Consider the following 144,179-nt stretch of genomic DNA (forward strand, 5'->3'; position numbering starts at 1 on the left):
AAAAAAAAAAAAAAAAGTATTTGCATTGTTTGGTTTTCATATTCTTATATTACAGGCCAAGATAAAACAAGAAGAATGGGTAAAATTGCTATTATTCCTTTCAGGAAATAGAGGACAGTCTCCTCCATACATTTAAATTGGCTTCTTCATATTTTTACATTTTTCTAAGGCTTCTGGCAACCAAGGAGCAGAAATAGTACTTCCCTCTTGTAAAGCATCACATGGTTCCCAGCAAGGAAAGCATCCTATTGATTATAGGGAAAATTAAACGATTGTATTTTCAATTGATTCTTACAATGCCCGAGTGCGGCAGCTCAAAATTACTTCCCACCAAAGCATTCAGTGGCTCAGGAAAGGACAGACCTCTGCCTCTCAGGGATCTGTATTAGAGCACCAGGATCTCGTGTGAATTTACTCATTCACATGGCTCCCCTGTTGAATCAGATCTTCGCAGGGGCGCTACTTGTCCTTCAACCGAAGCCAGGAGGCTGTTCCCAGAACAGCTGTAGGAGGAGACCCATTTGTACTTACCGCTGTTCCCCTCCCACCCTGCAGCGGGCAGCCTCTCTCAGCCGCTCCGGTGCCTGGAATTGCCCTTAGACACGCGTTCCTTCCCTTCTCAGCCTGGAGTGGTAACTTCTCAGCGTGGCTTTGTCTGAAGTTGCCTTAGAGAGAGGAGACCTGGGATCACTCGAGAGCCCTGGAACCTGTCCTCAAAGAAGATGGGAACAGGGAAAGTTCTCACAAGGGCAGTGGAGATGCTGAAACAAGACCCAGGGAAGATAAGCATCTTCCCGAACCGTGTTCCTGCAACAAATACAGAAGAAAAACAACATGGAGGGAGGGCCCCAGCTAAGAGAGGCATTTTTTTCACTGGGTGTTTCAGATTGTGCCCAAGTGCGCCAGTGCAGCATTAGGTCCCTTCTAGGTGCCTGCTAGGCTGGTGTGAGGATGCTGTCAGCACTCTGCTTGTACCCATCAGCCCTGGCCACGTCAGCGCAGCAGGCTGACTTCCGACTGTCACCGTTTCATCCCTGTGCCCGGGGACTTCTTCTGGCAGCTGGAGTCTTGTTAGGCAGCATCAAGGAATTAACACCCCCTCCCCCACCCCTCCCCCACGCAGCCCTTGAACAGAGACTGGCAGAAACTAAAGCCTAAAACCCCTGGCTCCATCATGCTCTGAGCTGAGTGCGCTACGCTGGTGCCCACGGGAGCCCCGCAGGATTGAGCTCCGCGTGCCCACACTGGTTATCTTCTTGACAACGCACTCTTCACTGGCTGCCTCTGCGTACAGGCCTTCCTTCCCCAAGCCCCCTCCTACGGATGTCTCCTGGGCTCTCCTCCAGAAAAACTTGCACTTGTCTCAAGGTCTGCTTCTGGGGAAACCAAACTAAAACAACTGGCAAAGTTATCTGTAAGAAGAACCTGCCCTCTGCCTAGCGGCTGCTAGCTCTGCATTCACAAAAGCGCTCTCTGTCCATAGCACCATCTCATTCTCTCAAGAAAGAATCAGCCAGGATGGTTATCTGGTCTAAGTACATGGTTTCCCCCCTGGCTTGTGAGTTGATTGTTGACAGAGAAATAGTTTAGGTCACTTGTAGTACACCAAGAAAGAACAGTATACCAGGCACCAAGGTGGCATCGGCAAGAGTCCTGGGGGACTAAACCCTCACCCCCAACCCAGAAATCCAAGGAGTCAAACCCTGCCCCCAAGGAGGCCAGGTGGAGAATCTAGACTTTCACCACCACCTGGAAGTCACAGGGTAACACCCCCTGACCCCCACTGGAGTGGTATCAGAGGAGCCCTACCAAAACACTAGACTTAAAGTTAGATCCTGAACCATACACTGCCCCAAATATCCAGGTTTTAATTTTTTAAAAATCACTTTTCATACAAAACATCAGGAATATCTCAAACTACATGAGAAAAGACGATCAGTAGACATTAACACCAAGACGGCACAGACGTTAAAATTATCTGACAAGGATTTGAAGCAGCCGTCATAAAAATGCTTTGCTGACCAAATATGAAAAAGTCGAAACAAATTTTTAAAATTGAAAATCTCAGAAAAGATGTAGAAGATATAAAGAAGAACCAAGTAAAAAGTTTAGAACTAAGAAATGAAATAGCCAGAATAAAAAGCTCAGTGATGGGATCAACAACAGAATGGAGAGGAAATAAGAAAGGATCAGTGAACTTGAAGACGGAAGAATAAGAATTACCAAATCTAAACAACACAGAGAGAAAATAAAAAGCTCAGTGATGGGATCAACAACAGAATGGAGAGGAAATAAGAAAGGATCAGTGAACTTGAAGACGGAAGAATAAGAATTATCAAATCTAAACAACACAGAGAGAAAATAGATGGGAAAAAATTGAATAGAGTCTCAGGGACATGTGGGATTATAACAAAAGGCCTAACGTGTATGTCACTGGAATCCCAGGAGATCAAAGAGAGGATAGAAATAAAAAATACTTAAAGAAATAAAGACTGAACACTTCCTAAACTTGCCCAAAAGTGTAAGCCTACAGATCAAGAAATGAGCAATCTTCAAACAGAATAAAACCAAAGAAACACATGCTAAGACACATTATAGGCAAACTTTTGAAAACTAAAAACATGTGCGAGACACCGCTTCCTTCAGGCGTGTGCCTGACACGCTCAGCTGTGCTTCAATGTTAATGGGTCGACAATATATATTAAACAAGATGTCTTTAAACAGAAACACAAATTTAAAAGGTTATCAATTGATCGGCTCATGAAAATGTTGTGGTCAGGAACTTGCAAGACCCAATCCTGTGTTTCACATGGCGCTGTGATTCAGTATTGCTAATCCACGGTTCGTGGGGACATTCTAAAACATTACTACTACAAATAACTGAGAACCGAGTGTAGCTATGTGAAAAACAATACCTATGGATGGAAGAGAAAAATACTTTTGCTTCGTTCCTCAATATCCACGTTACTTAATACTCTGTGTGCCTGGCAGCTGCGTGGCTTCCCAAGCTTGGGATCAGATGGAGGAAGGCTGTCTCCATTTCTGTTTCCACTTTGGTTCTCACATGATACTTGCTTTTAATCACAACAACTTCTGGAACCGCAATTTCTAAGAGATATGATATCGTCAGTGACAGTGTAGCACGCTGTAATGTTGAGGCTGTCAAACCGTGTTATCCCACAGGCATCAAGTATCACTGTGTTTCCCTTGAAATTTTAAACTATCCTGCAGCCTCTCAGTGAATTTCTGTGCTGTCCGGGTCACCTCCACACAGTTGGAGAATCACGGGTCTAATCAGGGAAAGAATAAAGACACAGTGAAATTGAATATTTTATTTAATAAAGAACAAACTTTGTTTTTTTCCCAATATGGAAAAAATTGCATTTCCTTTTTTTTTGCAGAAAATAGGCTGGGAAATGAGGTTTGAATTAGCAGATGAAGGGCTTTGAACAACACTTTAAATGTGTTTACCTTTTATTCTGAAGGCATTAAAGAACCAAAGATGGCCTTAAAGAGGGAAAGGCAGGTTGGCAAATCTGTACATAATGTTTATATAATATTGATATGTAGATTTATCTATGCATGGAGATAGATAAGTTTATATATATTTGTGTATAATATAAACATAATAGGCATGAATAGTATATATTTAATGTAAACAAATGTATAAATATATAAATAATGCCTGCATAAGTATATAAATAAATGCATATATAATTATATAAATAAATATATGTATTTTTATATCTATTTATATAAATAAAATAAATAAATAAAAATAAATAAATAAATATATATATATGTATTTTTTAGGAACACAACGTGGTGGCCATGAAGGACAGATTGAATTGGGGATAAATTAGAGGTAGGAATGAGGTAGGAGATAGATGGGCCCCTGGGCCGGACAGCTGGTGTTTCTCAAGTGGCGTTAACATTGAAGATTTGTTCTCACCCAGACACTCCAAGGACAAAGCTAGTGGCAAACACGCATTTTTAAGGATGCTTTTTACTTTTGAGGCATTTCAGGAATGTGGTGCTTTACTGTGTATTTGCACATGCGCAGGAAGGCTCCTTGGGGGTCAGAAAGGGAGGGGGCGCCACCCCATAGTAAGTGTGGACATGCATCCACAGGCCACTGTGGTGGGATCCATCCTAGCAAAAAGTTGCACACACATGTTGGGGAGGGTCTTAGGACCCATCAGGTGTGAAAAAAGAAACAAGATAATTAGCCAAAGGTAAACAAAGACCTGGAAGGACTGTCCTATGTAAGTGATTTTAATCACCTATTTACTGGGCTCCTTATTGGGCGGACGCCCACACCCTTTCTCTCCGGGTGTGCATCTCTGCCTAGCTTCTGTCTTAACTAAACAAACTGCTTCTCTGTGTGTTCTCCCATAGGTTGTGCTGTCTCTCTGCAGTAAGCTTTGTACCTGTTTTTACAGTTTTTGCCTCCTTGAAACATTCTTGCTTTCAAACAGGGGGCCAGAGAAACTTTACCTCTAGCCTTTAGCCCCTCGTGGTCTAGTGGCGAGGATTCCTGGTTTTCATCCAGGCTACCCAGGTTCAGGTCCTGGGAGGGAACTAAATCTCCCTTCAGGACCACTCACTGCTGTCCCTCTGAGATCAGGAAGACCAGACTGTACAGTAGTTTCAGTGCGAGATGGGAATAATCCGACTCAAAGCAATACGCTTTTAAGAGACAGTGCAGAATTTAACTGGACCTTCGGGGGGGGTGTCTGACGTCCAGCTTCCTAGCTGGGGTAAACTGGATGGAAGAGGATGCCGTTCGCCTGGGCTGGGTTTAGCTGTCCCTGCCCTAGTGATGGGTGAGCCGGAGGAGGTTTAGCCTGTGTGCCCGTCAGCTTGTCACACCACTGCTGAGATCCACCACCCTCATGCTTCTGTCAACGTGAACCCCCATTTAGTGCTGATGGCCTGAAACACTGCTGCTTTTAGAGTTTGAGAGACCTAAGCCTGAACATTCCAGGCCATCTTCAGATATTAAGTCAAGCCTCCCTAAGTCAAATCTCTGCCCCTCAGTGAATGCACTGAGGCAACTGTTCCGAGATTAGTTCACAGGGGGAGCAGGGACAACCCATCTTCCCTCAGGAGCACAGACTCTGATCGTGGAAAACAGAGATGGGTCACCTTGGGGAAGGAGCATGTTTATGGGGGGAGGATTACTATGGACTGGGTCCAAATCCATAGGTTGAAGCCCCAGCTCCCAATGTGATGGCATTTGGAGGCAGAGTCTTTGCGAGGAAATTAGGGGTGGATGAGGTCATGAGGGTGGAGCCCCTGACGGGATGAGTGTCCTGATAAGGAGAAAGAGACCAGAGCTTCCTCTCTCCACCCTGTGAGGGCGCAGCAAGAAGGCAGCCGCTATAAGCCAGGAAGTTGCTCCCCCCAGGAACTGCGTCCGTGGCACCTTGATCTTGAACTCCCCGCTTCCAGAACGGTGCGAAAGAACTTTCTGTTGTTTAAGGCGCCCAGTCTATGGTAGTGTTGTGATGGTAACACCGGGGTGACTAAGACAAGAATGATGATTGACCCGTAGGCAGGAGGAGATCCAGACACCCTGAGGGCAGGCGCGTGCCCGGGGCGGGCCTGGGGAAGAGGTTAGTGGTGAGGGAGGAAGCATCATCTTACCGGCGCTGCTGGTGCCCTGAGGATGCGGGCTGGAGACTCCGAACCAGCCCCTGAGTGAGGAGAGCCTGCATTCAAGGATGCGTTGAGGGGCACGACCCAGAGAGATTACAGGAAGAGCAGCCAGATTCTGGAGCAAGAGGACGAGCAGTTGGTGACCGTGAAGATGCGCGGCGCGGGGCTGAATGCGGGGCGCGGAGTCCGGGCACAGTCAGCGCGTGCACGTGGCATCCCCCTACACAGAGGTTTACGCAGCGCTGAACGCGACACACGCGTCCTTGCTTCTGTTGATTCAAGATGTATAGTAAGTGGCTTCCCTGGTGGCGCAGTGCTTGAGAGTCCGCCTGCCGATGCAGGGGACGCGGGTTCGTGCCCCGGTCCGCGAAGATCCCACATGCCGCGGAGCGGCTGGGCCCGTGAGCCATGGCCGCTGAGCCTGCGCGTCCGGAGCCTGTGCTCCGCAACGGGAGAGGCCACAGCAGTGAGAGGCCCGCGTACCACACACACACAAAAAAAGATGTATAGAAAGTCCACATACAGACAAGGTTTATGTAGAGATGCCACAGAAAGTACATGGTAGAGTATCCACGTCCTTACCGTATTTATTGTCATTGCGACTCGCTGTTGCCTCGCCTCCTGGTCCGGGTCCTGCTCTCGCTGGGTTTTGCGCGATTTGCTCCTTCACAGTCTCGCGAGGCTTTGCGTCATCAGCCTGAAAGCACCGTTCCCAGCATTTTCCCTCTTCCTTCTCCGCTTTATGTGTCCCTATGGCTCTCGTTATCACCGGCCACTGTATAATGTAGGTATTTCCTTGCTTATGGTCTGTCTCCCCCGCACCCTGCACCAGGACGGTAGCTCCACGAGGCCTGGGATGCCTTCTGTGATTGCTTTCGAGCATCTAGAACAGGTCCCGGCATTAACATTTGACCAGTGTAATTACAGTTTTGTTACGTGTGACAAAAGAAAAGCACTATGTGGCATGAAGTTATACTTTTAAAGGACTTAGCTTGGTCTGGGGTGTCGGTGAGTTTTCTCTAAGCTGAGATGTGAAGGATGAGAAGAAAGGGGCTGCAGGGGGCGGAGGGCGGACACCAGGCAGAAGGCACAGCGAGCGGGGGAGGGGACGCAGCAGGACGGCCAGGCCAGCCTGGAGGGGCGAGGTCAGGGTCCGGGGCACTTCCGTGGCGGGGGGGGCGGGAAGCGGTGAAGCAGAAGACAGACGGGTGGTGCCCAGGCTACTGTCCGCCAGCCAGGGAGCCCCGCCTTCGAGAACATTTTCATGGGCCAACAGGCTCCAGCCCTCCAGCAGAGGGATTCTCCACCTTTTTCATTTCAGGACTTCTTTCTGTTCTTAAAAACTATTGAGGATCCCAGAGAGCTTTTATTTATATGGGTAGACCTATGCATTTCAACCATATTTATTTATGTGGGTTATATCTATTGCATATTTCCCATAATTAAAACTAAGAACATTTTAAAACACTGAATTCACTTAAAAATAACAATAACAATAAGCTATCACCTGTTCACGTAAGTCACACACTTTTGTGAAAATGTAACTGTTTCCCAAGACAAAGCAAAACAAAAAAACTAGGAAAAAGAGTCACATTGCTTTAAGTTTTGCAAATTGCTTTAATGTCTGGCTTAAAATACAACTGAATTTTCACAGCTGCTTCTGCAATCAATCTGCTGCAGAATCACGCCACACAGCCTCTGGAAAACTCCACCATACACTCACGAGAGAACGCGAGTTAAAAAGGAACCTAATCTCTAGCATTATTACGAAGATAGTTTTGACCTCGGGAACCCTTCTTGAGAGGGTCTTGAGGCCCCCAGACCTGAGCCACACTCAGGGTCTCCTGCTCTCATGTGGGAAGGTGTCCGTGCAAGACAACCTGCCTGCATAAGGACAACCCAGGATGCTGATGGCTCTGAACTCTTCCTCCAAGAAGGCTCATAAGTGGATGTTATCATTCTCAAAAAAAAGTAAAGTCACGAGTGTGCTTTTATCACTTTTCCTTTTATCATTTCTCAGTGATTCAATACATCGGGAACATCCTCTGCAACCCACGTAAACTATAAAGAAAAAGAAGATGAAATGTTTAAAGTGCTAACATTCTCAGAAGAACAAGTATGACATCAATGCTGCCACCGTAAGTTACAGCTGAACTAAAAGGCAAAAGAGATCAATCTGTCCCTCTACTATTTTTTCACGTCACAGGAGAATTGGTTCCCCTCAGATAAGTCACTCAAAAATTTAAAATTTATTTCTTGCATGTAATGTAATACCGTTTACCTTGGCAGTTCCTTTTGATTCTTGTTGCTGTTCGAATTAAGAAATGTATGGCTGTCCAAATGTATGTGCTATGAATATGTAACCTACCGCCCATCCCAGTTCTGTGAGAATTCTCTTGGGAAGCAAATATTGATTTTTTTTAACTTTATTTATTGAAGTGTATTTGATTTACAATGTTAATGTCTGCCGTACAGCAAAGTGATTCAGTTATCCATCTATTTACATTCTTTTTCATGTTCTTTTCCACACTCCCAAAGACATTCTGTGAAGCCACCAAGCCAGACAAAGACACTAGTGAGAAAGAAAATTACAGGCCAATATCTTTGATGCATACGGATGCAAGTGTTGATTTGGAACTGTGTTAAAGGAGACCTAGAAATATGTTGGAAAGAAGAGCTTGAGTAGAACAAGAGAAGTATCAGAAAACTTAGTACTTCTTTAAAAAAAAACTACTAGGGTTTTCAGAATGGTCCAAAGTTTCCACTTTGCATTCATGCTTCTGCTGTCTCTTAAATTCGTGCAATTATTACCCATTAGTTTCTACTAACTAAAGCTGTTTTGTACCATTTCTATCACTGGTTGAAAAAATTTTGAGTTGCTGTAGGATTTAGACTTCAGAAATGGAATACTGTTTTAAACTCGGTGGTAATTGTGTGCAGTACAGCCTGCTTCACCTTAAAATGATGAGTGTTTTGTGAAAGATAACAAACTGCAGAGCTCATCAACGGTAAAATTACTCAGCAGTGGAGGTGGGTTTTAATTAATGATACTGCTCGCTTGTTAGGAGAGGTCTTTGGAAAGGTAATCAAAGAAACATCACATATGGGCCATTTGTTCTCGTAAGACTATTTTTAAAAAGGGAATTTCTTGACTAGTTTTCGGTCCATCTCCAAATCCTCCTAAGGATTAAGGATGGAATTATGTGTCCCCTGGCAACTTTCTGATGGGTCTCCCCTCTCCCTGTGTGGAAATAAATGAAGACCACACAAATGAGAACCAGCAAAGGCTGATATGCAGAGCTGGCAATAGCGAGGGAGTCAGCCACCATCGCTAGGTTTTGACAGAGACTCAAAGGCAGGCAGAGGACTTGGAGAGCTTGACAGTGGAAAAAATGGAAGATTTCAGGGATGCCCTGATTGGAGACTGCTGGTCTGGGGAGGCTGCCTGTGGGTGCATTCGTTTGCAAGAGTTGCCGTAGCGAAGTACCACAGGGTGGGCGGTTATTTTCCCACATTTTGGTGGCTGGAAGTCCAAGATTAGGGTGTCGGCACAGCTGGTTCCTTCTCGGGCCTCTCTCCTTGCCTGGTAGACGGCCATCTCCTGGCTGTGTCCTCGTGTGGTCTTTTCTCTGTGACATGGTATCGCTGGGGTCTCTCTGTATTATAATCTCCTCTCCTTATAAAGACAGCAGTCATGCTAAATTAACACCCACCCTAACGATCTCATTGTAACTGAATCTCCTCTTGAAAAGCCCGATCTCAAAATACAGTCACTTCCTGAGGTACAGGGTGTTAGGCTTTACAGTACAAATTTTACGGGCATGTAATTTATCCCGTGGTCATGGGCTAACTAGAAACGGGGCATCCTCCGTGGTTGGTTAGGGGAGCATATGTGGCTTTCTAGGGATGCTGTAGGTCGGAAGTGAGGGCAAACATTTGAGAAGCTGGCTCTTATTAAGCCCTGACTGTACACAGGCTGGGTTTGGCTTCCTGGTCGGGGTGCTGCAGATGTTGGGGCAGAGTTTCATTGTCATATACGGTCTGCTGTCATGGGTTTGTATATTCAGTCTTCTGTGGAAAAAACAGAAGCACCTGTTCTGTTACGACGTCTGTGTCTGCCGGTCTGGAACTGAACCTGGCTGGCTGAGCGCTGGCACTCAGCAAACAGTGGCTGAAGGAGAGGACTTGGGTCAGAATGCTCTTCTGTAACAAGCGTCCCTCTCACCCTCTACCACCGGCTTTTCTTATCTACAAATGAGCACACTCCACCCTCCTAACAACAGCCGTTTACTGAACAATTACTAGATGTGCGATCGGGGTAGAGGCACTTTGAAGTCACACTGAACAGCCCTAGGGATGATTATTCTCATTTTACAGATGAGGAGATGGTTTCTGAGTTATTATCTTGCCAAGTTTCTTCCATCATTGGATGTGTGACCCAGGACAGTCCGCTCTCTTTGTCTGTGACCTTTCAGTTTCCTCTTTCAAAAGAGGGAGAAAAAAAACACTGGCATCAGAAGCTTGTTATGAAATCAAGAAGTGGGGGAAATGTAAAAAGCTCTTCCTTGTGGCAAAGTGCCAACCACTCCGTGCAAAGGGAGAATGGAACTAGGAAATCATCGTCATTGCAGGCGAGAATCACGATCAGAGGCTTAAACCAGCGAGTAAAAGTTTGAGGAGAAACGGAACATTTACATACTCTCCACGTATCTCCGTATCTCCGCACAAATTACTTTTAATTATAAAGGAAGGAACAGTAAATTCACTGTGGAGAAACCTGGCAGACGCCACCTTAACCATGTAATAAAAGTTAAGCTCATAGTATTGGAACAAATGAACCCAGTATGTAATTTTGAAAAGATGCTCTGAGAAGGATATAACACTGGGGTTATTTCTGGCCAAAAAGAAAAGAGCATAATCTGAGGTTAATCCGAATTTGATTGTGAGGAAACAACAGACAAGCCCAAATGGAGGGCACTTAACACAAGAAATAGTCTGAACTCTGCAAAAATGTTAAGGTTAAGGAAATTCTGTTCCAGATTAAAGAGATCGAAGAGAAGAAATAACTAAATAGAGCAGATGATTCTGGATCGGGTCCTGGGCTTGCTTTATTGTTTATTATTATTATTTGCTGTAAAGGACATTCACAGGACAGTTGGTAAAACGTGAATAAAGTCCGAGATTAGATCATAGTATAACAATATTATTTCCCTTATTATGTAAGAGAATGCCCCTGTTATTAGGAAAATAAAATAAAGCACAGTTGCCCCGCCCCGCCCCCCACTCTCTGAAAGTAGAGCATTCCCAAGGAAGCTTTCGTAAGCCAAAGAAGTTACCTTAGGACAGGTCTTGCTAGCTGGTGCACAAAATAAAGAGAAAAAGCACAGATGCTCACAGATGCGCTTCACAGCCCTGGGGGCTGGATGCTGAGTGTGGTTCCAGGAAGGAGATTGGCGGGGCCACTCGTGCAAAACACCTGGACGCAACTCTCACTTTTTGCCTTTTTTTTGTAAAAGTGAGAAATCCTCCTAGGATTTCTTCCTGTTAGTGAAAACAGGCACTAATGTAGGTTTTTTTCTAAAAGCGAAGTGGCTTAAAGCGAACTTATGGAAAGCGGGGGATCCCTGTATTTAGGGGGAAAAGGGCAGGACAAAGCAACTTGCCCTCCAGCAGTTCAGGACAAAACAAACAGAAATGAAGGATGATAAAGCAAACCTAGTCAAGTGCCAACCTTTGGGGAATCTGGGGGAAGGTATTGCTTATCCAATCTTCTGTGTCTGAAATTATTCCAAAATAAAGTTAAAAAAAACCACCCTTGTTATGAGTAGTAAATGAGGTAATATTTATAAAGGACTTAGAACATAGGCCTTAAAATGTCAGTGTTAGGTGTTATTACTGTCACACAATTCAGAAGTGGCAGGGCCACCTCTAGATGGCCTTTAACCCTCATACCTTCACTTGGTAATTCGGAGTTGCGGGGCAAAAGCCTTTACATAAACTGTGAAGTGCTGTACCCTTGTGCATGTCTGTGAGCTTGTGATGTGAGCTCAGGGTCTCGTAGGTGTTTGTAGAGCAGGCTTAGTCTGCGTCACTGACAAGGTCATTGAGGCAACACAAGGTTCAAACAGCTTCACGAAGGTGACAGGTTGGAGGAAAACCCAGATCTCCCAGATTTGAGTCCTGTCCCTTTCACTTTAGGTTGTGGACTACAAGGGAAAGTTTAGGAAAGGGGAATTTCTTTCACAGCCGGACTTGTTTTCCACCGGCTCAGTCCTACAAGTGTGGCTGTGACCCCTGACCCCGCCGGAGGCCAGGTCTGCCTCCCAGTGGACCCCTAGGATGGGGAGGTGTGGAATGGAAGACAGCAACCTAGGGACAGCCAGTCACACCTCAGTGTCTTCTCATCTGTATCGGATGCTGAAAAGGCATCTTACATCTGATGCTAAAAAAGATCTTTTTCTCCCCATCTGAAAATACTGTAGGTGTTATTAGCTGGTGTTAGCTCCTGCACGTCCAGGGTTCTGGCGGCTACGTGCACCCAAGATCCTGAGCCTGTTTCTTCTTAATAGTGGTCATCTCCCCATTAACATTTCTAAAGACTACATGACAATTTGAGAGAAGAAAACCTATGAGTCGGCTGGGAAAAAAATGTTTCTTCACAAACAAGTGAGTATCTAAAATTCATGTTTGCACTGCCCACTAACAGATTTGTTTCACTGATTAAGTGTGAAGAACACGTCTGTAGGTTATTTTCCTCCCTGAGGTACGAATTTCGTTTACAAAATGGCAACTCAGGTAAATCAGAACCTGAAAACATTACACTTAGGGAAAATGATCCAAAAAATATATATATATATATATAAATATACACACACACACACACATATATATATGTCAGCCTCAGTTTCCCCATCTGTAAAATAATCTGGGGGCTTATTGTGAGAGCTGAATGGCATAATAATAGGAGAGAAATATTTTCTATGAACCGTAGTTAAGTGAAAACAAATACCCCAGATTCAGTTATGGTACCGTTAGAAAATATTTCCTCATTTCCTACACAAACCCAGATACTTCAGAGCTGGGAGACTCACGGAACTTCCCGATTTGACTGCTAACCAAAGACAAGGTTCAGAAAACAGAAGGAATGTTCCCTATGAGCACAGCCCATCATCCGTCCACAGTGGATTGAGAAAAAAGGACAGTGGTGAACGCTGAGTTTAAAAACAGAAAAGGAAATTCAGGTTATTAGGAGCAAATGGATAATACCAAGTGGGTTTCTGATGCTTAGGAATAAGTTTATTCGGGTTTTTTGGGTTTTGTTGTTATTTTAAGAAAGGAATATTAAAGTGACAGAAGAGGCTGGGAATTCCTAGCAAATCCGTAGACCGATAAAAAAAGTTACATAATCTGCTCCTACTTCGGGTGCCGCTAAGCAATTAGAGGGTGTCAAAACGGTTTATTTGCACAGAAACAATCATCAGCTGATAGCTTTATATATATCAACTATCTTTGCGATTTCCTTAGGAAGACAGAAATTAAGTCCATTTAGCCCCACTTCACTGATTACCCCAACCATAAATAATCAATTCACTTAAAATTTTACAACAGTGATTTGCATATTTGCCCGCAGGTGGTAATTCTTCTACAAGCATAAAGTTATTGGGCCACCCTTATTGAACTGCTCATTAAATTTTCCTGAAGGTAATCAAGGCGTCAACTTCGGCAGCATTTAAACACTAAAAGAAGAGCATATAAATTATTTTTCTATTTCATGGTTAAGGCGTTTTAATAGTGGCACTATTATTTATTAATTACTACAATTATTAAATATCACATTCCAGGCACTAAGGAGACATGTCAACACCTGACCTCTACTCTTACCATAAACCTTGAAGGCAGGTGCTGTTACGCGCCTTACACAAAACACAAAACCAAGGCCCATAGAGTCTGCGACCTGCCCGGCGTCCCTCGGGGGATATGGGGCGGATTCTTCAGCCTTACCCCCATGCCCTCTAGCCCCAGGATTCTATCACGCCACTTTTCTGTAGCCGTATTGTCCCTATTTCACTGTTACGAAACACTCTTCCTTAAGTCCGTGTGCCAAGTTGTCCTTTGAATGCAGTTCCTCCGAATTCCGGGTGTCAGAAACTGTCACCAGAATTGGGGAAACACGGAGGAAGCGTTTTCGGCCCACACTTTTGATTGAGGGCAGCGCGTTTTGCCCAGTCGGTTTTATCAATGGTTGAACCCCTGTGACGTTTTAAATTTCTGCAAGCTTCTAGAGGATAAGGAAAGAGATTCTACTCACGTTCGCGTGGCTACTACCCGACCCAGAGTCCCCAGCACATAGCGGGCACTCAAGTACTGAATGAACTGGGTATCTAGTTCATTGCTTTTTTCCTAAGCATCCTCAGTGAGGTCAATGAACGTAAATACATACGAATTTTAAAGTAGTATTTTTAATGAAGGATTTGTGTCTCCAAAATGTTAGCCCTCGCAGCGGCCAGGGGTGGAGGGGCCAGCGGTAACTTTTGTCCCTCGGAGATGGGCACTGCCTGGTAGTGTCACTCAATTCCTCAACACAACCTTGCTCCACCCGGGGGTCCCGTCAACCCGCACCCCGATAGCTCTGTCGGTCCGCGGGAGGACCCCCGCGCAGCCGGCGGCCCACCGCCTCCCACGCACACGCTGGGAGCGCCTTTAAGTTCAAAGACGCGTGTTCACCAGCAAACAAAGGGCGGCGCGGTCTCCGTCCCGGGACCAGCTGCGGTCCCCTCGGAAGGGAAGAGGGCCGCAGGGACAAACGGGCGTTCCGCACGCGGGCAGACAGACATCCGATCTGCGGCCCCATCCGCGGCTCCCGCTCCGGGTTCTCCGCGCGCCGGGCCAGCAGCCCGGGTGCCGCGGTCCCGAGAACTTTGCCGGCCCTCCCGGGGCCGGGCGCGGGCGGCGGGGAGGCCGGGCAGACAGGGCACTAGGGAATTCCCGGGGGCAGGTGGCCCACTCCCGCTCCAACCCCGACCCCGGGCGCCTCGGAGAAGCTCCCGGGAGCGAGCGCCGGGCGGCGGCGCGGAGCCCCGGCCGAGCGGGCGGAACAAAGGGAGCCAGCGGGCCGGGAGGATGCTGCGCTCGCCCGGCTGCGCCCCACCCGGCCGGCTCCCGGGCTCTGCCTCGCGCGCAGGTAGCCCGGCCTTCGGCGCCGCGGGAGGGTGTGCCGGAGAGGGGCGCACAAAGACTCACTTCCGCGGGGCCAGGCGCCCCGACACCCTCTCTGCCACTTACAGCCCGTCCTCATCCCTGCATCCCTGCCGCCGGCGGGGCCCGAGTGCCCGCGGGTGCCACGCGCCGTGCCGGGCGGAGCCTGTGCAGGTGACCCCCGGAGGACCGGGGCTGGCAGGAGGCGGCGGCGGGGACAGGCGTGCCTTTTGAGGCCGCCGCGCCGCCCGAGTCTGCGATCGCTCTGTGTCAGAAGCGGGGCTCGGCGTGCACCCGCTGCGCCGCCGCGGCAGGCAGCGGGGCCGGGGGCGTGGGGAGCCGACGGGGAACTTCCCGGGGCCGGTGGCCGCCCGCTAGGTGAGCGGGGCCGTGAGGGGAGGCCGGAGGCGGCCGCGGAGGCGGAAGGGCCTGGGGGCGGGGCGCGGCGCAGGCTCGGCGCGGGGGCCAGGAGCCCAGAGCTGCCGCCGGGAACAATGAGGCGCGCGGCGCGGGCTGAGCGCAGCTCCGCGCCGGCCGCCGCCGCTGCCGGGCGCCGAGCGATCCGGACCCGCGAAGGCAGCTCGCCGGGGCTCCGGGGCGGCGTCGGGAGGCTGCTCGGCGGAGGCAGGCGGGAGCCGCTGAGCCGCGCGCGTCTGGCGCCCGGGCCCCGGGTCTCCGCTCCAGTTGGCGCGATTGTGGGAGCGCGTGGCGCGCGCCCGAGCGGCCGCCGGAGAGGAAAATGTGACACGCTCGTCCCCGGCTCCAGCGCCTCGGGGTCGGGCGCCAGGAGGCGCGGCGTCCGGAGAAGGTGGGCGACCGGGGGCTCGGTGTCGGGCGGTGCCAGGCGTCTGCCGCGGGGTCGCCGCAGCCCGGGGGCAGCTCAAGCACCGGGTTAGACTCGGCGACCCGCACCCAGACCTGTGGGCGGGATTTTGAGGGCGGTTTGCGGGGGAGAAGCAGGAAATTCTTAAAGAGGTGAGACCCCCGGGCAGGCCTGCGCTTCGGGGACAGGAGGACCCAGTGTGCCCCAGTGGCTCAGTAACAGTGATCTTTTCTTTGGGCTCTGGAGGGGAATCGAGGTCTGTAATTGTCTTTCTCGACCCCGCCCGCAGGCAAAACTGAGCTTCTTAAAGCTTAAAGTGCGTTCCACTGATTTCTAGTTTTCTGTAGCTGAGGCGTTTAGGGGCAGAAGGGATCTTTAGAATCCTGAATACCCGGGTATTCATTCTTGCGCCCTTGGCGCGAGGAAAACTGCTTTTGAGTTGTTTTACTTTCCACTGTGTGCCGAGGGGAGATTTAATGCACTGGGGGTACGGAATGGAACATCCATCTCGTTCGGATTTTGCGATGCAGGGGGACAGAGTGAAGTTAAACTCCTGGCTTGAGGGAAGCAAGTGATGTCTCCTCCCAAAGCGATCTGAATAGCTGTTCGAAGAAGCCGTGCTTTCCAGGAATTTAAATGAGACTTTTTGTGATCGCCTTCCAGGTCTCTCCTCCTAATACCATATTTGTTTTGTCAGGCTGAACTTTCAAAGCTGTTTTATAATCCGAGAAGCACTTTGGGAGAAAAGTAATGCTTGGGTGGATTTTTTGTGAACGTATTTTTAGTGGTCATGCTGAAAATTTGAGGAGAGACGAACCATATTTGGTCGAAATCTTTGCTTTCTGTGCGGTTGCTGTTCTAACGGTGAAGGGGCCAGCTGATCCTCAACGCGGCGGGCCGTCTGCTTGGTGAGGACATTGTTGGCGGACTCGGAAGGCATTTTAAGTACTTTCTGAACATTTTAAAAAGCCTCACGCGGGTTGCTTGCTATTTACATTTTTTGACATTTTGGTCAACATACTTTGCCATATTGAACTAAAATTCGTGACCCAGGAGTTTCAAAAAATTGAAACTCTGTTGTAGCAAACTCGGGGCTAACATTTTCTTTTCAAAGGAGAAGTGATGGCCTTGAACTTATTTTTACCCTGTTATTTTTCTGAAACTGGCAACCAAAATGTTTACAACACTTGAAGGCTGGCATTTCCCACTAATGCATCAGGGAAACTGTTGACAGCAGGGGAAGGATATTGTGATCAAAATGGGGAGTGTTCTAAAATAATGGGTGAATAATTGCCTTGAATTTTACAGCTAGGTTACAAAAAAGTCACCGAAACATGTCGGAATTCTTGATACAATTTTTGTTGTGCGTGATGGAAACGAGCATTTTACCGTTTTGCTTGGTGCAGTTGAAGCTTCTGGAGCTCTGAGCTGAATCTCCGTAGAGATTGTGGTGTGAGCCTCGGGTCTTGGTGGGGTTCTGAGCCCCGCAATTTAGACAGAAAGGGGAGATGGTGGAAGAGAGTTCAGAGTGGAGACCAGCATTTGGTGAGCGTATTACGTACGCGATCTGGGAAGTAAAGACAAAGACATGAGGACATTTAGACTGGAGGATTCAAGCTGAGATAATTTAATATTTGAAAAAATGTGAATGGATTTATTATGCAGAGAAGGGCAATCAACTGTTCTCCGTCTCTGATGAAGGTAATTAAGAGGGATAGGGTTGCCTCACGGCGTGAAGACTTAAGTTGGGTCTGGGGAAGGATTTGTGGGTAGCCAGCGAGACTGGTTAAATAGGGAAGTGGTTGCTGAGAAATTCCTGTAGATGTTTGTTTCTGGAGCTCTTTTTCTGAGATTCTCCTCTTCCTGAGATGATGTAAGTGTGTGAGTATCTGATCTAATGGTTATACTAACTGAGATTTTATACTCTGGGTCTACAGTTTATCCAAGCATTTCTCCAGTACTCCAGCCCGCCCTACAGTGACAAACTCATTTCTAGGCTTCTGTACCTATCATTTAGGTAAGCAAATGATTGGTTCCTTTCCAGAAACTTGGAGAGATTTGCTCTTTGAGAAACTTTTAATTAATTTTCGGATTTGGTGAATTTTCTATTCTAATTTTGAATAGAAATATCTTATGCATTGATAATTGGGACAGTCTTTGTTTTTTGTCTGTTTTTGCGGTACGCGAGCCTCTCACTGTTGTGGCCTCTCTGGTTTCGGAGCACAGGCTCCGGACACGCAGGCTCAGCGGCCATGGATCACGGCCGGGCCGCCCCGCGGCATGTGGGATCCTCCCAGACCAGGGCACGAACCCGTGTCCCCTGCATCAGCAGGTGGACTCTCAACCACTGCGCCACCAGGGAAGCCCCAGTCTTTGTTTTAATATTCACGTCTCTTTAAGTGTACAGTGTTCTTCCCCCTCCTGGACCTTCTGTTATGTGATCTTAAATTTTAATTGATTAATTAAGTGAACTACTTGCTTAAATGTCTTAGTGAAAGATAGTGCCTGCAAGGCAGGTGTATGTTAAGCTTTGAGATTTTAAGCATTGAAAGCGTCTCCTTAAAAAAGAACTATGGGATGAAATTGACAACTGACAGTAAGAGATATAATTACATAGAATCAGATACTAATTTTGGAATCAGTACAGTGCCGGTGTAATTTACACAACAGTTTTCAACGTTCTTAACAGACTGGTGTCAAGTCCAAACCCTGAATGTGCTGTAGAAGGTGGCCAGCTACTGTTAGTGTATAAACATCAGACTCTCGATTTAATACATCTGCCATTTTTCTCCCTTTGAGAGATTAATTTGTAAATATTATGAAATACATAGTGCACGGGCAGCAACATGGATTTATTATGACTCTCCCCGAATCCGACCGATCATGATCTGAAATTCCAAGCCCCGCCTCCGAATTGATGGGGTAGAGTTGCAATTCAGAAGGCTTGGAGCCCACCTGGCCTGCGGGTGCAGTGGTAGTCAGAGTATAAAGGGGTGAGGTGTGGCCTGGGCCGTCCTAAGCTAGTGGTTTGGTCCAGCACTCGCATCCGTCCTAGACCTACCACTTGGTAAAAGCTGGGCCCCAGCAGTGGTCTGGCTACTGTCTTCACTCGGCCGCGTGCAGGTTGTGGGCTGTCCCCCAGCACCAAGTCCCTCCTGCTTTGGGGAGGAATTGCCCTGTGGATGGGAATGACGTCAGACCACTGCCCACTCTCAGGGACTTGTCTGCACAGACCCGTCTGTGCCCCTCCTGGTTTCTGCTGCCCCCTGTGGTCTTCTTGAGGAAAGAATTCCCAGTTCCAGGCAGATGTTGTTTCTGACAAGGGTGTGAGGACTGGGGCTGCGGATTTGCACTGGACTTTCTCAGAGCGAAGCAGCAAGGAGGCCTCCTGGACGCAAGTCCTGCGGTGACCGGCGCGTGGTTTCCAGGGCTGCGAGGTAAAGACTCAGGTTAAACCTTCTGCAAGGTGTCCTCCAGCGCCAGGATGGCGTGGAATTGATAACGGTGTATTCTGGCGTACCGAAAAGCGGATTCCCCTGCACAGAAGAGAGCGAGCATTTCGTTTTCATGCTGGACATCCCTGCCAACACCACATAGCCCCAGGGAGAGCAGTGCTTCCAAGAATAATGACAGCCACTGCTTCGGGGTCTGCACAGGGCACCAAGGGGTACCTTGGCCACAACCTGGGGGGCGGGGGTTATCATCCCCATTTTACAGATGAGGAGACTGATCTCAGAAGGAGGAAGTGGCTGCCTCCAGAGTGGGAACGTGGCAAAGCTGGGATTTGAGCTTGCGTTCCTGTGTCTCCAAAGGCCGTGCAGTCAGATGAGGTCCCGCCGCGCAGAGGAAGGGGACAGACTTGTCTCGCTGTCCTGGAGCCAGACGAAGACTGACCGGGAGCTCCCAGCCTCAGCCTCAGAAGGTTTTCCAGGCTGCAGGTGGGGGAAGGGGAACCTATGTCTTCCAGAACCTGGAGGCCGAGGGAGGCTTGAGCTGCGGTTCAAAGGTGGCTCCTGCCACTTGGAATAGCCAGGCTGGCAGTGTTAGGATGAAATTCAGGCTCACAAGATGATACAGCAGTGAAATTTCCAAGGAAAAATTTAAGCTAAGATTCAAGAGAATTACCCCTGTGCTTTGAGTTATTGGGAAAGGGAAGAGCACAAGCTTAGAAAGTAGTCTCCTGGGACATTTAGAAATGGATTGGCTAAAGCATTAGAGAAAACACTGTACAGAAAAATCCTGCAATGTCTTGATCAGAAGCCTCTGTTTCCAGAAGTTTATAATTCACACATCTAGTCCTACGCTAGGCTGCTTCTAGGATTTGAGCCTGAGAGGAAAATGCTTTAATAAATTTAGAACAATTGGTTTTGCATGTTCAAATTATACAAATTTTTCAAGTAGAGGTTCTTGCATGTTGGTAATTGTGGCTTCTAAAATGACTTGGATGTAAATTAAATTTGGGAAAGAGTAAATCTCGTAGATAATCCAATAGCTTTCCTGATTCAGAAATAAATGTGGGGACTTCCCTCGTGGTGCAGTGGCTAAGAATCCGCCTGCCAATGCAGGGAACACGGGTTCGAGCCCTGTTCCGGGAAGATCCCACATGCTGCGGAGCAACTAAGCCCAAGTGCCACAACTACTGAGCCTGCGCTCTAGAGCCCTCGAACCACAACTACTGAGCCCACGTGCCAAAACTACTGAGCCCGTGCGCCTAGAGCCCATTCTCCGCAACAAGAGAAGCCACCGCAATGAGCAGCCTGTGCACCTCAACAAAGAGTAGCCCCCGCTCACTGCAACTAAAGAAACCCCGTGCGCAGCAACGAAGACCCAGTGCAGCCAAAAATAAATAAATGTGTGAAAAGAAAAAAAGAGAAATCAATGTGAAAAGCAGCTTCCTCGAAAGTGTACTGGTGACTTTTTTGAAATATAAGTATATTATGTGTTAAAAACCTATATTTGTACCTCTGGCCACAAATAGGTAGAAAAAAGTACAGTTAATACAGGATTTGTTTTCTAACTGATACAGTTAATACAGTGACAGTGTCAGACTCAAGGTGCATGATTAAACGAATGAATTTGTTTTTACTAGTAGAAGAGAGATCTTACTATGTAAATTATACTTCACAGTTGGGAAAACTATATCCCCTGAGAAATCTCAATACAAAAAAAAAGGACTGCCTTTTAAAAGAACCCCACGAGCACACACACACACATTTGCACACACTCACACTTCAGTGCAGGAATACATCCCTGCATTGATACGTTTTTACATCAGTGATGAGGGGAGAGAACTTGAATTGGGACACGTAAGTATTCATGGCTGGGATTCACAGCTGTTGAGAAACAAACGGAGGAAGCACTGAACACTGGCCTTCTCACTGAGAGAGCGTTCTTTATCCTATGTCACTAATCTCTGGAGAATTCCAAATTACCAGTGGGGTAGGAAGATCTCAAAAATGTTTAGTGTTTAAACTGTACTCTTAGTTTATTATAAGTAGAATATGTGTGGGAACACATTTATTTCTGTGTGTGTGCAGTGTGAGTGTTCTTATAACGTCAGAGTCTTCAGGTACCCAGGGTGGCCTGCAGGATGTGTTTGATCCTGGGGACTGACCACCAGAGGCATCTCTAGCAGGGCATCGGGGGCGCTGGGCCGGGCCAGGTGACTGGAATCCTGGTATCAATTAGCTCCTGGCTACCGTGAAAGAGGTTGGGCCATTTTAGGTGTTCCAGGTCAACTTGAAGTTGGCCAAAGTGGATGTAAGTCCTTCTCTCTCCTGGGGAACAGCTAACTCTTTCAAGTTACCCTGAATCGTAAAGTCCTCTAATCACTTCAGACTTTAGGTAAAAGAATTAAGACCATACGCAAAAGTGTTTTGTTCCTTTTTTTAAAAAAAATACTATACCCGCTAATTCCCAAGGTATTAATACTTTTTGAGCAAATGACAAATAATGGGAAGCTGACGGTGCAACATGGCTTACTTGATGTTAACATACACGTGTATGTACATGTATGTAATGTGTATGAAGTATATAATCTCAATATTCCACAGGGCAGTTTTCCCTCTTTGAGTCAATAGTGTGGTTACAAACTGTATTCCTCTGCCCTGTATTCAAATTTAGTAGCTGAGAGAGTTGAGCTAATTAAGTAATTTACCTGACTCGATGCTTGGTACTTTATAAAGACCGAATTCAGAGAGGGCCATTAAAGAGATGATCTCATTAACTCTCTGAGGGGGGAGAGTGAGTGTCAGAACTGTGTTGATAGTAGGAGCATGTCTGTAAGGTGTGCTGGCTTCTGCAAGTTACCCCCAGGCGTTTCTCTGCTGGCCTCACTCTATACTTTACACCGCAAAGTTCAAACATACTGTGTTAAATATAATCATATCCTAGTAATACCCCACATACTGCTATCTGATACAAACATAGGAAGAGCAGAATTAATTTTTGCTTTGAGGTCTTTCTCAGTATTTTCATGACTGGTAAGCATAAGGTTAGATGTAAAACCAGAAGTGGATTAAAAAAATAAAACTTTAAATTGTATTAATTATTGTGCCGCTTAAGGAATAGAGGAATCCGAGACCAGGGGGCCTTTGTGTTTCTAGATGGTTCGTGGAACCCAGTTATCACATGGAACTCCGTGGGTGTGATCAGATGCGTGGTGTGCATATTTTCCTGGCAAAATGAAACTTGCTTTGCCCCAAATCTCCTCCATGTGGGTCCCTGCTTCTCAGTTGCCCAAATAAGATCTGTACTGAACTTATCACACCGTATTGAAAATGAGAGGTGAGTTTATAACGTGGAAAAAATGAAGGGACCCTGCATGGTGGCCAACACATTTGGGAATAACTGTGCCCATGCAATGCAGGGCGACAGCCCTACATGCTTGGGGTGACGGCTCCAGCCGGCAGCCAGGTCCCTGCACCCCTGGACCCCAGCAGCTTGGCTGGAGGGCCATTCCTTAGAGCCACTGCTCGCCCAACTGAAAGGCACGCATGGATTGATTAATTTGCTTTCCAGGGCATATATTTCCTATAAGCCCACGGACTCTTTTCTCTCAAGTGAAAATTCAAGTTCTCTATGTGCGGAAAGGTGGACATAGGACAGGATTCTAGGAGGAAGGTCAGGTGTGTGTGTTGGTTTGCTTTATATTGTATTTTTACACCGTGGGTAAAAGCGGGATTGAAGGTTACAATTAGGTATGCAGACATGCCCCTTGTTACCCTGTGTACTTGCCAAGGACATTTTTCCTTAGAGAAACAGTCCAGTGCCTTGGAACGTCCAGTCACCCGTGTACCTCAAAATTAAATGTCCTTCCCTTGGAGCCGGCGGTGTGCAGGGTGGACAAAACACAGCGACTGTCATGGCCCCATTGCTTGTGTGGGGAGAACAGGGGAAAGGATGGTAAAGTTCACCCCAAGACGCTCAAAGCCTCATGCGTTTGTTGAACTCCAGGTGCCGAGGGGAATGACATGGAACACAATGGGTCTAGAGCATGTCTGTCTTTTCTCAACTTTTTTTTTTAATTCACAAAACTACGCTGACCTTCCTGTGACGTTGTTCCTGTCAGCTTCATGTATGCTCATGCATCAGATTTCATCAACCTCAGGTACAAAAGGTCGAGGGGAAACAATGTCCCCAGCCACCTCCTGGGATCTCAGAAGGATGGGGAGAAGCAAGCTTAGGGTCCCCTTGCCAATCGGAGAGGCCACGCAAGACTTGCCGAAGCATCCTGATTTGGGACACTGGCCTTCATGCCTCTTTCCTTACTGGTCCTCAAAGCAGGAGTGGGTGACATCCAGTGGGATTTGGGAAAAGAAAAGAGGTGCATAAAGACCTGACATCCCCATCTCACCTCACCTCCCGCTGCCACTAGTTTTTTCCTCCCAAGAGTTCAAAACTCTGACTTTCTTCTTCATTCCTGGGCTTCCCGCATCCATGTGTATAGTTGGGAGGAGGCTGTTCATTTCTCCTAGGTTCAGTTTTACGCCTGCTTCCTTCAGCTGTGTCTCTCTAACCAGAGGATTGCTACGTAGGAAAGTGAATTATTAAATCCTTTGCCAATGCCAGCTGTGCACACACAGATGAGAAGTGTAAAGTTTGTGACTTTCCGTCAACGGAATCTATGTGTGTCACTAGCTAGATCAAGAAACATTACCACCATCTCAGAAGCCTCCTTGTACCCCTGTCTGGTCACTGTCCCCCAAAGATAACCACTCCCCTGATTTCCAACAGAATAGATCAGCTGTGTGTCACCTGCTTACATTCAAGTTTAAACAAAGTAACTTTTTAACAATTTAGTGTATGTTTCTGGAGTCAAGGCAGAGTTAACCTGGGATGAAATACTTGTTATGCTGTTAAAGTAGGAAGTTTGACGTATGTTCATCCTTGAAACTTCTGTGCTGCATGGTGTGCATTTTGTTGTTAATAACATAGGAGCTTGGTTTCGCCATTTGTTGGGCGCTACAGACCTTTCTTTCAATTCATGTCAACCACAGGGTCCAGCATAAATTTTAAAATTGCTAAAAGCTTGTGAGTGCCTTGTGCTCCACCCTTGAAGACATATTTACCATATTTCAGTTTAATAAAAATAAAGGTGATTCTATCACATTTATATAGAAAAACAACTTTAAAATGAAGTTTTCCTGACTAACTGTACTTAATTTCATTTGGCGCTTGTAGCCTCTGAACTGTGAATTGGTATACTTTAATATTGCAAGTGGACACGGGTAGATGGGTAGTTCTAGGAAACATTTTAAACGATATCATTAGACTCTCTTAGGAAATGTTCTTAAGGAACCAGCTTGCAGGAAAGTTCAGCGGGATAAGCAGCAAGGTCCTCCCGTACAGCACAGGGAACTACATCCAATCTCCTGGGATAAACCATAATAGAAAAGAATGTTTAAAAAGAATGTATAAATGTGTAAAACAGAGTCACTTTGCTGTACAGCAGAGATTAACACAATGTTGTAAATCGACTATACTTCAGAAAGAAAAAAGAAAGAGGGACGGAGGAAGGAAAGAAAGAAAAAGGAGGGAGGGAAAGAAGGAAGGAAGGAAGGAAGAAAGGGAAAAGAAGAGAGAAAAAGGAAGGGAGGGAGGAAGGAAAGAAAAAGGAAGGAAGAAACGAAGGAAGGGAAAGAAATGAAGGAAGAAAGGGAAGGAGAAGGAAGGAAAATTCCACAAGACGTGGAAGATTAAAGTTCTATAGATTCTTCAGGGTTTTTTGTCCTCACAGAGATAGTCTACACTGCAATTTGGAAACAATAAATAAAAATCTAAAAACTAGAGAAATCTGAAACCTCAGTACAGGCTCTTAGTGGCCTGGGCTGCACTTGGAGTACCCGGAGCAACTTTGAGAGAGGTTTCCGCTGCACCAGATGCTCAGGTTCAAAGGGATGTAAAGAAGAGCTAGAATGATGTCTTCAAATGTGTGGCAAAGAAGAGAATAAGTGACTGAAATGTGACTTTAAAAGTAGAAAGGGTAACAGGCAGATGGCTTCATAAAGAGCTGATGTACTCAGACGGTATTGTGTAAGTTCGGGATTTCCCTAAAGCCAAAGAGATCGGCTTAAACCCAAGCCAGATGCCGATGGAGCCAGGTGGTGTGGGGCAGCCGCGCCCAGAGGGTGTGCAGGGACCTGCCCCTGACAATGCTGGCTTTTCTACGGGGCGCCCCTGGGCGTGTGCTGCGCCCCTGACAATGCTGGCTTTTCTACGGGGCGCCCCTGGGCGTGTGCTGCGCCCCTGACAATGCTGGCTTTTCTACGGGGCGCCCCTGGGCGTGTGCTGTGCCCCTGACAATGCTGGCTTTTCTACGGGGCGCCCTTGGGCGTGTGCTGCGCCCCTGACAATGCTGGCTTTTCTACGGGGCGCCCCTGGGCGTGTGCTGCGTCAGTGGCTTCAAAATGCGTGACTCTGCTTCGCGTACCCGCCGGAATCTCCCTCCTGATGGAGACGGTGGCCTTTACAGTATCTGGAGGGTAAAGGGTGTCTATCATATTCTTTACAGAAAAGTGGAGGAGCCTGCAGTGTCGGTAGTGGAAGGAGCGTTTTGTCTTAGCATGCGTTTCACAGGTGTCTCATCCCTTCTCGCTCGCCTCCTGCACCCCCGTCCATCGTCCTTACTGGACAAACCCAAAGCTCGATCGTGACCTTCCCTCTGCTTAGCTGCCCCAGGAGCCCGTACTGCTTCCAGGACACAGTCTGGGATGTTCAGAGCATCGTGTGCTTCTGGATTGGCCCCCGGCTTATGGTCTCCGCCCTCCCACTTCTAGGCTCCGACCACATTAGGCTGGATGTAAGGACAACCCTGGTTCTTCTCCCTCCATCACCAAGGCTTCCGTTACACACGTGCGCGCGCGCACACACACACACACAGTGAATGAGTGGTGCCCCTCCGTCTACAGCTCTCGCATTCCTCCTTACTGTGAGGTCCTCGCAGGCAGCCCTGAAGCCGCACCCAGAGCACCTCACAGACTGAGCTCCCATGCTCGACGCACGTCAACTGACGGCAGCTAAGATCCTATCAGAGTGAAAGGACCACCGTCCGCTCCCTAAACGTGATTTCTGGAAGCAGAGAAAGGGCAGGATCTTATGTCCTGTTTTCGAGTTGAGTCCCCACGTACATAACTCCCTCGGTTCTAGCGATCCAGTGGTAAACAGGACCTTGTCAGGACGAGGGACCGTGGGTCGGGTGGACCATTCTGTACATACATTATCTTTCGAGGTGCAGTTCATCCCTTTGGAGAAGCACATTTACAAGCTATGTTAGGAAGTCAGAGTTAAACCATTCAACCGTATTATTTTTATGCTTCTGTGAATCTCAAAGAGAAAACCTGAAATTCACCTTTCTTTTCATAATTATCGCAAATGGAGTTGAACATCTTTGTTCTTTTTTTTTTTTTAACAAAGTATTCAGAAGTGAGGGACATGTGTAATTGGTCAGTAATTAGTAAATAAATTGGGTAGGATCTGCCCACGGAGAGTTTATAAAAGCACTTGTCTCGGATTCATAAATATAAAATTCTAACAGTTAGAGCCACATATGTTATCAGCACCTGCTGTGATAATAAGGCTGCTCCCCAGTGATGGGCTCGGTGGTGTTTGTGTTTGGGCCGTGTTTTTTCCTGCCTGCCCACAAATCATCTGTGAATAGATATTAAAATTTGGAAAATGTCCCTCTAGGGGAAAGCATAAAATATCAACTGTCTGTGAAAAATTGTAAATTCAGTGCCTTGACCCTGAGTTCAGACCCACCAGGTGCATGTGGGGAAGCTGACACACACTCTCGGTGGGAAACCGAGGACGGTGCTGTGTTGTGCCTCCCCTCCCGTGTGTCGTCAGACGTGGCCGTGACCTTAACCTGCCAGCGCTTCCACCCGGGCTGAGGGCACCTTGCAGTGACAGAGCGACAGCGTGTATTTGGGTCATTAGAGTCTAGACGGCGCTTCCTGTATTTTCAAAGCATCATCCTGGACTCACATCCTGTGTGCTAAGCGCTGTGCATTTCTCTCCCAAAAGGTCAAGTGAGAGCTCGCGGCAGGCCTGGGTGAGTCAGTTAATTAAAGGGACCCTTTCCCTCACTCTGAGCCCAACTAGAATTAAAACTAAAAACGTTACCAGTGGTGGGCTTCCCTGGTGGCGCAGTGGTTGAGAATCCACCTGCCGATGCAGGGGACGCGGGTTTGATCTCCGGTCCGGGAAGATCCCACATGCCGTGGAGCAACTAAGCCCATGCACCACAACTACTGAGCCTGCGCTCTAGAGCCCGCGTGCCTAGAGCCCGTGCTCCGCAACACGGGAAGCCACCGCAATGAGAAGCCCGCGCACCGCAACGAAGAGTAGCCCCCACTCGCCGCAACTAGAGAAAACCCACGCGCAGCAACGGAGACCCAATGCAGCCAAAGTAAATAAATAAAATAAATTTATTTAAAAAAAAAAAAACAACACATTACCAGTGGTTGAATTTAGGGACTTCAAGTGATTCTCAGTGGGAAGTAGAACACTGCAGTAATTTCATGAAAACACACGGAGTGTCAAAAAAAATACATGGGACATTTGAACGTACTGTTCTCTTTTTCCACTTACGTATGCTCCAGATACAGGATATCACTTGCAAATGAAGAGAGAGGAACCTAACTGGCTTTCCTCTCACCCAAGGAAATAATTTTTCAATCGCTTTCATAATCTGGTTAAGTGGATTTTAATGATTTCCTGTGTGTTGGCTATTAGCCGCCATGCTGCTGGCTGTGACACCTGGCGCTTCCACCTGGTGACACCCTCTCCCCACTGCCCGGGGTCTCCACAAAGTCACACAGACTGAGGTGTGTCCTGGAGACACACACCCGGCAGAGGAGGCTTTTGGGGTTGGGTCCCAGAGCATCAGGTGTTACTGACATTTATGGTAATATATTACAATGTGAAAAATCTGTGAAAAGTATTGCAGTTTTAAGGACCTTAGCTCTCTGCACACCCTCGAGCCCTTTTAATTTTCCTTGTGAGTCACGCTGTACCAGCTTAGTAAGGTGTGTGTTATCGGTTGGTTTCTCTGCACTTTTTAATTATGTTGTTGTCCTGCGCAAGGTTTTTGATAACTGGATGTGGTTAGAACATTCTGTTACCGGTTTCTGGAATTCCGGTGCCAGCCAGGAAGGCCTAACCCTGTGATGAAACCAGCCCAGCTTCTGTTGTGCTCTTCCGGGGACTCAGAACCGTCGGGTAGTGAAACTGGTGTCCAGTGGATCCCAAGCTTTTAGGAGAGAGTGCGACCTCAGCCTAGACCTCGGCACCGGGCTAGCTGTTTTGCTTGTTTATTTGTTTGGTTTTCTTTTTTCCAACTGATTTTGACTCCTTGAGAACTTTACTCTCAGGCAGGGAGCCTCAAAGTCAGGACGATTTTGTGACCTCCGAGAAACTGATGATGAATAACTCGGATCTAACAAAAGCCTTTCCCTTGCTTACACTTCAGGAATATCTGAAGTAGGTGGAAGTTTCAACATTTGAGGCCCTCTTAGTGAATTACTGTGTTTGCTCACCAAAAGAATCGCGTCCGTTCTGTTTTTGGAAAGAAAGGCCTTGTTCTGGGTCCGGCGGAGGAGGTGATACGCACGCTGGCCTCAGCTCTCGGCCGGGTGAAAGGTGGGGCATCTCACTGTGGGGCGGTCGGGAGGGTTCTTCATCACGCGGTGGCCGAGTGACACCCCCAGCCCCCAGGTGGCTGTGCCGGTGGCTCTCCCTACCCCTCCCCACTGACCGTTTTGCAGACGGGCCCCCTGACAGGCACCCCAAGCCCGTTGACCACACCAGGCAAAGGGGGACCTGGCTCCACGCACGGTGGCCCCAGCGCAGTCCTGACAAACAGGTAAATAAGGGTGATCTGTCTCCCAGGCGCAGAGGCCCGGCATCCCCTGTGTCTAGACCTCCTGCGTGTCGGGGAGCGGGGTCCCCCGGAGCGGGGGGGGGCTTCAGCGTCAGCCTCAGATCCCTGCACTGCTGAGAGCAAAGCCTTGGCTGTCAGTCGAGTGAATGAGAAGCACTAAAAAGCAAAGAGATCCTTTCTTCCCTCCCCAGGGTTCTTCCGCCTTCTGGAAGGGTCTGACTGACAGCTCTGAAGTTGCCCAGGAACGGGAGACGGCGGCAGGAGCGGCGGCCCTGTGTAAACGCAGCCTTTCCCTCCCTGACCTAGAAAACAGGGGAGGGGTCCCTCTGCCCCCATCTCAGCGGGCTCCCCGCGACCAGCACAGCACAGAGTACAACGGGCAAGTGTCGTTTAGGGGCTTCTGGAGGAAAAGATGGAAAGAGGAGGCAGAATGTGTTTTCTGTTTGCCGGAGGAAATGAACAGAGTCGCCTGGGTTTGGTATTTCCCGGAGTGTCTGAGTGGAAGGGGCGAAGCTCTGTGCGCAGGGAGCTCCAGACACGTGGCCGTCTTCCCCTGCTCCCCGGCCGCCCCCGCAGGACGGTGCCCTTCCAGACCCAGATCCTGACCCAGACCCTGATCCAGATCCAGAATCCTAGGGAGCCAGTTGGGACCTCCCTCCCCAGGACTGTCTCAGCGCTGTTCACCTCTCCTGTGGACCGTCCTGTGCTTGTGGGTATCCTGGCCACCTCCCCAAATCCTCTCCAACACCCCCCCACCGACCATTCCTAGATGTGGGAGCTTATCTAATTTACTTTTGTGTCACCAGGGGCTGGAAAATTCCTCCTGTAGATATTTGCTGAATCAAAGACATTCCTTTCATGGCGGGCATGGAGCTCCACCCACCGACTCTTTTTTTTTTTAATGATTTTTTAAAATATTTATTTGTTTGTTTTCTTTATTTTTTGGGCTGCGTCGGGTCTTAGTTGCTTGCAGAACGCAGGATCTTCGTTGAGGCATGCGGAATCTTTCATTGTGGTGCGCAGGCTCCTCTCTAGTTGTGGCCCACGGGCTCTGTAGTTTGTGGCATGCGGGCTTCCTCACTGAGGCATGAGAGCTCAGTAGTTGTGGCGCGCGGGCTCAGTAGCTGTGGCACGCGGGCTTAGTTGCCCCACGGCATGTGGGATCTTAGTTGCCCAGCCAGGGATGGAACCCGCGTCCGCTGCATTGGAAGGTGGATTCTTTACCCCTGGACCACCGGGGAAGTCCCACCCACCGACTCTTTGTCCCATGGCTCAGGTGTCTTAGAAAGGGATGGATGGCTCTCCTTCAAGAATTCTGCGTTTCATAGGGTCGTTTTTTACTGCACCCACTGCCTGATTCACGCTCTTCAGCCATAACTAACACATGTGGGAACAGGTACATTCTGAGGTTAGAAATTTCCTTCTTAAGAAGAGAAGCAAGTTGGCTTCTTGTGATTGTCTCTGAAGCCCCCAGACTCTACCCTGAGGGTGGGTGGGCGAGGCTTTTCGTCCTGGATTCTGTCCTCGCCTCCCCTCAGCCTCTCTCTCTGTCTTTCTCCGACACATCACGTCATCGCATCCGCATCAACACAAGCTCTGTGGAGACGCGGCCGGGGGATTCCAGGGACTGATCTCTGCTTTGGGACTTGTACACAGATACTTGGTTTCTTATGGCAAGTGCTAACAATTTATGACCTGTGAGAAGTTTCTCTGCAGTGTAAGGGAGGTCAGAATTGGACATTTAATCTGAAATCCACATGGCCCTCAGTTGAGAGTATGGGTGTTGGGGAAAAGAAGCAGAAAGACTTGGAAGTTACATGAAACTCATCAGTTCTTTGTTTTTAGTAGGATTTTTAGAAATGCCTCAGCCATCCTTGTCTCTGAAAGTAGACGCTTTGCTAATTCTCCGTTGGGTGACATAGTTGTGTGTTCCTGGGTCAGAGTGATGATTTGCTCAGTGAATGGAGAAAATGCAGCTTCAATGATGCAGAGAAAATAAGAAAAAAAAGGAAAAAGTCAAAGGGGGTACACACATAAGGGTCAGGTGTCCAGATCGCTAACGGTGGAATCACGACAAACATTTTCTGAAACTACGCGAATCCCGCGGCCCTTCGAGGGAGGCTGAGGGAGATGCTGCCAAAGCCAGTGGGATGTGAGGTCAGCCCGGCTCCACCCTGACTCTGCCACTTAGCAGCCATGTGACAGTGGGCCGGCTGAGGGACCCAAGGGAGATGAGAAAGGACATGGTATGGGCCCTTGGTCGATTGCGTTTCTTTCCACTTTTGGAGCAAGCTCTGGTTCTAACAGGAAGCTTGGCCGCCCGGGGCTCTGGGGTCCCCCACTTAGTTCCAGAGGTGACATGTCACCGTGCACGCACTCTGAGTCTTGCTGAACTGCCGGGCACAGTGGCGCCCGGGGATCCGTGCTCCTGGGGCATCACGGCTGCTGCATGTGGACGAGGCGCAAGGGTTGGTGGTCACACGTGGGACACGTGTGCTGTGCACGTCTGTTCTGCTGGAGCACATGCTTCGTGGTCCCGTTCTCCCATCCAGCTTCACGTAGAACACACAGACTCAAAGACACAGCTGTGAAGAACTCCAAGACAGGGAGAGGGAAGCAGAAAACCAAGGCTGGCCCTTTGCATGTGGGTTCCCATGGGGCTACCGGCCACGTGCCCGTGAAGCCGGCCCTGGTGATGTCGGACGGATTCTTAGCCACTGTCTCTTCTTTGTAACATCGAGGCAGTAACAGTACCTACAACTCACAGGCTGTCCTCAGGTTTAGTGACTCCATTTACTGCTGACACAGTGGCACACTTGGCCCCGGTGGACTTTACCCTCTCAACTGCCAAGCGAGGCTTCAAACACAGACGGCCTGATGATGCAGCCTGGGGCACTCGGTGTCACGTCCAGAACCGAGCAGGCTGCACGGAGGCTTCCGTAAGTCACGGAGGATAAATCTCATTGCCCTTTGGAAATGAGTCAGTGTCTGTACAGATGAACAGCAAATAAAATAGAGCGCCTAAGGGCTTCCCTGGTGGCGCAGCGGTTGGGAGTCCGCCTGCCGATGCAGGGGACGCGGGTTCGTGCCCCGGTCCGGGAAGATCCCACATGCCGTGGAGCGGCTGGGCCCGTGAGCCATGGCCGCTGAGCCTGCGCGTCCGGAGCCTGTGCTCCGCAACGGGAGAGGCCACGGCAGTGAGAGGCCCGCGTACCGCAAAAAAAAAAAAAAAAAAAAAAATAGAGCGCCTTCAGTGCTTTGAAGAGCAAGCGGTTTCATATAAGTACAAGACCTGGCTTCCAGTCCCTGTCCCTTTCCCGGGGGAGCTGGCTTCTTCCTCTACACCTCAGCATCCTCACCTGCAAAGTGAGAGCCTCAGAGGCTTAGTGGATCCTGAAACTTGGACATCATTTATCTTAGGTCCAGTCTTACAAGGAGACTGGACCTAAGATAAAAGCAAAGACATAGCAGTGTATACAACAGGACGTGATGGGCACCAGTAAACCAGCTTTATCATCGCCGTCCTGTTGCCTGGGCCCTGGCAGCGGTAGAGCTGGAGACCCTCTCCCCACAGCCGGGGCTTTACCGGCAGAACCGATGTCCACGTGCGCCTGTCACTGCCATCCAGACACCGGCTGTCTGTAGCTGTATCGTACCCACGTAGAAGGTCTGAGCTTGTACTTCCTGCGTTTGTTTAAAGGAGCCCGCGTGTGTAAAGCCCTCCAACAGGCTGCCCTGGCGTAAACACTGCACAGTCGGCTTTTTCTGGGTGGGGTGAGGTGTTTGCTACAGCTTCCTTGTCAATGTTCCGGAACTTCGTGAGCCACTTATTAAATTATATTAAAAACAAAGGTAGTCAGTTCTCAAAACTCATCAGTTCCTAATGATTTCGTCCCATTTCCTGTCCTCTCTCTTCCAGGAGTCCTTTACATCTATTTGCATCTGTGTGATACAAATACTGACCCGAGATGAGCTTCTGTGCATCTCTTCCCAACTCTGAGTTCAGTGACGACACGTCAGTAGTTTGGAATTGGCCGTGGTGGAAATACTTACACCACAGAAAGGGGCAGATGTTAAAAGTCAGATCAGGGCTTCCCTGGTGGCGCAGTGGTTGAGAGTCTGCCTGCCGATGCAGGGGACACGGGTTCGTGCCCCGGTCCGGGAGGATCCCACATGCCGCGGAGCGGCTGGGCCCGTGAGCCATGGCCGCTGAGCCTGCACGTCCGGAGCCTGTGCTCCGCAGCGGGAGAGGCCACAGCGCCCCGAGAGCCGATTTTAAAACTCTTATCAGCACATTACTGAATGGGGATGAGATTCAGAGAAGTTCCTTTTGGAAGGTTTGTTACAAGCTGTGTCTATTGTGGACTATTCCAGACCCACTAGAAAGTGTGGGAAAGGGGAGAAGGAAGAAGGGGATGAACGTTCTTGGAGCACCTTGCTGGCAGTACGCTGATTGGTATAGAATCTAATGAAAATCCTCTGGAAGTCCGGCTGAGCTGCACGATGGTACCTCAGCCGTGCAGGGGAGGAACCTGGTCTCTGGTTGGATAACTTGCCCTTATTTATACAGCTTATCAGTGAAGTCATGCATGTCGGAAAAGTATTTGAATTTAGGTGTTTGTGACTCAGCTCCTTAACATCTTTCTTCGGTAGAATGGAAATCTGAATATGTTTTGCAAAGGTAATAGTGTTCAGCGCTCTGGGAAAATTTTTCTAAGTATAATTACACTCTCTTTTTCCTTTCATTCATTTATCTGTGCATCAGGCATGGAAAGTTCCGCCGTTGGTTCTGCCTGTAGGAGAAGCAGGCACCCGTGCGGCGCCGGGTAGCCCAGAAAGTGGCCAGGGAAGGATGCCCAGGCTGGTTCTTGAAAGGTGACAGCCCCAGTTTTCCTGCAGAGGAAACAGCCCTTGCAGAGGCACTTAGATGTGACCCGGGCATTGCGTGTGGGGTGCAGGGTTGCAGGTGTCAAGGTGGAGGCTGGTTTGGGGAAAGGGGACGGGGATTGTGAGATTGTGGCCAGACAGGCGTCTGTGGGTAGTTCTGTGGGTAGTTTGGGGCTTGCTGCGAAACCACCTCTTGACCGCTCGGTGGGGCAGGGGTGCAGGGCCTGTCCTGTCTCCCGCCCTTGGATTTCAGTCACTCACGCAACCCATCCGAGGGCCGACATCCAAAGGGAAGCTTCTGCAATGCAGGTGTGTGGTCCCTGCCCCTGGGATTTTGGTTCAGCAAGTCTGGAGCAGAGCCCAGGAGGTTTCATTTTTAACATACGTGCAGCAGCACACACAGAAGTATCGTTCTACTTCAGTGTCTTCACCACCAGGAAGAGAGGACACACACGGTAATAATAAGGCTCTTCCCAGCTTCACAGCCCTCTGACACCCAGTCTCCATCTGTCCCCACGATCACCTCCTGAGATGTTCAGGGCCGTCGTTACTCCTTATCTTACAGTTGACAGAGCAGAGACAGCAGAGGTTAATTAAGGAGCGCAGGTCCTGCCATGGCACCTGGGGGACCCACACGTCTCCCCATTTGCCAGTGTGTTTTCCTCGGGGACACAGGCCCCAGGAGTCCTGCCTGTGTGCCCTGGATGCCACCTCGTGGCAGTCTGCTCCGAGGCCAACCTCAGAACCACCGTGCCTTGAACGGGGGACCACCTGGGCTCCCCAAGATGTCTTGAGCTCCACTGGGATGATTCTACAGACTTTACAGCATAGTAACTTGATTCTCAATGTTCCTCCTATTCAACTCCCGCAGCATTCTGTTCAGCTACTGAACTTTATAAAATTGTGGAAGTAAAATCCATGATCCGATCTATTTAGTATCATTAGACAACAAGGAGTGTGATGCTAGTAGAAGAGATTTCTGTGGGTTTTAGGTATTTCCATCTATTTCCATCTCTTAATGACAGAGAACAAGACAGAATGAGGGTGTGAGCTTGAGCCCGGGGACCTGCGTTCTCATTCTGCCCACCACCAGCCAGCTCTGTAGCCGCAGATGACGCACTGCCTGTCCCCAGACCGTGGGTACCTCAATGCAAGAAAGAGGAAGTGGGAGTTTTTGTAAGGTCTCCCCCAGCTTTTGTGAAAGCTCCCAAGTCTCCCGGGTGGAGGGGAAAAAATTATCAGCATGCATTTCATGTTCTGTGGCTTTTCCAAGACAAACACCACATTTACATTGTGAACAATGAACTCATCATTCTATCATTGTGTTCCTCTATTTGGGGGGGGGTAAAGTAGAAATATATTTTATTCATCAAATTAATTAGATTTAAAGTAGTTCAATGATGTATTTTCTCAAGTGTTGAGTCACTTCTCTCTCCTGCCCTTCTCTGCATCCCTCTAGAAACTCGTTCTTCTTATGTGACCCACCTGTTTAGTCCCCGCGTAAAGGCACTAAATGTAAAAGATAATAAAATTGCATTCATCTCGGTCCACGCTTCGCAGTTGTCTTCACTTACAACTGATACTTTGTTTTACTGTAGAAGTGGGACTAAAAATGTATACTCAAATGAGGAGGGCAACCAAGTGAGAGGTGCTTTTTTAGCGAGTAATGCAGAGTAGACCCACAGGGGCCATACATGGCTGAACTTGAACTTGACATTCTGAGAAAACCAGAACATAGTGTATTCTTTTCCTTTGAATTCAAGGTAATAACTGTACACTGTTCAGAAATGAATTCCGATACAGATTTTTATCAAACTCATCTGACATTTTAAATAAATTTTAGGCCGATGAATTCAGTGTTTCTGTGATAAAGATTGTAAACATTTTCCTTTTTCAAAAAGCAATCTGGGAGTGTATATTTATACTGGAGTTAATGCTGTGTTAAGTCATTGTAACATAGCTGCTGCAAACATTTGTAGAACAAAGAAAAAAGCCTTTATTTAAATCTCGCCAAGAGCAGAAATAAAATGAACAAATGCATACTGGCAGGCGAGGCAAAGGAAAGATTGGAGCTGTTTGATCACCGTGGTGCCGTGGTGCTGGCGTCTTGGTTAAGCTGCATGTACTAATATGGTATGACTGCTAATAATCTTAGGTCAGAGTGCTTTTTATAAGAGACGTTTGATGAGTGAATAAATGTTGGAGCAGTGATTTTATTTTTCTCTGCTACAGAACTTTCACTTAGTATGGAAAGTAGATACAGAGACCCTAATTATAATAGTATTTGTGTATTTACATAGAGTAAGAAAGAAGAAGAAATGAACATCATTTCCACTTAATAGTGAAATAAATACTCTTGGCTGACACAGGCACCATGAAGACAGTGTTAGCGGTTATTCTCTCTAAATTATAGAATCACGGAGGGCAAGACTGTGTCGTATTGTCCTTTTAATCCCCACCGTCTAGCACAGTGCCTGGACATATAATAATTGCTCGTACATTGTGTGTGTGTGTGTGTGTGTGTGTGTGTGTGTGTGTGTGTGTGTGTGAATTCCCATCAGGAGTGGATGGGCAGCTTATATGCCAGACTTAAATAAGAATTAGAAGAAAGCTAGAAGAAAGCTTTTCCAGGCCAGAGAGAAATTACAGTAGCAGGAGGGAGGGGCTGGGCTGGGCTCGGGTGGGGAGATTCCCAGATACTTGTTTGGCACAGATATTGAACCAGGATTCAGATGATGTGACCCCATCCATCACCTCAGAAACTCGCAGTTTTCAGACAGCATCCTTCCTCTCCTTTGCTGGACTGTTCCCCTGTCATCCTAGCTGGCTTTCGGTTCAGATTCCGATGACTTGCCACAGCTGCGGTCTCACCCTTCTGGTCTTCCTTGAACTTCTGCGCCTGACCTTTCCTGAGCTGGGCAGGCCTCTCGCCGGGGCGGGTCTGGGTTCCGGCGTTCGGCGTGGGTGCACCCTCAGTGCCACCACCCCGTCCCGCTGAAGCCCTGCAAAACTTTTGAGCCGTCGGTCAAGGCTGGGGCGTGTAGATATATTATTACGTTCACTTTTCTCTCCTTCCTGGTTCCGTATGTCACAAAGTAAACGTCCAGAAGTCGTACGTCTGAGTTCCCAAATCTCAGTTGTGTGTCGTTCGGTTTTAGCTGAAACGATCTGCGAGGGAAGGTTTTTACTGAGCTCGGACGGGGAGGTTGAAACCCACTGCATTTTACTGCTGTCACTGGATGTGATGAAGACACTAAAATTATAGTGTTTCTCACAAGTTCTTGTTAGCATATTTCACAGAGGCCGGTGTGTGTGTAGATTAAGGAACAGGTGGTTTGAACTTTATGGGAGGTCTGTGATCTACCCAGAGGCTACCCAGATTTCAGTCCTCAGCATGCTAACTCCTCCCTGCCCTGCCTCCACAGCTCTTGTTCGGTGTGTGATGCACCTGGCGGCTGGGTACCTGACTCCCCATCATCAGTTTATCCTGGGCTAACACCTCACTGCCTGCACAGGACCTCCCCAGGCCCCCCATCTGAGCCGTGCCCTGAAGCCCTGGTCTCCCAGTCCTTCATTCTTTACATTCCCCGAGTGGTTAAGCATTTAGAAAAGACAGGTCTGCCTCCTGGTGCTCAGGGCCCCCTGAGCCAAGTGTGGGAAGTGAGGTCAGAGAGACAAGCAGGACACGCACGCCGTGTACCTCGTGGAGGTCAAGACCGCACGTGTCTTACAGGGGGAAGAAGCAAGGAGGGTTGAGAGCAAGCAACCAGCTACATGAAATCTCCATTAAAAAGTTCCACTCTGTCTCCAAAGAAGACATCCAGATGGCCAACAGGCACATGAAAAGATGCTCAACATCGCTAATTAATAGAGAATTTCAACTCAAAACTACAATGAGGTATCACCCCACATCGGTCAGAATGACCATCATCAAAACATCTGCAAACGTTAAATGCTGGAGAGGGTGTGGAGAAAAGGGAACCCTCCTAACACTGTTGGGGGGAATGTAAGTTGGTGCAGCCGCTATGAAGAACAGTAGGGAGGTTCCTGAAAACACTACCAATAAAACTACCGTGTGATCCAGCAGTCTCACTCCTGGGCATATATCCGGAAAAGATGAAACTCTAATTCGAAAAGATACATGCACCCCCCAATGTTCATAGCAGCAGTATTCACAATAGCCAAGACATGGAAGTAACCTAAATGTCCATCAACAGATGAATGGATAAAGATGTGGTACATGTATACAGTGGAATATTACTCAGCCGTAAAAAAGAAGGAAATAGTGCCATTTGCAGCCACATGGATGGACCTAGAGATTGTCATACTGAGTGAAGTAAGTCAGACAGAGAAAGACAAATATCATATGATATTGCTTATGTGTGGAATCTAAAAAACTGATACGAATGAACTTATTTACAAAACAGAAATAGACCTGCAGACGTAGAGAACAAACTTACGGTTACCAAAGCGGGAAGGTGGGGAGGGATAAATTAGGAGTTTGGGATTAACAGATACACACTACTACATATAAAATAGATAAACAACAAGGACCTACTGTATAGCACAGGGAACTCTACTCAATTCATATAGGGATAGAGATATATATACATGGATCACTGTGCAGTAACCTGAAACTAACACAATAGTGAAATCAACTAGACTTCAATAAACAGACGCACAGCACATGTGTCTCACTCTTCTGTTTCAATTCCTTTTCCATCAGCCCAGAGAGAGTTTTTATCTCCCCTTGGGCAAGAGAAACCGGCTCAGCAAGTATCCTTCCAAATTTTTGTCCTCCCCTTCCCCACCCCTTGAAATACAGCTTTTGAACTTAAACTCCAAGAATTTACGTACTGGGCTCCTGGTTCCTCTGTGACTGTCATCCTTGGGCATGGGAAGTCTTCTGTTTGTCCCTGTGAAGGGAGGAAAGTCAGGGGCAAAAGGGAAAGTGGAAACCATCAGTTAGGATGCACAGTGTCCTGCCAGACTTACTTACGTACTTGGTGTCTGTCTTTCCCAAATCACTTTAGGCTCAGTGGGGGGGGGGGGGGGGGGTTATTCTTTGATTTGCTCAGCATCGTACACCTGGAATCCAGCACGTAGCAGGTGTCCAGACATCTGTGGAATTTACGAATGAAGGAAGTAATGGAAGATCAGCGCTGTGCTCGTGGGCACACACACACCAGATACAAAAACAATTGTCTGGCTCTTGACATGGGCACAGTGACCCGGTGATTGGCCGTGACCCGGGGTGGGTGACAATTAGGGGATGTTGTAATGAGTGGCCAGTCCTCAGAGTTAGAAACTTCAGAAATGATTTCATAACCTGGAAACTTTCTACTGGTCTTGAAAATGAAAACTGGAGAAGCAAGCTAGAGAGAAAACATCTGAAGCACGTCTGGGCTGTCCTGATGTCCGCTGAGTCCACCCTAGCCCCTCACACCTTTGCACAGGGGGCTCTGCGGATGGAGAACTTGGCTTTGAAGCTCACAGGGCAGAGTTGAAAGCTCCACACTGAGAATTGTCTTTGAAGTCTCATGTTTTATATTAAATCTTCGGGTTGGTTTTCTATTTCACTCCGTGATATGTGTGTATAGGTGTTTTAAAACACAAAAATTAATGTGTTTCTCCCAGCCCACTGTGAGCTCCGAGCTCTTTTATGCCTTCGTAAATCACTTTAGCTTTTAAGTTTTTCTTTTCCAGACTGATAACATTGTCACATGAAAGTTTTAACCCAAGCTGGCATCCGGCGTACAATGTTCGATTTCTATTTTGTGCCGATGTATTAGCAGGAATCATGACCTAAAGGGATTAGGAAATAGAGACATAAGTATAAACACAATTAATGAGTTCTCTTTCTTGTTTTTACAACTTTCAGGACAAGTTTTATGTTGACAACTTTTGTTATGTTTAAAATCATAAGTACTTTAAGCCTGCGTAAAGTAGAGAAGATAGTAAGAGAGTTTCTGGTACCCAGATTGAATAGATATGAATATTTTGCCGTCTTCCTCCAGATCTTGTCTTGATGAGACAGAACGTATTTGAGTGATAACTCAGGATCTGCCCCTCCTGTCACCCAGGCTATTTCCCTCCCTCCCCAGCGGAGCTTCTAGCTGTAGCTTGTATCGGGTTGTCAGAGTTTACATAAACAGCAGGACGTGCTGTGTTTGTTTTTGCAGCTCCTGTCTTCCCGTCAACATTTCTCTGAGATTCATCCGCACTGGTCTTTGGAGATGAAGCTAGAGCAGTGAGCTTGGTTTTTTAAGAGGCGGCTTTTGCCCACATAAGACACTTTCCTTCTGACGGGACTCAAGTGCCGCGTGGGGTGTTTGAAGTCTCGCGAGAGGGGGTCTCCGAAGCAGCCTCTCGTCTCTGGGCTCTTGTGAGATGCCCCAGTTCCAGACTGCAGAGAGATTTTGGATTTTGAATCTTCAGTATACTTTTCGTTCCTTGGTCTGCTGCTCAAGAATTTAAATCTAATGCTCCCCCAAGAATGTACTTTATTTCCTCAAGGGCAAAGAATCAGGTGATATCTATTCAGTCTGACATTAGGTTTAATAAATATTTGTTGAATTACAGCTGCATAAATTAGAAAAAACTTCTGAGCAGGACGAAGCCATTAGAAGATATGCTCATCAGGTATTCAGTCCATGATGGGCCTACTTCTTACGACCGAAACGTCAGGCAGGGGGTTTACTGGGGCTCACTTAGTGCTTGTCCGCTTGATCGGGGCCAGGTGTTTATCTAAACCAGGGCACGTCCATTTGGGGTCATTGAAGGGATGCCCACCAGTGAACCCTCGAGGGTATATACATGGGACCAATAGTCACACAGTGAAATCCAGGCTTGGGTTACTTTTACAGAGATCCAAAACCTGGACTGAAAAATACTATTTCCTGAGCTCTCACTGTGAGCCAGTCACTGTGCTAAGTCTCGTAGACCAATGAGGACCAGGCTGTGTATGACACTCGCGGAATGCAGAAACTGAGGCTTAAAGGATTACCCAAGGTGACAAGGAGGATGTGAACAGCCTGTCCCATCCCGGGGCCTCGTGGTCAGCCACACGCTGTAGAGGCATCCGTCTCACTGTGCAACGCGCAGAGTGTGGCCGGGGACGGTGGCCCTGAGCTGCCTCCTGCGTGGTACCAGCACCCCTCCCCACCGCGTCGCACTCCCTGCCTGCCCACGGTGATGCTCTGGACGCCTCTCGGGCGAGAAGGGGAGGCCCGCTCTTCCTAAGGAAGGGGGCTTCTGCTGGTACAGAGGCCTCCTTGTAAGAACCGCCTGCCGGACACCGGCACCCCCACTGCGAAGCCCACTTACATTTGAGGGATGGGGGGAAATTTTACATCTCAGTGGCAGGTACGCAGTCTCCCATCCTGACGCTTCAGCATGAGTGTGAAGCTAGTTTACTGCTGCAGCCGTGAGCCTTTGTGGCACATGGTTGGTACAAAGCGTAAATATTCCACTAATAATGATTGCAAAACAAACAGACCACCGTGTCTGCAACAGACGGCTGTGATGGAGGCAGCCAGAGACCCCAGCTGGCGGGCAGCTTGCACACCTCTGCACAGCCAGTGACGGGCATCAGGAACGCCTCCCCCTGCCCTGGAGCCCCTGCCGCCTCCCTGCAGAAAGCCCCGGAAGCTAAAAGCTGCCCAGAGCCGCTCGCCTTTGCCTTCTAAACCCTTTCCCATCTGCCCTGCCACCCGAGGACAGACCTTGGACTGCTGACCAACTGACCCAGAAAGATGGCCCCAGGACCTCAACGACAGGGCACATCCTTGTCTGGCTGGAGATCCCGTCGCTGCTGCTCACCCATCTGCTCACCAGGCAGCCCTGGCTCAGGCACTGCCCTGGCTGGAGGTGGCTACCCCCTCCCACAGCGCGCTGTCCCTCAGTGCCCGCCTCTGGTCCCCTCCCCTTTGACGCAGCCCAGGATGACTTCAGTCCTGGTCGCTCCTATGTACACTCACCCACCTTGGGACAGAGGAGGCAGTCAGAGTCATCGTTTGTCTTCCTACCAAGAGAGCAAATCCCCTGCGATCACGAGCCTTCACACCTGGAGCCTCTCTGGCAATGCCAGGGAGCCGGCCTCCCCTTCTGACTGGGCAGAAGCCGCGTGGTTGATGTGCCAGGCGAAGCTCTCTGCAGTGACCGCCAGCACGGAGCTGTGTGGTTCTGAGGCCCACCTGGGAGGATCGTGTATCCACTGAACGTAAAGAGGGATGTTAGGGAAAACGCGCGGAGCTAGGCTGAAATGCAGCATATGGTACTTTGTGGCAGAAGGGAAAAAAATTGCATTAAAATTTTAAGCGTGGTGCACCTTCCCTGGCTTCAAGATATAGTGCAAAAAGACAGGGTTTTGGAACAGTGTACGGGAAAGGAACCACTCAGAGCTGAATGAGAATAATAATGTGTGTAAAGGAGTTTGTTATAAAGGTTAAACTAAAAATGAAGAATTAAAATGAGACGGTGTAGATGAGGCCCTGGGTGCAGTGTCTGGCCCGTGGGGGCACCTGGTGACGGCAGGTCCACCACCCTGACAGCTACCGTTCATGATACCAACCTAGTCCGACCTGACCTAACCCGAGTGCACGACACCAGTTACTTTTGCTGGGAGCCTCTCACACAGCTTCAAGTAGCTCACACTCGTCTGCACTGACACTGCCCCAGCATCCAAATTTTGAACTAAGGGAAAGCCTGGCACTACTTTTTATAACTTATACCTTTGCCAAGCGACCTCCCTCAAGTGGTCCAGCCCTCGCGGCATCCTTCCCCCCATCCGGGACTGCTCCGTTCTTGCTGGGGCCTGGGGTCACGAGGAGACTGGCCAGAAGCTGCCAGCATTGTGGCTGCCCTTTCCTCCCCGAGGATGAATTGCAGTCCTGCGGAGGCGGGAGGTGCAGAGAAGGGGCTACCCTCCCACCACCACTGAGCTCTGCTCGACCCTGCTGACGTTTTCTTTCTGTTCTTGTAGACGTTAGCTTAAGAATGGGCTGGGATGGAGAGGGAATGCACTAGGGAGGGGACCCTTAGTGGCCTTGAGGACTCCTTGCATTTATAGAAAATGAAAAAAGAAAAGAAACTGGGTCCTTTGTGAAAGGACCCCCCTGAGGCGGTGAAGAGGCTGGGACGGCACCCTCCCCGTGCTCTGCAGGCCGAGTGTGTTCTTGGACATGTGATGAGAGCTAATTTTAGAAAAGTGATTCTTGAAAGAAAATGACTCCTGAAGGCTATTAAGATCCATGAGTGCCTCACTATAGCTCACACACTAAATCTTCTTTATTATTATTTCAGAGCTAAAACAAATACTTAGATTTAACTGAGACAACTTCTATACACAAAAAAAGGCACGAGTGTTTCTCCAACCAAGAGAAAAGCTGGCCAGGTGGCAGTTGTAGCAGACGCACCAATCAACGTGTGTTAAAAAAAAAACTACATTCAAGAAAACCAGTGACCAAGCTTGTCAACCTCAGGGTGTAGGAAGGACATCATTCAAACGGGGCAGCCCGGAAGTAACTTCCTAACCTTTAACGAAATAAGAAGGTATTAATCCACAGCTGCATCGTACGTAATGTCTGTCTGTGGTGGTGCTTACATTTCATAATTTCATTGGACAGCTTGTCATAAATTGTGCCTTTTGGGGAATGTGATTTCTTTCTGAATGACTTGAAGAAACACTTAAATGCTCTCATGCTCCTCTAACATCTGTGCAGCAGTGGGACGCGTTTCTTTGAGAGTTAGTAGCTAAGATTTGGGCAGCGGAATTCCGGAGCAGGTAGAACCATCAAAATGATTTCTCACAGTGGGTCACTTTTTTGTTTTGTCTCTAATCATTGTCTCTGTGTTATCGTACAGGCTTCCTAGAGGCTTGGCTAGAAGGGCGACAGAAAGTGGGAGAAAGGTGCGATCAGAGAAAATTGGTTCAAGTAGGCAGAGACCATCCACTTGAAATCTGTGCCCTAGCACGGCCGGGTGGTAATGTTGGAATTGCTATGGGAGAGAAGAGAAAGCCACACGGCACAGACGAGGCATCTAACCTTGCCAGTCCTCTTCCCGGGAACCTGGCAGGACCTCGGAAGCCTCAGTCACTGTCTTCATCCCCGACGAGGCTGCATGAACCCGTGATCGGGGGCCCATTTTCATCATCGCCTGGGGGCCTCTATTTGTATCTCCCTGATGCAATTTGTCCCCCTGCTGGTGACGGAACGGAGCGGCAAGGGTAACGGATGCTGCCTGTTGAGCTGTATCATTACAGTATTCCAGATGTACTGTGCTAGTGGGGAAAGGTGTGTCTTTTCTGTTGTTTATCCAACATGTCTTCCTATTAGGCTCTTCGGTTATTTTAAGGAAAAGACTGGTCCGCGGCTCGGACTTGGACGGCATCCTCCACCTCTCTGTGTCCTGGATTTTTGCACAGATGCTGGTGACTGGGGCCATGACACATGTCCTGATTCCTACAGCATTTTGCTAGCAGAGGATTTGCGCTGCCTTGAGGTTTCCTCGTTTGGGAGGATGTTCCCGTAATTGACAGAGAGGTTTGCAGTGACAGAGGGTGCTGCTAACAGTTGAAGCCTCACCCGGAGCGGGGCTGCGAGCCCACGCCTTCTGGTATTACCGAGCACCAGGCAGGTCTCACCTGCTGAGAAGGCATCCTGTGCCTTGGTATGCTGTTCTTTTCTCAGCGTTCAAGGCCTCACAGACCCTGCCCTTTCCATCTCTCAGGGCACCAGGTGGAGGGGACCCCGTCTCCCCCAGAGTCCTGGCCCCTCACAGCCCCATCCGTCCTGCAGGGCTTTTCCTTTCCTCCCTCTGAGTCCCCGTACCTCCTCTCATTACTTCGCTCCCTTTCATGTCTCTCATCCCCCACGAAGGAGACAGCTTCTCGAGCCTTCGGCTGGGAGCCAGACGTTTCCGTGTAAAGCAGGCTCTGTGTGTGAGGCTCTGAGCCCTGCCCTGAGATGTGGCGGGTCCCCTCCCAGCCCAGTTCCCGTGGCCTCCTGACCCCACTGAATGGAGGCAGCTGGGGGTCGGCTGGCCTAGGGTGCGCTGGCCCCCAGCTCCTCCCGGCAGGTCAAGGCTTCCCCCACCGCAGCCCTGGGTACACGCCCCACTTTGAGATTTAAAAATAGTCTCTCAAGCGAATGCTGGAATAAGAAACCTCTGTTTCCTATTCTTTAGTGATCCACCAGGATGAGCCTCAGAGCTGTTCTCAGTGCAGGCAGCCAGGTAAGAAGGATTCCAGCCAGAAAAGACTGCCTTTTAAATTAGCTACTACAACCTTGCTGTGCTGTAATGATTTCGTCTTTGTCCCAGTTCTAGGAATGGAGCTTCTAAAACCCTTGAATTTCCTGACTTACAGGAGTATCTTTGTTATGCTACTGAAGTGACTCTTGGTGACCCCCAGGATGGGGGCCGATCACCAGAAAGGCAAACCCTGTGATGAGGGGCTTTGGGCCAGCCTGACCTCCGGGGGTGGGAGGGGGACTGGAGTGCGAATTCAGTCACATGGCCAACGATTAGCTCCGTGATGTGCACCTAACGAAACCCCAGCATAACTCGGGGGTCCACTGCTCAGGAGAGCTTTGTGGTTGGTGAACACATTCATGTCCCAAGAGGGTGACGTTCCTCCACACCAAGGGTAGAGGACATGGAATCTCTGCCCTTGGGATGAGCCCCACCCAGACCTTGGACTCTGTGTAGCCCTTCCCAAAAGACTGTGATCATTCGTTTAGCGCTTTCCTGAGTTCTGCGAGTCTTTTTAGCAAGTTTTCAAACCTGAGGGTGTCATGGGGAAGCCCCCAGATTGGTAGCCACACAGTCAGAATGTTACCAAGTCCGAGCTCACTGCTCACTGCACAACAGGCCCATGAATCGGAGACGAGGTGCCGAGGCAAGGAATACGACTTTATTCAGAAAACGGGCAGAGCGAGAAGATGGCAGACTAGTGTCTCAAAATAACCATCTTATCGGGGTTTGGATGCCAGTTTCTTCAATAGAACAGAGAGGGGGAGAACATGAGGAAGTAAAGTGAAAAGGCCGTAAGACTTGCAGATATGCCCTGGAAAGGCCAGCCTCGGGGAGGCTGGGTTCATTTGTGTTCATTTCTTCTTTCTTGCCGCCATCCGCAGGTGGACAGGGTCCGGATGCTTTCCTGAACAAAGGCACTTTGGTTTAACCTTCAGGCGGAGGGGCGGGGTTCCCCGAGGCAGGCCACTGTGTACAGTCTCCTTTCAGTGAACAAAGGCAGCGGAAAGCGAAGATGAAAGTAAAAGAAACAGAGCCAACATGGAGTCGGATTTGACTCTTCCCCGTTGCAGGAAGCGCAGGTGGCCTGGGGACCCTGCTTCAGGCTGGTGTCGGAAGTGGGGGGCAGTCTCTTGGGACTGAGTCCTCGCCCCGTGGGGTGCCCGCTAACTGCAGTGGTTGGTGTCAGAGCTGTATTGCACGGCACTCAGCTGCGGGGGAAGCAGGATAACTGCTATTAAGTGTAATTTTGTGCTTTCTAATACAAATGTTGAAATCCTGGAAACAGCTTTTAGATCGTCAGGCTGGAGCATCACAGTTTGAAGCACTGGCTCCTCAATGGACAGGTTTAGGAAGATCATTTAGCAGATTCTGCTCAAAGTGTGGTCCCCAGGCAGTGCCCGCCTGCATACTGCTCACTGATGAGCTACGGACAGAACTTGGTGAGCCCTGAGAAGCTTTCCCAGCATGGGGACATTGCCGAGACGGTCAGGAATGGAAATGTGAAAGTATTCAGATTGCGACAGTTTAGGGCGAGAATGATCCTTCCCCACAGACAGCTTAAGAAGGCGTATTTAGAATAGATGGCCTCGTCTGGCACAGTCAGATGGAATCAGAACTTAGTGTTAAAAGTGTGAGCAGATGGGGCTTCCCTGGTGGCGCAGTGGTTGAGAGTCCGCCTGCCGATGCAGGGGACGCAGGTCCGTGCCCCGGTCCGGGAGGATCCCACACGCCGCGGAGCGGCTGGGCCCGTGAGCCATGGCCGCTGAGCCTGCGTGTCCAGAGCCTGTGCTCCGCAACGTGAGAGGCCACAACGGTGAGAGGCCCGCGTACCGCAAAAAAAAAAAAAAAGTGAGCAGATGGGTTTTTATGTGCTATCTGCTGCTTGTTATCTCTGTGGCTTTGGGCAAGTTACTTTACCTCTCTGGGCTTCAACCTCCTCATCTATAAAATGGACATCGCAGTATTTCCTACCTTACTAGGTGCTGGGAAGACCAAATGAGATAATCCAGAAAAAGTATTAAGTGAGCACAGGGTCTGGCACGGAGCAAGTAAGCTGCTGGCATTCTTTCTTTCTTTTTGATTTATTTATTTGTCTATTTATTTATTTATTTTATTTTTGGCTGCATTGGGTCTTTGTTGCTGCACGTGGGCTTTTCTCTAGTTGCGGCGAGCAGGGGCTACTCTTCATTGCGGTGCGTGGGCTTCTCATTGCGGTGGCTTCTCTTGTTGCAGAGCACAGGCTCCAGGCGTGCTGGCTTCAGTAGTTGTGGCACACGGGCTTCAGTAGTTGTGACTCGCGGGCCCTAGAGCGCAGGCTCAGTAGTTGTGGCTCACGGGCTTAGTTGCTCCGCGGCATGTGGGATCTTGCCTGACCAGGGCTCGAACCCGTGTCCCCTGCATTGGCAGGTGGAATCTTAACCACTGCGCCACCAGGGAAGTCCCTGGCATTATTTCTTGTACGTTCTTTTTTTGGCATCGTTGTTTCTGGCTTCGTGAGACCACGTTCTGTATATGGGTTTGATGTCTGACTGCGAGGGAAATCTACAGGCTTGCTTTCACGTGACTACGGGGTAAAGCAAACACCGTTAAGTAGCCACAACTGAAACAGGTCACTGAATGTTGCTTTCACATAACCCTCGGAGGGGCTGGACTGTTGGATGCATTCTGGGTTCCCCTCATCTGGCATTGCTCCAGTCGTCGTTTCTGATGCAGCAGATCAGCTCAGACTTAGCGGCTCAGAACAGCGACCTGTCACGATCACTCCTGGTCCTGTGGGTTAACTGGGCTCCGCTGGGTTCTCACTTGGGGTCTGACGTGTGGCTGCAGCCAGAGGCTGGCCAGGGCTGAAGTCATCTGAACGCTCCACTGGGCTGGACTCCGAGGCACTGAGAGGCTGGGGCAGCTGGGCAGCCCGGGCTTGGCTGGACCTCTCTCGGTCCACGTGGCCTTTCCCACGCAGCTAGCTCGGGCTTCCTCACTGCATGGTGGACTCGGGTGAGAGAGACGTCTGTCTTTGCTGGTGGCTACCTCCCCCACCGTGAGCGTTTTAAAGGCAGGACGTGGAAGCTGCTGCACCTGGGCCTGGTACCCGGTCAGAGCCCCTCCCCTGCTCAAGGCGGGGAGACACAGACTCACCTCTCCATGGGAAGAGGGCAAAGGACCCGTGTCCGTCTGTAACAGGCATGTGGGCTTCTCACTTTCGCACATCTTCTTTTCCACCAGAGACGGTGTATAGCGTCCCCAGGTGACTACACTGCCCTAGGGATCACCCACTTTGATTTCAGTTCTTATGTGAGTAAAACCCCTGCCCTTGCATTACGGTCTTGTCGTCACCTGCCTCCTGGTTTTCCTGGAGGCCTGGAGGTGGGGGAGGGTCCCCTCTACGAGCCCCTCCCATCAGACGGGCTTCCGGGGTGTCTGCTTGTTGCTGAGGCCCCCCTTACTCCACTTCCTCCCTCCTTCCTCCCTGCCCCCCACTCCCCTGAAAGCCCCTGCCACCAGCACCTCACACAGCACGTGGCCCCGACTTGCCAGTAGGCCCCCATCCCCACCCCCAAGGCTGGAAGGGCAGCTTCCCAGCCTGGTTTCCCCCCAAATGGTCTCCCCACTTCTTCCAACACCGTCACCAACACACAGCTATGCACACCTGCAGACACAGAGCTCCCACCCTCGACGCGCGCGCACACACACACACACACACACACACACACACACACACACACATCATTCTTTCAGCCAGTACTTATTCAGGGCCGGCCTGTGCTGCGCTCTGGGCTGTCCAGCTTAAAGCTCCCGCAGCTCACTTAGTATTCCTTATGTTTGTCCTTTTCCAAGGCTTTGCTTGCATTACTATATATGTAGATCAATATATAATAGTTTGCATCTAATAACCCCAGACTCCTAATCCTTCCCTCCCCGTACCGCCTTGACAACCACAAGTCTATTCTCTATGCCTGCAAGTCTGTTTCTGTTTCATAGATAAGTTCATTTGTGTCGTATTTTAGATCCCACATATAAGTGATATCATATGGTATTTGTCTTTCTCTTTCCGACTAACTTCACTTAGTATGATGATCTCTAGTTGCATCCATGTTGCTGCAAATGGCATTATTTCGTTCTTTTTATGGCTGAGTAATATTCCACTATATATATGTACCACATCTTCTTTGTCCATTCATCTGTTGATGGACATTTAGCTTGTTTCCATGTCTTGGCTATTGGGAATAGTGCTGCTGTGAACATAAGGGTGCATGTATCTTTTCTAAGTAGAGTTTTTCCTGACAGGAGTGGAATTGCGGAATCATGTGGCAACTCTATTTTTAGTTCTTGAGGACCCTCCATACTGATAGGAGAGGCCCCCTGTGAAGACTGGCTCATATAGGGACGGGGGAAAGAGCGAGGGCCACTATGACGACTCCGTGATCTGCTCTCAGCCGCGTTAGGTGCGTTTCTTATTGATATTTTGTTGTTTCCTTTAGCGCCAAGCACTGTGCTTGCTACCTGAGTAACAAAAAGGCGATCATCGTGGGCTGAGCCACTGAGTGGAGAAGAGGGTTCTTCTCTCTGACTCTGTTGTATCTTGTCCTTTCATCTCAGCCTCCTTCCTCACCCTTTCCCAGCTGGAGGCTCGCCTAGCTCTCTCATCTCCTCCCTTGTTTAGAATTTTGACATCTGTCCCTTTTACTCCATCAGAGGCTCACGGTGAGGGCGATTATCTGGGGGCTGCTTTGAGGTTCACAGACACCTCGACATCACCTTCCCCTGCAGCCGCAGTCCCTGGGTCATCGCTTACTGGGGCCCTTCTGGAAGTTTCCCGTGAAACGCAGAGCCCGCCGTGCTGCTGTACAGTATCTGAGCTGTGAGCCTGTGGTGGTCTGATGAGAGGTGCGAGAGGGCGGACTCCGCTGAGCCCTCCGGCCTGCTTCGCCAAACTGGAATCTGTAACCCAGCTGCGGGATGGGACTTGCTGGGATGGGCCCGGGTTAAGCAGCCCTCGGTGGGGAGGTGGACACATCACTGAGACGCCTCCAGAGGTTTTCCAAGGTGCACCCACCGCGTCTCCCCTCTCCCAAGACCCTCAGCTGAGGTGGCGGTGACCTCGGCTGGCCTCGGCCGGCAGCGGCTTGAAGCAGGGTTTCGGTTCCCAGCCAGGGATCGAGGTCGGGCCGTGGCAGTGAGAGCACGGACTCCAAGCCACGAGACCTGTGGTCAGTGACAAGGCCCTGGCCCCTCGGCTTTGCAGAAAAGAATTCCCACAAAGACAGAAGGTAGTGAAACAAGTAGAGTGTTTATTAGGAGGAAGAGGGTAAAGTACGCGTGGATAGACACACGGGCGGACTCAGAGAGAGAGTCGTGCCCTCGTGGCAGTTTGAATCACTCACATGGGGCATTTCTTCCGGGTTTCCTTTGGCCGGTCATCTTGCTTTGCCTGGTTCTGAGTCCGTATCTGGTTTATCTCAGGGTCCTCCCCGTGTGTGTGTGTGCATCTCTTAGCCGAGATGGATTCTAGTGGAGAGGCCTATGGGTAGACTTGACATCACTCCCTTTTTGACCTCCAAGGAGCTTTCTAATCAGGGAGGTCTCCTGACTTCCAGAATGAGGAATCTGTGGTCTCTTCCCTTCTCTCTGGGCAGGGCCCAGCCTCCTGTCTCGATTGTCCTGCTATTCTCGTCTGGGAGTATCGGGCCCCAGGGGACAAATCACTTGCTTACCTTGGGGGGCGGCATCTACGTCCTGCCTCAGTGGGACCCTTTGTCTTGCAGATGTGAGGGTGGGGGGCGTGTGACCCCCGAATGTGGCCGAAGCTCCGGATGACCCTGGATTCTGATGCCCCTTCTAACCCTCCTGAGACCCTCTAAAGAGACTGTCCCCAGCGCTGTCCCGCGCACCTCACCGTGACACCCGGCTGTTTTTCAGGTCCATCCCGCCTCCCGCCGCCTCGGGACTCCAGGTGCTGACCCCGCAGACCTGCCATGAAACCACACTTGAAGCAATGGAGACAAGGAATGCTCTGCGGGATATTCGCTTGGGGTCTCCTCTTTCTGGCGATCTTCCTGTACTTCACCGACAGCAACCCTGCCCAGCCCGCGCCCAGCTCCTTCTCCTTCCTGGAGACCAGGAGGCTGCTGCCCGCGCAGGGAAGGCAGCGGGCCATCATGGGCGCCTCGGAGGGCCTGCCCGAGGGCGCGGACGCTCGCAGGGGGCTGCCCCGCAGACACCCGTATGGCCCCCTGCACGCGGGGCCAGGCGACGTGCGGGCGTGGGCCCCAGACGGCTTTGAAAATGAAGACGACTTCCTTTCGCCCCAGACGGGGAGAACATCGCAAAGCGCTTTGCCGCCGAAGGACACCGCTCCGGGCACGTCGGGGGGCCCGGAGGGAGCTCTGTTAGCGCGCCGCGCCCGGGGGCGGTGGGCGAAGCGAGGGGCCCGGAGGCAGAGCCGGAGCGCGGCGCCCTGGGTGGGCGAGGACGGGCAGCGACTGTACTCGTCCACGTCCCGGGCGCTCCTGCGCCAGCTCTGGAAGGGCGACGCGTCGGCGCGGATGCTGCACCCGCGCCTGCAGAAGGCCATGGGCGCCTACCTGCGCGCCAACAAGCACGGCGTGAACTTCCGGGGGCGCCGGGCGGCCGGGCGGAGCCGCGCGGAGCTGCTGTGCGCCCTGCGGGGCCGCGTGCGGGTGCGCACCCTGGATGGCAGCGAGCCGCCCTTCTCGGCGCTCGGCTGGCGCGCGCTGGTCCCCGCCGTGCCGCTCGGCCGGCTGCTCCCGCGCGGGCTCCGGACCTGCGCCGTGGTCACGTCGGCCGGCGCCATCCTCAACTCGTCCCTGGGCGAAGAGATAGGTGGGTCCCCGCGGCCCCCCGCCCCCAGGGTGGCCGCTCCTGCGCTGTGTTTCCGGAAAGTCTTAGGTCTTCTTCCTTCCCTGGGACTGAATGACCCCCGGCGGGTGGAATCCCAGCAGAGGTCTCCTTTGCAGAGACTCAGAGCAGAGATGGGCATCCTCCGAGGAGCTGGGGGCCCGGGAAAGGGAAGCCCGCGGCCCTCTCACCGGCCCGGTCTCAGGACCCACCTCCTGCAGAGCCCACGTTGTGCACTGACAGCTCCCAGCCGAGCCTGCACCCCTGATGACCCCTTAATGTGGCAGGAGCAGGAAGGAGCGCAGGGGAAACCCCACCGGGCGACGAGCCTTAGGGGGCAGCTCCAAACAGGAGTTTGCAGGATGATAATTGTCACTCGTTCAAGGACTAAATCCCTGTCCCTGGGCTCTGCGGAGAGCCCGACAGCTGGTGAGAGCATTGATCTGGTGGGCACCGTCACCTCCAAGGTTGGCACACACCCAGCCTCTGGGCCCCAGCTGCAGCCTGGGCTTCCATCTTCCCTTCTGTACTGTCTTCAAATCCATTCCTGAGCCCTGGAGAACACCCCTGTTAGTCTGGCCTCTCGAGGGAAACAGACCGGTGGGATACGTGTAGAGAGAAAGATTTATTTTAAGGCCTTGCCCCTGCCGTCCTAGCGGCTGGCAGATCTGAAGTCTGCAGGGCAGGAAGGCAGGCTGGCTGGAGATGCAGATGAGAGTTGATGTTGCTGCCTGAAGCCCCACATCTGCGGGGCTGGCAGCTCGGGAGGGCCCCTGCTTCCCCGGGAACCTGCGGTCTAGTCTAATGCCCCTGAGTCCCCTCAGTGCCCAGCCCACCCTGGTGCTGCCCTCACACATCCTCACAGGTGGCTGACCTGGCCGTGACCTTCAGGGGGCACTGCCCACTTGATAGAAAGGAATCGTTGTTCCGTGTCCTCGAGGAGTAGCCGATACTCCAGAGCCGTCTTGAGATGGGGCGACACCCTTATCATCAGGTTGCACAGCCCAGACCTCCTCCCACTGGCTCTTGGGAATGAGGCTGAATGTGAAATTTTTAAGAAGTTGGAAAAACAAGGCCCAGGTCTGGACTCGCAGCCTGGGGTGCCAGTGTCCCCGAGCTGACGTTAAGTAGACTCGTAATCACGCTGTGTGTGTGTCACACAAGCCTGCGGCCAGGCCGAGTCGCGGCTGCTACCAATTAGGAAGGAGCATTGGTTCAGAGGCCCCCAGGGCCAAGTAAAGCCACACTTCTCCCTGGTTTTCGAAGACCATGATTAATCATGGCAGAAGGAATTTAAGCAGCTTTAGAGCAGGTGGTGACTTGCTTTGGGATTTTTTTTTTTTGCTTTGCTTGAAGCCCCACTGCATCACAGCTGCACATCGCCTTGCGCTCACCTCCCTGGGAGAACTCCCTTTCTCTTTATTCTGCTGTAAATATTGCTGACCGGCGTCTTGTAAACTCTCCTCTATTCAGAATTTGGAAGAGAGTGTGAGAGAGACTGGGAGTTCCCCATTTCTGGGGAACATGACACGTCAGTTATCTTTGTTAGTTTCTAGTTTCCGCATTTAATTGATAGCGTCTGCACTTACACAGAGGTTCACGATTAGAATCGTAGAAAGGTAACTGAAGAACAAACACACTCAGAAAATTTTTTAAATTCTCTATTGTTTTGCCTCAGTTCCTTTGAGTCCAATTTTATAGCCATCGATACCTTTTGAAGAGTATGTAACGTAACACAGTTCAACCCGTAAAGACAAGAAGTCTCGCTTTTTCAGAAGCTGGCATCTCTCAGCATCAGCCCTTGTGCCTGCCATGTGCTGACATTTCTCCTTCCGACTCCCCTGAACATACAGAGGCTTATCAGCACACAGTTGTTAACACCTCTCCTAGTGAGAACAAATTCACAGAGCAGAGTCCTTCAGGAAGCTCGGAAGCGGGCATGCTGTACTATTTAGCTAACTCTGTCTTCATCCCTAAGCATCTACTTGTGAATCGGCTAAGTGAAGATTAGAAGTCTTGCACGAGGTCGTGGTTTTATGAAAAACTGAGGGCAGAGCTAGAAAAGTTCCTGCGGGTTGCCCCATCTGCCCCCCCTACCCTCCCTGCCTGAGGGCTCAGCCCCTGCCCCCCCCCCCTGCCAGGGGACCAGGGAAGCGCCAGGGTTGCAAGTGGCTCTGCTGGCTGCTGCCTGGGCAGTGCCGTCCTGTTTCCCAGTTCTGTTAGACTGAGTCATACGTTGTAATTGTTTAAACACCTCCACTTTGAATATGTTATTGGAAAGCAAACTGAACTGTTTTGGAAACATGGAACATTCTTTTCTAGAGTGGTGAGATCATCTTTTTTCAGCCATTCCTGTAAATAATAATAATTTGGTACTGAGATCAGTAGCAGCAATCCCGTGGAAACACACTGCAGATGAGAAAAGTACTCTGAACTTACAGCTGTCACCTTGAATGGGAGGTCAGGATCTGTTACCTGAAACTAGGATTCTGGGAAGTGTGTGGGAAATGGGAGGGTAGGGAGGAGGCTGCGTAGGGAGGGGGCATCTTCCCGTAGCGAGCTTGGGATTTGGCGTCCTGTTACCTTAAAAAAAGCAAGAAAGCAGGTCATATAGTCATTCAACAAGCATGGGTCCCCAACTCTCCACCAGATACTGTGCTCGCCACTAGTGATAGAAAGATGGATGAGGCCCATCCCTAACCCTCGGATCCTCTGCTTGCTAGTGGGAAAGACAGACTGTAAACAGACAATTCCAGTGTCACGGTCAGGAGGACACAGAGATGCGCAGACAGACAGGGAAGACATGAGCGCGGAATCCCACCCCACCGCGAGGGCAGACGTCTGAGGAGGGGAATCCAGGCCAAAGGCCAGCAGAGCAGTTGGATGAGAAACAGCACAGTGTGTGGGTGATCAGGGCTGGGGACCACTATGGGCTGGGGGTAGAGAGCAGACAGGTAAGTTGGACGGGTGGGCAGGAGGTCAGCCACTTCATGCTCTTGGATGTCATTCCCCAGAAATTAGACTTCTCATAATGATTGTAATAATAGCACTTAGAGGGTGTTTACTGCAGGGAAGTTCTCATCCTCAGTGCTTTTATCTGTGAACAAGCCTTGCGATGCCAAGTGACAGACACGATTATTCCTGTTCTATGGGTAAGGAAACCAAGGTACCCAGAGACACAGAGGGTAGAGCCGGATTTGAACTCCAGTCTGGGTCCCCGAAACTCCAGCTCTGGCCCCTTGGCCTCGCGGTGCAGAGGTACTGAAATCTTTGAAGCGGAGGAGTGATGGGTCAGTGTTTCATTTTGGAAAGATTGCTCCAGAGCCTAGATTGGAGGAAGCACGTTGCAGGAGCCCCAGTGAGGTGAGACAGACCTGGGCGGTGGGTTTGGGGGAGAGGAGAACCATCTCTTGGGCAGGCCATTCCCCGTTCCCCAAAGACAAGGCGCTGGCCGCCCTTGCAGATTCCTGCGCTCGGGAAGGGAAGGGGGCGGTGGGGACGCAGTGCCCAGGGCTGGGCAGGGATTTCGTGCTGCTATGCCTTCTGGCTGCTCCTTGCAGGGTTTTCATCTTTCCTCAATGATGCTCTTAGCCTGGCTCTGCTCTCAAGGTCAACGGGAAATGGCTCTAGCCTGGAGATGCCGTCTCCAAAAACGACGCTTTGCTTTCCTCCCCTGTGCTGGCTGGCTGATCATTCCTCCCTCTCTAAATGTGAGCGGACGGCTTAGTTTCGCAGGTGGTCACCTGGGAGAAGCACGCCCAGGTGCACATTTACGAATGTGTCCATGTGACGGGCTCTCTCAGCTCGTCGTCCCCACACGCCCCCTCCCATCCTGGTCCCTCCTTCTCCCGGCCAGCTGGGGGACGGTCAGTCTCGTCCACAGCAGCCCTGTCCCTACCTACCTCTCTGTGTCCTCCATGAAACGGAACTTTTAACTCTTCAGCCTCATGCGACTTCCAAAGGAGTGAACCTAGATTACCTTTCTGTGCCCTGTCCTTTGTCAAGTTGTTCTAAGGCTTAAGACACACCTCGGTGTAGAACACCAGCTTTTAAAAGCTGGGACATTGTCTGGGGTGATACGATTCGTTAGGAATTTCTACGTAATCAATGAGAAATGCACCCACTGCTTGGCAACCTGTTCGTTCACCTTACCTCTAGACGGAGGCTGCATCTAAGGGTGGCGTGGTTCGGTGGGAGCACTGGTCCAGCAGTGCCAGCATCCTGCTTCCTGCCCTGGTGCTATCCTGGTTACCTCTGAGTGCCGGGAGGCCACCCCACTGTCTGGGCCCCCCTCACTCCCTGCCTATGGGAGAGTTGCCCCAGGTGAGCAGGTCACATAGTGTCTGGCCTTTCGGGGGCTCAGAAGATGAGAACAATTTTCATCATAGTACTCGGAGGTCTTTTTAACTGTTGACATCGGAACGGATGATGCAGGAGCAACAGTGGATAAAACTGCTTCTTAGCACAGATCGAGGCAGTGGTACCCACTATACTAGTCCTCACGGGATGTTTTCCTGCCAAGCTTAGCAGTGAGAGCAAAGCATGCCAGCTCCACGTATGGATGTCCTTAATGAAGCAGTAAAAATGGTTAGTTTGATGAGAGTTCAGCCTTTGAAGTACATGTGTTTTTAAGACCAAATGGGAAATAACATGAAAGCATTTCTGCCAACCAACCCCCGACGGAAGGGCACCGATGTGATTGAGCTGTGAGTGGCACTAGGCGCTTTTGTCACCAAACACAACCATACTTGAAACAGCCTGACTGATGGACGCACTTAAATTAGACTTAGGCATTTGGCAGGCATTTTCTCAAGAAGGAAGGAAGGAAGCCTCGACTTTCAGGAAAATAACTGACAGTGTTTGTTGCCAGTGATAAAATTAAAGCTTTCAACCCTGAGCTTGGAGGCTTCCCAAACTTAAGTGATGAGATCCGTGGTGACATTAATGATATTTCATGCTTTATAATGAAATGCTTCAGTATTTGAAAGATCTGCATTACTTACTGAACTGATAGCTTCCAAATGACCGCTGGACAGTGTTACAAAATACACATGGATGAATCATCCTTTATTTTTTTAATTGAAATATATTGGGTTGGCCAAAAAGTTCATTCGGGCTTTTCCATAACATCTTATGGAAATTTTTGGCCAACGCAATAGTTGATTTACAATGTTGTGTTAGTTTCTGCTGTACGGCAAACTGATTCAGTTATACATACATATATATATATATTCTTTTTCAGATTCTTTTCCATTATAGGTTATTACAAGATATTGAATATAGTTCCCTGTGCTATGCAGTAGGTCCTGGTTGGTTACCTATTTTATATATAGTAGTGTGTGTATGTTCATCCCAAACTCCTAATTTATCCCTCCCCCACCCGTTCCCCCTTTGGTAACCATAAATTTGTTTTCTGTCTGTGGGTCTATTTCTGTTTTGTAAGTTAATTTGTATCATTTTTAAAGATTCCACATATAAGTGATATCATATATTTGTCTTTCTCTGTCTGACTTACTTTACTTAGTGTGATAATCTCTAGGTCCATCCATGTTGCTGCAAATGGCATCATTTCACTCTTTTTATGGCTGAGTAGTATTCCATTGTATATATGTGCGACATCGTCTTTATCCATTCATCTGCCGATGGACATTTAGGTTGCTTCCATGTCTTGGCTGTTGTGAATAGTGCTGCTGTGAACATTGGGGTGCGTGTGTCTTTTTGAATTAGAGTTTTGTCTTTTCCAAATAAATGCCCAGGAGTGGGATTGCTGGGTTATATGGCAACTCTATTTTTAGTTTTTTAAGGAACCTGCATACTGTTCTCCATAGTGGCTGCACCGACTTAACATTCCCACCAAACAGTGTAGGAGGGTTCCCTTTACTCCACACCCTCTCAGCATTTATTACTTGTAAACTTTTCTTTTTTTAACCTTTGGCCGTGCCGCACTGTGCAGCACGCGGGATCTTAGCTCCCTGACCAGGGATCGAACCTGCACCCCCTGCAGTGGAAGCACAGAGTCTTAACCACTGGACCACCAGGGAAGTTCTTATTTGTAGACGTTTGCATAATGGCCATTCTGGCCTGTATGAGTGGTACCTCATTGTACTTTTGATTTGCATTTCTCCATTAGCAACTGTTGAGCATCTTTTCATGTGCCTGTTGGCCATCTGTATGTCTTCTTTAGAGAAATGTCTGTTTAGATCTTCTGCCCATTTTTTGACTGGGTCGTTTTTTGTTTTTTTGTTTTTTTTGATGAATCATCCATTTTAAGAGCAAGATTAACTAATGGATTTTAATGTAACAGCACAAAAATTGATACTGTTTCACATTCCACACTGCCACTAACCTTTCAGAAACTAGCTCTTGTGGAGTTACGATGAAGTATCAGAGGAGAATATTCCTAGTCATCTGGAAAGACTCTTGAAATACTCCCACCATTTTCAACGATATATCTTGAGTCTTCATATACTTCAACTAAAGCAATATATTGCAGCAGATTGAATAGAGAAACAGGTATATGAAACCAACTATCTTCTAAAAAGCCAGGCGTTAAAGAGATTTGCAGACATTTAAAACAGTGCCCTTCTCACTGTTTTTCGAAATGTAGTTATTTCTCATAAAAATGTATTTTACAGATAAATTAATAAATAAACATTTACAAGTTTTCTATTTTACTCACTAATGCAATATATTCTGAAATCTGTAATCCAGATAAACAAAAGGCCTCTGGGTTGTCAGTAATTTTCAAGAGTGTAAAGGCGTCCGGAGACCAAAAAGTGAGAACCGCTGCTTTGGGTGTTTGACGAATCAGAGATACGTGATCTCACTTCTCACTCTCTCACAGACGGGCTTTCTTGTTTGCTCCAAGTTAAATTAGGAACGTGCATGGGGTTTTTGAAGCTGAAGAAATCGCATAGAAATTCCCTATTGCTGATTAACTCTGCTTTCAGCCCTGTTTCTGGGAAACACATTAGACTCCACAAAGCAGTCTAGATACACACATATGTCTCGAAATTTCCTGTGTAAAGCATGTCTTTAAAGACCGTGAGCACATACCAAGTACCTAAATATAACTTAGAGGATACAGGGCCACTTGTAATGGATTGATGTGTTTTTATGTTTATTTGCCCCCAGCCAGGATCTCATCCTAAGTAAATAGGATGCCAAACAGTGTGTGTGTGGGTATCTGAATCTTGTTGGGGTCTATTAGCTTCAGGTATTGAAAGGTTTGCTTTAAGATATTTTCCTAGATTATATGCTGATTTTTATGCAGAGGGAAAAAAAGAAGTAAGTTTGTCACTTATGTGCCCTCAGATTCCCACGATGCAGTTTTGAGATTTAACTCTGCTCCTACACGTGGCTACGAGAAGGATGTTGGAAATAAAACCACCGTCCGCATCATTAATTCCCAGGTAAGATGGGTGGACTGTTTTATAGGTAAATAGCTTAACTGGGTGAATGAAGAGAAATCACCCAATTATCCATGACCACGACCTTGCTTATTTCTAAAAGTCTTGTAATTATAAAGAATTAGTGAGGAAAAATGCAGAGAAATGGGAATTCGTGTGTGCTGTGCATAGGAAAAAAGAGTAAATAAGATCAAAAGGAAAAATCAGAGTAGAGGTACAAATATATATATGTAGCACATTGCATTTTGTGAACTGAGGAAAAGAAAGGTAAACGGAGTAAATCATGGGGATGGAGGGGAGAAAAGCAAAGGAACAGAATTCAAGGGTCAGAAGAACAGCTCAGAAACTTTGTTATTGAACATTCTAAAAAGGAAAATATCTCTTTTTTGTATGTTCTCAATGTTTTCCAAAATTCATAGCAAAATTAGCCTCAGAACAAACCACAGCAATTTCTAGAGTTTCAAACGGTATTAAAAAAATGGGGTGATGAGCGATTTAGGGTGAGTTTGTTGCAGAACCAAAGATCAGCTTTCTTCGTCGGGCTCTGGGCTCACAGCCTACAGAGGTGAGAAACAGGCCCCGGGTTCCTGAATTCAGAGACGCCACTGATTGAAGATTCCTCATCTGCTTGATGACAGCTTTTAAGAGAGGGGGTGATAAGCCCCAGCAAATTAAAATACAGGCCCCTTGTGAGATACTCCCTAACTTCAGAGATATTAAAATACAGGTCCCTTGTGAGATACTCCCTAACTTCAGAGATACTAAAATACAGGTCCCTTGTGAGATACTCCCTAACTTCAGAGATATTAAAATACAGGTCCCTTGTGAGATACTCCCTAACTTCAGAGATACTAAAATACAGGTCCCTTGTGAGATACTCCCTAACTTCAGAGATACTAAAATACAGGTCCCTTGTGAGATACTCCCTAACTTCAGAGATACTCAAATGCGAAGCAAAAGAGGGCATCTCAAACAGTGTGGGAAAATTCCATCTTAAAAAGGAAGCAAGTCAAATGCATCCTTTTCCCCCCAGACTATAGTTGACGAAAGCTGATTGGCAGGTGAGACTGAAGGACTCACTCAGGACCAGAGAGGGCCCCAGAGCGGGGACACGTCTCCTGGCCTCTGGGCCCCGTTTGTCCTGAGGTTGGCAGTCGGTAGGCCTTCCAGGCCTGCAGCTGTCGTTGGCGGGGGCTACTCAGCCGGGAGCTGCATCGGGAGCTGGGGCCTCTAGGTGACTCCAGGGCTGCTGCTTTGGGTGGCGCCGCACGGCTTGCGGGATCTTAGTTCCCCGGCCAGGGATTGAACCCAGGCCCTCGGCAGTGAAGGCCCAGAATCCTGACCACTGGACCGCCAGGGAGATCCCTCGTTCTTTTCTTAAAACAGAAAGCCCTCCTTTGTCTAAATATCTCCTGAGTGCCTTAGCGTGTAAAGCCCGCCTCTCTCCCTCCCCCAGAAAGTCTGAGGAACATTTGTTTTTTCTTGCTCCAAAACTCCTTTTTAACATTTTTGCCTCTTTTTAAAATGTAATTGTGAAGGCCCAAAGCCTCGTTTTGAAATGATTCTGCTACGTATTTGCAGATTCTGACCAACCCCAGGCATCACTTCATTGACAGTTCGTTGTATAAAGATGTCATCTTGGTGGCCTGGGACCCAGCTCCGTATTCTGCAAATCTTCACCTGGTGAGTACTTCCTTGGTGCCCCCACCCTTGAGGGTCAGACAGCGCCTTTGACCGATACATAATGGGAGTAAGTCAGGGATTAAACTTCGACGGGCAGAATGAAACCAATTGTGGGTGCGAATTAAATTCACATATGTTCACACGGTTTGAGTCCCGGTTGCAGTAGCACCCTTGCTGAGCGAAGTCCCTCTGATGCTAAAGTGTTTTTCTGGAGGATTTAGAAAACAAAAACAAATGTACAATGTCTAGATGTTCAGAAAGTCCTAGCGACACCAGAGCTTGGGCTGCTTAAACTCCGAATTTTTCCATTGTGAGATGGTTACATCACCTTTCAAGTAGTTACAAGACCTTTTGAAATACATGGGAAGTTCTTGGCAAGAGAGGCTAACCTTTGCGAATCCTTATTATTGAAATGGAACGTGTCACGGGCTTTCCCTGAGTGTGCCACTCTTGGCTTCTGCCTCCAAATCTTTTTAATCTTATACGATACAGTGTAAAGAAGGTTATTACTAGCCATCAGAATATAAGCAAGTTATCGATACATTCACGGCCTCTCTACTTTTGGTGGAACCTGGCGTGGAGAGCCAGCGCACTTGTTCTGAAAGGGGGCTGGGAAGATCGGTTACAGTTTAGCCCCGTGAGCGAGGCTGTCTGCTGTGCCAGTGTCTGTGGACTCGTTCTGCCGTGACCCGAGAGGAGGCCAGCTTCCTAAGATGAATGTGGGAACAGAGCTCACCCCACCAGGGGGTACCTATCCAGGAGACCTTCCCACAGCCGATGGTCCCTCTGGAAGGAGCACTCTGTCACCATGCAGCCTAAGACAGAGGCTGGACACATACCTGGCGTGATTATAACTCTTCTCAGCCAGGGGTTCACATCAGCATCATCACTGTTCAGGGTATCCGTCAGAGCCCATTTCCCAGGAATCCGGGCATATCCAGCCTCCATGTGTGGGTTTTTTGTTTATATTTATTTATTTATTCATTTGGTTGCACTGGGTCTTTGTTGCGGGCTCCTTAGCTGTCGCATGCGAACTCTTAGTTGCAGCATGCATGTGGGATCTAGTTCCCCGACCAGGGATCGAACCCGGGGCCTCTGCATTGGGAGCACGGAGTCCTCACCACTGCGCCACCAGGGAAGGCCCCCACGTGTGTTTCCGAGAGTGCTCTCTGCTTGATTCTCCTACACACCGTCTACTGAGAACCGGCATCAAGTGGGTGTTTGCACTTGTCAGCTTCCTTCCAGCCTGAGGTTCTGTGGTTTTAAGTTCTGACAGCTTTCTTGCTGTTGGTGGACCCACGAGAGGCTGTGGCTGCTGGCCCCTGCTTTCCCTCTCCCTGCCCCGGGGTTTGGGGGCACAGTGCACTAAAGATGATCTGGCCCATCCTTGTCAAAATTTTTAAAGCCACAGACCCCATTCAACCAGGGGCTGTGCCTTGGGGTCTTCATCCAAGCCCATCTTTGCCCGAGGTGTCTGTTTGAAAGGACTGTCAGAGCCCCGTGAGCTGAGCCTCTCCCCACACACCTCCAAACCCCATTTCTCGGTGGCGCCTGAGACACTCCTGAAGCCTTGTTTTTTAAATCAACCTTATTGTTTATTTTTTCCTTACGGTAATTTTTGTGTAACCGATGTAAGTGCACATTTTGATGGGCAGTAGCAAGTGTCTACGGTCCTGTATCCAGCACCACAATTAAGGAACAGAATCTTTCCGCTGCTGCAGCGTCCCCTGCGCCCACCCATCCGTCTCCCAGACCCGACCCGAGACCCAGGCAATTACTGACATCTTTCTGCGCTAGAGATTAGATTGGGAAAACATATTTCTGAAATACAGCGATTGAAACTATGGCCATGGGCCATCCGGCCATGTTTTTTTGTTTCTTTTTTTCCTTCCTTTTTTTTTTTGTTTTTTATTTTCTTCTTTTTTTGGGGGGTGTGCCCCTGTTTTTGTAAATAAAGTTTTATTGGAACACGGCCTCGCCCATTCATCTTGTACCCTCGGTGGCTGCTTTCCAAGTAAATACACAGCAGAGCCCAGTAGTAGCAGCAGAGACTCTATGGCTCTAAAACCCTGATGTGTTTACTATCTGGCCCTTTCCAGGAAAGTCCAGTGACCCCGCCCTAGCCCTTCTCCCTCATTTTACTAAAGAATAAGGCACCAGTCCCCCAGGCTAGACCTCACCTCTGTACTCACCCCCTCATCCAGTGTGGAAATGCCTGCAGAAGAGGGGGTCCGCATCCCCTCCCAGCCCGGCCCCTCAGCCTCTAAATACCCCGCAACGTGGGCGCTGCCCGGCTTTTCACGGCGTGGTCCTCTGTTATTTTTTCCTCTTAGTGGTACAAGAAGCCGGATTACAACCTGTTCACTCCGTATGTTCAGCACCGGCAGAGAAACCCAAACCAACCGTTTTACATTCTCCACCCCAAGTTTATCTGGCAGCTTTGGGACATCATCCAGGAGAACACGAAGGAGAAGATCCAGCCGAACCCGCCGTCCTCGGGCTTCCTTGGTAGGTGGATGCCGGAAGGTGGGATGGCTGGGCAGCGGGGTGAGGCTTAGGGGTTAACAAGTATACATTCATGTTAGATGATAAGAGCGCCTAGAAGGTGGCTTTACAGGGAAAATAGATGAACTGAAAACAGCGCAAAGACACTGTCCCAGTTCCCAGTGGGCATGTAACACGCCCCCCAGCCCAACATTTCCAAGGGTGAAACGAGGACTGCTTTACCTTCCCTCGTGACGGGTGGGTCAGGATGGGCCCGGCTGGGTGACCCCTTCGTTCCACAGGCCTCGTGGGGTCACTTGCAGGTATTCAGCTGTGTCATGCGGTGGCCTCACTCCCCTGCCTGGCCCCTCGGCGGGGACAGCTGGGAGGCCGGCTCAGCTGGACTGGTGACCGTGTGCCTGCAGGCGGTGGCCTCGCGGGAATTGGACCCTTGACGGAAGCTCAGGGCTCCTGGCAAGTGTTCCAATGACAGGAAATCGAAGCTGCGGTTTCTCAGGGTGGAGGCCTGGGGACTCTCTGTGGGTCACCGAGAGACTCAAGGGCCGGAGACCCCAGGGCCACCTGGGACCTACCACCCACTTGCGTGCACATCGCTGATGTGGGCCCGGATGAAGGATGGGAGTTTGTGGCCAGAGGACCACACCCCAGACGTTGCAAGTTTCCTGGTAGGTCTGGGCTTTGCGTAGCCGGATTCTAGAGCCATGTCCCACTGTCTCCAGCAGACCCGCCAGCTGCAGTCTGAGAATGGACTTCCTGTAACGAGGGCATCACACTTGGCTCTTGTGTATTTTTCTGTAGCCAGGCTCCAGTCCACAAGTTTGTGGTCTTAACCCACTTCTCTTCCTGAGTTTCAGCCTCTTGCCCAAACATTTCCTTGGTTTTACCTGAATAGGGTAATGTTAAGGGAGGTCTTAGATCCCCTTGGCCATATGAAAGCTACAGTGGAACCAGAGGGTAGTAACTTCATCCATAAACCACTGCTAATGTTCTCCACCCTAACTTCGGTGAATTTACACCCTGCCCCTTAACTCGGGTGCACAGTAGGTCCCCACGACTAAAGGAGTGTCTGTGGAGGTGACACGGGGTGGTGAGGGATGCAAGGCGCCGGAGTATCCGAAGCGAGGCTTGCGGGTTTTGAAGCGGGTTCGAGGTACTATAATAATGTGAAATATTTTACGCAGAATTCGAGACAGATTAACGACGCTGCGTGCTGCGTTCCTCAAGCGTAGCTCCTCCCACCCATTTTATGTCGTGCTGTCAAGATGCTTTGTTTCCAAGTCACTTTGCGAAACCCTAAATGCTGGAGCTTTTTTTGTTTTTGTTTTTTGCGGTACGCGAGCCTCTCCCTGTTGTGGCCTCTCCCGTTGTGGAGCACAGGCTCCAGCCGCACAGGCTCAGCGGCCATGGCTCACGGGCCCAGCCGCTCCGCGGCATGTGGGATTTTCGCGGACCGGGTCACGAACCCGTGTCCCCTGCATCGGCAGGCGGACTCTCAACCACTGCGCCACCAGGGAAGCCCAAGTGCTGTATCTTTTGTGCGGTTTCACGGACTCCTGCGGACTTAGGGAAGCGCGTACAACGGGGGTGGAATGAGGCTGAGACAGCATAACAGGACGCGGCCACCTGATCAAGCCTCTTTCCCATCCGTGCCTCCCCGTGAATTCCTGTGGCCGATATCTGATTACAGCAGGAGCTTGGGAGACCAGTGAGGGCTGTCAGGTACCCTTACTGTCGACCTGCAGTTTGCAAGTTTCCACTGACATAGTCGCAGCTGGAGAACACTATTTCCTCACGTGTTGAAAGAAATCCTGCCACCTGTGGACAGCTTCCTTTCACAGCTGTTTGCTGACCGTTTGTTTGGAGTTTTCAGGGGCTGCTGCTTGCCTGGGTGGCATCTTTTCCGGGATGAAGGGGACTGCGGTCGGATGTCACTGCAGGGGTGGCGGCTGGGCTGAGCGACAGTCCTTCTCTGTCACTGGGTTTCCAACCATGGGCGAGTCACTTACTCGTGTGAAAGTCCCTGTGCTCCTGGGAGAAAAGGGACTCATAACACCACCTTTCTATCGGGCCGTTCGCAATCGTTACTTTCTAGCACCGTCCTGTCCAGTATGGCGGCGACTAGCCACGGGGGGCTGCTTAGATTTCAGTTAATTAGGATTAAATACAAGGAAAACTTCTCTTCCTTGGTGCACGAGCCCCATTCAAACTCTCAAAGCTGTGTGCTCCCGGTGGCTCAGTCCCAGGCAGTGTAGACGGAGACCGTCTCCACCACAGGGAAGGTTGTGAAGGACAGCACCGCCACGTCCTGCTGACCACAAAAAGGTGAAAGGGAGCTCATGGAGAAGGTACCAGGGTCCCACTGGACACTGCCCTGTGGGTGGGGACACACGGGATAGAAGATGTTTGCTGTCATCAATCAGATCTCCTGAAGATAAACTCCCAGGAGTATGAGTGCTGAGCAAAGGGTATAGCGTGTCGATCATTGTTGGGAAGCGCCGACTTACCGCTTTTTCTTTGAATTCTGACCAGAGGCCATATTTGTCCTTCCGGGTCACAGAAGGACAGCCTTACAATAGTAAGTGCATCAGAGACGTATGCCGTGAACCATCCGCTTCTCCAGAGCAGCAGTGAAGGGATTCTTACCCCTCTGGCACTGCACATGGATTTTTTAAATTAGAGGGAAGTAGCGCGGACCCAGGCGATTTCGATGCTCCGTGGGACCGGTTTTGTTAGAACCCTCGCCCTCAGCCCGCTGGGAGCTGCTTGTTCACACATGAGGGACATTTCTCTTTCATCCCCAGTTGGATACTGGAGGTTTTCTCTCGTTCTTTGGTACTAGGAGGTGGGTTTTACCGCACCGTGGCCTGAGGACAGGGAATCGTTTCCTTGGAATCCCATTGTTGCGGTGTAGCTCTCATCCAGACGGATGTTGTCCTAGAAGGTCCGTGAGCTCGTCTGGGGTCCTGCAGCCTGGCCGGATGGTTTTGCCACCGGAGGTGGTGGGGCCTCCAGCCAAGCACGAGGCCCAGCTTCACCCCCCGGGGCTCGGGGCTGAGCGTCGTCAGGCAGACGGGCCTGGTGCACCGGCCCGACCAGCAGCATAGAGCAGGGACTCCTCTAGCCTACAGGTGACAAGGCCTTTATTGTACAAACCACCAACGCCTCGTCCTGCCTCAACTGATTATATCATAAGTGATGTTTCTAGAATTCACCGATGCAAACGCTATAATTTCAGCCTAGTTAATACATGCACAAGAATAATATGCTTAAAAACCAGTCATAACTTCCTTTCCTTTCCATTTTATTTTGAGTTTGGGGTTCTAATTTTCCAATATATCATCCAAACTCAGATGTTAACACAAAATAGTAACACATTAACCCAAACTAATAAGCCACTTAACATCCATACTTGTGAGTGTGTCAAATCGATCACATTATGCTGATCAGGAAGTTTATTATTTACATGTTTTACACTTTACATTTAAATTCACTATTCACATTAAACAGTGAATCCTGATCAAATACAATATAAATGAGCTAAAAACGTGGCTTTCAAGTATTATTTATGCATTATATGATTTGACTTAATATAGTAGATGCTTCTTAAATTACTTTATTTCATGAAATGCAAATTTCCAAACCATCTTTTAATTACAGATATTTTCTGGAATTATCACTTAAAATGTCATTTGTGCTCCTTCAATAATCTTAAATATAGTTCTCATAATTTTCTATCTTATGATGACCTTACGGGGAAACCACAGAATACCTGCTAGATTTCCATTAGATCAGCATATTCGATACACTTAACCTTTCACCCTCACCCCTCATTCAGAAACATATTTTGCAGTGTTTTATTGGACATTCTCAGAAATTTCTAGTTTACCTCACATGTGATTATGTTCAAGTGTTACCTGGAATGGATGAAAGCCAGTATTTTTCCCGTCACTTGCATTAGGTTCTGTTTATATCCATAGCTTATTTTGCTCCACGTTAAAAGGATTCGTTCATCAAGGAAAAAATTCTCTTACTGTGAACGATTTGGGGTGTTGTTACTTTAAATATTTTGCCAGGTGCAAAGTAAGACAATTTTCGTTTGAGCACAATTAAGGTAAAGGCTCAGTGATTAAACTCTGCTGGACTCTGACACATATCAAAGGCATCTCTATATGTGCACAGTAGAGTTTTAGAGGGAACCTCATTCATTCAGGATCTGTGATCATCTGAACATGGGTGGAAGTTTGCTTTTTATCCAGGTTTTGGACAAATAAACGAGTGTACATACTGCTTGTTATGCTGAGTCATAGCATGTGACATTTTATTAAGACCAGTGGAAATGCTTTTTAATTGGTTTGATAATTATATTGAATTATACAATATTTTAAAACCCATAATTTGGCAAATGAATGCCTCTTGAGTCATAATTGCCCAGGAAAATTTGCACTTTTTTTTCTTCAAATGAATCCCTCATTTGTAAAAACTTAACATTAATTGAATTATGAATTATGTTCAAAGATTTTTAAGCACTGGCTGCACACCCATTTTGATTGGCTTCGAAAAATACATTAGAAAGTGTCTCAGTATTGATCCGCCCATCAAAAAGTCCGGCTCCGCATTGAAAGCAGTAAAATTTTATTAGTGATGAAAGCAGTTACTTTTTGGTAGTCCATAAACAAAATTATGTAACATAAAAGTTCCTTAAGTGGTGGTTTAAAAACATTTTTACTGAATAGCACAGCCTTAGATGGTCTGTATTCATTTCGCTTTTTGGGTAATCCTGAGCAGTCCTAAGAAAGGAAATGAAAAACACACAAAAAAACATTTTTAGCATAACCAGCTGTGAATTCCCCGTGTCGGCTTGGCATGGGGAAATGATTAGGAGCTAACGTGATACTGTGAATTTCCAGGTATAAACGGTATCTGTGCAGAAAAGAGCCACCGTGGCAGGCCTGACTGCCTGCAGGGTTGCAGGGTTGGCCCTTGGCTGGCATCTGGGAGCCTGGGTTTGGGGAGGCCCCCTTAAGTGCCAGGGTGGGTCAGTGTGCCCAGATGCTTATGCGGCAGTGGGTCCACGCCCAGCACCTGCTTCCTTCCAGAGTCTGGAATGCTGGTGTGCGTCCGGCACAGCAGGCCTGTAAGAAATCATCGGCTGTGTGCTGCGTCTGGTGGTCCTCCTAGCGAATCATCAAACCCAGAGGTGAGCTGGGGCCTCCCAGCACGGCACCTTGTCAGTGTACCTCAGAGAACATCTGAGGACCACGTGTTGGTGTTGACGTCACTTGTGGATGACAGGGCCCAACATCACAGCACGTCAGACGTTGTTCTCAGTACGGTAGTTAAGACGCTTTCTTCAAGTTGTCCTAAGAACTGTAGGCTATGAGCTTGCCACCTACTGTGAAACTTAAAGTTTCATTCTTTAGTTGGATTTACTTATTTTTTTCCTTAAAGAAACTTTCTCCAAATTCCCAGTTTTCAGCACTGTGCCCAGTTGAATACATGTGTGAGTTTAACTGAAGAGGCTTCTAACCGTGCTTGACAGCTCTGGTCTCTCCCGGTCTGGTCCCAACCCTATAGGTCCCACAGTCTCTCCTCCCCACACACATGCCCCGAGCTGTGCCAGGACTGTTACACCCCTCCTGACACTGAGGTCTGCCTAGGCCCCCTTTGCAATACATGAAGAAGTTTCATCTTCAGGATTCTGTGTGTGACTAAGTACTCTTAACTCCTAGGAAAAGTGATGTGCAGACATAACCACATTTAATAATGATTTTCAGTATTTATTATATGGCAGAGTCTGAATCTAAACTCGTTTATGTGTGATGTCGGCCTTAATAAATTAATAAGCAGAGCACGCGTGTGCCAAATGCAATGACCACGCCGTCCACAGAAATGTAAATAAGAGAAAATATCCTCCACCTTTGCGTCCATTAACCTTGTCCCCCTTTCACATGTGCCAATGAGTTATAAACTGATTTCCCTTCCCTTTGAAGGTGCTGCCACGCCGATTCTGCTGTCAGTACCACAGCTGGCCGTCACTTGATTACTTAGAGCAGACTCGGCTCTAGCTTAAATTTTAGGATGCTCTGGACCAAGGCTAATGGTGATAGGAGCCCACAAGTTCATACGGAAGCACAAAATGAGATGCAAAAGCCAGGAGGATGCACACAGATGACTCAAAATAGACACTTCCTGAACCTGTCGGCCTTCAGTTTGGACAGCTGTGAACTACCTAGCAAATGTCAGTACTTCTGAAGCTCTAGTAGTCACTTTAAAATATAAAGTATATATGAAAATGCAAAAATATACCTATTTACTCACAGTGAAACCATAACTTTTTGCCCAGTCATAGGACGAAATCTATATTGTCTATTTAATAAATACGTGATTTAAAATGTATTGATAGTAGTTCACTAGCAGTAAGAGGAAACGTTGTCTCTGGAAAACTTTCCAGAAAACAGTAACCAGATTCGAGCACTTAGTAGACCTTTGAGGCCAAGTAGATGGCAAGGACACCTAGAGAACTTACTCAGACTTCTTCTTACTTGGGTGGGAGTAGCAGTTCATCTCCAGGTTAGTTGTCTAACATGCAGAATGGTCAGCTACTAAGGAGACACTTCCGGGATCCTTACAGCAGAGTTTTTCAAAGAATACGTGTGTGAGACCATCCCGGGTCCTCCAAGCATGGTAAGCAGACCAGCACTGGTCCAGGAACGTTTGTTATTAGTCTACGACTAGATCACTGTAGAAACAAAGTATTTGGAAGGTTTTATAGCAATTTGACATAGCATGGCAACCTATATGTGATCATTCTTCTCGTAGTTCATTGTTCATGTATTTTACAGAAGTATTGGTCTGTGATGGATGGGAATTTTTTTAATGGCCCTTCACCACAGGTTGCTTAGGAATGCTTGTTAAAAATTCCGTTTCCGGGGCTTCCCTGGTGGCACAGTTCATGCACCAGTCCGGGAAGATCCGACGTGCCGCGGAGCGGCTGGGCCCGTGAGCCATGGCTGCTGAGCCTGTGCGTCCAGAGCCTGTGCTCCACAACGGGAGAGGCCACAGCAGGGAGAGGCCTGCGTACCACAAAAAAAAATTCCGTTTCCTTGGGAGTTCCCTGGTGGTCCAGTGGTTAAGACTCCACCCTTGCAATGCAGGGGGCATGGGTTCGATCCCTGGTCTGGTCGGGGGAACTAAGATCCCACATGCCACGTGGCATGGCCAAAAAAAAAAAAAACCCATTTCCTGTACCCCAACATACACCAGGGAACCCAGGTCTCTAGGGACGGGGACAAGCTCGGGAATCTGCATTTTAACAAGCTGCCAGGTCGTCCTTTCACGCTGAAGGCTGAGAACTGCTTTCGAGGAAGGATAACAGCGTCTCTCAGGAATGACAGTGGCTTCTCCCACTTGGAGACCAGAGTTGCAAAGGCGACGGCTAGTGCACGCAGGTCGCAGCCCCCGTGGATGAGGCTGTGTTCTGGGCTGACAGTAACAGGAGTGTGGTTTCCAGACACAGTTCCACGCTCATTTATCAGAAGCTTTTGTGCAAAAGACACCCTTGAAGGGGACTTCCCTGGTGGCGCAGTGGTTAAGAATCCGCCTGCCAATGCAGGGGACACGGGTTCGAGCCCTTGTCCGGGAAGATCCCACATGCCACGGTGCAACTAAGCCCGCGAACCACAGCTACTGAGCCCACGTGCCACAACTACTGAAGCCGGCGCACCTAGAGCCTGTGCACTGCAACAAAGAGTAGCCCCCGCTCTTCGCAACTAGAGAAAGCCTGTGCACAGCAATGATGACCCAACGCAGCCAAAAATAAATAAATAAATAAATTTATTAAAAAAAGAAAAAAAAAGTTACCCTTGAAGCCTCTTCACTGCGCTGCAGGAAAACCGTTGTAATAAATATACGGAGGGAGGACGTTCAGGGATGAATCCTTCATGAAGGATTCTGGGATGCTTTGATGTGGTTCCTCGGGCACAGCTGGCCACACGCCACGCCCAGGGAAGGGAAGGGAGGGCGGGCGGCCAGCGCGAGCCCTGATGGGCAAACACTGAAGCGTCCTCAGCTCCACAGACACAGGCCTGTGACTCTCACCCAGAGACACACATGGCAGAGGCGGCCTTGCTCATCAAAGGTTTAAAGTCACAGGAATAAACGAATGTAATTCTCTGGGCACGTGGCTTTCTCATCCACTGTGTCAATTCCTCACGGGTGATTTTGTGATGATGAAGAGAAACGTACACAGAGCAGGGATACCAGGGGGGAAGGAGGGGGCAGGATAGTTCGGGAGTTTGGGATTGACGGGTACACACTGCTATATTTAAAAGAGATAACCAATAAGGACCGACTGTAGAGCACAGGGAACTCTACTCAGTATCCTGTAATAACCTAAGTGGGAAAAGAATTTGAAAAAGAATTTAAAAAAAAAAAAGAGGCAGAGATCTTATCGCCTGTGCGAGGCTGGGCTGGTGCCCACCCCCTCGGTGACTTGAAGCAGGCGCTGGTCCTCGGTTCTCTCTTGGCTTCTCCTGGATCACGGTCACGGTGGGCGGGGCCCACGGACGCGGGAGGGGGAAGGGAGCCCGCAGAGCTGGGAGGAAGAGGGGGACTGAGCAGGGACTTGAAGTTTCGACGCAGCTGTTGGGAACAGCGTCACTTCCTAGCCCTTGACCTGAAGAATCTGTCTCTCGTTAGGGGCGTGGTTTACTCTGAGCCACAGCAGCTCCGTGGCCCGCAAGGCGCATCCTAACGTCTTCTCAGCAGGACCCCAGGGTCCCCTCTGTCGTCCTTTCTGCTTCCCATCCTCTTCTTCCCCCCACCCCGCCCCGCCCAACATGGTCCCTGCGGCTTCAGGCCTCACCTCCCTGGGGACCTTTCTGGAGTCCCAGGCAAAACCAGGCCCTTCCCACTGCTCCCCTGGGCCCCTCGTGCCGCACTTTCTCCAGTTGTGGGGATTTTCATGCTGCATGCACAGCTGATTAATTAGAAATACAATCGTCCTCTGCAGAGAGGCCTTGTCTGTAACAGGAGCTGTGTGACTTCACGTGTTTTTCATAACAAGGGATATCCTCTCATAAAAGGGCTAAGCGTTACTTTCTTCTTTTCTTTTCCTCTTGGCGTGTTTTTTTTTTTTTTCCTTTGGCTGCACCACGCGGCATGTGGGATCTTAGTTCCCCACCCAGGGCTCGAACCCACACCCCTTTCATTGGAGGCGTGGAGTCTTAACCACTGGATCTCCGGGGAAGTCCATATGTTTTTTAAGTTTAAAGAATGTTAACAAAGATGATGGTGGAGCTAGGAAAAGAAAGCTCTTTAGTATAGATCCAGAACGAGATCTGCTCAATGGTCATATGGTTTTATAGCTATCTTGAACATTAAAAAAAAAGAAAGCAACTTTAATATTGACAGTTCCAGTGAGAAAAATAATTTTAATATTAATTTTGAACTCTGTATCTCCATCTCTTTCCGTTGAAGCAACTATTTTGCATCTGTTTTTTTATAACATGTGTTTCTTTGTTATATCACAGTCCTGCTGCACATTAGTTGGACCTGCATGTCGAAGGTGGTACATGATATTCTGACTTGGGGAAGCAGATCTGGCGCTGACTGTCCTTTCCTTAAGTTTGATCACTTTGTCTTTTCTTCTCACATTCCTGGGCCCCCAGCGGTCAAGTGGACGAGTGAATGTTTCATAGCATCACGTCTTAACACGCCCCCAGCCCCCAAACCGCATGCACGCCCCTCACTGGAAGTTAGAGCCACAAAGTGAAGCCGACAAGGAAGGGGGCACAGAGCAGGAATCTCCTGCCCCAGCCGTGCCCCTCCGCCCCCGCCCCTTCAAAGACGTCCCCCACCTCGTTACCTTTAAAAAAGCAAGAAAGCAGGTCATATAGTCATTCAACAAGCACGGGCCCCCAACTCTCCACCAGATAACTGTGCTCGCCACTAGTGACAGAAAGATGGACGAGGCCCAGCCCTAACCCTCAGATCCTCTGCTGTCTGGTGGGAAAGACAGACTGTAAACAGACAATTCCAGTGTCACGGTCAGAAGGACACAGAGATGCGTAGACAGACAGGGAAGACACGAGCGCGGAATCCGGATCCTGCGTTGCTCACGGCTCCGGTCTCTCCTGCAGGCATCCTGCTTATGATGAGCCTGTGCGGCGAGGTGCACGTGTACGAGTACATCCCGTCCGTGAGGCAGACGGACCTGTGCCACTACCACGAGCCCTACTACGACGCGGCCTGCACGCTGGGCGCCTACCACCCGCTGCTCTACGAGAAGCTGCTGGTGCAGCGGCTCAACATGGGCGCCCAGGGCGACCTGCACCGCAAGGGCAAGGTCGTGCTGCCCGGGCTGCGGGCCGTGCGCTGCCCACCGGGAGCCTGAGGGGCTGGCCGGGCTCCGAGTCCTGGAGATGCTGGAAGGTGCCCTGGAGGTGGCGCAGCGTTCGGTCGCCAGCTGTGACTTCGTGGTGGCCACGGGGGTCCTTCCCTTTCTAAGCCATTGAGTATTTACGACTGCTTTGAATATAGAAGTGGAACTCAAAGAAATAAACTCAAGAAAGTTGCAAAAAACTTTTGTAAAGAATAGCTAGGAAAAAAGCAAATGTATAACAAATGGGTAAATAGCTCGAAAATGTTAGTCTTCTCTTTACTAGGGCTGGTTTCAGCAGGTGTCAGGGATACACCTGATAGATGACACAGTTTGTACCTGGAAGCACCCATGCTGAGGGACAGCACATGTCCCATCAACTGTGCCACGTGTACGTGCACTTGTCACGAAAGAGCCTAGAGTTGCTGACGAATGTCTGGATTAGCGCCCAGGCATGCTTACACCAACAGCAGAATCCGCGGTATATCCTTTGAGGGCTTTCTAGCCCTCGGCATCCCCATCTCTGCTCCCAGCTGCCACCGAAGGCTTTGCTCTTTGTGTATCAGACACATTTCTAAAACCATAAAGCCTTCCTCCTGCGCAATCCAAGAAAAAGCCAACCCAGAAGAGCAGCACAGGGGAAGCACTTTGTTTTCCTGCAATATTTCCTTTCTTGACTAGGAACGCCCCCAGGTGGACAGGAACATCCCTGGCAGGTAAATGCAAAATCGGGGGCTGCAGGGTAGCCCAGGGCAGGACGGCCCCGGGCCGCCACTTCTCTGGCCACCTCACCTGCCAGCCCTCCCCATAGTCTTCTAACCACAGGTGCTGACGGTTAGGACACCCCCGGGGGAGGTGGGAGGTGGCTTCCAGCCTCTAGCTTCACCCTGTGCTTCTGGGGATGCACACCTGTCTCTCTCATGCTTTTTTCTTGCAGGTTAATATCAGCTATTGGGATCCTGACAGTGATACACCGGTTTTTCACTAATTCTTCCTACAGACAGATGTTTAGGAATCCCACCCTTGTTTTCACCTACCTGTTTTATGTCAGCAACATAACAAAGCCATGTAATTAAATACAGTTGTGTGAAAGCATTGCTCTTTAACAAATAGGAAAATAAGTATTAATACACGCTTCAGAGGGAGAGGCAGGGAGAGGGAGGAGTGTCATCCCAGTGTGTTGGCTGGGTCAGTTGCTTTTGTTGTGATCTCAACTTTTGTCACTGATACATCAAAAAACAATTTTTTTTTGGCTGTAAATGTAGTGAAACAGAAACGCTTTGGAATACCTTTTAGTGAAACATGCGATTTCAATCTATAACTAAAACCTATCTGAGTGGTACAGTTAAGACTTCTTGGCCATGACGAGAGCAGCTTAATTAAATCTGTCGTCTTTCACAGTTGTGTGAACGTCAGGAGAGTTTACTGCGCAGGGTTTTCTGTTCCAGGATCGGTTTTTTTCCTGAGCAACCGTGGCTGACAGAAACCAGACTCAGCAGCAATCGGGTTGGGTCCCAAGCATCTCCTACAGCTTATTGTTACAGTGAAGGAGGGTGTCACTGAAAAACTTCAATCGTGACTATATCCACCAAAGCCCACTTTGCGAGCTTTGCTTCTGGATCTGTGAGAAGGGATGGTAATTCTGTTCAGCACGTTGGCTTACGTCTGAGATGTGGCCAGGCCACTTTTCTTCCTGGTTTCCTGAAAGAGCGTGCTCCTGTCCAGTGTCCGGTGAGTAACATTTCAGTGACTCTGGGCACTGGGAAGTGGCTGATACGGGGTGAGCAGTCCAGCCACCCTTGTTCCCCCCCAGACCCTCCAGCCTCTGCCTTCAGAGGCCCATGACGCTGAAGGTTCTGTAATAATCTTCCTACTGGATTTCCCTACCGGCCTCCTTATGTCCAGGGCAGCCCCCTCTGGTGGCATGAGATCATGGGTAGAAGAAAATTTATGGGGGGTCAATGTAAATATTCAAGTTCAAAAGCCCCAGAAAACACTGCAAAGATCTTTAAGTATTGATACCCTTTGTGACACATGTACTTTTAAAACGTACTTTCAGTGTCACCAAGGTTACAAGGTTGAAGAGAGTAAAGAAAATTTTATTAAAAGTTTTGGATTTATTATGGCCCTTGGGAACCAAGGTCTACTAAACATTGAGAAAATAGGGTACACGTATTAATACAACGCGGGCTGGGCATTCTCCTATTTAAAAGTTTAAATTGTTTAACTCCTTAAAAGTGTTAGGAGGTTTTAGTTGATGTGCCGGCTGCTTCTAGAATGAATGAAATCGGCCCTAAGAGGCAGTGTTTTCCCAGACATTGAGGAAGCCCTCAAATGCCACGAACGGCAATAAACGCCCGGCTTTCCGCGGACCAGTTACAGGGAACGGCGCCCGGCTGCGTTTCTTCCAGGCTTCGCCTCTTCCAAGGCCCTTCACCCTCTGCTGAGGAGGGATGTTTGATGAGCCCAAGCCGTCAGGTGGCCTTCACTCTCAGGACTGAAGGAGGTCACGTTGCTTCACATCTCGAGGCAACTTCACTCGATCTTCTGTTGCTGCTACTGCCACAATGAAACAAACATGGACCAAGAATAACAACTCGCCTGCATCCAGGCCCTTCCCCAGCCCTTGCCCAGGTACAAGCGGAAGGTCTAACAGATGTGGCGCCCTCACTGTCCCCAGGGACACCCGTGCTGGTCCTGTGTGTCACCTTACAGGGCACAGGGCCCGCGGGTTGGCGGGTAGGAGTTGCAAGGAAGCATCCTCTCCCCTCAGAGCCCGCGCGGGGCTTAGGCTCACCTTTCGGTCCGTCCCGGGGTCTACCCTCGTCTGGGGGACGCAGGGCTCAAGGAACCTCGGTCCCCTCCTCCCCACGTGTCCCTCGCCCTCGGCCGGCAGCCCGACCTTCAATCCCCCCTGGGCTCCCCAGTAATCCTCTGTCATGGTAGCGGTAGCATCTGCACAAGGCAATGCTGAAACGAGCGTTAGCCTTTTCCAAATCGGGAAATGAAGTCAAGGGTTTAAAGCCGCCCCGGGTTACTCTGTTACATGATCATGAGCCGGTTCATTCTGGTGGAACAGATTAATACCTGCTGTTGTGGGCTGACCCTTCCGGGCAGGACCACTTACAATCACTGAATTAATTAGGTCCCATCTGGCTGCGGAAGTGGGATCAGGCTCACGTGAGTAATTGTAGGTGATGGAGGGATTTCGTGTGCGCAAATGACATAATGAAAGCGCTCTCTCCAGCCTTTCTCTTAGAGATCAAGGCACCGTGCGTGGCTGAGACCGGTAGCCAAAGTGACCTGGTCTCATTGCTGCTTAGCTGTGGGAAGAAACGGAGCTGGGAGGTGGGGTGACTATCGAGGAACACGTGACTGAATGCACAGGCCAGATGGGGTCTGGATCCATTCACTCAGGTTGTCTGTGTCGACTTCTCACTTTCTGATCCTTTAGGACTCTTGCCCAGTTGTTCCACAGCTGACGAGGGCAGCTGAGTGTAGGAATTCCGTGCTTAGGGAGAGTGTACCTGAGTCCAGGCTCGTGCTTTGTACTCCAGATACTTCCTTTGTGAAATTATTCTGCATGTTTCTATCTCTCGGGCATTATTTTACACAATTGGTAAATGAAAGGTATTATCTTTCAAGGAAATAAACTGTAAGTCCTGATTCTTGCTTTATTAAGTGAGTGAAGACTTTTTAGTAAGAGGAAATCCAACAAATTTCTCTACAGGCTTTGGGCTAATGGAATTTAAAGAATTAAAGACGTTGATAGAGTTCTTACTCTTGTTATAAAAAGTGTGCATGTAGATATAGTTATATAATTGTATATATACATATCTACACACATGGTTGATTTTATATTGTCTTTTTCATCAAACTTTATTTCTGAAACGTTTACAATAAATTTTGTTTTAATTATGCAAACACCAATTTTTTAAGAGAGGTAAGCAAATGTTACATGTCCTTCTGTCAAACAGAAATCCAGTCTTCCCACGCACTGTCTTTCACACATTCCGGCTACATTTAAAGGTCTGGCAGAAATATTTAAAAGGTGCTGAGGGTAGAGCTATGACCTGAAGGTTGTATCATTGCCAGAAGTCTAGTTGAACTCTGACCTTTGATGGGTAATTGATGTAGAGTTCATGGCTTTTGCAAGATTAGGGGAAGAAACACTTATTTGGTTCTATGGAAAATAGTCTTCTTACTTGGTAGGTTTCACACAAATTAACTGCATCGGAACTGTTAAAACCTAACATTTATGATACCACACAGCCTGTTTTACTCTAGATAAAATCCTTATGAAGCTTTTCCGGTGGAAACCAGTGAACTTTTTTAACAGCTTAGGGAATTTTTTTGTATAATTTTTAAAATTGAGATGTGTACTCTTCAAACGAATTAAGGCTTGAGGTTTTCCAGGAGTCACCTTTTAAAAGTGTTTGTACACATTTTAACACTTTGATATTTTCTAGTTTGGTTTTGTATATTTTTACGTGTACACAGTGTACAGACTTTTTTCTTGTAAATAAAACGTTTTCATTTGTCTAGAAGTTTCTGTTTTAATTTGTAGAAGTTGCACAAAATAATGAGCCACCCCTAGAAAAAAAACGGCACAAAGTTGAGACCTAATTGGAAGACTGTAAAAAAGAGTAACACCAGGGCTTCCCTGGTGGCGCAGTGGTGGAGAGTCCGCCTGCCGATGCAGGGGGGACACGGGTTCGTGCCCCGGTCGGGGAAGATCCCACATGCCGCGGAGCGGCTGGGCCCGTGAGCCATGGCTGCTGAGCCTGCGCGTCCGGAGCCTGTGCTCCGCAACGGGAGAGACCACAACAGTGAGAGGCCTGCATACCGCAAAAAAAAAAATAATAACACCAGCAGGCCTTCAAACACTGAGTGTGGACACAGCCCGGCGTGAAACAGAGGTTGGGTCAGTGTTCCTCACCCAAGGGTTCACTACCAGACCAGGAGAAAGGCCACAGTGAAATCCAGCAGAAAAGGCAAAGTCAGGCTAGCAGGTCCTGATGCTGACTTAGTCGGCCAGCTTCTGAGTAACTTATCGCCTTGAGGGGTGCTGCCAGCGAGGCAGAGCTCTTAGGCTTAGAGAATATAAGTAAGTTATTAGAGGGAAGACTCACCCACTACCACGTCACATTAGCCCTGGTATTTTCACACTTGCCACGTGAAGGGAAATCAGTTAATTAGGCTCCTGGAAGGGAATTCCCAGAGGCTTGTTGTTTCCGGTTAGATGTGAAGAATCCTTGAAGGGGAGCATCCAGGGTTCTGTGTGAGAAGGATGTGAGCAGCTGGGGAGCCGGGGGCCCCAAACCCCCTCTGCAGGACGCGCTGGCTCAGAGGGGACACCCACACTTTGGCTTGCCATCATTTTTCTTTCCCCGCAAGATGCCTGCTTCCAGGTAATTAAGATGCAGGCCGGATTCACAAGCACTGAAGATGGGGCCCCTGGAAGGATGCTGGGATGCGGCAGCCCGGGACCAAGGTGTGTGCACAGGAGATGTGGCAGCAAACAGAGGAGCAGGGGGGCTGAGTACCTCTGCCTCAGGCTGGCGACGCATCGTGGTGATGGCCCTGGGCGCTCCGTGCTGTGCTCACGAAACCCCAGGTGCACAGAATCCAGCAGAAAGGCCCTCCGGCAGCAAACCTCCGCTGACCCCTCATCTGAGCGGGGGTTGGCAAACTGTGGCCACAGCCTTCTTCTGTCAATAAAGTTTTATTGGGCCGCAGCCATGCTCGTGTGTTGACATCCTGGCCACGGATGCGCCATACAGAGTCGGGCAGTTGCAACAGAGGCCGTGTAGCCGCCAAGCCTAAAGTATTTATTACCTGGTCCTTTACAGAAAGGGTCTGCGGAGCCCCGAGTGTAAACACAGTATATGAGACCAGTTAGGCGAGCCCTGTGGCAGATGGCCGGCAGGCAGTCCTCACAAACCACCTTCTAAGGTAGGTATGTTAGCTTCAGGAAAGCCGGGGTCAGCGAGGTTATCCATCAGCCTGCAATCCCACAGCCAGGAAAAGGCAGAGCCCGGCTTGCAGTCCCCGTCTGACTCAATGCCCCTGCTTGGAACCCTTATGTCAGGTTTTTTAAAATTATTTTATTTTATGTTTATTTTATGTTAGAGTATAGTGGATTTGCAATGCTGTGTTAGTTTCCGGCGTACAGCAAGGAGACTCGGTTATAAATGTACGTCTGCCCATTCTCGTCCGGATGCTTTTCCCGTATAGGTCGCTACAGATTTCTGATTGGTACTCCCTGTGCTCTCCAGTAGGTCCTTGTGGACAGGCTCCTTAAAGCGGCCTCGCCCTGAGGCACTGCTCTGCTTCTCAGATACCCCACGGACTCCAAGGGCTCAGCTCTGGCAGGCTCATTATACTTTGAATATTTTGAGAAATTGTGCTTTGAAATTTATGGAGCAGAGTTCTCTAACTCCCCGGGACACTGACAGGTATCTGAGCAGCACGTGTCAAGGGCAGTTTCTATCATGTGGTCAGAAGCCAGTCTCTCTGCTTGTCACAGCCCAGTGGAAGGAGGAGGTCTGCTGTGCACAGAGAAAAAGCCAGCACAGGGGACTGGCTTCCATAAACTCCACTCCCAGCTCCCGTCCTAACTACACGGTGTCGTGCTGGAGAAGCAGACTTGGAAAGTGAGACACTAGGTGTGAAATGATCACAAAAGTCAAAGGGACAGAAAAGTCAATGACTTTGAAAATACATCGTCTCCTGCCCCGGCTGCCTTGCTGGTACACGGGAGGGCGGAGGAAAAAGGATTAGAAGAGCAGCGTGGCCCTTGTCTGCTGTAACGCGACGCGGGCACGAAGGGGTGCGGGATTGCTCTCATCTACGAAGCCTGTTTGAAGGAGCCCAGCAGGGCACCGGCAAACCCGGAGGAGACATTCGGAGGCCTTGGCGGCCACGCTGGGCCCCAGGAGAAGAAAAGCCAGCAGAGGTGGTACAGCCGCTGCCTCTCTGTAGGGACCAGAGAGGCTGACTCGGAGCTCATCCGGAATAACGGGCAGGCAGGGGGATCTGGACAGCTGTCATCTAACTACACCCCAGGTAGGCAGAAGAAATGCGACTCGGGAGGGGAGGGGAGAGGTCAGCTAGGAGTTTGGGATTAACAGATACACACTACTATATGTAAAATAGATAACCAACAAGGACCTACTGGAGAGCACAGGGAACTATATTCAATATCTTGTAATAACCTATAATGGAAAAGCATCTGAAAAAGAATATATACATATAACTGAATCACTCTGCTCTACACCTGGAACTAACACAACATTGCAAACTAACTATTCTTCCCATTTAAAAATGGTTACAAAAAAAAGAACTGTAACTATTTTCTCCGTAACTAAACTTAATTTCTGTCTTGAATCCCCTTCTCAACACAAGGTGAAAACTACCATTTTTCATCTAATCTAAGACATCATTCAGCATGAGATGCACCTGTCTTTTGTGAACCACTACAAACAAAAATGCTTTCATCAGGGCTTCCCTGGTGGTGCAGTGGTTGAGAGTCCGCCTGCCGATGCAGGGGACGCGGGTTCGTGCCCGGGTCCGGGAAGATCCCACATGCCGCGGAGTGGCTGGGCCCGTGAGCCATGGCCACTGAGCCTGCGCGTCCGGAGCCTGTGCTCCACAGCGGGAGAGGCCACAGCAGTGAGAGGCCCGCGTACCGCAAAAAAAAAAAATAATGCTGTCATTAAACTAGTGGACCCTTCGGCGTGTGCTATGAACACAGCAGCCACAAGCCACAGGAGGATACTGAACAGCTGAGTCTCATCAGAACTGAGACGTGGAGTGTAACATACACCCTGGATTTCTAAGACTTAGTGTGAAAAAATGAATGTAAAATATCTCAATAATTTTGTTATATTGATACATTGAAATGAAATTTGAGATAGAAGGGGTACTCATGGTTCTGAGAGACTGGAAGGCAGAATAACTTAATAAGAATTAGAAGGCTGGTCCATGACAGGACCGCGATCTAATCCAAGCAGCTGGTTCCACAGCCCTTACTCATGTTGCTGGGATGCTTCTGTGTCACTGGCTGCTTGAAGGAGGCCACTAGGGCCCCACTAAGCTGCCAGGCCCACTGGACCACCACACTTAACGGTCGTCACGAGACAAATAATCAGACTCTGAAAGCCAGCCACCCTCACCCTTCCCCAAGGAAAAAGAAATCTGGAAAAAGGAATCAGCACTGAAGCTGGCGCTGAGCGCCCATTGTGTAGCAGATGCTGGCCCAGTGTGATCCCGGGAATCCTCAACAACACCCTTGGGAGGCATCCTCACCCCCACTTGATACACAAGGAAACTGAGGCCCCAGGAGACTTTGGACGAAGCTCGTCGTGACAGAGCAGGGTTTGAGTTCAGGTCCTCTCAACCCAAAGTCTGTAATTGTTTCACCTAACCTTTCTGTCTAAGGAACAAAATGAATTCCAAGGAAAAACACTGGGGCTTGCCCTATGCAGAAGACATGGGGACATTCACCATGAATTCACAGTATTTCCAAGGAAATGTCCTTCACTCTTCTACAACCCAACTTTGCTGGCACACCATCGAGTACAAAGCCTCAGGGAATTCCACACAGCTATGAAAACCACGGCTAAAAACACAATAAGATAGGAGAAAGTTCATGGTATAATGTTAAGGTCAACAAATAGGACAGAAACTGTATATTATAATTAAAATCTCTTTCTCATGTATGTACACACACACGCATATATTACTTACACATTTACATCCATATGCACATACGAGCCATACGTAAATACACAGACGACTTAAAAATACTTTAATATGCCAGAATAAGTAGAACAAGCGATTATCTCTGCATGGTGGGAAAATGGGTGGTTTATATCTTATGATCTTACCTTAGTTATCTTAATTGTGCTTAATTTTACACATTTTTAAAAGATCTATTGAATATAATTACAAAAAGCAAATTTTAAAAGTATTTAGGAGGTCTTGTGCTCTAGTGGGAAGAGACGGCCTTTGACAGAGTGGCTGGGCAGAGAAGAAAATCCACGTCCTGCTTTGTGTTTATTCGTTTATGTGATCCAGGTATGCCAGGGGGTCAGAGCCCCCAGATATTCGCAGCAGTACAGGCTGGCTCAGCGCCCGGCACCCAGCGCTGTCAGCGCCAGCCGCCATCACGCCCTGTGGCAAGCACCTGGGGTCACGTTACTCATTAGAAAGGCTGTTTGGAAACTATCATCAGCTATTTTGAAGCTGATGATATATGTCAATATTTTAATGTCCCGTAAGTGGATAAAAGAACAGAAGGGAGAAAGACCTTTACTAATAAAGTTACAAGGGCTCCTACAAGCTGCTCCCCGCTCCCCCTGGATTCAAATTCCCACAGACACCTGGCTGTATATCCCAGAAGAATTTAGCAGAATGAGTGTGAAAAGCACATATGTGATGTTTGAGATGTTGGCAAAATGACTGGGGTTCAAAACCAGATCAGTTTGACTAAAAAAAGAAAAAAAAGCCCAATGACGAAACAAAACACACACACACACACAACTCGGGACCTTTTTAACCATAACATATACAAAGTTACTTTTTTCATGTTATTTAATAGCTTTAAGTATCTCAAATTCAATTTTGCAAACATAAACTGAATTTTTTCCAATATTCAAGTTCTGACCTTTGATTCCTCAGCCCAATAAGACCTTCTGCAGGAGCTCCCTCGTCCTTGAGCCACACTGGCTAGAAACGCCCTCAGGAGACGAGTCAGACAAATGCGATTTTCCTCTTTCAAGCGTCCTAGTCCCTCTGATTTTGGGGCGGGGGGGGGGGAAGAATGCGTGTGAAAAGGAAAGCTCTATTAAGTGAGAAATGCTATTCCTAAAATGAAAAATAAAGCAAAACTTATTCTTGTGTGGAGAATAACTGATTTAGAAGAGAATTTGCAGATCTGAAGGATCATTCCAGAAGCTGAGGTAGCAGAATTACTCACTGTTGCCTAAAATCAAAGTCAGCTGACATCGTCAACCTCATCCTTTAGGGATAATGAGTTTTTAGAAACCACATTTCTATATGTTAGCAAATAAAATATGAGGTGCCTCAAAACCCACTAAAAAGTTATCTTCACACAATCGGAACCGTGTAGAGACGCAGAAGGAAACGCGATACCAGAAGAAGGTCATCGCCCTTCCTGTGGGCTTTTTTAACCAGAAGGAAAATTTCCAGGTGGACTTGAAGAACGTCTAGGCCATTGTCTTTGTTACCTTTTTCTCGGACCCTTTCCAGCTGTGATGGAATAAGCGGGTGGAGGTGGAGGGAGAGAGACAGAAAGACAGTTTTCAGTTTTGAGCTGACACCATGGTCCCCACTACTCTTTCTCCAAGAAGTTGTGAAATGGGCATCAAGTAGAGGAATGGAAAGTCCTTTCCCCAGTACATTCTAGATTTTCATTAGCTCTCTCTGCTCATGTAGAGCACTAATCACATTTCCAGCCTGCCTGGGCCAGTGGGGGAAGGTGACAGCGTCGTGTCTTCAGAAGGAAACTTCCACGGAGGGACGCTGTCCAGAGCCACTGCCTGGAATGTCAACGGGGATGGAAAAGTCTTTTTCTCTCAAGTCCAGCCTCCATCTTGTTCTTGTCCCTAATCCATCCCTCTTCTGCTGGGCCCACAACTGCACACACTGATAGACTCAGTATTGACGCGTGATGGGAGGTCACCTGCCGGTGAGCAGAGAGGACAGTGGATCCAGACAGGGGAGGAATGACACAGGTGAATCAGCCAGGGGTCATCGAGAAGACGTTTCAAACAGAGGCATTGAACTTTGTGAATCAGTTGCGCGGGCAGTGAAAGAGCTGAGGACCCAAAGCGTGGGTGGTCAGACAAACCAGGCGGTTTGTCCCTCCTAGGGCCAAAGGGAAACGGATGGGGTCCAGGATCCAGAGGCCAGAACTGCAGCCAGCCAGCAGGTGAGAACTGAGCCCACAGAGCCGGGGCCTTCCCGGGGCGCCCAGGCCCATCGAGGGGACTTGGTCCTGCCAGGAACGCCACAAAGCCGAGGGGAGGAGGGAAAACACCCCGGCATCACGCCCAACCCCCCACCTGCCCTCCAGTCTCGGGCAGGTGCCTCCCACTGGCTGAACCTGCATAAATGCCAGAGGCAGGGAGACCTGGGGAACATGATTCCCTGGGATGCAGAGCAGGGGGTGGCCCATTCCCAGGGCAAGCAGGCAGAGGGCCAGCACATCTGCATTTGATGGGAAAGTTGGATGCCATGAGTTTGGACCAACATAGTGAAGACAAAGATGTGTTTGTGTCACTTTTCATCTTCAGTGGCTGCCCATCATTTATAGCAACTGTGGTCAATCTTTCATCTTCTGTGCCAATTCTGACCAATTAGTAGGGGTTGCCTGGAGACACGTGTTTCAAAGGACTTTGAGGCTAAGACTGGGCTCAGCGGAAAGAGCTCTGTGATCTCTTAGCGTCGTTTGGACTTGGTGCGGGCTGTGGTAGCGGGTGTACCCTACACTTGCCATTCATCGTCTGTGCGTTAAAGCCTACACTTCCTGCATCTTCTGCCATCACTGCTCCTATTCTCAGCTCCTCAGATGCAACCCCCCAATTGGGATCTCCAGAACCCCGCGTCAAGGGTGACTAGCCATCAACAAGCCCCTGAAATCCCCTGATCCTCAACCTCTCCCTTCCTGCCCGTTCCCTGCCTCACATGGACCAGGTCTTCGGGAAAGACCAGCAGATGAACATGAAACTGTTTCCCCTTTGTTTCTCCCTTACGTCTTTTAACTACTTTAAATTCTGCATTTGCATTTTCTCCCACGAACCTCTGCAATCTAGTGCTCTTCATTCACCTTGACTTTGAGGGCTTTTCCTCTGTTTGAATGTTTGTCACAGCGAATCCCTAGAATTCTTATCTGAGCATATGAAGAAACGGTCCCATTAATTTAAGTGGGAAGCTTCAACTGAATTGGTTGTAAAAACATCTCAGAGCAATACTGAAATTTTCACTTTATTTCCCCTTTAATGATCAACGGAAGTTTCTAAATATTTTTTTTCTCTCTTTATTTTTTCTTGTCTTCTGCCACTCTGTGCAGCTTGTGGGATTTTAGTTCAAACTCGTGCCCCCTGCATTGGAAGCGTGGAATCCTAACCGCTGGACCTCCAGGGAAGTCCCTCAATGATTTACTTTTACTGTAATTGCTAGTTTAAACTCAAAATCTTCATAATTTCTAGTTTCTCCTAATTATGAAACAAGCAGTTGATCTGATTAGTGTACTTCCGTAAATATATTCCATGATATCCTCCTGGAATCCTTTCACATCTGCAAAAGCCCTTGTCACTCCCGCCAGGATAGGGGGGTGAGGCCTGCAGGTGTGAACCCACTACCTTTTGGCTTCCGGTCCTGCAGATGCTTCCCCAAGGCCATTGTCCTGGTGAGTAACTTCTTCTGTCCAGATCTTTGTTTTTATAAGATTTTCTTTGTGATGCAGGATTTTCCAAAGAAGTTCATCCTACTGGGAGCTGATAAGCCCTTTCCACACGCCACCCCAAGTCCTTCTTTTCTCTTTTGGAACACTCAAATTCTAGCCAGTTCTTCTGAGTAACGTGAATAGCCTCTCCTGCATTTTATGAAATAAATCCTTTAAAAATCATGTGTCTTAGCTCAAGAACCCTCTGTTCTGACCTAATCAAACCCCCTGAATTGCTCCTGGTCCTTCTTGTTGCCCGAAAGCTGTAACTTCTTTACCGGCTAAGTTTCAGTGGCAGCCCTCCCCCCCGCCCAAGTGCTTCACCCAGCCTCACGCCTCTGATGGCCACATCTGCTAGGGGAGGGGTTTGTGCTTTTGCTTTTTGTTTCCCTCTTGCCTGCGTTTGGCTCTGTGAGTTTTTTTTTTTTGGTTAGACACTGCTAGTTGCCTTCCCTGTGTCCGCCTCGTTTTGTTGGGGGCACTGGTGTGCGCCCCCAAGGCACCAAGTTTCCCAGCCTGCCTCAGGAGGGAAGGCGCCGTCCTGGCCGGCGGGTGAGAGTGGGAGTGCTGGGCGGACAAGATCGCTGGCAGGTGCTGGCTCCCTACTCTTTCTACCAGCAGGAATGGTACCCGATGCTGCAGGCAGAGAAGCCACATTCTAAGCACAGGGAAAAAGCCCGTCACCTGCTCTGCGCAGGTCACCAGAGCAACGGAAAGAGCCTGAGTCTCTGATGACATCGTGAATCTTTGGGCTAGCTTTGGGATGCTGCCTCTGGTCGTCTCGTTACAGGGGAAATGTAACCCCTAATTGGTTTAAGCCGCCCTAGATCAGATTTCTGTTACTCACAGCTGGATGTAGCCCTGAATTAATAGTCTCAGCTGTTACCACCTCTCAAGAAACCAGCCAGTGCTGGGAGGCTAGGCGATTTGCACTCTACGAGCCGCAGTGGACAAGCCGGCCCGTGGGCAAGCGGTTGTCCCAAGCTGTGGGCCTCCAAGGAAGCGCCTCGGTGTCCAGTTCTCCCGTGATGTACGTACCAGCCCCGACCAGCCCGACACACCGACACACAAAGTACCACAGGCTCGCACAGGGAGGGGGCTGGAGGTGGAGGGAGCCTTAGGGATGAGCGCTCAGGCCGCCATCCACATCTAAAGCCGCACTTCTCAGATCCAGTGGCCTTGATGGTCCAGCTGGTTTTGCTATTTAGAATCACTCACAGCACAACTGTGAACCAGATCTCCTTCTGAAAAATTCTCTGTATTGAACAGTCCTGAATTCCTTAAGATTTCCCTGCTTCACATCAAAGCCACAGGCCCATCCTAATGAACTGTCTGGTCCTTTCAGAGACGAAGGGAACGAGCTACTTGATGTTTGATGTTCTTCCAAAAGCATAAATTACCAGCTCAGCCCACCTCTAGCACCCGAGTCAAACAGACTCAGAGAAAATGAAATGGAAGCAGACAAAACCTCATCTCCTGGCCCTCCACCAAACACCTGGAAAGTGGAGCAGGAAAAAGGCTTTCTCTGTAGGGGCTACGGTCTGAAGAATTCATGCAATTTCTTCCTTTTCTCCTCTGTTTTCTGAAGCCTTTTTTCCACTTCCTCGGTCAATAAAGAAACGCTGAGTGATAGCTGTTTCGTATCTTGCTCCTATAAATTGGAAATGGATTTTTAGTAACTCAGCAGAATTCTGTACCACAAAAATCGGTAAACCCCGCAGACTGGGGGAGAGGGACTTGACCTGTTTAGGGGAAGTGCTAAAGGATTAATGAAATACAGGGGCACGCCCTAGTACTGGGCGTGCGTCTCTGGCTTGGCCCGCTCCACCTGCCTGTCCTGCGCAGGGACCCAGGTGGGGCCGCCTCTCTATGTGCGGGCACGCGCGGGGCTGAGCTCTAATAGCTTTCACACCAGCCCCGCCCCCCATTCCCTGCATCTGTGCAGCGCTGTCCCCGCCTGAGCATCCCTCCCTCCACGGAGCCCCTCCCCCTCGGCATCCGGGTGCAGTGGGTGAACCTTTCCCGTGGCACAGGGCTGCGCTCGCTCCTCACCACCTGTCCTCTGCCTCCACTCCTGGGGTCCTTGAGGATGGAGATGACACCCCCATGGGAGCGGTTTTGAACTAATCACTTGAGTTCATCAGGATTGGCTGGGACAAGCACGCAGCCCTCTACTCACCTCCACGCTTTATCCATCTTGTTCCACATCTACAACACCTTCCCTCTGTTCTCTCCAGCTGCTCCAATACTAACCATCCGCTAAGAACAAGCTCAATTCCCACCTCCTCCGTAAAGCCCTCCAGGACTACCCTCTGTTGATTCTTTTCCCTGAGATCCTAGAGCACGCTATACCAACCAGTTTTCAGAGGAAAATTCTTTGCCTCTCCTCCTGTGTGTTCATCTTTTCTCTCCAACTCGACTATAGGGTTCTTGAACAGAAATCAGTATTACTGAGTGACTGAATATACTTTTCACAAGTAAGAAAAATCAACTTATGGGCTTCCCTGGTGGCGCAGTGGTTGAGAGTCCACCTGCCGATGCAGGGGACAGGGGTTTGTGCCCCGGTCCGGGAAGATCCCACATGCCGCGGAGCAGCTGGGCCCGTGAGCCATGGCCACTGAGCCTGCACGTCACAACGGGAGAGGCCACAACAGTGAGAGGCCCGCGTACCACAAAAAATAACTAAATAACTAAATAAATAAACTCCAAATTGAAAGCAAAAAAATTTTTTAATGGTTTATTTTTCTGACTGAAAATGAACAAAAAAGTTTATTTTTCTGAAAATTATGACAGTACTTCTCAGTTCAAGGCAAATGATAAATTTTGTGGGGGAATGAATTTGCAGGATCAGGATTACTAGTTTCAGATGCACAGCATAACGATTTGATATTTGTATATATTACAGAATGGTCACGACAATAGACCTAGTTAACAGCTGTCACTACAAATAGTTAGACATTTTTTTCCTGTGATGGGAACTTTCAAAAACGTATTCTCTTAGCATATCAAATATGTAAGATGGTATTAACTATAGTCACTATGTACATGAAATCCCCATGACTTATTTATTTTGTAAATGGAATTTTGTACCTTTTTTTTTGTGGCACGCGGGCCTCTCACTGCCGTGGCCTCTCCCGTTGCGGAGCACAGGCTCCGGGCGCGCAGGCTCAGCGGCCATGGCTCACGGGCCCAGCCGCTCCGCGGCACGTGGGATCTTCCCGGACCGGGGCACGAACCCGCGTCCCCTGCATCGGCAGGCGGACTCTCAACCACTGCGCCACCAGGGAAGCCCCAGGAATTTTGTACCTTTTGACCCCCTTCCCCCAGCCCCTGCCTCTGGCGACCACCAATCTGTGTCTATGAACTCTTTCTTTTTTATTCCACATGTAAGTGAGATCATACAGTATTTGCCTTTCTCTCTCTGACTTGCTTCACTTAGCCTAATTCCCTCAAGTTCCATTCATGTTGTCACAAATGGCAAGACTTTTTCCTTTTTATAGTTGCATAATATTCATATATATAAAGAAAATGTTATATATCTATACATATGTGTGTGTGTGTTTTCAGCCACTGGTAGACACTTAGATTGTTTCTGCATTTTGACTATTATGAATCACGCTGCAATGAACATGGGGGCGCAGAGATCCTTTTGAGCTAGTGCTTTTGTTTATTTCAGATGCAAACCCAGAAGTGGAAATGCTTGATCACGTGGTAATTCTATTTTTAATTTTTTGAGGAACCTCCATACTGTTTTCTACAGTGGCTGAAGAGTTAATTCAAGAGCAGAATGTGCAATACATGAGAGAGCCTCCTTCAGAGTAATCCGGTTGGCGGAAAACGAGAAGTTCACATGCGCACACAAATACTGACATAAGACTTTGAGGGAAAATTATTTCTTTGAAGTAGTAAATGCCAAACCCTTTCTATAACTAGAACCGTCTTACAAACAAACGAGGAGCTTACCACAGTTTTACAGATGATGCAAGAAGACACAAACTCCTGGGTCCAAGACAAACGATTTTATCACTGAGAGCACAGCAAGCAACATAAACATTGGCCTACTCGCCTTTGTTCCCCAAACCCCGATTCTCACAGGGCCAGGTGAAGAGGCTCAGGTAATACCTGCATTCATCCCAGGATGCATTTCAGGAGCCCAGGTATTTTATGGTGGGCATGACGCCTGCCTGAGCTTTGTCCCAGAGGGAGACATTACCTTCTGTAGTGGACACTGGACAGATCTGTCCTTGGCTCAGAGGAAAATGCTGCGCCTTGCAAAGCTCTTCACTACTCAGTTCAGAGCAAAGGCAGCCAACGCCTCTGCCTGCAGACATGAGACATTTGAGAGAGCCGTAAGGAGCTGTCTCCCAACAGCTACTTCAATCTTTCTCATCGCTTAGAAAACCCACTCCGCTGACCCCCTTCCCCCTTCAGTCTCCACCCCTCACTCTCCTTCCCCCGCACGTGACTGTCTGAGAGTTTCCCCTTGTCCACCATTCAGGCACTTCCCAGGACATTGCATCTTGGCTTTCACGGCGGCTCCTGAATGTTGGGGACCCTTTGCCATTCTCAGCCTGGCCCCTCAGCAGCCTTCACACTTAGGATGCCTCTTTCCCACTGGAAGCTCGCTCTTCCCTGACTTTCCTGAAATCACACACCTGCACCCTTCTTCCTGACCCTGGTCGCCCCCCCCCCGCCAGTCTTCTGGCTGATTCTCCTCTGGCCCATATGAAACTCTGGATTTCCTCCAATGCTGGACCTCTCCTGCGACTCTACACTCTGCCCCTGGGGGGTTTCATCCGCTACCACATCAGTGTCGTTGTCTAGGTGCTATTTCTTCCTATATCTTCATCTCTAACTGAATTTGAGTTGAATATATTCAATTGTCCTCTTGACTTTGCCACTGCACAATTTTAACAGATCGAAATTGAACCCGGGCTTCCCTGGTGGCGCAGTGGTTAAGAATCCGCCTGCCAATGCAGGGGACACGGGTTTGAGCCCTGGTTCAGGAAGATCCCATGTGCCGCGGAGCAACTAAGCCCGTGCGCCACAACTACTGAGCCTGCGCTCTAGAGCCCACGAGCCACAACTACTGAGTCTGCGTGCCACAACTACTGAAGCCCACGCGCCTAGAGCCCGTGCTCCACAACAAGAGAAGCCACCGCAATGAGAAGCCTGCGCACCGCAACGAAGAGTAGCCCTCACTCGCCACAACTAGAGAAAGCTCGCGTGCAGCGACGAAGACCCAACGCAGCCAAAATTAAATAAATAAAATTTATTTAAAAAAAATTGAACCCAAGAACTTTCCTTTTTTCCAAAATTGTTCTGCCTCCAGTGAGCCTCACCTTGATGACCAGAATCATCCCCTTAGTTGCACAGATTTAAAAAGAGGTGCCCCTTGCACGAGACACTTTACTCCCACAATTGGAAACTTCCCATGATATATTAATTTTATTAGGATAAAACACTACCTCCACCGGCTGGAAAACTCTTGTTATAAAAATAGGAAAATCCACGCTGTCAGTGGTATAAATGGCATCCTTTAGAAGCAACACCATCACTCGCTAAAGCACACCTGTCACCCTGAGGGACTGAAAGACAGGTGACAGCCCTGTGAAAATACTCTGCAGCATGTTATCCAGGCATTGGTCCTGCAGGTTCACTTGACAGAATGAAATAATTAACTCGGCTACGTCCATGTTTATAAAAAAGGAAAAGACAATAAGAAAAACGAGACCTTGTTAAAATCACACTCTTGAAAGCTTCCAGACGTGAAAAGGAGCAGTGCCCAACATCCTTGTCACTGTGAAATTCGTGGCAAAGAAAATGAGGTCGTTTATCCATTCTCTATGTAATAGTTTGCATCTGCTAACCCCTAACCATCCCAGTCCGTCCCTCCCCCACCTCCCCTCCCCCTTGGCAACAAGGTCCTACTGTAGAGCACAGGGAACTATATTCAGTAGCCTGAAATAGACCATAATGGAAAAGAATACAAAAAAGAATATACATATATATATATAACTGAATCATTCTGCTGTACAACAGAAATTAACACAACGTTGTAAATCAACTACACTTCAATTAAAATAAAAGAGGGGTCTCTGAAAAGAGGGTTTTATCTTCTCTCCTTTCCCTGCCTGTCTCTTTCAAATGTAAATCTTGACACTGCAAACACAAAGCTGACTCTGAAAAACAAAATAAAAAGAGAGAGGGCCTGAAGTGTTCCAGCTTGAAAGAGCAGCAGACAAATAGCTATGATGATGCAGCTGCACAAATGGTGATTAAAAAGGCAACTGGAGAGAGCGCAGCGATGTTCAAAGCAACTATTAACACTGAAGGCCTAGGGACCTTCGGATAAAGCATAGCTCGAATGAAAGTCTCTTCCTGCAAATTCTAGCTGGATGTACTTGAATCTTCAGAAAATATTAAAATGCAAATCTCAGCAGGCTTTTCTAGCATCTGCATCTGTGTCTCAAAAACTGCGGGACCTATTCTGAGTAACATGGAGTCTATCAGTGAAGTGATGCCATCTTTGGAACTTTTTATTGATCCATCTTGTCATCGTCCCAGAAATCAGATTCATATTCCATCCCTTTCAAATTTGAATACATCATTGATTTTTGTCTATATTAACATTAGGTATGCAATAGTACTTTATGAACATGTACGATGTCATTTAAATTATAATAGTATTATATATTATGAAACACAACTATCAAAGAGGAAATAGGATATATTGTAGCTCATCTGCAGAAGTTTGCCGATTTACACTTGGTTATGCTAAACCGCCACGTTCACGCTGGCCCTCTGCAAACACAGGAAATTGTTTGAGGTTGTCCAAGACCATTCACGACAGCCGTGCTCAGACATGTCCATTCCGAAAACGCACCTACCTTCCGCACTGACCGTGAAGAAATAACCACGCAGCAAGGCAGGGGTGGGCACCACAAGTAAAGTTGCAACAACACATCTACAAGGAATTTAACTATGGAATGAACAGTGGGCGCTAAGCTAAGAGAAAAGAAGCCGCACCGCGCACCCTGTGGTCATCTCAGAGTTTAAAGAAGGAAACAAGAGTTACACAGGAGGAACCAAAGCTTCTAACGAGGACCAGTGGGACCTGACTTCAAGATGTCCTGTAAAGCTACATAATCGTGAACGGAACAAACAGATGGACAGGACAGGACAGAAAGCCTGGACACAGACCCAGTGACAAGCAGTAGTCAACTGACCCTTGAGAAGCAAAGGCAGCAGAATGAGAAGGCGGGGGTGGGGTGGCTTCTCGACAAATGTGCCAGAACAACTGGATATCCACGGACCAAACAACGATTAGTAAGTATCTAGACACTGCCCTCACACCTTCCACAAAATTTAGTTCAAAGTGGGTCACAGACCTACATAAAAATGCAAAGTTGGGCTTCCCTGGTGGCGCAGTGGTTGAGTCCGCCTGCCGATGCAGGGGACACGGGTTCGTGCCCCGGTCCGGGAAGATCCCACATGCCGCGGAGCAGCTGGGCCCGTGAGCCATGGCCGCTGAGCCTGCGTTTCCGGAGCCTGTGCTCCGCAACGGGAGAGGCCACAACAGTGAGAGGCCCGCGTACAGAAAAAAAAAGGAACAAACAAACAAAACAAAACCCAGACTACGCAGTAATAAAATAAATCTGCACCGAAGTGGAAGAGGGATCACTATCTGCTGAGGCCGCACTAGGTCTTCACTGGAAAGACTTAGACGTGGGCATCAGAGCCCCGTGCCTGTCATTCATTGGTTGGATGTTACGGCTCTTGGACGGGGAGACACTGGCTTCAGCTCCTCCTCTCTGGCAGCCTCAGCCGAGCATCCCTGCTCTTCTCCTGAAGCGTTTCCCTTGTGTGACGGGTGGACACGTGGAACAAACACGACCCCCTAAAACCGCCTTCCAATCCCCTTAAAATGCAAAGGGCCTCGTGAAAGGAAGCCCCCTGCAACCACCTCCCCGCACCAAGAGGAACCCCTGGGGTCCTTTCTGCCTTCTCCCTGGAGCCAGCTCCCGCTCACTGGCCCAGCTGTGGGAACCGCACCGGGGGCCAAGGTGTGCCTCTCTGCTGAGCCCCCTTTCAGCTCGGTTCTCACCTTTGCCGTGAGACGCTCTTCTCAGACCTCACGTTCCCGAGTCCAAGCTCATACTGCTCGCCGCACGACAGGCCAATAAATCGAGAGACAAGTTACTGGGGAAAGGAGTAGTGACTTTATCCAGAAAGCCAGCAGACCAAGAAGATGGCGGGCTCGTCCCCGCAAAGAACCATCTTGCTGAGTCAGACTCAGGCTCCTTTTATATTAAAAGGGGCGGGACTAAAGCCAAGCACTTCCTGGTTCCCGGCAGCCTCCGGAGGGGAGGTGTTAATTTCTCTCTCCTGCTGTCATTCACAGGTGGGCCTGCTCAGGAGGTTTCCTGGGAGCTAAACACAGGTATTTTAGCTGAATGCTCATTACCTGGGAGGCAGGGGTCCCAGAGATAGGCCGTTATGGAGAATTTAAGCTTATAGGCAGCCTCGCCTTAGAGATTAACGGGTAACAGGATACAGAGGTTCTTCCCGATTACCGTTACCCACTGTCAACGTCCAGTCCACAGTTGTGGGAAAAGGCACAAAGGCTGCCCGGGCTATTTCCCACTGAACGGGGGCGATGGATGTTCTTTAGAATCTTTAGTTGGTAGTAAACATTCCCCATTTTTGGAGACAGAAATTCAAGATAAAACACAAACAGCACATACAAGTGCTAGCCTTCAGAGAAGCAAACGAACCAGTTCACAAATCGGGTCAAAGTCCAACAACTCTTTCCTCTCTCCAACAGGGTACACCCCACTCCAATACGAAACAAACTGGCTTATTCCAGAGAAAAAGCCCCAAATGCCGCAAAACCAAAACAAAACGCCCCAAACGGAGAGGAATCAAGTTCCCGGCTGTACACACCGGAGCCACTTACCCTGCCGTACGCAGCCCGTCGGCTCCCAAACGTCGATTCCTTCCTTCCACTGCCAAGCGCTGGGGCGGCCGGTGCTGCTTCAGAGAACTCTGAAGGCAGATCCCCAGGACAAGGAGTCCCGGCAGCTGCTAGGGTCTTACCCCAGAATTCCCCAGCCAGGGCTGGCAGGCCACGAGCAGCAAGGCTCCTGGGTGCCTTCATCAAAATTCGTTACCAAGTCCAAGCTTGTACTGCTCGCCACACGACAGGCTAATAAACTGAGCCGAGCTGCTGGGGCAAAGAAGAGCGAGTTTACCTGGGAAGCCAGCAGAGCAAGATGGCGGGCCGGACACCCAAGGAACCGTCTTGCTGAGTCAGCATTCAGGCTCCTTTTATACTAAAAGGGGCGGGACTAAAGCCAAGCACTTCCTGGTTCCCGGCAGCCTCCGGAGGGGAGGTGTTAATTTCTCCCTCGTGCAGTCATTCACAGGTGGGCCTGCTCAGGAGGTTTCCTGGGAACTAAACACAGGTATTTTAGCTGAATGCTCATTACCTTAATCTCTCGGAGGCAGGGATCGGAGAGATGGGCCATTGTGTAGAAGTTAAGCTTATAGGCAACATCCCTTTAGTGATTAACTGGTAATAGGATACAAAGGTTCTTCACTTTACACTCAGAGCAGGACGAACACCGGCACCACTGTCCCATCAAGCCACCCAGCAGCGAACTCCAGCCAGACCCACACCCTGTTACAGGAGGGGGAACCATGGGAGCAACATGTCTTAAAGAACGCTGGCTTGACAAAGAAGCTCATTCCTGATGGGAAGGTGTACACTTCTCCCGCCCTCACTCAACTCCTGCATTCATTTGTTTGTTAAAAGGACGTTCAAGTACTCATGGACCCTCCTCAGAGTTCAGAAACAACAGACAAAACAGTGAACAACACCAGCAAAATCTTGAAATAAACAAAAAGGAAGCGCCCTCCCTTTTTTAGCAGCTAATGTCCTGATGAGAACTCTTGTCAGAAATGATTCTCAGGTGACCTTCTTTCCTGAAAAAGCCTTTATCCTGATAGTCAAATTCTGAGGCGCCTAAGCCTGTGGCTTTTTTGTTCTATTTGAAACATGGTAGGTTCCTTCCAGTTGAGAAATTGGGCTACTTTCAACTATATAAAAATGTTTGTATTATTTTTTTGGAAAAAATATATTTGCCTCCTTTTTGCTGTTCTCTTTCCAGAAATCCTATCACACTTTTGATCTTTGGTGTTGATGTCTTATCTTCTTTCTCTGATTTTGTACCTTCTCATCTTCTGGTCTGAGAGAGTTCCTTAAATCTACCTTCCAGGCTCCTACTGAATTTGGTTATTTGACCATTATATTTTTAAGTTCTATGAGTTTTCTCTTGTCCTTTCTTTCTATAGCGCCCACTGCTTACTGAATGGACATAATATCTTTTGGAATTTCCCTCACTCATTAATCATTTCCTTAAGTTCTTACTAGTTTTCTGCTTTTCTCTTTCTGTTCGCTTTTCTCTCATTTTGCAGACCTCCGCCTATGTCTGGTGACCCTTGCTGTCTGTTCAGACATAAGAATGACCGAATCTGAAGAACACAGAGTAAGTAGACTGAAAAAACTGAACAAAGCCTCAGAGACCTGCAGATTGATAACAGAAAGTCTCATATTCATGTCATTGACGTCCCAGAAGAAGAGGAGAAATAGGTTGGGGCTGAAAAGCATTTAAAAAATAATTGCTGAAATTTTTTCAAATGTAATAAAAGCCAAAATCCTATAGATTCAGGAAGCCTAGCAATTACCAAGCAAGATAAACTTAGAGAAATCCACACAAGACACATCATAGTCAAACTTCTGAAAACTAAAGATAAAGAAAACAGTGAGAGAGAAAGGACCCCTGACCTATAGAAGAAAAGCTATTAAAATGACAGCAAATTTCCTGTTGGAAGCAACAGAGGCCAGAGGAAGAGGCACGTTTTTGGAAAGAATGACTTCCCCAATATGAAATCATTTGAAGAGTCTTATTAAGAAAATTGAATTCATAATTTAAGATACTAAAAAAGAAATTTCCTGGTCCAGATGGCTTCAATGAAGAATTCTACCAAATGTTTAAAGAAGAATTAACACCAGTTTTACATGATGTATTCCAGCAAAGAGAAGAAAAGGGAACACTTCCCAATTCATTCTGTGATGTGAGTATGACCCTGATACCAAAACAAGACAAAGCAAGGGTGTCCGCTCTCCCACCCACACGCAACATAGGTCTGGAAACATGGTGAAAACATAAAACAAAGGTGTACAGATAAGAGATATCCATTTGCAGATGCCATCATGATCTGTGTAGAAAAGCCCAAGCAATCTACAAAAACTCATAGAACTAGTAAGTGCATTCATCAAGTCTTGCAGGAGATCAGCATATGCAAAACTCAACTGTATTTCTATATGTTAGCAATGAACATGTGGAATTTTAAAATACAACACACCTTATTATTGCTCAGAAATACTTAAAAATACTTACCCAAACACATACAGTATTTGCATGCTGAAAGCTGTAAGGTACTAGTGAAAGAAATCCATTAGTAATTTAGAAATCCAAATCTAAATAATTGGAAAGACGAGCCATGTTCGTGGATTGGAAAATTCAATGTAGTAAGGAGGGTAATTCTCCCCAAGATGATATATAGGTTTGATGAAATTCCTATCAGAATCTCAGCAAAACTTTCTGCAGATATAGACGAAATTATTCTAAAATTTGTATGGAAAGGCAAAGGAACTAGAACAACTAAATCAATTTTGATCTAAGAAGAAAGTATCCTCAATTTCATGACTTACTATAAGCTATAGTCATCAAGACTGTGTGACATTAGTGAAGGGTATAGACACACAGATCAAAGATACAGAAGAGAGAACCCAGAAATAGCCCCACACAAGTATGGTCAACTGAGTTTTGACAGATGTGCAAACACAGTTCAACAGAGGAAGGATAGTCTTTTCAACAAATGGTGCCAGAGTAATTCCATCAGCACCAAAATGAACTTCAATACATTTTAGTCTTTATATAGAAATTAACTCAAAATGGATCATAGATTAAAATATGAAATATCAACCTATAAAACTAAAAAATTCCTGTAAGATAACATGGGAGAAAAGCTTTGGGACCTAGGGCTTAGTGAAGAATTCTCAGACATGATACAAAAAGAATGCTCCATTTAAAAATTCTGAATTGATCTTCATCAAAATTAAAATCTTTTGCTATGTCAAGACCCTGTTAAGAAGGTGAAAGAAGTATTTTCAAACCACATATCTGACAAAGGACTTGCGTCTAGAATATATAAAGAAATCTAGAAATTCAACAGTAAAAACCAAATATACAAACAAGTTGGAAAATGTGCAAAAGACATTAAAAGACATTTCACCAGGGGTACGTACAGATAGCAAATGAACCGTGTGAAAAGATGTTTAACACCTGGCCCTTAGTGGAATGCAAATAGAGACCATGACAAGCTATCCTACACACCCACTGAGTAGCTGAAATTAAAAACAGTGAAAGTACCTACTGCTGGCAATGATGTGGAGAAACCGGACCTCTCGCACCTTGCTGTTGAGACCGTACAATGGTACAGCGACCCTGGAAACTACCACTGGCAATGATGTGGAGAAACCGGACCTCTCACACCTTGCTGTTGAGGCCGTACAATGGTACAGCGACCCTGGAAAATAGCTTGGCAGCTTCTTTAGTGATTAAATGTACACTTAGCACGCAACTCAGCAATCCTATTCCTTGACGTTCATCCTGGAGAACTGAAACATTAGGCTCCCACAAAATCCTTCCCAGAATGCTCACCACAGCTTTATTTGTCATTGCCCCGAAACTGGAAACAACTAAAACGTCCTGCAAAAGGTTAGGCGCAGTGTAGGACATGCATACCGTGACCCTCAGGAATAAAAAGAAACTTTTGTAGAAGCAACGCCTTGAACGAATCTCAAGGATAGTATGCTGAGTGAACAGCTAATATGGAAGGCTGCACAGTCAGCCTCCATTTCCGTAACATTCCCGAGATCAGAGTCACAGAGACGGAGAACAGATTCGTGGTTGTCAGGGTGCAGTGGGGACCACACACGGCTAACACAATAGAGTCTTGTGGTGATGGAATAGCCTTAATATAGTATAATGTGTAATCTAGTACAATAGTTGATTATAGCGACTACGTGAAACTAGACACGGGATGAAATGACACATTGTGCTAATGTCAACTTCCTGGTTGTGATGCTGTAACTATCAATATTTGATACTGTTCTATAAGAGCTAACCATTGGGGGCATCTGGGTGAAGGGTACATAGGACATCTCTGTACTGTCTTTGAAACTTCCTGTGAATCTGTAATGATTCCAAACTAAGGTTTTTGGGGGTCTCTTTTGTTTTTTGTTTTATTGGCTATGCCACACAGCATGTGGGATCTTAGTTCCCTGACCAGGGATTGAACCCATGCCCCCTGCAGTGGGAGCATGGAGTCTTAACCACTGGACCACCAGAGAAGTCCCTAAAACTAAGGTTTTTAAAAGTAAAACAGTCAAACAAATAATGAAGACACAAAGTGTGCATATTCCATACCCTTGGATTTCGGTGCACTGCATTGAGCGTGTGTCAACTTTGCTGCAGTCCAAAGAGCTCGTGTGCAACCATTGAGTTTATTGTTACACAATAATTGAGTTTTGCTTCCTTTTTTTCGTACGTACACATTAGTAAGGATAACTGCTGGGAAAATAATGAGTTGAATTTGCTCACATTAATGGAACCCATTAAGTGTTCTGAATAATTAACTGTCATATATATATATCTCTTTACAGTAATTCTGCTTGCAATACAAGTCACCACTATTTGACAATTTAATTTTGTATTTAAATCCTTCAAAAGTATGACCACTTAAAATGGCTGTTTACTAAATAACAAAGTAGAAGAAACAGATATAAAATATGTCATGTGATTGATTTTATGATTACTTATTAACGGGAATTTACTAGAACAAAGTTTCCTATAACGCAGTAGAGCAAAGAGCGATGGACCCCGGTGTTTTAAATCTATTTTACACAATTTTTCTGATTTCTTTTAACTTAGTAAATATTTGTTGAAGACACTCTCACAGACTCTGTCTGGATCCGTGCTCAGAAAGCTTTTCTAAGTAGGCTCTGAACCAGTGATATTTAATAGAACTTTCCTTGACAGTGGAAATCTTTCTCATCCGTGGTGTCCAACACAGTAGCTACCTGTTGCTATTGATACTTGAAATATGACCTGCTACAACTAAGACGCCTGATTGTAACTTTTACTTAATATTAATTAATCTAAATTTAATTTTTGACAGTTATATGTGTCTATGGCTACCATATTGGACAGTGTAGTACATATTACCAAATAGACCAGAAGACAAGACGGCACAAAATTTGAGAAGACAGATAAGACATAGAGGATGAACACCAAAGATCAAACATGTAATAGGATTTCCAGAAAGAGAACAGCAAAAAGGAGGAAAACATATTTTTTCCCAAAAAAGTACAAAAAATTTTGTAGAGTTGAAGTTATCCTTACTAATGTATAAGTATGAAAAAAAGGAAGTAAAACTCAATTATTGTATAACAGTAAACTCAACGGTTCCACACAGCTCTTTGTACTGCAGCAAAGTTGACACACGCTCAATGCAGTGCACCCCAAGTCCAAAGGTGTGTAATATGCAAACTCATCTGTGAACTTCAGGCCCATTTGTGTTCATAAGCAGGAACGTCCTGAGTCAGACTATTTCCAATGTCCACTCTTCCCTGCTGGCATCAGTGTGTGATATCAAGTCCAAACTGCCCCAGCCACCCTTGCAGTTGGGACACTGGCCAATAGCACAGGAAAGAGGGTCTCGTGGTGGATTTCTGAGGCAATCTTTTCCTCCCTGATAAAAGGAATTATAGTGAAGAGAAGGTCTTTTTCCTCTTTTTGATGCAGGGAGCTGCTGCAGCCCTCCTGTCACTGGCAGCCCTCTTGTCACCATGAGGGAACAGTGAAAAGAAAGAAGCGTAACCCTGACATCATCAAGCAGCTGAATTCAACCCTGGGTCCACCAACCTATGGGGTTTTTATTTTGTGAGAAAAACAAATCCCAATTGTTGAAGCCACGTTTCATTGGTATCCTGTTGCTTACAATCCTGTTTCCAAACTGAATGAGACCCTTAGAGCACCTGCTGGTGGACAAGGCTGTAGTGTGAGAAACAAGGGAGACAGGGAGCAGAGAGGAGGACGGAGGAGAGACGGGAGGTGCTTTAAAGAAAGACCAACAGTCTCCCAGCTCTTCCAGAGGGGAACTTGGGGGCTTGAGGCATGACAGACCTCCAAGCAGGAGTGGAAGGAACTCAAAGTGTGGCTTGAGGAGAAGGGGGAAGGAGATGGGAGACTGGAGAGATAAGCAGAGATCTACCGCAGACGGCCTGAAGGGACAGACTCGGGATTCTGAACCGATTCCTAACGGGCCATAGGGAACCACCGGCTTTAGGGAAGGAAGGGTGTGGATGGGGCAACACAGGAGGCTGACGGATCAGAGAGCACATCCTATCAGGAGGTTATGACGTCAGTACAAGTCAGTACCCATCACCTCAAATTAGAATGCTGTTGTCAGGTGTGTCCATGTTGAAAGATACGATACACAGGGTTCTTCGTGGAACTTGCCAGGTTAATGCTAGCAGTTATAATAAAGTTGCAAAATATGCCATGTCCTCCCTCAGACCAAGAGGGAGAACAAGATCAGAGAACTTGCCAAATACCAAGATGTATTAAAGCAATAGTGAAAATGGTGTCACGTCAGCTTAGAGACAGAAAAATGGATCAGCGGCACGTCATGGGCACCAGGAACAAACTTACCCGTAACTAGAAACTTGAGAAATAAAGGGTGGCAAAGAAAGTACTAATCAGGGGCTTCCCTGGGGGCGCAGTGGTTAAGAATCCTCCTGCCAATGCAGGGGACACGGGTTCGAGCCCTGGGCCGGGAAGATCCCACATGCCGCGGAGCAACTAAGCCCGTGTGCCACAACTGCTGAACCTGCGCTCTAGAGCCCATGAGCCACAACTACTGAGCCTGCGTGCCACAACTACTGAAGCCTGTGCACCTAAAGCCCGAACTCCGCAACAAGAGAAGCCACCGCAATGAGAAGCCCACGCACCGCAACGAAGAGTGGCCCCCGCTCGCCGCAGCTAGGGGAAGCCTGCACGCAGCAACGAAGACCCAACGCAGCCGGAAATAAATAGATAAAATAAATTTATTAAAAAAATAAATAACGGAGCAACTAAGCCCATCACCCTGTGCTGCTGCCGAAAGCCAAGCATTACACTGAAAAGCCATTTTCCTCCTAGTTCCATCCTGAGGGCCTCCTGAACGGGTGCCAACGTTTTCATGCACAGGAATGTTCATAGCAAAATTATTTGTAATGGAAAAAAGCCCTGCAAATAATCCAAATGTCCCTGGACAGGAGAATAAAATTGTATCGTAGTCATAAAATGTAATCTGCACAGAATAATTTATTTCAGTGAAAACAAATCAACAACAACTGTATACATTGTAGATGAAGTTGAGAGAAAAACATAAGAAGCAAATGTAAACACACAGGGGAGGATGAATTGGGAGACCGGGATTTACATATAGACACTATTGATACTATGTATAAAATAGATAACTAGTGAGAACCTACTGTAGAGCACAGGGAACTCTACTCAGTGCTCTGTGGTGACCTAAATGGGAAGGAAATCCAAAAAAAGGGGGATGTATGTATACATATAGCTGATTCACTTTGCTGTACAGTAGAAACGAAACAACATTGTAAAGCAACTATACAATAAAAATTAATAGAATCCAATAAAAATTAATTTAAAAAAAGGTAAACACACAGTATCACATCATTGATAGGGAGTTGAAATAAATTTGAAATGTAATGAGATAATCAAAGATACGACAAAGATAACATTCAAAATAGTGGTTGTCACGGCTGCCAATTCTTCAACCTAAGAGGAGCCGGGGCCAGTACTTTGCTGGCATGTTCACGGCTGCAGGGCTCATAATGGCCAAAAGATGGAAACCAGGCCAGTGTGCACCCACAAGAGAACCCCTGAGTTGCAGTAAAGGCACAGAATGGAACAATATCGAATAATACAATTTAATGAACCACAGCTACATGCAATACAATAATGCAATGATGGGTGAAACTTGCAAATAAAACTTTAAAAGGAGCGAGATACACAAAATACATCTAGCATGGGTCCACTTATAGAAAGTTCCAAAATAAACTATTTGGTTTCAGATTTATACATAGCTTATCCAGTTGTAAGCAAGAAAAGATTGCCATGAAATTCAGGACAGCAGTCACATCTAGAGGGGTGGGTGGTGTGGTGACTGGTGAAAAGCACGTGGTGGAAGGTGGGTGGATTTGGGGGGGTGCTGGAGAGATTCTATTTTTTTTTTTGAGATTCTACTTCTTGACTTGAATGTATGCCTTCCCCCCACCCCAAGAAAAATGGGTATGTAATCCTTTGGGCTTCTAACTCAGGCCACAATTTAAATTTTAAACAAAAATATATATTAAACATTTAATATGTCACAAAGAAATATGGTGGCAATTTAACAGATAAAAAATAAATCTTTCACCCTTGGTGTAACAGGATATGCATAATTCAATGGCCCCGGCCAGAGACACAGCCCTAACACAAATACACACTCTTTCGTCTTGTACCAGAGGAATGTTCTTCCTCTAAAGCCTTAGCACAGGGACTTCCCTGGTGGCGCAGTGGTTAGGAATCCGCCTGCCAATGCAGGGCACATGGGTTCGAGCCCTGGTCCGGGAAGATCCCACATGCTGCGGAGCAACTAAGCCCATGTGCCCCAACTACGGAGCCTGAGCTCTAGAGCCCGCAAGCCACAATTACTGAGCCCGTGTGCCACAACTAATGAAGCCCGCACCTAGAGCCTGTGCTCCGTGACAAGAGAAGTCACTGCAATGAGAAGCCCGCGCACCATAACGAAGAGCAGCCCCCACCCGGGGCAACTAGAGAAAGCCCGCATGCAGCAACGAAGACCCAACGCAGCCAAAAATAAATAGATAAAATAAGTTTATTTTTAAAATAAATAAATAAAGCCTTAGCACAATTAGAGCCCTGTTAAACATGAAGGGAACTCAAATACAGAAGAAATTGAGAAAATTCCTACATTAACAAGGTAGATTCTGTATTCAGAGCCGACTAAATTATGGTTTCAAGTGTCTATCTCACACACACACACACACAATGTCAAAATAAGAATGCTTAGGAAAAAGAATGTAAAAGCAAACTAGAAGTACTATTTGGTAAATAAACAGGACTCGTTTATCTACTAGTTGCAAGTTTGTTGAAAATAAGTCCTGAAGGGCTAACAGCATAGTGATTACAGGCAACAACACTGTGCTATAGAGTTAAAATTGCTAAGCGACTATATTAACTATTCTCACCACAAAAAAGAAATAACAGTTATGTAACCCCATAAAGGTGCCAACTAACACTAAGATGTTAATCACATTGCAATATATAATTGTATCAAATTAGGGCATTGTACACCTTAAACCCACATAATGTTATATGTCAATTATATCTCAATTTTTAAAAAATTAAAAGAAAAGAACAAGCTATAACACCAGGGACTCCATTTTGTTTCAAGGTCTTAGAGGTGACTAAATTATAACCAATTCCCCATCCACCCACGAGATTACAAAAGAAAAGAACATACGCACAGCCAAACATGGCAATAAATAATCAAATAGTCACGTATCAAAGGATGGAAGGTCTATAACATGCTTCGTCAAGAGTCAATAAAATTTTTACAATTCTAGAAACTTGAGAGAAAATGTACCATACAGTCTTCCCCAACTGTCTGCTGAAAATGTAAAATGATATTGTTATTTGATTGTCATTTATTTTCACTTTCATCAGATTCTTGGGCTCTTGTGGATAATTACAATAGGGTGCAGCACGGCTGTTTACTTCTGTTTTGGAAGAATGAAATGTAAGATAAGTACTCACACCTTTTATTACCTAAGCCGATTAGCTGAGTTATTCAAAGCCCAGCCTCTTGCTTGGAGTGGAATGAAGATAATAGAAATTCAAAACAGTCCAGTCTCATAACAAAGCCTTCGCTTTCCCCCATTTTCTTAATCTCTGTCCATGCAGATGCTCACACACATACGGCTTCCCGTCCTTGTTAAGCCAATATAGTCAGCACAAAAAGTTGCTAGTCATCCAGAAGTGAATTCACTTCATTATTCTGCTGGAGAGTCAAGTCAACTATGTGTCTGGTCCTGTAAGACCAAGCCTAGAAGAAGTGGAGGCTCCAAACACCCTGGTGTCGGCGACTCTGTGTGTGCGCTCTGGAAAGAGGCATCTAAAACACACTTATAGAAGCCTGTGGTTTGATAAGACTTTACACAGTGCCTAGAAACCAACAATTACAACCGCCAATAATCTCAAACTGATTTAATAAGATTTAATTACTCTACAGGTGTGCATTCTAAATAGAAATGGTGATGCAGCTACAAAATTCTGTTGATAACACCAGGAACTCCGGGACCGGACACCGTATTCTGCGTGACAGGAGCTTTTCACTGGCAATCTCTACCACCTCATAAAGAAAGGAATAGTTGCTTCCAGAAAGTCGCTCAATACCTTTTACTCCTCATACTTCATATTTTGAGCCACTTCACTGCTTTTCAATTCTTTTGGTGTTTCTTTTCTTTTTTTTCCAGAAGGATATTTATTTATTTTTGGCTGCATTGGGTCTTCGTTGCTGCGCGTGGGCTTTCTCTAGTTGCGGCCACAGGGGGCTACTCTTCGTTGCGGTGCGTAGACTTCTCATTGCAGTGTCTCCTCTTGTTGTGGAGCACGGGCTCTAGGTGTACGGGCCTCAGTAGTTGTGGCACACAGGCTCAGAAGTTGTGGCTTGAGGGCTCTAGAGTGCAGGCTCAGTAGTTGTGGCTCACGGACTTAGTTGTTCCAGGGCATGTGGGATCTTCCCGGAACCAGGGCTCAAACCCGTGTCCCCTGCATTGGCAGGTAGATTCTTAACCATTGCACCACCAGGGAAGTCCTCTTTTGGTGTTTCTTATTTCACGATTCTCACCACAGCTTTATTCTACTTGGTCACTCCTGTAATGAGAAATTACCACTTGGACCGTGAGATGTACTTCTTTCTTAGCCCAGCTGCCAGAGTCCCAGCCCTCTCCCACATTGAGAATGTCTCATTATTTCCTTCCAAAGCAAGAAAATACACCCCAAAGGATCGTCTCTGCCTTTCATCAGGAAACAAGTAAGAAGGAAGATGTGTCAGCAGAAATCAATTTCTGGTCCCCGCAGGAATCTAAAGCACTGTTGTGGGACTTCCCTGGTGGTCCAGTGGTAAAGAATCCGCCTTGCAATGCAGGGGACGCAGGTTTGATCCCTGGTCAGGGAACTAGGAACCCACATGCCGCATGGGGCAACTAAGCCCGCGCACCACAACGACTGAGCTCACGCACCTCAACTAGAGAGAGAAAACCCCCGCACCACAACTAGAGAGAAGCTCGCGTGCCACAACGAAGAACCCATGTGCCACAACTAAGACCCAACGCAGCCAAATAAATAAATATTAAAAATAAATTGTTGTGAAGGGTAATTCGGTTTTAGTACTTCCAATTCTATAGTCCGTTCTAGTCTGGTTTAGTAAGTCTTTACTCTAGTTCCCAAAACTTAACAACTTAATTAGTGTCTTTGAGTTAGCTGCGGAACCCAACAGCTTTTTATAACATTTTTGTTTTGGAAAAATACATGCTAAATTTTAAACAAGTGATTTACAGACCATGTTTGGAATGTACCAGGTGTACCTATTCCGGCTTCTTTTTCATTATTAGATCCGTAGCTTCAAGTTCTTTACGTACACAGTAAAGATATATTCCTCCCAACTCATATAAAAGGCCCTCAAGAAAACGTATATACTGTACCGGTATACAATTATATACTATATTATAAAGGTATGTGTTTATTATTAATAATAATGCATTAATAGTTATTAATGCTGCCTGCAAGAGTCTCACTTCAGGGTTAAAGACACACGAAGCCTGAAAGTGAGGGATGGAAAAAGGTATTTCATGAAAATGGAAACAACAAGAAAGCAGGAGTAGCAATACTCATATCAGACAAAACAGCCTTTAAAATAAAGGCCATAAAGAAAGACACAGAAGGGCATTATATAATGATAAAGGGATCAATGCAATAAAAGGATATTACACGTGTTAACACATATGCAACCATTACAGGAGCACCTAAATATATAAATAAAGCAAATACTAACAGACATAAAGAGAGAACTTGACAATAAGACAATAATAGTAGGGTAACAGTAGGGGACTTGAACACACTACCGAAATCAAAGATCTTCCAGACAGAAAATCTAGGCAACAGTGGCCTTAAATGACACAGTAGAGGCTGGTTGGAGTTAATATATGTCTACAGGACATTACAACCAAAACCAGCAGAATACACATTCTTTTCAAGTCACATGGAATGCGCTCCAGGATAGATCACATGCTGGACCACAAACAAGCCTCAACAGATTTAAGAGAACAGAAATAATATCAAGCTTTTTTTTTTTTTTTTTACCACAACGGTATGGCACTAGAAATCAGCCACAGAAAGAAAAATGGGGGAAAGAACAGACCTGTGGAGACCAATTAACATGCTACTAAAAACCCAAGGAGTCAATGAGGAAATCAGAAAATACCTTGAGACAAATGAAAATGGAATCAGAACTTTCCAAAATCTATAGGATGTAGCAAAAGCAACTTGAAGAGAGAAGTTTATAACGATACTGGCTTTCCTCAAGAAACAAGAAAAATCTCAAATGAACAACCTAACCTACCACCTAAAAAAGTTAGAAAAAGAAGAACCAAAGTCAGCAGAAGGATGGAAATAATAAAGGTCAGAGGAAATAAATCAATAAATCAATATCTCTATTGTCTTCCCAAACAGGACAAAAAGGTTAGTAATAATTTCCCTCCATACTTCCCACACTCCTGGACCCCAACTCACATGATTTGTATTCTGTTATTTGTTTCTACATGGTGATACCATGGCCGGGTCCTGCACGGGCACAGTGGGGAGGGCGCTGGCTGGGATGGTGGTTTGGGAAATTCACATTCCACATTCTTGTAAAGTTCTTGGAAATTTACAAGAACTAAGTAAGAGGATTTGTTGCTCAAACCCAAGGAGCCTCTGGTTTCCCCCTTCGTGAGACAGAGGCTGTCTGGGGGGAGGGAACCTGCCCTGCTGTGTCCAGGGAAAGTCACGGGGAGCGTGCCCGCCACAGTCGGACCCTTCCAGGCTCTCCTCTTCCGCTGTTCATGTGTCCTCCAGCATTGAGTTTCCTGTCCTCCAGCACTGAGTTTCCTGTCCTCCAGCGTTGAGTTTCCTGTCCTCCAGCACTGAGTTTCCTGCCTTAGTGCCCACCCGGGTTTCCGCTTTTCATCTAAACCCTGGATTTTTGCTTTTGGATCACTTGCCCCAACTCAGACGTCGCTCCCTCTTCAGGACGCTGCGTTTAGAATTTGCGCGTTGGTTCCAAACATCAACCAGTTAAGAAGCCACCTCACTCACACCCAGGATATTATAGGCGAGGTCTCTCCATCATCTGACCAAAGCCTGTTTGGGGAGAGACACTGGATATCACTTATATAACGGGAATAAGAACAATAAAACGATTTCCCTCGATCTATTCTCCATTCTGCAACCAGAGTGATTAAAAAAAAAAAAGAAGAAAAAACCAATTATGCCACGCTTCCAATTAAATTAATGCTTCTTCCTACTTTATGATAAAGATCGCCAGTCCTAGCAGGGCCTGCCCCTCTGCTCCCCAGCTCTACCTTCCAGCTGCTCCCCGCCCCCCCAGCCACACTGGCCCTTCCTGACCTGCGCTTTCGTCTGTCTCCACCCAAAATCTCTCCACCTTCTGCTCCTGGAGACCAGTGTTCTCTCCGTCACAGCACCTGGCTCGCTGCAACTTTATACAGATCAAGGCTTTTGAGTCAAGGGTGTCCTTGCGCTGAGACTACTAGTTCCCCTAAGTCAGCGAACGCATCTTTTCACCTACCAGCCTGTCCCCAGAGCCTGCGAAGTAGCACATCCTCCACTGAACGTTGGTTTTAAAAAACACTCCTCTTTTGTTTGATGGGCAGGAGAACACTATTTCTAACAGGCTCACTCGGAATGACAGCTCATATTAGGTTATTCATATAACATTAGTAGCACACACTGTTTCATTTGTGCAATTTTCTTAAAAAGATCGTTGATGGGGGCTTCCCTGGTGGCGCGGTGGTTGGGAGTCCGCCTGCCGATGCGGGGGGCGCGGGTTCGTGCCCCGGTCCAGGAGGATCCCGCGTGCCGCGGAGCGGCTGGGCCCGTGAGCCGTGGCCGCTGGGCCTGCGCGTCCGAAGCCTGTGCTCCGCGGCGGGAGAGGCCGCAGCAGCGAGAGGCCCGCGTACCGCAAAAAAAAAAAAAAAAAAAAAAAGATCGTTGATGCCTTCTAAAACAGCCCTAAAAAAGCCTTTAAAAGCTATGAGCTTTCATATCTTGGGGACACACTAATAAAAAGAGCAAAGTGTGAAAAACTGTATCTTTTCATTACAGGGATCCTAAAGGGCTTACCTGGGGCCCAGATGTCTTTTACTACCTCACAATCTTAACCCACACAATGGGGGCCAGCGCCCCACACTAGGGCCAGGGTTCCTGATTGCAGCATGAGAGACACTTGGGCTGGAAAGTTCTTTTTCTTGGGGGCTGCCCTGTACGTTTAGCATCATCCCTGACTTCTATCCACTAGACATCAGCAGTGCCCCTCCCCCAGAAACAAACAAAAATGTTTCTAGACATTGTCACATGTCACACGGAGGAAAGAGTTGGGACTGTCCCCAGTTGAGAAACACTGTGCTGACCAAGGAACACTGATGTAGACCTGATGTCAGGCACAGGCTAGGGGCACAGTAAGGGTCCCCAGGAGAGCAGCTGGCTTCCATCACCACCATCACTACCATCACCACCATCATCCTCACCACCACCGTCACCATCATCATCATCATGACTTTCCTACACCTCAGTGACCCTGCTCCCAGCCCCTCCTTCCGTAACAAAGGATTCCATCTTACCATCCCAGCTGCTTAGGGTACTTATGCTTTTTAGCATTTTTGTCACACTCACAAGAAAGCACCTTCTGAACTCAAGGTTTCACTATTTCAAGTCATATGCTTCAGGGGGAAAAAAGACATCAGTCTATCTGAGAGACGATTCTTTGCAGACAGGGAGAATCACCCAGGATGTTGCTTTCCAGAGCAAGGGTCAGCACTTGAAAGAAAAAAAAGTATATGAGACCAAGGATTTAGAAGGAGTATGTTTTCTTCTGTATGACAGTGAGAAGATTCACCTCTTTCACAGGCGCTGGTTCTAGGAACCGTCAATTTATACACACACACACACACACACACACACACACACACATATATTAAAAAAATAGTAATCCAAACATGTATATATGAAATAATAGGTTAAGCAAAATTTAACAAATCTAACAAACATTTAAATTCACAGATACAGGATACAAAGTTTCATTATTTCAATCATTTTGATGAATACTGTGTAACACCACAGATGATCACTTCAGTCTTTACCTGTTCAGTGAGACAAAGTAAATGGAAATGATTTATGCTCACCTAGACTTTACATCTAAAAATTGATTAAGTCTTGGAAATCAAATCAAAACCAAATTTTCACATTTGTATTCCTTTTCTTATCTCTTGAGAATTTCTGAACATCTAAGCCACAGCAGTTTTAAAAACGCTTAGTACAGAATTAAGTCACCTGTAGAGTCTGTTGCTTCACAGATGGGAGTTTTTGTTTGCTTGTTTGTTTTGCTATTTATTTGTGGGGCAGAGGTTCACTTGGTTTTTAATAGAACAGGGACCTATTTTGCATGTAAAACATTTGAATTTGCTATAAAAATAACTATAAATAGGGAAAGATATACACATTCATTAAATTTAAATATAGTTATGCCCATTTTTAAGGTCTGAGTTGGCTTTTGACATCTAAACCTTACTTACTTTGCCCAGTAATTCAGGTTGGGTGAATTTAGGATCGTTTTTGGTCAACCTTTAGAAAAAAGGCAGAACAATGATAGTAGCTACTATGTCCCAAGCGCTGTACTTTATTATTTTTTTAATCCTCATTTATTGAGTCCTCAGAGCAATCCTAAGAGATGGGAGCCCCCACTTAACAGATGAATGAGTCCAAATGCCAAAAGGTTGGTGCCCTAGCTCTGCAGCCAGCACGGCCCATGATAAACTGTCCGGCCAGGCACTCCGCAACTCTGGCTGGTATGTGTTTATCCGTAATGAGGCCTTGTGACCTAAATGACGGGGCAAATAAGATTAGTATCACCTCACCCATCCTCCTTCCGGCCCCTACCTGCCCAATGTCAACACAACTGGACTTGTAGAAAGCCAGTCTCAGATCATTGACACACAAATGACTTTTCCTCTAAACTAGTAGTTTCTAGAGCCAGTATCTGTGTAGGAGGTGAGTCCATACTCTTCACATTGCTCAGGAGAAAATTCTTGGTCTAACGTAATTCTCTTTCTTTATGTCACTTACCCTTATTCTAGAAAGTGCTGCCCTGGGTAACTGTTCTTGGTTGCAAAGAGTTATCTGTCAGATTTATGTCTTTCTTCTCCCCAAATCATAAGACGATAATGACCTAAAATTATCTTTGCTTCTTAGAATAGCCTTTACTTTTTTCTCTGAAAACAGATATACTGAAAAGCAGCTAATACTGGGTTTGGCACAGACTTCCATGAGAATAGAAATCTCTCTGTCAATTCGCTAAGTATTTTCAGCATAAATTCTCAATTCCTTTAAGGGAAAATTCAAATTCCTTTTTTACCTTTGGATAGATTTTAATTTTATTTTATTTTACTTCAATATTGGGATAGTTATCCTGAAGAACAGTAACAACAACAACAAAAAAAACCCAGTGCCTCTGAGCTTAAGAATTAAGGGTTCTTTTTTGAAAGATGAATGGATAAAGAAGATGTGGCACATATATACAATGGAATATTACTCAGCCATAAAAAGGAATGAAATTGGGTCATTTGTAGAGATGTGGATGGATCTAGAGACTGTCATACAGAGTGAAGTAAGTCAGAACGAGAAAAACAAATATCGTATATTAACACACATGTGTGGAGCCTAGAAAAATGGTACAGATGAACCGGTTTGCAGGGCAGAAATAGAGACACAGATGCAGAGAACAAACGTATGGACACCAAGGGGGGAAAGTGGAGGGGTGGTGGTGGGATGAATTGGGAGATTGGGATTGACATATGTATACTAATACGTATAAAATGGGTAACTAGTAAGAACCTGCTGTATAAAAAATAAAACAAAATTCAAAAATTCAAAGAAAAAAGAATTAAGGGCTCTTGTTGCATTTTAAACAATGAGGAAATACGATTCCAAAATTAGCTAAAATTGAAAACATAATTGTTATTTTTAAGTGTCATCTCACTGGTCAATGATCGCTTCTAAAAAGAAAATTGCTTTTAAAAACACAACATCGCCACCTAGTGCTCTGGATAGAATTATGAAAAGATTAGGAAGATGGAAGAGTGGAAGAAATTCCACCTTAAATCCTATCTCCACTGGGCAGACGCTAAGAAACACATGTATACATAAATAGATAGGAGGAGATCTGCAACAAGGCAACGTCCCTTACATTACAAAGCTGAGGGTAGGATTGAATAAACCGATAAGTCTTTCCATACTATGAATGGCCTTTGCTTCTCGTTGCTTTTGTTATTATAATCATACGTAATGGCCTGCTTCAGGGAACCCTGCCCTCCTGTGAATGGCTGCAGAAAAGAAGACATTAACACATCCCCTCCCCGAGGCTGGTCATTCCAGGTGTTTTGCAAGACTGGTGGCCCTTTTACTTTACTTCCTCACCGCCTCCCCCTCTCTGATTCTATAAAAGAAACTGGCATCCGGACCCCGGTAAGATGGTTTACCGGAGACACTAGTCTGCCGTCTTCTCGGTCTGCCAACTTTCCAAATAAAGTCGTATTCCTTGTCTCAGCACCTCGTCTCCGATTCATGGGCCTGTCGCGCAGCGAGCAGAGCTCGGACTCAGTAACGAGGAGTGTCCATCCCCTTAGCTTTCAAGTTGTCCCCTACGTCCTTTTTTGGCCAAGGTCAGTTACCGAGTCAAAATAGATGAAATTCGAGTCACGTCTTTATCATGCTAATGTTGATATCTTAGTTTTGTAATTGTTCTACAGGTAGGTAAGATGTCCACATTAGGGAAGTTGGGTGAGGGACACATAGAAACCCTCTATTATTTAGGCTTTTCTGCAAGCTTAAAATTAGCCCAAAATTTAAAGATTTCTTTAAAAGTGAGTCCAAGCACTGTTGAGTGGATGGCTGGAATGAATGACCCTGTGTCCATTCCAGGATCATTCTTGCCTTGTTCATTTTAAAAACCAGCTTGAAAACTTGTCTTTAAATCATGTAGTCAGTCCTAAGGGCGCAGTCATGGTCCTGAATTAGGAGACGTTCTTGCAATTTCCGCTCCCACACCACTGCCGACCACCACTCGCCCCATTACCATATGCTCTGATATTCCCTCCTATGAACTGTGTTCTCTGCTCCCTGTTTTATAGTCTGCTAATTTTACAATAGGTTGAGGGGCTAAATCCCATTTTATGGCTTGCCTAGCAGGGTACTAATGTTTTCTTTTCTGCTGCCTAATTCCAAACAACCACAATACAGCGCTTTCCTCCCCATAAGTTGACACCAGTGCAGAGATAATTCTTTGCTTGAATGTCAGAGACCGAAGCAGCTAAGGGGTGTGAGTTTCCACGATTCAGACACTCACTCTCTACAGGACGGAGAACATTCCATCCCAGCAGTGTTTGCCCTAGGGAGCTCTCCGCAGGGAAATCACCTTTGCCTAAACTTTTTTATTTTTTTTGTAGTTTTTAGTGGTTTTTATTCTAGGAGTATGGAATTACTCCCTGTTATGAAATATGATGGCATTAGCACCTTTAAAATTCTTTTCGTTTTCTCTTCCCAAACTTGCAAATTTTTGTTATTTTATGTTGTCAAGATTTAGAAGTTCGCCTAACACTTCTGAAGGAATTCCATGGTACACTTGGGGGAGGGACATGAGGAGTCACAGGGAAGAGGGCTGAGGATATAAGATTTAAGGAAACATATGCACACAACAGGCTTGCACACAGATTGAATTTTACAAAGAATTTCCCTCTCATTATCTCGTTTGATACAAAAAAACTGTGTAATATGTCAAACTTCTTATTGCTGTTGTTCAGACAAGAAGACAGACCTTGAGAAAATCTAGGGAGCATTTAAGAGGGCTGTTCAGAACAGAAAGCAAATTAATACGGAGCCAGGACCAACATCCGTTTTGACACAGTCTTGAATTCCCCTATCACTAATTCCTCTTGTTTCCTTTCTTAAAGAAGCCATCCCCCTGTGCCCCATGATAAGCTCCAGGTGCCCACGATGCTGGCCCTCTTCCCAGCGGAAGTCACCTCTGACTGCCCTCCTCTCTCTGCAGGCTCAGTGGTTACATCCTCTGGGGCCAAAGTGAGTGGCTGGCCACATGCTCAGAGATGCTGCACGGCCAGGAGCAGAGGAGAATGAACCCAGACCTGAATCCTGGCAGAGGAGATGCCAACTGGCTTTCCAATTGATATAGAGATGATTTGCCAAACCACACCGTTTTTATCAGTCAGATGTACGCAGCCCCGCAGAATGAAAAGCCGCACACCTGCGTCATCCCCGTCCTTGGGCTGCACATTTGCGTGGGCAAAAAGGCGGCCTTTGGACGGAGGTATAAGTCCATGAAATGTCATGAGACCCGCTGGAGGCACAGCACCCCCCCAGCTGCCAGGGAAAGTGCAGCAGAAGAAAGACGTTGCCGGTGGATCTTATTTGAGAAAAGAGGGCAGACTTCCTGGGGTCAGAAGGGCGAGAGCCCTGGGTTTAAAGAGCTTAACTTGTATAACCACAAACCAGGGGACTGTCCTGGGTTCACCTGTCTCCTCCGAGGCTCCTTCCCCAGAGACTGGTGTAAGGCTTAAAGGAGACAATTTACAGAAACAGAAAATGAAAAAAAAAAACCCTGTTTGGGCTTAAACCATTAGCATATGCTTATCCTTACTAGGGCCTGTTTCCCCAGATTACGTATCAGGTCGTGTTTGTGTAGATACCAAGGCCAAGGTGCGGGGGCAGGGGAGGCCTAGGAGACACCCAAAGAGAAGAGCTGCCCTTATTCCCTCCTACTGCAGACTGTCAAATGGCACCTATCGACTACAATTCTTCCAGGCAAGCCAGAGGCTAAGGCAACGATTGTCTCACACATCCGGCCCTTGCTGCTTCCAGGCTCACGGTAAACTTCTTTCACTGTGAAAGCATGAGTGAAAACAGGTGTGCAGGAAGCAGAAACGTGTGCTTTTTATGGGACTTTGAAAGGGCTGTGCTCTTAGTTTCTGAGTAATTACCTCTGTGCCATCTCCTCCCTGCAGGTTGGGCATCTCAGTGTTTCACCATGAAGATGCTGGTTGTTCCATTGTGAATACTAATGACATCTGACTGAATGTCTTGTTTAGTTTCAACATAATCATCTAATGATTTTGATTTGAAAATGCATATACAGATAGTTTTATACATCCCAGGGAAAGGAACAGAGTGTGTTTAAAAACTTTTTTTTTTTAATAATTTCTAAACAAAAGCAAAGTGAGACGTGTCCTTTCTCCGTGCTGTGTGGATATGCAAGCTCGCCTATTTGGGGTCAAGTGGGATGCTAAGGAAAATCAAACTTGAAATCAGAAAATATAGGAAACTGCCCATAGATTAGCAAATGTTTTCAGGTAATACTCAGTGATAAGGAGGGAAATGAAAGAGGTAGGTTTGCCTCTTGGTGGCAGAGCTGAAAACTGGCACAACCTTTTAGGGGAGCGATACGGTGGGATATCCCAGCACCCCTAAAACTGCTCTTCCTCCGCACCTCGTCGTTTCATTTCAGGAAATGTTCTAGAGGAATAACCCTAGATACAGGGAAAGGCTCTAGACACAGCAGGGCTTATCACAGCATTCTTTCTCATAGGAGAATATTAGAAATGACTGAGCAGGGCTTCCCTGGTGGCACAGTGGTTGAGAATCTGCCTGCCAATGCAGGGGACAAGGGTTCGAGCCCTGGTCCGGGAAGATCCCACATGCTGCGGAGCAACTAAGCCCGTGCGCCACAACTACTGAGCCTGCACCCTAGAGCCCACGAGCCACAACGACTGAGCCCACGTGCCACAACGACTGAAGCCCGTGCACCTAGAGCCCGTGCTCCACAACAAGAGAAGCCACCACAGCGAGAAGTCCGCGCATCGCCACCAAGAGTAGCCCCCGGTCGCCACAACTAGAGAAAGTCCACGCGCAGCAATGAGGACCCAGGGCGGGCAAAAATAAATAAATAAATTTTTTTTTTTTAAAAAAAGAAATGACTAAGCATATATGGGAGACAGACATCATCAAAATGGCAGAGTAGGCATTTTCTAACATCTTCTCCCCAAAGAACACAAATTGTAACAATTACCCACTGATGACAGGACCTTTGTGGGAGTCAGGCAGAGAAGTTCCAGTGCACCCTTGGTGCAAAACTTGGGTACAGTGGGCACACTGAGTACGAGGAACAGTTTTACTTTACCAAATCACCCCTTCCTCAAGGTGGCACGCTCTCTCCCAAGGGAAAAGGGGAGCATATGAGTGAGTGCCTGGGCTCCACATGTGTGCACAGCACCGCCAGAGGGGCCCGTCTCTTTCTTGTGTGTCCCTTGCAGACACCAAGGTGTGCTGCATGATCGAGGGTGAAGAGAGGCTGCGAGAACAGCACCCAGAGCTCCCAGAGAGCGTCAGGAGGGTGCAGACCCTACTCTCTGCCTGGCCAACTCCAACAGGAAGCCTTCCCATGAGCCATGGGGGATACTCTGCCTGCAGATCCCCCCAGCTTGTCCACAGGCACTCCATGTGCCTTACCCACACAAACCCACACCCCGAGGCTGGCTCCCTGTTCATGTCCCCAGGGGCAGCAGGCACGAGCCTTTGCAGACAGCTAGTGAGCACACACACAAAGCCAGCCAGACTCTGCAGGACTGGGAGAAAACACACAGACTTGAACATTCACCACCACCAGAGAGAAGGCAGCCAGTTCCGTTCTGTAGGATCTAAAGAATACAATCACGAGAATTCCCTCTGAGAGGGAACAAGGAGTGTGGAGCAGGTGCATCTACAGAAAAGACCTGAGAAAGTCTCAGAGTGCCTCACAGAACTGACGGAAGGTGTTTCTCTTCTGAAGCCAGTCAGTAAAACTGGAGGAGGCGACTCCTTCCAATGCAAAGACAGCAACGCAGGACTTCAAGGAATGCGAAAAAACAAGGAAACACGACGCCACCAAAGAAACACAGTAGTTCTCCAGAAACCATCCCTAAAGGAATGGAGATGTGATCTGGCAGATAAATAATTCAAAACGGTTGTTTTAAGGAAACTCAGTATGCTACAAGAAAACACAAAAAGACAGTTCAATAAAATCAGGGAATCAATACACAAACAAAATGAGAAACTTAACAGAAAGATAGAAATCATAAAAAAGAAGTAAACAGAAATTCTGGAGCTGGAGAATACAGTGAATAAGAAAAATGCAGGGCTTCCCTGGTGGCACAGTGGTTAAGAATCCGCCTGCCAATGCAGGGAACACGGGTTCGAGCCCTGGTCCAGGAAGATCCCACATGCCGTGGAGCAACAAAGCCCGTGCACCACAGCTACTGAGCCTGCGCTCTAGAGCCTGCGAGCATTAACTACTGAAGCCCGTGTGCCACAACTACTGAAGCCTGAGCGCCTAGAGCCCCTGCTCCGCAACAAGAGAAGCCACCGCAATGAGAAGCCCGTGCACCACAATGAAGAGTAGCCCCCGCTCGCCACAACTGGAGAAAGCCCGCATGCAGCAACGAAGACCCAATGCGACTGAAAATAAATAAGTGAATAAATTTATTTAAAAAAAAAGAATACTTTACCCAGAAAACTTGTACTTCAGAAATAATGGAGAGGTAAAGACTTTCCCAGACAAACAAAAGCTGAGGGAGTTTATCCCCACTAATCCCGCTTTACAAGAAATGTTGAAAGGAGTTCTTCAAGCTGAAGTGAAAGGACCATAATTAGTAACATGAAAACATATGAAAATATAAAACAGGGACTTCCCTGGCAGTCCAGCAGTTAAGACTCTGGCTTCCCACGCAGGGGGCATGGGTTTGATCCCTGGTCGGGGAACTAAGATCCCACATGCTACGCGGCCAGAAGAAAAAAAAAGGAATCACATGCTAAATATATATATATACACACACATACATATATGTGTGTGTATATATACATCTATATATAAACGAAACACACTGGTAAAGGTAAGTATATAGCTAAATTCAGAATATTCCAATACTAAACATGAAAACACAGCTAGATTAAAGGTAAAGGGATAGAGATAAACATGCCATAATAAGATTAAGTGAAAGAAAGTGGAGTGGATAATTTAGTTTCAGACAAAGTGGACTTCAGAGCAAAGAAAATTATCAGCTTACAGAGACGGAATACATAATGGCAAAGGGGATCAGTTCTTCCAGAAGACGTGACAATAGGTAATGTGTGTGTATGAAGAGTAGCCCCTGCTCTAAGGCCCATGCTCAGCAATGAAGACCCAATGCAGCCAAAAATAAACTTATTTTTTTACAAAAGTAAAAAATACCATAAATATTATATATACATATTTAATCCATTTTCAGCATAGAAAGCACAAGGTCCAGATGGGTTCATTGGTGAATTCTACCAAATATCTAAGGAAGGAATTTATACAGACTATTATGTAGAAAATAAGCTACAGAGACATCTTGTACAATACAGGGGATAGGAGAATATAGCCAATATTATAATAACTGTAAGTGGAGTATAACCTTTAAAAATTGTGAACCACTATATTGTATACCTGTAATTTATATAATATTGTACAGCAACTATACTTCAATTTAAAAAAATAAAATTAAATCAAAAAAATAAATTTTAAAAAATCACTCCGGGGGTTGGGGGGGAAACTATGATACTGTAATGGTGGATACGTGACATTATGCGCCTGTCAAAACCTATAGACTGTACAGCACAAAGAGTGAACCCTAATGTCCACTATGGACTTTAGCTAATAATAATGTATCAATACTGGGTTACCCACTTTAACAAACACACCGCACAAATGCAAGATGTTAATAATAGGGGCCCCTGTGGGACCAGGCTGGGTGTCTATGAGAAATGGCTGCACTTTCTGCCTAATTTTCTGTAAACCTAAAACTGCTCTAAAAAATAGGTTAGTTAAGAAAAATAGTTATTAATTTTTCTTTTAAAACCGATAAGGTGACCAAGTCACACCTGAATGGTAATTAAGTGGCCAAGCGCAGCCTTTCATTTGGTCCATTGGGAGAGGCCCAGAGGTGGCACCATCTCTCTGCACAGTCACCAGGTAGCTATGGCCCCAGGTGGGCTCCATCCCTCGGGGGACAGCCCGAACCCACCCCCCACCCCATCACAGGAGCCCTAAGTCAGCTGCATCGCCAAGCCCCGCTCTCACTCACCATCAGCCCCAGCTTCTGTGTGGAATTTCAGACTCTGCTCCCTCGTGGGTGGGGACTGAGAAGGCAGTCAGTGCCAAGCCTGTAGGCAGCCCCTCAGGGGGTGGGACCTGAGGGATCCTCACGTGGTCCTCAGCGTTGCCCAGCAACCCTACCGTATTCCTCCGATCAGCTCGTCCCGCTTCTCCATGTACGCAGCTGCTCCACTTTCTCTGAGAAGAGGGGAATGACTCATCTTCTCCCATCCCAATGCCTTTCGTGCTCAACAACGATGCACCCTTTCATTTTGCAGAGCAAACAGGAATCAGGCAGGACAGCCTCATTCCCTAACGCCACACACAGGAACTCGGCCGCACCTCATACGTCCCAGCTTCGTCCCCTGTGGTAACAGGAAGGATGCTGCCCCTCTTTCCACCTGGGACCAGTGACTCCCCTGGCCAGCCAGCGTTCCAGGACCCTTGTCCTCTACAGCATGATTACGTGTGTGATTATATGTAACAGCGGGCTCTCTACTGCAATCCACCCTCTTATCTCAATCAGACACATCCCACTGGCTTTAGTTTTATTTTATTTATTTATTTTTTATTTTTGGCCGCATTGGGTCTTCGTTGCTGCACCTGGGCTTTCTCTAGTTGCGGCGAGCGGGGGCTACTCTTCGTCGCGGTGCACAGGCTTCTCATTGCAGTGGCTTCTCTTGTTTCAGAGCACGAGCTCTAGGCATGCAGGCTTCAGTAGTTGCGGCACGTGGGCTCAGTAGTTGTGGCTCACAGTCTCTAGAGCACAGGCTCAGTAGTCGTGGCTCATGGGCTTAGTTGCTCCGCAGCATGTGGGATCTTCCTGGACCAGGGCTTGAGCTCATGTCCCCTGCATTGGCAGGTGGATTCTTAACCACTGCACCACCAGGGAAGCCCCCACTGGCTTTAAATTAACCACGTCCTACTTCTGTAAATTCCTTTCCACTGCTTTTTGGTAAGTTTCTGCTTCTTATTTTTTTAAAGCACTCTGGTATGACCTTCACTCTACCTTAGCCACTGTCCCATGTCCCTCTGGACCTTCATAAATGTCTTTAAGAGTTATTTAGAGGGTCCAGATGGAGTAATAAATTCATGTTTTGGTCCACTCCCTCTGCTACCAGCAATGATACTGACAAAATATAAAAAAGAGAAAACCAAAGTGAAATGACTTGTCTCAAACAGCAAAAACAAAAAGAATGAACCATAAAGGAAGACATAAGTCTGAGTACATTGAAATTAAAAACATCTGCTCAAAGAAAGACACCAAAACAAGCTGAAGGATAAGGCACAGATTGAAAAGATGTATTTGTAATGCACATTCCTGACAAAAGATTCGGGTCCAGAATACGTAAGGAATTCCTGCAAGTTAATGAGGAAAATAATAGAAATCCCCAGAGAATAATGGGCCAAAAGATGAAGTAATGCAGAAGAGGAAGCCCAATTGCCAATAAATGATGTAAAGATATTCATCTTCATCCAGGCACGGGATTCTACATCCCAGGACTCCGACTTCTAACAGTCCTCTGACACGCATACAGGGAGGCAGACCTGGCAAGTTCAGGGCAACTCTGTAATAATAAACACTTGGGAACAGTTTCGACGTCCATCACTGGAAGTTGCTACATTCGGGCGTATTTATAAAATACATGAACTTGAACTATATCTCCAGTGAATAAGTGGACACATTTCTAAAGCGTATTGAGCTTTAAAAAAGCAAGTTGCCAAAAGATGTGTAATGTAATTTATAAACAGATTAATGCCCAAGGAAACAATATCATTTATACGCACGTATAAGAGAGGATTAAATATGGGACTTGCCTGGTGGTCCAGTGGTTAAGAATCCTTGCTTCCACTGCAGGCGTAGTGGGTTCGATCCCCCTGGTCAGGGAACTAGGATCCCACATGCTGGGCGGCCAAAAATAAAAGAGTGGGGTCCTGGTGAAGGTAATTGAGCTAGTTTGCCCAAGAGATCGTGGGGAAAAGATGGCTAGGAGGAGATCACCTGAGTCACTGCCCTTAGGAATTGTTCCTTTAAAAGAGCCTCATTTGATTGGTTTAGCGTGTGCAACAGTTAATGCCTGAAGGCATTGCTGAAAACAATAGGACAATCAGCCCGTGACTAGTGGAGTTTTCCAGCTGAACGCAGTCAAGGACAGGGACAAAGAGAGCCCTGCTGAAGAAATCGGTGTCACCCAGGGTGACTGTGGACGCACCCAAGGCTGTGTGGGTCCTGTGCCTTCCCAGGAGCAAATGCAGGTAACGGGGGACAGACGTCACTAAAGCAGTCCAGTGAGCTACCAAATAAATAAACAAGCAAACGGCAATGACAAGCCCAGGAGGCGGGGGAGTATGGCGCCAAGTCTTCAGAGTGGTTAGACTGTACTATCTAAGATGTCCAGTTTCAGGAAAAAATTCAAGCATTGAAAAAAAAACAACAGAGTTTTTTGTGATGCCAGGAAAAAAGCAGAAACTGCCTTGAGGGTGACTATGTGTTTTAACTTAACAGACAAAACCTTCAAGGCAGCCGCTATAAGTACGTTCAAAGAACTTAGTTCAAAGAACTAAGAAACCAAAATTGAAGGCGTGAAGGTGGGTATGAGGCATCCAGCTTCCGTCTCCGGAAGGGGAAATTAACTCCTAATTAACATGAAGGTCCTTGATCTGCTCCCCAGGCTGCCCCCCACCCCGACCCCTCTCCAGCCCACCCTGCCCCACGTGGACCCCGCGTCACACTAGTAGGCACAGTGGCCCGGCCAGGCCTCAGGATGCAGCAAGGTCCTCCACTTTCGCCAACCACACCCGCTCCATTCCATACTCTGTATCTCATGCAATATCTTGTCGCATCAAATTATTTCTCCATTCATTCAACACACAAGCATCACGTGTGGACTGTGTGCCAGGCACTGTTGAAGCCGCTGAGCGTATAGTGGAAAACTGAACAGTCAGTGTTCCCGTGGTGTTTATATTGTAGCAGGAGGGCAAAGGTGTTAAAGATGTGAAATAACATACGTATTTCAAGCGCTACCTTACAGCAAGAAAACTGTAAGCAAACCGAAGCAGAGGTGGGAGAAATACTTGAATGAAACGCTACACTGTATCTTAAATCATCAACATTCAAAGCCTTACATATGGCTACTCCTCAAAGACACTCGAGCAATTGCATTAACTTTACGTTAAATGTTAAATTATTTTTTTGTCCAATGAGCCCACATTCTTCAAGACTTTCGAATTAACTATCTATTCTTAGTTAAATTTAGTAACTACATTTCTTTATACATTTTATAGATCTTTCATATACCAATAAATGTCTACTTTGTCAAGGTTCAATCTCATTTTTACCATCAAGGAATATGCATGAACTAATACATAACTTTATTTTGTAAACTTTCTCAAAATAATTTTTATCTCAATATATTATAGAGTAGATATTATTGAATCATTTCATCAAAATACGTGATGTCATAAATAATTGTCAGCGTCTTTGATTGACTGTTTGAAACACTTTATAACCATATAACTTACTATCTAAATAAGGACATTTTTAAGCGAGAAAGAAGTTGCCGTGGGACTTACACGGGTGCGTGGGTTTTATGAGTCACCTCGACTAGTGTTATTTCTAAGTGGTTCTCTCCCAAATTTAAACTTCTACCAAAAGCCTCTATCCTAAGCGCTAGGATTCCATTTCTAAGTGGCCTCTTATATCTCACTTGAACGTCTGGTAGGATCTCAAACGTAGCATTTCCCAAATCAAACTCCTGAGACGGCACCCAAACCTGCCTCCACGGCAAGCTTTCCCATTTCAGTAAACAGCAGCCCCAGCCCTTCCAGCTTCTCAGGGCAAAGGCCTTGGTGTCAGGTTGAGTCTCAGGCCTGCGATCCCCAGGGAGGTGGAAATGAGTCTTAGACTCCTGTGTGTGCATCTTCTGGGGCTTCTAAGTGGTAACCGAGAAGCTTCCACAGGGGTGCGGGCAGCACAGGAGGCGCTCCACAGACCCACTCCCTAGTAATAAAGCGTAACTGGTAAAAACTGTCCAAAACAAAAAGCATTTAAAACCTCTGGAAACTGTCATCAGGGCATGTGGCTAAGAGGGAAATTATTTATTCAAGAAAAATCTACTAAAACTTGGTTAACAGAGTGAGAGCGTGTGGCACACGCACGACCCCCGACCTGCTGTCTCCCTGCACAGCGCGACGGGCTCCAGCCGGGATCTTCACGGCATCTGACAGTGTGTTCTTTCGTTTTTCTATGTTTGTTGTTATTGTCAATGGAGCGTTTCCATTACGTATTCAGAATCATTATTTCAGTAGACAGAAGCGCACTTGATTTTTACATGGTTTTGGCCTGTATGCAGCCATTGTTCTGAACGCTTGCCTCAGTTTTCCAGGTGATTCTCATGAGTCTGTTTTCACAAAGTTTTCAGAGACAGAAAGCTGTTTACGCGGGAAGAGCGGGGTTAACTGTGTAGAAAGAGCCAGAAGCAGGTGTGTCCTCCGGCCCACCCCGCCTGGCCTCGGCCAGCGCCTCCCCGGGGCCCCTGCCCGGCGCCCGGTCCCTCCTGATTGAGCTTCTCTGTTGAACACATTCTGAGTCTTTTCCTGCCAATCAGGACCTGGTGCCACCACGCCATTGGTCCTTCTGACTTAGGAGGTGACCTCTGGCCAGCCTCAGAGCTACCCTGTAATCGATTTTAGGTTCCCCTGCTTTGAAGGGCTGCGGTCCGTTCCATACTCAGCTGAGCAAGCCCTCCGCCGGCCAGTATTTGCAGCACACAGTAGACGATGAGAGGTGACGGGCAGCCTCAGTCCCGGGCCTTAAGAAAGTACCATGGGGGAGGCAGCCCCCTTTCCCCCTGGGCCGTCGTGCTTGAATGTGACCCCGTAACTGAGGCTGCTGCCTTGGGGCCAGGAAAGCAGGATGCCTGAGCTGAAGCACCGGGGGTAGAGGGCAGGTCCCGGGAGGTGGGGCGGGAGCCCGAAGAGCCGCGCCCCCTTTCCTGTGTGGGAGGGGACAGAGCATCCTCTAGTTTCAGCAGCTGCAGCTACGTCCCGACGCTGAAAGCATCCTTGCCAATCCCCGGACGATGATAAATCAGGGCTATCACAGTAAACTTCAGTCAGCAAATTACTTTTTGTTCTTAACTAGGTGCCAGGTGTTCTGACTACCCCTTTATCTAGATTGGCAAGTCCACCAAGGCCAAAAGCCATAAGGGAAAACCTTGGTAAATGTAACCACATCCTTTTAAAATGCCTTCAAGACCAAAAAAAAAAAAAAAAAAAGAGAGAGAGATAAAATCAGAACCTACTAAAAGTCAAGTGAAAAAACATGATAGGATATCACCCTGAGTAGATAAACAAATGAATAATTGACTTTAAATTAGTCTTCTTAGATCAAAAGCAATTTCAACTCCACAATTTAAAATGCATGAACTGGGCTTCCCTGGTGGCGCAGTGGTTGAGACTCCGCCTGCCGATGCAGGGGACACGGGTTCGTGACCCGGTCCGCGAAAATCCCACATGCCGCGGAGCGGCTGGGCCCGTGAGCCATGGCCGCTGAGCCTGCGCGTCCGGAGCCTGTGCTCCGCAACGGGAGAGACCACAGCAGTGAGAGGCCCGCGTACCGGGGGGGAAAAAAAAAAAATGCATGAACTATTCACAGATATGGGGAACAAACTAGTGGTTACCAGCTGGGGTGGCAGGGGCAAGATAGGGGGAGGGGATTAAGAGGCACAAACCACTATACGTAAAATACTACAAGGATATATTGTACAGCACAGGGAATACAGCCAATACTTTATAGCTGTAAATGCAGTATAATCTATAAAAATATTGAACACCTGAAACTAATGTTGTACACCTGAAACTAATCTAACACTGTAAATCAACTATAATTTTAAAAAATAAAGTAAAATTCATGAACTGTTATAAGAGATGATTTTTCACACATCCAAGTCAAAATCAAAATATATTTGATGACACACGGTGCTTTCAAGGATGAAGGGGAGTAGACAGTCTTGTACACTGACAGGTAAATAGCACAACCTCTTCGGAATTCAGTTTGTCAAAATATACTAGCATTTCGGGAGATTGGGATTGACATATATACACTAATATGTATTAAATAGATAACTAATAAGAATGTGCTGTGTAAAAAATAAATTAATTTAATTTAATTGAAAAAAATAAAAATAGAGAAAAAATACACTAGCATTTTAAATGCACACAACCAATGACCCAGCAATTATCCTTCTTAAAATCCATTTCACAGAGAAACTCATCCCTTTTTAGTCATTAATTCGATGGGTCTCTGTAGAGCACAGTGTAACTGACATAAGAATATTTATTCTCTACTTGCAGTTAGAGGATTTCTGGGCGGGCAGGTCACTCGCGGGGCAGACGCGTGCATAAATATCATCCAACCAGAGGGCTGAGGACAGAGGTCCTCTGAGGTCCTTTAATCCCTTCCTGCAGTTCCTGCCAGCCCAGCGCAGGATTACAAGGTGAATACGGAAGGAGAAGGCAACGCTGGCCCCAAGGGAAGGGGCAACAAAAACTCCGATCTAGGTGGTCGGGTTTGGCTGCCTTACCTCGTGTGGACTCCAGAGGGCAGCACCTCCCGCGGCTGTCTGTGTCTGGGACGCGGAGCCGCGGCGGCTGCCTTCAGGATGAAAGTGAGGGTTCCGCTCCCCCGGGCAGGCTTGGGTGCAGCCCGGCCGGGGGCGAGGGGGCCTTTCCTCCTTGCTCACAGCTGGCCAATTCGCTCAATACCTACAAACCCAGGTCATAAGTCACTTTCAAGTTCGGGGAGGGAGCTGTGGTCTGTTTGCTTAGCCGGTTTGCACCCACCCAATGGGGTCATTCACGGGGGGCTCCCGAAGCTGCTCAACCGTCTGCACTGCCCGGCCCGGCAGAGCCCCACGACCACGCAGCATGCGTGGTGTCCACGGGCACCTCGGGACACGCCGTGGCAAAGGCTGAGGTTTCCTTCCACCTGCTTGGCGCAGAGGGACCAGAGGACCAGGGGCCACACCCGGGGCCACCCACCCTTCCTGCGCCTGCAGTGCTGGCCCCTCTGCTCTTTCTGTCCATCCACACGGACAGCCTGAAAAGTACACTTACAGATGAAAAGGGAAAGGAAGCAATGATGAGAGATAGGGCTGTGCAGGCCACGAGTCAGGGGGTGGAAATGGAAGACGTAAACAAGCAACGTAGGGTTTATGTTGAAGCGTAGAAGCCACGGTTCTGAAACGAAATGGTGAGCGAAGCTCCCTCGCTCTCTCTGTCTCTCTGTCCCTCACACACACTCCAAGTAAAACGTGGGGAAGGACAGTTGGATAAAATGACTGCACAAAGGCAAGGTGCCGGGGGTCGGGGTGGATTGATAGACAGGAACAGCTGAAAAAGAACTCCTGCCGTCCTGGCTCGCCAGCACATACGCCTCTTGAGTTTCTCCCTCGTTAGCGAATCGGAAGGAACCGAAGGGCCCACTTCTGCACTGGCTGTGGGCTGTGGACAGGCAGCCCCGCTGGGCAGAAGGGCATTGAGGAGATCCTACAGGAGTCTAGAACCTGCAGCCGGGAGACGGGACAGACGGGACGGGATGCTGGGAGCAGCTCCTACTGAAGGCTGTGACAGCGAAGCGTCTCCAAAGGCAAGGACCCGTTTCACGGGATCCAGGATTTGGGTTGAAGCGGCCGTCAAGAAGCAAAACAGGACAGAAATGACCCAGCAGCTCTGTCTACGTAAACCAGTGCAAAGATCCAAAGAGCCTTGGTAACGACAGCAACTTCCTGGAGGCCACTCACCATGGAAATTACATGAAGATCGCAAATATTTCCTCCCTGGAGTGAAGTTTTGACAGAATCAGGGAAACACACGCTCAGGAGGGGGTGAGCCCTGGTGTGAGAACTCTCCGCTCTATTCTGTTCTTTCCGTCCCTCCCCTCTCCTGGCCCCGAAGCAGGACAGGGATTCTCAGCCAGCCTTCCTCCTGGGATCTAATTGACATCGCTCAGCGGGTCAGAATCCACTAGGTAAACAGCAGAGAGAAGGGGGCCGGGAGGTCCTTGAGGTTATTCGGCAGCTGAAATGACCACATCACCCTCATAACTGCGCGGAGGGGGCACCTAGAAAAGCTGCAGTTCTTTGGGGGAATCAGGTATTAAGATTACGAGCATTTATGTTTAAATACAACCTGTCTAGGAGTGCTTAAACTTAGTATTGCAGACACCATATTTTCAAGAAAAAAAATGAAGATGTGGTTTGACAGAATTTTTTCTGATTTGTGAATTTGTATGTGAAAATCTTTAAACAGGTCTGAAAATGAAGCCCGTTTGAAGGGAGCCCATAGAGTGTGAGCTCACGAGCGGGTCCCTCTGCGGACACCTGGGGTCCCTCCTGCTGGCCCGGGAGACGGCATGGAGTAGGCCTCAGCCTCATGCCTCTTGAGGGCCCGGGGAACCCGCATTTCGCCCTTGGTTCTCGTCAGCTTGGCCACTGGCTGCTCCTGCTGGTGTCGACTCCTCGGTGTTCTGGAACATTCCGAGCAGGCAGGGCCTGGCAAAGGAGCCCTTCCGTGGAGAACCCCAGGTGCTTACAGTAAGAAGCCTCCAGAATACCTGGGAAGGACCACACCTGGGGGCCGCCAGCACCATCAGCGTCCTCTGTGCACCCAGGTGGGAAAGCAGACTGCACGCCGTGATCCTGATGGTACAAATGGCACCTGGGCTGGCGGGAACTCTGTAGAGCTGCCCCAGGCTCCGGGGAAACACAGACCACACTGCCTGGCCTCTGCTGGCTCCTCGGGAGCAGAGCTGTTGCGTCTCAGGCACAGCTGCTCAGACGTGTTTACGCAATTCCCACTCTGCTCCTTGCGCGGCAGACGTCTCCAGCAGCAACGTTGACCCTGGGTCGCCGCGTTCACCAGGCCCCGAGGTGAAGATTGGGAAGGTACTTTCCGGCAGTCAGGCCAGCCAGCAGTGCCAGTTGCCAGGACTTTGACCCCTGGATGCTGGCGGGAGATGAGCCACAGGACGTGTCAGCAAGGGGTGGTGTGAGGGCTACTCTTTCTTTCTCCCTTATTTTGCACACAGCCTGGGAGTTTTCATAAATCCAGGCTGGCTGGAAACCCTGTACGTGACGTGCAGAATGAAAAAAGAACCACTGATAACTTAGTTTGTGGTTTATGCAGACACTTTCACTTCCCTGATTTAGTCTGAATTCAGATCTGCCCCTATATTTGTATCCCCACCAAAGTAACAGTATTTAAACGTCTAAACTGGCAAACAGTGTGCGTAATCGGAGGAATTTTTGTCGTGTGGTCCAACCTGAGTCAGTTTCTCAAGCGCCTTTGAAAGTATAAGGCACGTTTCTCTGACTGTTTGCCTTCTGAGGTCTGGTAATAGATCATCTCTAAACAGAGTCTGTGACATAATCAGCTTGAGATTAAACATATCCATCTCATGTTTTTGGTTTCACGACCGCTGCTGCTTCAAACATCTATCACTTTGGTGTGTTTACTGTCGTATCAATTATAATATGGCCATAAATCCGGAGCCAATTATACAGTCTCTCGTACGTTGCCCATAAAAAGTCCTCCACTATTTCAGCTTCTCAACTGATGGATCCTTTTCATAAGAAAATTAGAAAGCTTCCAATAATGCGTCTGATAGACAACTTCTGTCTTGTCCTCATTTCCAAATGACACAGACAATCTACGAAAGCAATAGGGCTACTGTGTAGTGGGTCCTGATTTGGATCTGAAATTTAAGAATCTTACTTTGAAAGTAGTTGCTAATTGGTGACGGAGGCCGACAGAGGCATACCTGTAAATAAAAGAGATATTTTCTGAATATGGACACAAGCCTGTTGATTTTTTTCAAAAACGTTTAGAAATATTGAGCAAGCATCACACATGCGAGGCTGAGGAAACAAAGATGAAAGTTCATGGCTTTGGCCATCAAAGAGGCAAGATGTTTTAGAAGGGGGCCAGGGGTGGAGGTGTATGTGCAACAGAGGGTGAAAGCAAGGAAGTGGGGTTCACAGCCTCCCACTGTGCTGGGGGTCGGTGGCGGGGGAGAGGCCAGGAGGGGATGAGGGGAGCAGGTGGGCGCTGGCAGGGAAGGAGCGTCAGTCTGCTGTGGACCAGCTCCGGCTCCGTGTCTTCCAGGACCAGGGCAGAGGTTCCCAGGGCACCACTCGGGCCAGACGCTCGATGTAAAGACCACTGTCAGGTCAGGGGGCAACGTGGAGGGAGGGGGAGGGGAGGGGCTGCTTCTCAGGTGACAGGGGGTGCCACGATCTGGTTTGTCGAAGTAGAGGCAGACCCGGAACGTGGCTCAGTTCCAGGCTTGGGCAAGAGGTGAAGGTTGAGATGCTTCGGGGAAATGGGGCGTGAGGGGTCGATCTGAGGAGGACACGTGTGTTTGGCCACTGACACCCGGAACTTCGGGGGCGCGAGGGGCTGGGAAGTAACTATACAAGCAGAGTTCTGGGGGAACATCTGGGCGAAAACAAAGATTCGGGGTGGTGAGTGTGTGGGCAGGATTTGAGGTCTTCAGTGGAAGAAAACTGCTGGATTCTGTGGAATAAGGGGAAATAGGGCTGAAGACGGAGTCCGTCATGCACAGGTGCGCACGGCGGGGGCAGGGCCGGGGCCGCGGAGCAGGGGTGCGGGGCAGCAGCGGCAGAATTTACCAGCGGGGGTGGAAACCCGCCCATCTCCCAGCCTCACCCCTCCTGTCGTCCACGACCGACTTGGGTCGCAGGTAAGCCTGCTCTGTCTGCAGGATCCTTGGACACGAATCCCAGGCTTCAGGTAGCACTCGGTCCCTAAACGTCTGCGGTTGCAGCTCCCCAGGAGGAGGTTCTGTGGCCTCTGAAAGGACGGTCTTTTTCTCTTCTCCATTTCTTAGGACACCTTTGGAGGGGTTCAGCCATGCTTCATCTCGGTTGCTTTTGTTGTTGTCTTAGTAGAGAGTCTCCGGATCCTGTGGCGGGGCAGGGAACCGCCTCTCCAGCTTCTGCTGATTGGCCGAGGCCGAGACGGAGGGCCTGTGCTTTCCCAGCGCTGCCTCTTCTGCGTCCCCCCTCCCCCGGCCCACCGCAGTCTGACCTTCCCTCTGCTTTGTCACCAGGACCCCTGCTTCCTCTAACTGGGCTCCCCTGGCAGTTTTCCCCATGGAGACCTCTGTTGGGAGGGAGTTTCCTTTCAGGGTTTGGAGCGTTGCTGTGCCTGACCCCGACCTCTCAGCACCTCACAGGGCCTTGCAGATGCCCCCAGTGCCCCCTCCGGCTCTGCCTGCCCTGACAGCTCCCACCCTCCCCGGCACTGTTCTGCCTTCTCTCTGCTCCCTCCAGACGAAGACCGAGGCCCCCCTGGCCCCAGGCGCAGGTACTGGGGCAGGTGGGAGGTTCTCAGCACCGAGTTCTCCTGCGGATGCTGGATGCATGTCTTCGCCTGAGCTGCCCTGAGCCACCAAGCTGCCCCACCATCTCCCCAGAGTTCTGTCTGGAGCAGAATCTGCAGAAGAGAGGGGACAGCCATGGGAGATGCTGAGAGGATCAGCTAAGACCAGCACTGACAAGGGCTCTTTCTCTGCAGCTAAGATATATTGTTGGTAAATATCTATGACACCCCCCCATCTGTCTATGAGCTTTTTGAGGGAAGCTATCATATTTTATCCATCTTCCTATCCCCAGGGCCTGTGATGGTGCCCATCATGGAGGAGAGACACAATCAATCATGGTTGCACTGAAGTAATATTTCCTGCTGGAAACCGTGATTCCACCAATTGTTTTTTCCAGCCAGGGGCTAGACAACCACTAGAAGTAAAATGTGTGCACTCCATATATATTCGAAGACCCAGACACATCTTCTTCTCCTGAAGGGACAGTAAGAGAATAAACCAAGGAGACCTGAGGTCAAAGAGTTAAAATGTGAGCCCCTAGTTGATAAACGTCACCGATGGATGCTCCCTATTATAGAAAATTAATTGGTGTAAAATTTCAAAATTGCATTTTTAAAAAGTCAATGTAGGGCTTCCCTGGTGGCACAGTGGTTGGGAGTCTGCCTGCTGATGCAGGGGACACGGGTTCGTGCCCCGGTCCGGGAAGATCCCACATGCCGCGGAGCAGCTGGGCCCGTGAGCCACGGCCGCTGAGCCTGCGCGTCCGGAGCCTGTGCTCCGCAACGGGAGAGGCCACAACAGTGAGAGGCCCGCATACGTCAAAAAAAACCAAAAAGAAAGTCAATGTAGGGGCTTCCCTGGTGGTGCAGTGGTTAAGAATCCGCCTGTCAATGCAGGGGATACAGGTTCAAGCCCTGGTCCGGGAAGATCCCACATGCTGCAGAGCAACTAAGCCCGTGTGCCACAACTACTGAAGCCCATGCGCCTAGAGCCCATGCTCCGCAACAAGAGAAGCCACTACAATGAGAAGCCCATGCACCTCAACGAAGAGTAGCCCCCGCTCGCCACAACTAGAGAAAGCCTGTGCACAGCAGAAAAGACCCAACGCAGCCGAAAATTAAAAAAAAAAGTCAATGTAAAAACGGTAGCAGTTATAATTCTTTTTGTTTAATTGCTGCTTTGCAGGATTTAGTCCCCATTCAGGCTGCTGTAACAGAATCCCACAGGCTGGTGCTCACAAATGACAGAAGTATTGCTCCCAGTTCTGGAGTCTGGACATCTGAGATCCGGGTGCTAGTTGGTCTGCGAGGGCCTCTTCCAGGTTGCCGTCTTCTCCCTGTGTCCTTACAGGGTGGAAGGCACCAGGAGCTCTCTGTGTCTCTTCTTATGAAGGCACTAATCCCCTTCATGAGGGCTCCACCCTCATGACCTAATCATCTCACAAAGGCCCCACCTCCAACACCATCACCCTGGGGGCAGGATTTCAACATAAGGATTTAGGGGGACACAAACATTCAGACCATAGCAGCTGTCTGCAAACTTGCCCTGCATAAATCATCTTACACGGAGCTCACAGCACCAGTGTGAAGTAGCTGGGGGGTTATACGAGCTGCGTTAATGCCGAGAGGTAAACAGTTCTTGAGACACCAAGTCTGGATTTAATCTCTGTCGCTAAAACCTTGTTCACATAGCACAATTTCCTCCTACTGCAGTCATGTCATATGTTTTCAGGAGAGCTGGGGAGAAAGGGGGGGCTGAGGCCCCGTGTCTGGCTCGTTGCCAAAAAACAGAGCTGTCCTCCCAGCCCAGGGATACAGGAGGAAGAAGTGGTTCATTTTCCCCGCTTCCAACCTGTGTGTTGTGTGTGCATCATCCATTTCATCCAGAGAAGCTTTTGCCAGCAACTGCAATTTGCAGAGAAATTTTGCAATGGAAATAATTTTAAGTTTCTTCTTGAAATGTCCAAGACACCCTCATATGCCCTGCCCAATACAAAATTGGGGTCTCATTAGCAGAGGAGGAAAGGAATGGCTGTTTGCTGGGCAAAGGACATTTGCCATCTTTGTCATAAAAAAAAAAGTGGTTCTTTCAAACTTGAAAGAGCCGAGGATCCTGTTAAACTGCAGATTCTGATTCAGGAGATCTGGGGACGGGTCTCCAGGGTGTGCTGTTCCCACAGGTGCCTGGGTGATGGCGATCCTGTGAACCACACTTGGAGAGTCGAGGTTCTAACCAGGGTCTCGCAAACTGATTCATCGGTGTCACCTGAAGGCTTTGTTAATACTCGGATTGCTGCCCCCCCCCGAACACCCCCAACAGCGTATCTGATCCCGTGGGTCAGGGGTGGCCCTTAAGAGTCTGCATTTTTTTTAAGTTGAAGTATAGTTAATTTACAATGCTGTGTTAAGTTCTGCTGTACAGCAAAGTGATTCAGTTATACATATACATATATATCCTTTTTCATATTCTTTTCCATTATGGTTTATCACAGGATATTGAATATAGTTCCCTGTGCTATAGAGCAGGACCTTGTTGTTTATTTTATACATAGTAGTGTGCATCTGTTAATCCCAAACTCCCCATTTATCCCTCCTCCCCCATCCCCTTCCCCTTTGGTAACCATAAGTTTGTTTTCTGTGTCTGTGGGTCTGTTTCTGTTTTGTAAATAAGTTCATCTGTGTCATTTTTTTAGATTCCACAAAGTGATATCATATGGTATTTGTCTTTCTCTTTCTGACTTATTTCACTTAGTATGACAATCTCTAGGTCCATCCATGTTGCTACAAATGGCATTATTTCATTCTTTTTTATGGCTGAAAAAATTGTGTGTGTATATATATATCTATCTATCACATCTTCCTTATCCATTCATCCGTCGACGGACACTAGGTTGCGAGAATCCACATTTGCAACAAGCCCCCAGGTGATACTAGTGCTGCTGGTGAGGGACCCCCTTTGAAAACCACTGATGTGTTTGTTGATGTTGCCTCAGAGCTATCTGCGCACTCATTTTAAGCCCTGAAAGTGGAAATTTCTTTATTATACACACTAATCAACCTCAGATTCAAACGCCACAGACATTGGGAATATCTGTATGTTTATCTTTCTGCCCACACCTGTAGTTGTGCAGTGGGACAGTGGGATTTGGAGGGAAATTCACTGTCTTAGAGCTGTCAATTAATAAGTAATCACCTGCTTTTACCAGCTGCAGGAACACACGATGCTTACTAGTCTTCATGGTCATTTCACTGAGTTGTAGCAAGTTTGACAGACGGGCCGGGCAGCCCAGACCAAGAAGGTGCCCAGAAGTGTTTCATGCTGAGATGTAGCTGCAGTTTTCCCACATAGCAGCAGGGGGCAGCAGTGCCGGTCCGACGGTAAGAAACTAAACAGAAACCTTGAGTATCTGCATCTGGCTTTGCTATTTAAGCAACACTCAAGTGGCCTGCATAAGAAGACCAGCAATGACACACATGCAATTTACCCAATCGCAACACTTCCAGAGTTTAAATGTCTCAATACCCAAATGATAAAAACATCTTAGTACAGTAGAGTATATAATACCATACAGTGTAAGGTATGCAAGAAATAAAGGAGTCAAGCATTCATTTAGTATAAATGCCACATGAATCCAACTGAAAATGTTCATAAACTTCATGCTTATCATTTTGTGAAGATCAGAAATACCTGTGGGGACTTAGAGAACGAACTCACGGTTACCAAAGGGGAAAGTTTGGCGGCGGGATAAATTAGGAGTTTGGATTGACATATACACACTACCATATATAAAATAGATAAACAACGAGAGCCTACTGTAGGGCACAGGGGACTCTGCTCAATACTCTGTAATAATCTAAATGGGAAAAGAATTTGAAAAAGAATAGATGCATGTGTGTCTATAACTGAATCACTCTTCTGTAGACCTGAAACGAACACAACATTGTTAATCAACTATACTCCAATATAAAATAAAAATTAAAAGTAAAACAAAACAAAATAAGTATCTGTGGGGATGATGCGGTCACCTTCTTGCCTGACCTGAATCTGCACTCCTCCCCCCGGAAGTGACCTGTCCTGGCCCCGCCCCCTCAGCTCAGGTAGCTGCCTTTGTTCTCGCCCCGCCCTGCCTTGGTCTAGAAGGAGGCGGCCACCCTAGTTGCCCCTCCTTGTCCCTGCCCAGTCTGGGTCCCCCTTCCTGCCCATCAGGGACCCCGCCCCCAAGAAGAAGCTTTGCAGCTCGTGCAATAAACTCCGTCGTCCGACCCTTAGGGCCCCTTAGCGTTAGAGCACGTCGCCGGGTCTGGTTCCTTGAAGATTCCAGCCCCTGGCCTGCGGTCCGCCTCCCCAGCCCACTTCTGGGGCAGCTCGTAAGTTTCGGCATTGCTGCGATGACCCTCCAGCACCCTGGCCTTCCAGCCCCTCCCCGCCAAACTCAAGAAGAGGAGTCCCCCCTCCCCCAGCACTTCCTGTCGTCCCCAAAGGCCCCAGGCAGCTGCCCAGGTACGTGGGGAGATGCCGGAAGGGAGGGACTCCACCTCTATGGCCCTTTTCGGGGGGGGGGGCACCCAAGTGACTGTCCTACTAGGATTTGCGGGGAAAAAAAGGCAGGAGATTCCTCTAACACGGTTTGGGGAAGGAAAGAGACGTGATGAAGTGGGTGGGCCCAATTCAATGTCCTGTGGTCGGCGGTTCTCCCCCGGAGGGAGACCCTGTGCTCAGCATTCCTCGTACGTTCTCTCATTTAAACCTCACAAAAATGTGTGGTCAGTATGATTACCTCCAGGTTAACAATAAAAACCTGGGAATCTGCTGGCCGGTGACCAAGCACCCGCTCTGCCTGCTGGGCCCCGGTCCCCAGCCCATCCCCCTGCACAGGGTGTGGTCAGAGCGCTGGGCCCCGGCTCCGGGGGACGGGGTCAACCTCCGAGCCTCAGTTTCTTCCTCTGGGAAATGAGGACATCAGACCCAGAGCCTCTGAGATGCCTCCGGGAAGCCTGTGACTCTAGAAAGCCCCCAACACAGGGGTGCTTCAAACACTTCTTCCCTCAAGCGAATGAAAAGAGCTCGAGTCTGCAACAGTTTCTAGTGACAGGACTGTCACTTAGCCTCTCTGAGCCCCAGAGGCTTCATGTGCACGACGGAGACCCGAACATCCACACTGGGAGAGCTCTGTGACAATTAAAGCAAGCAGGATTTACGTATCTACATAACAGCTGTTCACCCTTCCCTCTGGCTACGCTATTTTAATAATGATCATGGACTCTTACCCAGGTTGTTTCAGCGCGATTAGCCTTGGGGGCTGGATACTTCTCCGTTGTGAGGGGCTGTCCCGGCTTGTGGGGTGTCCAGCGGCTTCCTGGTCTCTGCCCCCCGGATGCAGTGGCACCCTCCCCATAGAGCTGTGACAACCCCAAATGTCTTCAAACTCAGACGTTGCCAAATGGCTCCCGGGAGGCAAAATCCACCCCCAGCCCCCCGCCGCTGGCTGAGAACCAGATTACACAGATCCCAATTATACAGAAGAAGAAAACGGTGCCTTGTGCAAGATCACCTTCCAGTGAAAGTCAGAGTCTAGCCTAGAACCCGCATGTTCAGAGCTCTGGTCCAGAAGTGACCTGCAGGACAACCTCCTGGAATATCTAGCTCCCAGAGGGCAAGAAAGCAAGGGCAGGAGGGATGGGACTCAGGCATGGGTTCATCTAGCGTGTTTCAGGAACTCTTCTGAGTGGCAGCTGAATGGGGAAACCCTCACCTTATAGGTGTACTGATCGGGTCATAGGAACAGTTATTTTTCAAAGCCCAGGAGAGAATGGAAAGTGTGCAGGAGTCTTGCAACCCTTTGAGTTGGCCATACACAGAAAGATAAATATCATTTATTATCTCACCCGATAAGAATATAGTTAGATTTGTCCCCCCTTTTCTTATGGGCCAACCCAGCAGCACAGTTTCAGACGATTTGCGCGTCTGTGCAGTGTGTATCCATCCCCCAGCTTTCCCCATGTTATTTCTCCATCAGATTGGATTCATAAGATTAGATTGGACTGGTGTTTCCACTTTTTCATTTGTTTCCCTTCAAAGGTATCTTCACAGATAAGTGGCTCTAGCATTAATCTTCTGGGAGGAAAGTTACAGTGAGAAGCAGCCCACCTGCTGACTGCCAACTTGGAAATATTTAACCCTTTAGCAGAAAAAATAAAGAAGCCCAGCTGTTCATTTTATCCTGAGGTTATGCCTACGATGTCATGCTTCACTTGGACAGTTCTGGTTCCCAAGTCGTAAATGAGAAACACTCATGAACTTAGGGTGCTTTTAGCCAGCCCAGGTGCTGACAAGAGACATTTTATCAGGGGCTTCCCTGGTGGCTCAGTGGTCAAGAATCTGCCTGCCAATGCAGGGGACACGGGTTCAAGCCCTGGTCTGGGAAGATCCCACAAAGTGTGTGGAGGTTAGGAATAAAGGTGTGTGGCAGACAGGAAGATTGGGAGGGACGGGTGGTCAGGAAGGACTTTTCCAGGGACAGCTCCCGTGCCAGAGATGGAAAAGGGGAAAATAGGACAGAGCCAGGAATAGGGATGTGGATAAGGTTCAAAGCTGAGTGACATTGGTAAGATATAACCGAAGACGGGCTTCCCTGGTGGCGCAGTGGTTGAGAGTCCGCCTGCCGATGCAGGGGACACGGGTTTGTTCCCTGGTCTGGGAAGATCCCACGTGCCGCGGAGCGGCTGGGCCTGTGAGCCACGGCCGCTGAGCCTGTGCGTCCAGAGCCTGTGCTCCGCAGCGGGAGAGGCCACGGCAGTGAGAGTCCCGCGTACCGCAAAAAAAAAAAAAAAAAAGATATAACCGAAGATGACAAACTGAACTCCCCAATAAAATACAGGATACCAGGGGCCTTTGGACGAGGCCCCCCAGTGTCCTGGCTGTGAGCTGACCGCTCACAAGCTTGAGTGCAGTTGTCAGGAGCCGACAGAAACGATTACACAAGCAATTGCAGGTTTGAGGCCAATGCTCAGTAAAAACGTAACTACTTCCGACGTGCGTTCAATCCGATTTTTCCGCCTCTTTGGTTAAATACCTAAGAGTGGAGGCTGGGTCATGTGTAAGTGTATGTTTAACATGTGGAGAAACAGCCGCACTCTTCTCCAGCGTGCTTTCACCACGTTCCCGCCGCGCCAGAACACACGAGAGCACCAGCTACCCCACATCCTCGCAGCACTGGGTCTCCTTACACGCTCCGCCCTCAAGGGACGTAGTGCCGTCTCATGGTGGTTTTAACTTGCATTTCCCTAATGACTAAGGATACTTAGAACCTTTTTATGGGCTTATCTCCACCTCTTCTACGTCTTTGGCAAAGTGTCTGTCCAAATCTTTTCCCAACTTTTTACTGGGTTGTTGTTTTCTTATTGTTGAATGTTCAGTCTTCATTCACTCAGTTAGTGGGATTGGTATTCGTGTGGACCTACACTGTGCACATCAGGAACAGGCGGGTGAAGTCTCTATAGAGGACACTCCTCCATCCCCGGGTGCCTTCCCCGCATCCCGGGTGGGCCTTTGTGGCGGCTTTGATGAATAGGATGTGGCAGAAATGACCCCACGGGATTTCAGAGATTAGGTCATGGAAAGGTTTAGGGCTCCCTTCTGGCTGCCCACACCCCTCACCCTGAGAGCCCATCCCCCGATTCCCGAGAGCCTCCGGCCACGTGGAGCCCTATCTGGCGTCTCAGGCTTTAACGCTACCCAGCTGCTAAGTCGAAAGGAGTCAAGACCCTCCCTCCTCCCATAATCCCTTCTCGAACTGGAGTTTCAAGAGCAAAATACAGGTTGTGGTGATTGTTTGAGGCCACTTGGCATTGGGGTAGTTTGTTATGCCAGCAGCAGACCAAGACAGACATCGCAAGAGGAGAGCACTGTTATCTAGGAAATACATGTTTGGTATTCTGAAGAGTTTTTATCTACAACAGATAGATGGGTATATGGAGTTAAACGCATTTTTATTTAAATGTTAAAGCACTTAGTTACAACTGAAAGCGTGCTGTTCTAATTTTACAGGCATTTGCCTTAAAAACTGAAGATACTCATTTTGCAGCAAACGGTAGGAAAGTCCAGAATTTCGAGCTGAAGTGACATTGACAGGCCCCAGCCCTCTCTGTGTAGCGCAGAAACCCGGAGCCGGCATTCCTTCTGTTTATCCTGCAAAACTTGGAAAATAAGATATGCCTTCCTGCTTTGTCACGCTCAGAATGACTTCTCCATTGAGGATGAATTATACTAAATTTGTTTAAAAATATTCTTTCCTTCCTGACACAAAACAACCACCACAAAACAACACTTCTGTTTAAGAAGCTAAATTTGTCTCCAATGTCATTAAAATTCTGATTTGCTCACCACCCAGCAACAGTCCTACGGACCCCACAGATGTAATTTAAGGCTCCCCAGTGCCCAGACGCCCCCCAAAGACAAGAGGGGAAGGCTCCTGATGAGTTAAACTTCTACCTTCTGTCACCCCAGAGAAGAGTTGCTAGATGAAACACAGGAAGCTCCGTTAAATTTAAATTTCAGGTAAGCAATGTTTTTTCTTTTTCTTACTGTAGGTATGTCCCATTCTTTTTCTTCTTCTTTTTTTGGCCACACTGCACAGCTTATGGGATCTTAGTTCCTTAACCAGGGATTGAACCCGGGGCCATGGCAGTGAGAGTGCTGAGTCCTAACCACTGGACCGCCGGGGAATTCCCTGTCCCCTTCAAATAAGCATGGCTTGTATTTTTTTTTTTTTTTTTTTTTTTTTTTTTGCGGTACGCGGGCCTCTCACTGTTGTGGCCTCTCCCGTTGCGGAGCACAGGCTCCGGACGCGCAGGCTCAGCGGCCATGGCTCACGGGCCCAGCCGCTCCGCGGCATGTGGGATCTTCCCGGACCGGGGCACGAACCCATGTCCCCTGCATCGGCAGCCGGACTCTCAACCACTGCGCCACCAGGGAAGCCCAAGCATGTCTTGTATTTTATTTGCTGAATCTGGCAACCATGCCCCACAGAGAGTCTTTTAAATTGGATCAGCCTAAGGCCCCCAGAATGGACATATTTAAGATTCTTTGGGACTCACAGGGTTGGAATATTGTGCTTTGGAAGTTTTATGTTATTAGTAGCGTTTTCTTGCTGAATAGAATAGAGACTGCAGAATAAAATACGCTCAGTATTTAAGATGAAGCCACTTTGTCTACCTATCGGAGCAGTGCATTTTACCTGACTGCAGTGCTGTGTGCACGCGGGACAGAACGTGTGAGGAAGGGTAAAGGTATGCTGTTATTTTCATCAGAGACGGAAGTGGAGATGCCGTCTGACGCTGTGAGTCAGAGGCAGAGATCTCAGTGTGTCCAAAATCATGAAGGTAATCACGGAACTAAAAGCACATTACAGACCTTTAACTCGCCTGCACACAAATAAAACAAACACACAAATCCCGCAGTCACGGTTGCCTTACTTAAGGGCCACCTGTAGACAATCAACTGATATTGTTATCTTCTGCTGCTTTTAGTAGAGCAGCTGCCCTGAGGGCCGCACTGTGGTCTCGGAGGTGTGACTTGCCCCCGAAAGCAAGTCGCTTCTGCGCCGTAGAATTCAAGTCACCTGCAGAACCCCGACTACGTGAGCGTGAAAATACGGTTTTCAGCCTTTCCCTCTTTACAGGAAACGTGCTACAAGGGAGAGAGCGTGGGACGGGCCGTCTCCAGTGTCTGCCCATCAACGCACTTAGACATGCAAGATGTACAGTACGTGCAGGACATTGCAAAACTCTATTGAAGGACACTGAGAGCCAGACTAAATGGAAACATACACCTGGTTCTTCAGTGGAAATGATTAATAGTGTACAGATGCCAGCCGTCCCTAAGTCGCTGCCAGCCAAATTCCAAAGCAAGGCGTTTTGAAGCGCAATACTCTAGAAACTCTGAGTTTAATCCACAGCTCAGGGGTGGCTCCACGCTAGCTGTCCGAGAGACGCAGGAGAGGACATGAAGGAAAAAAGGGTTCGTGATTCCGTGTAGGAGTAAGATCGGCAGAGAATACACTGCCCTTCGATCTCCAGACTTGACTAGATGATGACGTTAGCAATTGGTGGGTCAGTAGCTTGTTGTCTCTAAATTCACTTCAGGTGGAAGTATTTCCATGTCATCACGTTAGACAGGTCTTGACATGGGGCTCCCGGGCGACAGGTTACAGCATCTCTATCTTGACCCTGTGAAGTTGCTCTTCCCAGCCAGGCTAGCACAACCGAAGTGTGTTTCTTCCGGTGTGGGTGTTGGCAGTGTGACCCACTGGAGTGTGACCGGCGTGGTCCCCGAGGTCGGCTTCCCCCTGATTGTCAGTGCAGGGGCCTGTGGGAGGGGAGAGGGAGTTGTGAGCGGGAGGGATTGGAAGCACAGCCCTGTGGTCTGCAGAGACCCCGCTCCTCTGCTCTACTCCCCGACGGGGGGGACAAGGAACCCAAGGTAGCTGAGGTTGGAATATGGGGTTTCTTGAACCTGAGATTATGATAGCATCATTAGTGTGTGTGTGTGTGTGTGTGTGTGTGTGTGTGTGTGTGTGTGTGTGTTTAGGGGCAGGGAGCAGGTATTAGCTTGTTTAATATTTGCTACTATTCTCACTGTACAGATGAGGAAACTCCAGCTTGCTGACAACGGTTCAGTCCCCTTCCCAGATCTCACAGTTGGTAAGTGTCAAGGCCAGGGGCCAAGCCCAGAGCTGAACCCCAACTCACAGAGATGGGGCTGGAGAATCCACAATCTGTCTCTACCCAGAGGGCTGGGCTTGTCTTTCCCTCACACATGCATATGTTGGTTAAGCGCGTACATATGCAAAGCATCACATGCTGTATTCGAAGGGGTGAGAAGAGCTGCCAGTGGCAGCTACCTTACTAAATCGCCTACTCTTTTCTTTTTTCAAGCAAAAATCTCACATATTTATCACTGAAGCAGCCTATAATTGCAGAAGCATAAAAGCAAAGAAAAAATCAATGGAAGCAATAAAAACTAATAAAATGTGTCCAAGTGCTCAAAGGGTGGCAGGCTTTCCAGCCTGCCGTGGGAAATCCTTGTGACCCAGTCAATGTAAACGTGCCCCGCCACTCATGAGATTCCTTATGGATGGACCCAAAGTGGCTGATTTCCTGATTTCGTTACCAGTTTTTATTCAGATCCACTGAGGATGGATTAAAGTTAGCAACTAGTCCTAACAGAATGGAAATATTGGTTATCACTATTATTTAATAAAGGAACGGAAAAGAAGTTATGGAGGCAGCAAGTCTAGATTTTAATGTGACCTGCTGCTCGCATCGTGAAATTTCACTTCGACAGAGACCCAGGGTCGTAATTAAGCATTCTAATAAGAGCAGTTGTTATCAGGTAAGATGGTTTGGGATGCAAATAACCCCAGGTCCATCGGTGGAAGGCAAAAGACATCGAGCGTCCACCGTCCCCGCGAGTCCACAGAAAGGGCAGGCACGGCGGCTCTGCCCTGTTCTCAGGTGCCAGGTGCCTTGTCCTCTCTGTGCTGCCCTCATCCTGGCCGTTGTCCCAACGCCACTTCCCACGCGGCTTCACCATGATGATGGCTGTCCGGGCACCACATCCAGACAGGATGACGTCTGCTGGGAGGAGAGAAGCTGTCCTCCCCGGGCCTCTCTAATGACCGAGGGAAACCTTTCCGCGAAGCATCCATTGACCTCCCTCAATTCCCTCAAGGCTCATTGGGTCGCCTGGACCAATTCCCAAAGAGAGAGTGCAAGTGCCTTGGATCAATCAAATTTACCCGTCTCAGAGGAAAACTAGGCTCTGCTAACCCGGGAGGGGGAAGAATTCAGGCTGCGGAAGGGAGGGATGGCAAAACGATACGCATGGTAACCGGTCCTGAGGGTAAGCCCCCATGCATCTCACTTGGAAAGAAAATAGCACGTGAGGCGCACTGGTTTCCTCCATCATAAATCACTATGAGCCGGGGGGGGGGGGCGGGGGGGTGATTTAGAATCACCCTTGTGAGCAGCTGACAGCAGGCTTTTAGTGACTCATTTGAATAGATGCCCATCACTTTGCTGAAATCTATTTCTATTCAAATGAAAAGAAAGAGGTGTTAATTAACAGGAACTGTGGTCACATTTTCAGTAATTGTGTTCAAGGCAATTTCTCCCAAGTGGATGCTGGCTGTGGGGACTGGATGAACTTGGGGAGCAATCGGGGTGGTAACATGATTTAGGAGAAGGGGCCACGCGCCCAGATTCTGACCCTATAAATGTATCTGGTAAAACCGTACAAGTGCCTGGTGGGATTGCTGGTGGTCATTTGACCCCATCCACCCCTCCCATCCGAGGTCGGGGCCATTTCCGTGCCTGTGTGGCTCTGGGGTACAATCAGAGGATGAGACATGAGTGAGGTTTGGAAGGGGAAGTGCAGCAGGGTCCCCACTCTGGGGGGCAGAGCTGCTGGTGGGACGGCCACGGTTTGCAGATCTTTCCCCGGGCGCCAACGT

The 144,179-nt window shown here is 48.0% G+C and overlaps 1 protein-coding gene across 7 annotated transcripts; it reads left to right on the forward strand.

Annotated features, from left to right (window-relative positions):
• Positions 1 to 14,669: 14,669 nt before the first annotated feature.
• On the forward strand, positions 14,670 to 78,580 carry ST6GAL2 (ST6 beta-galactoside alpha-2,6-sialyltransferase 2). 7 transcript variants are annotated; one of them, XR_009566138.2, is made up of 7 exons: positions 15,348 to 15,664; positions 51,120 to 52,043; positions 59,373 to 59,470; positions 61,049 to 61,150; positions 63,484 to 63,658; positions 73,795 to 74,749; positions 74,971 to 78,580. XR_009566138.2 is itself a non-coding variant. In XM_060309276.1 (6 exons), the coding sequence occupies exons 2-6, from the start codon at positions 51,176 to 51,178 to the stop codon at positions 74,046 to 74,048; spliced, it is 1,497 nt and encodes a 498-aa protein (XP_060165259.1). In that variant the 5' UTR covers positions 14,670 to 14,842; positions 51,120 to 51,175; the 3' UTR covers positions 74,049 to 78,580. The 7 variants fall into 7 exon arrangements, 6 of the variants coding, with proteins under 6 accessions (XP_060165259.1, XP_060165258.1, XP_030700914.1 ...); XM_060309276.1 differs by lacking the exon at positions 15,348 to 15,664 and adding an exon at positions 14,670 to 14,842 and having other exon boundaries at positions 73,795 to 78,580; XM_060309275.1 differs by lacking the exon at positions 15,348 to 15,664 and adding an exon at positions 14,959 to 15,234 and having other exon boundaries at positions 73,795 to 78,580.
• The last annotated feature ends 65,599 nt before the right edge of the window (positions 78,581 to 144,179 follow it).

The sequence above is a fragment of the Globicephala melas genome, chromosome 12 (genome assembly GCF_963455315.2).
Source record: "Globicephala melas chromosome 12, mGloMel1.2, whole genome shotgun sequence".
Classification (NCBI taxonomy): domain Eukaryota; kingdom Metazoa; phylum Chordata; class Mammalia; order Artiodactyla; family Delphinidae; genus Globicephala; species Globicephala melas.

Excerpts from the sequence above, each read along its gene's own strand:
- ST6GAL2 (XM_060309276.1), top strand. The coding sequence starts at position 51,176 with ATGAAACCACACTTGAAGCAATGGAGACAAGGAATGCTCTGCGGGATA. Across the intron at positions 59,471-61,048 it reads TCCGCATCATTAATTCCCAG|ATTCTGACCAACCCCAGGCA; the intron begins GTAAGATGGGTG and ends ACGTATTTGCAG. Across the intron at positions 63,659-73,794 it reads GCCGTCCTCGGGCTTCCTTG|GCATCCTGCTTATGATGAGC; the intron begins GTAGGTGGATGC and ends TCTCTCCTGCAG.